At 41.2% G+C, this 144,179-nt stretch overlaps 7 protein-coding genes and 1 pseudogene across 28 annotated transcripts in view; 5 read left to right on the plus strand and 3 right to left on the minus strand.

The window, feature by feature from the left end:
- Positions 1–2,301: 2,301 nt before the first annotated feature.
- On the plus strand, positions 2,302–47,508 carry nid2a (nidogen 2a (osteonidogen)). Of its 5 annotated transcripts, none has more exons than XM_039793428.1 (44): positions 2,302–2,668; positions 4,151–4,336; positions 4,567–4,683; positions 14,271–14,372; positions 14,548–14,687; positions 15,222–15,354; positions 15,450–15,800; positions 16,191–16,302; positions 19,617–19,656; positions 20,086–20,195; positions 20,321–20,454; positions 20,607–20,718; positions 21,239–21,439; positions 21,524–21,754; positions 26,447–26,593; positions 27,253–27,381; positions 29,165–29,290; positions 29,847–29,983; positions 30,085–30,190; positions 30,361–30,494; positions 30,613–30,718; positions 31,556–31,689; positions 31,799–31,904; positions 32,155–32,288; positions 32,413–32,518; positions 34,004–34,137; positions 34,237–34,342; positions 34,446–34,579; positions 35,759–35,864; positions 36,561–36,694; positions 36,778–36,883; positions 37,512–37,645; positions 37,762–37,867; positions 38,411–38,544; positions 38,698–38,803; positions 40,589–40,718; positions 40,809–40,909; positions 41,042–41,214; positions 42,087–42,216; positions 42,315–42,486; positions 43,987–44,144; positions 44,435–44,558; positions 44,684–44,796; positions 46,456–47,508. In XM_039793428.1, exons 1-44 carry the CDS (start codon positions 2,429–2,431, stop codon positions 46,464–46,466), a joined length of 5,886 nt encoding a protein of 1,961 aa, XP_039649362.1. In that variant the 5' UTR covers positions 2,302–2,428; the 3' UTR covers positions 46,467–47,508. The 5 variants fall into 5 exon arrangements, with proteins under 5 accessions (XP_039649362.1, XP_039649363.1, XP_039649365.1 ...); XM_039793429.1 differs by having other exon boundaries at positions 16,191–16,299; XM_039793431.1 differs by lacking the exons at positions 37,512–37,645; positions 37,762–37,867.
- Positions 47,509–47,602: 94 nt separating this feature from the next.
- rtraf (RNA transcription, translation and transport factor) lies at positions 47,603–52,685 on the minus strand. The gene is made up of 8 exons (XM_039793436.1): positions 52,513–52,685; positions 51,496–51,620; positions 51,238–51,337; positions 49,818–49,901; positions 49,609–49,697; positions 49,368–49,436; positions 49,208–49,256; positions 47,603–48,271 (listed from the first exon to the last, which is right to left on the minus strand). Exons 1-8 carry the CDS (start codon positions 52,571–52,573, stop codon positions 48,117–48,119), a joined length of 732 nt encoding a protein of 243 aa, XP_039649370.1. The 5' UTR covers positions 52,574–52,685; the 3' UTR covers positions 47,603–48,116.
- Positions 52,686–53,283: 598 nt separating this feature from the next.
- On the minus strand, positions 53,284–56,597 carry sap18 (Sin3A-associated protein). Its single transcript, XM_039793437.1, has 4 exons — positions 56,420–56,597; positions 53,926–54,035; positions 53,628–53,750; positions 53,284–53,525 (listed from the first exon to the last, which is right to left on the minus strand). Exons 1-4 carry the CDS (start codon positions 56,489–56,491, stop codon positions 53,369–53,371), a joined length of 462 nt encoding a protein of 153 aa, XP_039649371.1. The 5' UTR covers positions 56,492–56,597; the 3' UTR covers positions 53,284–53,368.
- A 2,233-nt stretch (positions 56,598–58,830) lies between these two features.
- LOC120554520 lies at positions 58,831–63,570 on the plus strand (annotated as a pseudogene).
- A 220-nt stretch (positions 63,571–63,790) lies between these two features.
- Positions 63,791–74,895, plus strand: LOC120554521 (gap junction alpha-3 protein-like). 3 transcript variants are annotated; one of them, XM_039793439.1, is made up of 5 exons: positions 63,791–64,101; positions 66,658–66,719; positions 67,462–67,550; positions 67,898–68,460; positions 69,177–74,895. In XM_039793439.1, exons 3-5 carry the CDS (start codon positions 67,482–67,484, stop codon positions 69,994–69,996), a joined length of 1,452 nt encoding a protein of 483 aa, XP_039649373.1. In that variant the 5' UTR covers positions 63,791–64,101; positions 66,658–66,719; positions 67,462–67,481; the 3' UTR covers positions 69,997–74,895. The 3 variants fall into 3 exon arrangements, with proteins under 3 accessions (XP_039649373.1, XP_039649372.1, XP_039649374.1); XM_039793438.1 differs by having other exon boundaries at positions 63,791–64,093; XM_039793440.1 differs by lacking the exon at positions 63,791–64,101 and adding an exon at positions 64,192–64,384.
- A 3,131-nt stretch (positions 74,896–78,026) lies between these two features.
- Positions 78,027–82,541, minus strand: LOC120554523 (hemopexin-like). Its single transcript, XM_039793441.1, is given in 11 exon segments — positions 78,027–78,507; positions 78,684–78,719; positions 78,722–78,830; positions 78,934–79,064; positions 79,402–79,494; positions 79,609–79,821; positions 80,056–80,209; positions 80,306–80,463; positions 80,603–80,686; positions 81,780–81,805; positions 82,387–82,541. Coding segments are annotated over 11 exon segments (1,296 nt in total). The 5' UTR covers positions 82,452–82,541; the 3' UTR covers positions 78,027–78,280.
- Positions 82,542–107,299: 24,758 nt separating this feature from the next.
- Positions 107,300–117,663, plus strand: LOC120554524 (helix-loop-helix protein 2-like). 5 transcript variants are annotated; one of them, XR_005638491.1, is made up of 3 exons: positions 107,300–107,385; positions 109,324–109,668; positions 109,779–111,106. XR_005638491.1 is itself a non-coding variant. In XM_039793443.1 (2 exons), exon 2 carries the CDS (start codon positions 115,237–115,239, stop codon positions 115,606–115,608), a length of 372 nt encoding a protein of 123 aa, XP_039649377.1. In that variant the 5' UTR covers positions 107,334–107,385; positions 115,203–115,236; the 3' UTR covers positions 115,609–117,663. The 5 variants fall into 5 exon arrangements, 2 of the variants coding, with proteins under 2 accessions (XP_039649377.1, XP_039649376.1); XR_005638492.1 differs by having other exon boundaries at positions 110,654–111,106; XR_005638493.1 differs by having other exon boundaries at positions 109,324–109,380; positions 109,599–111,106.
- Positions 117,664–128,226: 10,563 nt separating this feature from the next.
- Positions 128,227–144,179, plus strand: part of LOC120554525 (vang-like protein 1) — a 59,114-nt gene continuing 43,161 nt past the window's right edge. For 3 of the 12 annotated variants that reach the window (XM_039793444.1, XM_039793455.1, XM_039793453.1), the window contains exons 1-3: positions 128,227–128,390; positions 129,925–130,061; positions 138,134–138,412. In XM_039793444.1, the coding sequence (XP_039649378.1) occupies positions 138,342–138,412 (71 nt within the window). In that variant the 5' untranslated portion in view covers positions 128,227–128,390; positions 129,925–130,061; positions 138,134–138,341. Of the gene's footprint in view, positions 128,391–128,671; positions 128,855–129,152; positions 129,247–129,924; positions 130,062–138,133; positions 138,413–144,179 lie in introns of those variants that run through there. The other 9 variants (XM_039793447.1, XM_039793445.1, XM_039793456.1 and 6 more) reach the window with 9 other exon arrangements.

Raw genomic sequence — 144,179 nt, forward strand, 5'->3', positions numbered from 1 at the left:
ACACACACACACACACACACACACACACACACACACACACACACACACAGGGTGGCCACATGTAAACGATCTGATTACATCAGAGTGTTTTGGTATTGTGGTTTTGGCATTTAAAACATGGTAGACTGACTATAAAAACATTTTTCACAGATACAAAATAAAACCTACATTATAGTTTTCACAGACTAAAAATAAAGTAAAATCTACGATTTATTATCTCAGCCTGGCATTTGCCTCCACCTATAGGCTGCAGTGGGTACCACAATCAGCTGTTATTGAACAGGAATTATTCATCAACACTAGAAGGCATATATAATTTAGTATAGTGGGTTGGTTTAGAAACATTTATTGAAATGTATAACTTCCCTTTTTCTAGTTTTATCACTCCTAACACTGTCTGTGGCAAACAGTAGTGATCTCATGACTTTTTCTCTACTGCTGATCTAGACAACCACCAAGACTCTAAATCTGGCCGTTCTGGGCCTCAGTCCGGGAGGTAACGGAAAGAACCCAATGGCAACTGTAACAGAGCTTCAGAGGGATAACCTGCCAAAGGGACAGCCATAACAAAAGTACTCCTAAATCCTGTGGAAAAGTGGCCAGACTGAAGCCACACCTTGAGTTATGACTCTGAGAACACCAGGAACTTGATTCTCTGGATTGATAAGGCAAAACTTTTCAACACCAAGCGTTACATCTGATAAAATCCAGTTACTGTACTGCTCATCAACTGTAGCTCTCTGCATGCCCATGAATTGTCCAGCCAAAGCCCAGACCTGAACCCCAGAGAACATCTGTAGAGACCTAAAGATGGCAGTTTCACCGACATCCAATCTGACTGAGCTTGAGAGGATCTACCAGGAAGAATGAAGGACTCAGATTAAGCCAAGACGGTCCAAGGAGAGTCAGACCTTTGTAAATGAGAGATTTTTCACTTGGGGAAATAAATTTGCAAATTCCAAAATGTGTTTTTGCTTTGTCAGTACGTTTTTGTATGGTGTTATTGTGTGTAGACTCTGTTCCAGTCCAATACATTCCACTTGTTTGGAATAATTGTCTTTCAGCATTGTCCTTAAATTGTGTGACGATGTATATTAAGTTCTGCGACTTGTACACTGCTCACTGTACTATGAATCGTTTTTTCATCCCTTGTCCTCTGTAAACGGTACAAATTATTTTCTGTGCTGGACCATCAGCCATGTTTGGACCTCTGTCTTCTCTCCTGGCTGTCTGTGCCACATTCCTGAAGTCTGTAATCTGGTTATCGTCCTCTAGGAAAGTCCGCCTCTCCTCCTCCCTCTCCATCTCTGCTCCCTCTGTTTGTTTGCTTATTTAAAGCTAATGTACTTGCACTTACTACTTGCTGTCTGGAGTTTGTACCTTCAAGGTTGAAAGCACTTAATTGGAAGTGGCTTTTGATAAAAGCGTCCGCTAAATGACATGTAATGTTTGAATCTATCTATCCTCTTCTCAGGTTTTTGTGGTGGAGAGGAGGTTGTGGGCCTAAGGACCTTCCTTGGAAGTTGTTAATGTCCTTCCTGATCATATTTTTCATTTATGCGGGCAGTCTATCTAAGATTGTCATCCTGATTTTCCATATTCTAATTTGAATATTGCCCGTTCTGTAGGCTACACACGATATCCTGTGCGTCTGTCCTCTGTAGCAGAGCATGATGGTGTTTTTGCTTGAAAATGAAAATTTTTTTTTTAGCTATAGTTTCAAATCCAATTGGCTGGAGCGTATGCTGTGCCGTTGCCATACGCTATTGCAGACACTAGGTGGCACACGCAGATAGGTATTTTAAGGTTGCATCCCCGGCCATGAATAAGTGAATAACCTAGTAAAATAAAATAGATTAAATGACATAACAATAACTATGTAATGTGATGTAAATTTGATGATTGAAGTGTATTCAAAAGGAAAAAAATTTTGGTAATACAAAAAATACTAGGTGCTAATAGTAAATAATGCCTTTAGCTTGTTTAAATTTAAACCATTTATGAATCTTTAGGGATTATAATATATTATGTATAATGTCCTTTGATAAAATATATAGTCCCTAAAGTTTCCATTTACACCCTTCTATCTTGATAAATGTCTTTTAATGAAATTGTCAAGTGTGTGTGTGTGTGTGTGTGTGTGGTGGTAGTATGTTAAAAAATTACACAATGTCTCTTTTTCATTGTTGTGAAACAGAGTTACATCCGGATTAAAAATGCTGTATTTGTCTTTTCTCTAATTCGAGCCAGATGTTTCCTCCAGCACCGGCCTGCTGTCACTCAATCTGCCTCCGGCCAATCAGAGCGGGCCTAAACTCCTCCCTCCCCGCAGAGTATCGGAGGCTCGGTGGAGAGGAGGAGAGTTCTCCGTCTTTCTGCTGGCCTCTCGGAGTCCATCTGTAGCTCTCTCCTTCTGCTCCCTCTCGTAATGCAGAGCTGCTCACTCAGCCCCAGCTCTACAATGGAGAGAGGTGTAATTTTGGCTGTGTGTCTGCTGTGCTGGAGCTGCAGCGTGTGTGTGGTTACAGCAATCAAGAGAGCTGATATGTTTCCTTATGGCACTCTGAGTGGAGATTTGATTTTGGCAGAGGGCGACGATGAAACCTCCAGAGTGCTGTCCCTGCCCAAACCCTTATACTTCTACGGTTCCCTCTTCTCCCAGCTTTATGTAAGTAGCCAAGACTTCATTAACACTCATTTATATGCTTGTTATTGGCGTCTTTATTACCGCACAGAATTGTCCTGCCTGTGAACGCTTTAAATGATTCTCTAAAGTTAACATTTTGCAGGGGATGTTTGCAGCTGTTAAATCATTTCGGCGGCAGAGCGGTGTTTTTTTTTATAGTGCCAAATGGAGCGATTTAATAACGTGTGAATGGGAACATCTGTAGTTTTTTTTTTTTTCCCTGTTCGGCCGAATTCTGTGAAGTAGCCACAATGTGTTCCCTATGCCGTTTGTATGAATATTTACAACATTTCGTGCATGGTTCATTTTGAAGAAAAGTAATCTTAACATTCTGACGTCATAATCAATTAACTCAATTAATACTCGACAGACGAAAGTCAGCTGGTGAATCAAAATGCACTGCGCTTGTAATAACGTACTAACTTGCTTGATTACTTCTATTCAAGTAAAAGTAACAGTACTTGACTATAAAATCACTCCGTTACAAGTCAAAGTCCTGTAGCAGTCACAGTTACTGAAGTCAAATTCTAAAAGTACCAAAAGTACAAGAGCTCATTGTGCAGAATGGCCCCTGCTAGTGTATCACTAGAAATTTGGACAGTGATGCAAAGCAACTTTACCCAGCTACTGTTCTTGAGTAGAAGTAGCCTAATTATATTCACTACTCTTACTCACAATTTTCAAATTTTTTAGGTACTTTAATTTTAATTTCATTTATGCTAATACTGTAGTTATAGTAACCATGCAGATTCAAATTACTAATACAAAATGTAATCAACTTATAAATGATGGGATGTTCTAGGTTACGCTACCCAGCAGTAATTACAACAATTAGCCCTACCTTTACAGCTGCAACATTACAGTAATGTACACATGAATGCATCTGTAGTTATAATATAATAAATGGACCATTCTGCATAATTAGAACTTTTACCTTTTAGTTGTATATTTTGATGCTAATGATTCTAGAATGCCAATATGCAAGCAAAGTACAAGTACCTACGATTTTACTGAAGTATTTGTAATGAGTTGTTTGCTCCATTCCCCCACTGATATATAAATTGTTAAGTGTTGCTTTGCATGACACATCAGAATGTGTCATGCTCTATTACACACATAAATGCATCAAGAGGAAAGCCAGTATTAGTCGTATGTGGTTGAAATGTTTCTAACACATAATCAGGGCCCAGGGATCCTTGAAGGAGCCCCAGAGATCCTTGAGTGGGTTCCAGCGGTTTATGAGGGAGATCTAGGGGTTCATTATGTGGTTCCTGGGCTCCGTGAGACGGTTCCAGCCGTGCCCACGGAGGTTCCAGTGGTTATGAGGGGATACGGGTTCATTAGGAGGTTCCATCGGTCCATGATGGTGTTCCAGATATTTCTCCTAAGTGGTGTGCAGGAACACCATTGGTAGCCATCATTAAACTGCTAGTACTCATATGGCGTCTGTCTCTCTGTCTCTAGGTGGCCACCAATGGTATCATATCAGGCCAGGACCTGCCGATGGAAAAGCAGTACGTTGACGACGGCTTCCCCACAGATTTCCCCGTGGTGGCTCCGTTTCTGGCTGACATCGACACCAGCGGAGGGCGTGGACAGATTTATTACCGAGTGACCGAAACGCCCAGTGTACTCAACAGAGTGGCCCAGGTCTGTTTGTCCATTGAAACAAGTGAAATCAATTGTAAATTCACTACAGACTTTTGTTGAAAAAAGGTTTTGAGATGAATACGTTTTTCATTGTACTGAACTAAGATCTGGATTCTTCCTTTTTTTTTCAGTTCTTCATCCATTAGTTCAGTCCATTGTACACACTATCTTTCCATTTTGTCTTTTCTTTTATTTCCCTCCATCATTCATTCATCCATCTGCTCACCCAGGAAGTACATCGAGGGTTCCCAGATGCAAAATTCACACCCACACATGTTGTGGTTGCAACGTGGGAGAACGTTGCGGCATACGAAGAACAAACTCGAACCACTGGACCTTCAAACAAGGTAAGATGGATGGAGGGACTGAGAGCACTAGCTCTAGGACTCCTTGTCTGTCTGCGTATTGATTTATGACTCATCATGTAGCCCACAAGTATGTTTTTGGTTCTTGTGAGAGACACAATCCCAAATTCCTGGAGGATGTGCATTACTTATAATCAGCCTGGGGTGGGGGTCTATTTGTAATTCCTCTTTCCCTCCTAATCTGCCTCTTAACCTTTTCAAGGGGTCATAGGTCATCTTTAAGGGTCGCCAAAGTGCCCCCTTCCCGACTCGTTATCCCCTCCTCCAATTCACACACAGGTAGACACAAACATGCCTTAACCATTAATGCTCACATGCTCTGTTGGACTTTACTTCCCTCCCTATTTGTCTGCCAGTTCCCAGTTAATAACTTGGTTTACCATTAAAGTACTCCTCTCCAGCAACCCAATTTCACCTCAGCGTGTATTCAAAGTTTCTTACATATTTGAATACATTTTGGCACAAAACTAGATTTTATTTAAGAAGATTTTATTTTATTTTTTCTTTCAGCGTTCTCCACCTCCTAGGCGGGCAGAATAATACTACTGAGGATCTGTGTCTGGCCTCAGTGTGACTGTAGTAGTAGAGCAGGGCAGGAGTGCCTCCCCCCTGAAGATGAAATTAAGACAACTGAATTTGTCTGATTTGACTGAGCTATGGCAGGAATTTCGACACAAATTGTGGCAATCGGGCGCTAAGGGTTTAAAGTACCTTAATTGCCTCCAGCTCCTACTGTTGACCATGTTGGTGAGCGGACCAAATCTGTGTTTTTAGAACACTGCCATGCACCTGTCCCTTTCACCTCGCGCAGTGTTGCCTCACATTTCTCTCTCCGCGCACCTCTTCTAACTCTCCCGCGACCCCCTGGGGAGGCACGCCTCACGGTTTGAAAACCTCTGGAGTAGGGTAACACTTTAATTTACACGTCTGTAATTTCCTAGGACTTGTCCTGGAAAGAAGCATGTCATTTGGCACTGATTATACAGAAAATAGCAATTTATTTACACATAATAAAACAAGGACAATGACCTGCTCTATTCACACATGGGCTCCGTTTAATGTGCGGTCCAACTGATTCAGACATCTGCATTCTCCCACACAGCTCCTCTGGGTAATGTCTAATAAGTTCACATTTGCAGTGCATGTGTCATAATAGAAGGACCAAGCTGAGTTAGCCCCGGTGATATTACTATGACATCACCAGGGTTATTTTTTCAAACTTTGGAAAACTCCCTCCAAAGTTACAGAAGACATTATACAACTGTCCTCACAGGCTGAGTAGCACTCGACGAGTGAACTGAACTAAAATGGCTGAAATGCCCTTTTTAATTGGAAGTGTAACAGCATCTCTGTTTTCTTTATAATTAATAGCAAATTCCATGGTTCTTTCTAGGAATTTTCCTAAGAAATCATTGACCTTTTTATAAAAGAACGTCACCTATAGGAGCACTAGAGGCTTTGTTTGAGTTAGCCTTTGGGAAAGGCTCCAAGTAAAGCCAGCCCTACTTAACTTATCGATCAAACAAACAGGGCTTTGTTTTTCCTGGTTCGTAGCATGTGGGAGGGAGCGATGAAGGGAGTGCTAGATTTAAGGAAAAACCCCAGGAGATCCCTCTGTGTCTCTTCCTCCCTCTCATCTGTTTGTCCTTTTTCTTTACTCTCATGGTCTGGTTTCTTTTATTCTTCCTGATTGATCAAAAGCTAAATATTTAAATAGTGCAGTGGGAATACAAAGCATTAAGGCTCTTAACGACACTTCTCAATACCCCAGGCTCATTGTGATTGCTGCCAAATGGACAAATAAGTGATTGATTGTCTTTGAGCCCCAAATATTGGAATGAAGTCTCTATCCAGTGTTGACCAAGTGCTGATTAGAGGCTGGTATCCACCTCTGAAAGTACAAAATGTTTTTACATTGTCTAAGCCAGGGATTGTTTGCTGTGTAAAGGGTCTGTGTGGCTTGTCAGATTGGAGCAGTCTGGGTCCCGGCTGGGATTTGCTTCAGTGGGTCTGTCTTCGGACTGATAGCATCTTTCTTTGAAGTGATTAGCCAGAGGTGCTGGGTGGGGTGCGTTGGGGGTAGAGTGGTATGTGTGTGTGAACTGAATAACCTGAGGTGTGTGTGTTTGTCGGGGATGTGTATTAGGGGTGACGGGGTGGGGGAGGGGGCAGACTGTTTGGTGTTTGGGGGTCGGACATGGAGATGAGAGGAGCGAGGGAAGAAGAAACTGGAAAATAGAGAGAATAGTAGAGCCCAAAAGAGAAAGTTCACATCCCTAAAAAGTGGGGTTGTGTTTTCTATGAAATTAGTGTTAAAAAGGCTATTATCGTGATTGGAAAGTAATTGCTTCACTTGGAACCTATAACACACACTCTGTTGTATCTACTGCTATGTAGCCCAATTAACTAATGACCGGAACAGTTTACACACAGAATCTGGCCTTCTGTATGTTGATGTTTTAAGAGGTGTTGACCAGGCTTTACTTCAAGCAGCATATTGCTAATTCTTCTTCACACAAGGACACCTGTCATGTTGGTGGATGCTGTTACACAGTTTATCTTCCACTCCCATGACCGTCATTATTTTAAGCAGCAGACATTAACTTCTCAGCTGCAGAATGCTGCACTTACTTTTTCACCCACAAAAAGTCAATGTGAATATATTGATACTAACACAGGATTGTGCATGTTCACAAACTCACAGTAGTTTGTGAGAAGATTGATGCCCCTCTCATGTCTGTACACTAAATATGAAGCTAGAGCAAGCAGAGTAGCTTAGCTTAGCATTCAGACTCGCGGTCTCTGACCCCATGGGAGCTATGGGGTATTGTTAAGAAAAAAACTAATTTCACGTACCTGAAAGGATTCGGAAGACCTTGATGAATTACGCAGAAGCATTTAATTTCAGTTTCAATTTTATTTATAGTATCAAATCATAACGAGTTATCTCAAGACACTTTACAGATAGAGTAGGTCTAGACCACACTCTATAATTTACAAAGTCCCAACAATTTCCCACGAGCAAGCATTTAGTGCGACAATGGCGAGGAAAAACTCCCTTTTAGGGAGAAACCTGGGACAGACCCAGGCTCTTGGTAGGCGGTGTCTGATGGTGCCGGTTGGGGGTGTGATGAAGAGTGGCAATAATAGTCACAATAAAGATAATGAACTCTCAATTAAGGAAAAAATGTAGGCAGGCAGTACAGTTTAACCACAATGTGTTATCGCATCGTGCCGTCCCAGCTCTCTGAAGTTCCTGTCTTCCTGAAGGTGTATTTAAACTCATGCTGGAGGCGTTACGTTTAGCTGAACCTTCAATGAAAACAACGATATTGCGAGTGACTTAAACACGGATGGCTTAACTAAAGCCTAGTTTTCACCGACCTCCAAAAGGAGACAGCCCTGAAACAAAACATTTCCTTATCATGCAGCGGCCTAGATTCCCTGAATCTGTAGAGAAACATACTGCACATATTTTTACATGAAGAGGTTTGGATAATAGACACTGGCTGAATATTCTTGTCCCCTGACTTATGAATGACCTAAACTTTCCCTTTATCTCATCATACCACAACATGTTGTTTCTGGAAATTCCACCACAGGAACTCTTTCTATATATTGCACATTTCAAATGTCTTCATCTTTAGTTTTCTGTACGGTTTGATTTTACCTTACATTTGCACTATTTACAATGTATTACTGTATTTTATATATTACTTATCTTTATCTTATTTGTACATTTTACTTATCTTTATTTGTATACATTTCTTATGTTTTATATTATACTTGTTGTACGTGTCCTTATTGCACCGTGGGTCGGAGAGAAATTGCTCTGTATGTCTGGCACATATTGCAGAATTGAAAATAAAGTTGACTTGACTTGGTATGACACATGCGTAGTGTAACTGGAGCTGCGATGTTGTAGGGTTGCAGCAGACGCCGCTAGAAATGGATGGTGTCCTCTCCTGTGCTTTTTGGGTGCGCTTGGCCTGGAAGAAGTTTTTGGTTCCGCTCGAATGGATGGTGGCCAATATACATATCTTTATTTTTCGTATAAAATATATTCTGAACCGAGGCTGACTGCTGATAGCTCAGTATAACGAATCAATCATCCCAATGTTCTATGATCGTGCGCCAGCTATTGAGCTGTCGGCAAGTGCAGACCAGATATTACTGCGTGTGTGTTGTCCCCCAATGATTTGACGCCATAAGACGCTAGGACTAAGACCTCTATCCACTGTGTTGCATGGGGCCAGCAAGAAACTGGCTGTCTCTTAAGCTTTACTTACTTGGACTACATATTAGGCAAAGACACATTGATTAGGTAAAACGCCCTTGTCACATCATTATTACTATTACTCAAAGTGCAAAAAAGAAACACTGATTTCTACCTATAGGTTGAGTAGAAACATTTTAGTCATGCTCGCAGCCTGGCTCTAGGGATGGCAATGTAGGTTTATTTGTTGGTTAGTCCACCACTTTCATCCAGACTAAAATATCTCAACAGCTACTGAATGGATTGCCATGAAATTTTATATTGTTCTTTTTGCTGTCATGATTAAATTCGTAATGGAAGGGTGGGTTTTGTTTTTTTGGTTTTTGGAGTTTAAATGTTTTTTTGTTTTTTTTTTTTTTTTTTTTTTTTTTTTTGTTTTTTTTTTTTTTTTTTTTTTTTTTTTTTTTTTTTAAATTTTTTTTTATATTTTTTTTTTTTTTTTTTTTTTTTTTTTTTTTTTTTTTTTTTTTTTTTTTTCTTATTAGGGTTTTGTTTTTTTTTTTTTTTTTTTTCCTTTTTTTTTTTTTTTCGTTCCACCCCTTGGAGTTTTTTTTTTTTTGGTTTTTTTTTGTTTTCCTCAATACTACGTTTTGTTTCTGTTGGGGGAAGCGGTTGCATTTTGTTGTGCAACCCTGTGTTGTAGAATGACAATAAGTGACTCTTGAAACCTTTGAACCCATGATAGGAAAACATTTGAAAGGAAATGGTACAGAGTAGACAGTAAGCATGCCTTACCATATACACAATACTGCACATCTGTCCTCAAGTTCCCATCCTGAGAGCATTCCTGTGTATGAGCAGCAATTTGAAGTGGAATGTGATTTTACATTTGACCACAGAAGACCTTTTTTCTGATTTGCACTTAGCTCTCCCCTCAAGCTATCTTCAAAGATATATCTACAAAAAAGGAAAGCGTATGTTGAACAGCATATTACATGTCTGCTGTGCGAATGTCAGCTGAGACTGAATTAATGAATATATGGACTCATGTTGGATTGAGCCCTCGCCTTTTTCATTTTGCTTTCTTCTCTTCCTATGGCCTCTCCTTTCTTATTTTCTGCAGCACAATAGGATCTATTGTTTCTATTAGTGATATTTGTTGTTTCTGGAGGATCCCTTGCAGTGACACAGGGGGCATCCCTAATATGTTCATCCTAGTTCAAAGCAGACTCTTACTGAAAGTCAGCTTTTATAATACGTTATTCCATCCGTATGTCTAGACTTGGGACAGATTCTGTCTATCAGTGACCATTGAGCCGGTCTATACCATAACCAGAAAGAAACGGTTTGCATAACTCGTAGCTGTGAAGATTAATAATAGCCATTAAAATGACTCTGGCTTTTGACGGCTTTACTAATTGCTAGTACAGTCATGGCGCTCTGGTTTGTTGTTGCGGGAAAGATTTTCATGTTCACAAACTTTTCAGGATCTAAGAAAAGCAGTTATGGTTTTACCCACCATGTGTTCTTAAGTTGATCAAAAAGGTTTTGAAAAGCTTTCGTAAGCCCTGGAGTTGTACAATTTCCTCAAGCTTAAGAAGAGCAGGGAATCCATTTGAGTACAGATGAAGTTATAACAGGAAAGCCACCCAAAAGATTGGAGCAGGGATATTCATATGGCAACAGTGAAATACTGACTGGACTGTTCCCTGGCCACAAGCCTGGGCTGTGTGTGTTTGTGTGTGTTGTGTGTGTGCGTGCGTGCCAGTTCCCACGCTGTAGGCAGTTCCGTTTGTAGCACTCTGGTGAGGCTGGCAACTGGCCTACAGCTGCTCTCTGTCTCTCTCTCTCTCTGCCTGTTTGCAGCTGTGCTGCGGCCGACGAGCTGGAAATACGGTTACTAACAAACAAGTGTAGGACATTCATCAAGACCTTCCTCGATCTCCGTCCCTCTCTCTTCCTCGGGATGTCCCAGGCTAACCAAAGTGGGATCCAGCTCTAGATAATTTTATTTTTGATTCAGAGTGTTGAGTCACATATTCGAAGGGCAGGTAAGATGAGAAGTCAATTAAGCTATCTTCAGTAAGGCAGAGTAGACTAAACAATATCAAGACAGAGTAAACCAGACCAACTAATAAACAAATACCATACGTGGCCAAACTAAGGTACAATATAGTGAGCCTAAACTGAATGGGACCTGATACGTGTGTGCAGCTGCTGTAGGGTATCCTCAGCTATCTGAATGAACTTCCTGTATATTCAGTTAAGCTGTTGGGTATTTCCAGACTCTTAAACCCCTACTGTGCAGCAGATAAACCTTGCAGACTGATGATGTTATCACCTAAACTTTAAAGGACGACCATGACAACAAACATTTGTTGGTCCCGGAGACAATTAACGTCTGTGCTTGTGTCTGGTCGCCGTAAGGAGTGCGAAGACGCTCTTTAAAAAAAGGTGTAACAAAATGCCTGTAGGAAGGTTGAGGTGTGTGTGTGTGTGTGTGTGTGTGTGTGTGTGTGTGTGTGTGTGTGTGTGTGTGTGTGTGTGTGTGTGTGTGTGTGTGTGTGTGTGTGTGTGTGTGTGTGTGTGTGTGTGGTGGGGGTTGTCGGAGCACACACTCGCATACGTACTGAGCAACACGCGGTCTGAAAGCCTTTGATGTGTGTTGGCTGCAATTTGTTGTCTTCCAGCTGTGAGTCTGTAAAGCAAACCAGGACTACTTTGCACACAGACTCGCACTCAAACGCAGCAAATGACCACACAGAGGGATGGAGAATTTGATATTTGAGTAAATGTGCTTATTTTGTTTTTTGTCTCAAGAGCAATGAGACGATTGATACCACTCTCATGTCTGTAAGCCAGATATTAAGCTCGGGCCAGCTTCATAATTAGAGTATAAACAAACAAATATTTTGGGAAATATTTCTATGCATATTTCCCAAAAAGTCAAACCATTCCTTTTATGGGTATGAACTTGAAGGCAGCGTTCTTATGTATACAATTTTCAGAAGCTTCTTTATCATGTACACACTACAATGGAACACTGGCATTTTTAAATGTAGCCACTTTGGAAAAAACAGCCTAGAAATCATGAAAATCGGAGAGAAAAACACACATAATCAAAATGTCATGAATGGAGATGGATGAATGGATGAATGGATGAAAGGCGTGTGCCCCCCCAAGGAGTCCAGACACTGGTGGTGGTGGTGGTGGGGGCTGATGATTCTGATGAGGCTAATGGAGCTGATGAATCTGTGAAGACAGGCAGTGATGGGGAGGTGGAGGTGCCTGTTGCTATTTGCAGCGATTTGCACTGAAATGACAGCTGACAACAACAGAGAGAACATATTTAAATGGCGGAACAGCAGTGAATGTACCACACGCATAACAGCAGCATGAAAGTACTAAAGACAGAGAGAGAATCCTATTTAAACAGAGGCAGCAGCAGGATGATATGCAGATATATGACTTTATTAATCCCCAGAGGCAAATGAAATCAACTGCATGTTATGTGTGGACAGAAAAATAAATTCACGAAAGGAACTTGTCATCACATGGGAACTGAAATGTAACGGATATACAAAATACACTGACTCACATTTTCTTTTGTTGACTTAACTTTTCAGAAGTGTTTGGATGGAAATACAGCCTCTTTTCTGTCTCCCCATATTTCTCCCACTGTAAACCAGACCTATGGCCTCTCTCCCGACTCTGCCAACCCCCCGCATCCTTTCATCTCTCTTCCCTCGCCTCCTCCTCCCAGGAAAAAGGAGGGATAGCAGGAGAGAAAAATACAGACGTTTTAGAAAGGATATTAAGGACAAAGACAAAGCAGATCCCCCTCCTCTTGCAGCTCCAGCCTCTTCTCCTCCTGAAGACAGAAAAAAAGAAAGACCCCCTCCTCAGTAATTAGATAGAGCCTGGAGGCTACAAAGTCCTCCCCGCCCACAAACAACAAAATAGTTTAAAGATGTTGATGTAAACAATTAGGAACACACACACACATTCACAGGAGATGAATATAGGCAGAGAACATCTGTGCTTGCGTGCATGCTTGTATAAGTGTGTATGTGTGTGCACCCCATGTCTCACATTGTAACAATGTCTGGTTTACATGTTGGAATATCATCGTGAAAGATGCCTAGACACACAGAAAGACAGCTGTGGAGATCAACATCTGGGCTGGGGGTTTAGAGGCCGAGGGGAAGTGTGTGTGTGTGTGTGTGTGTGTGTGTGTGTGTGTGTGTGTGTGTGTGTGTGTGTGTGTGTGTGTGTGTGTGTGTGTGTGTGTGTGTGTGTGTGTGTGTGTGTGTGTGTGTGTGTGTGTGTATGTGTGCATGTGTGCATGCATACAGATAATCTGATTGTGTCCCAAAGGAAAACAACATGGGATCGCTCAGTCTTCCCCTCATCCACCAAATCTGTGGTTTTGGGAAGCAGAGTGGGGCTAGACACCACCACATATAGTACGTGTAGAAATAGAAGTTCCTCAAATCCACTGTTTAAAAAAAAAAAAAAGACAAGTTCCTGCTTATTGAATTCATTTCTTTCATCCTAAATTGTGCAAAAAAAGATGTTTGGAAAACTGGTTATAAATGTTTATGTTAGATGTTTGGATACTCAGTGTCAATAATTGGTGGTGGTCGGCAGAGGGGGGTATCAGGGTGAGAAGTCTCAACATGAATCCCAGCAGAGGAAGAGGAGGAGACATAGGGATGAGGAGAGGGAAGGAGAGAAGAGGTGTGAAGTTTAAATATGGAGTGAGTGTTGGAATAATTTGAGGGTGGTTGAGCTGGGCTGACTCTGAACACACACAGAAGGTAACCTCATCCCTCTGACACTAGTAGAGCTGAAAATGATTATTAGATGCTATCTTAATTACCTGTAAGCTGCTAAACCTTCTGCAATCAGGGGCAGAAAATGCAAAGAAAGTACTGAAATTTTACCTGAGGAAAAATAGGTGTTTTAGGTGCGTATTAAGATTCAAGGAATGTACACTTTCTTGAAAGAACTACAAGGAATTATAGATTAAATCAAGACTATGTAGCAGTGGTAATTACAGGATAGTGGTACATTGAATTCCCCTACATTTCCTGAGAGTCTCTCGAGTCAGTTGCTTCAAAGACATTAAGAGACCTGGCTGAGAGCAAGGGAAAAATCAAAACAAAATTAGCAATGCACAAACTTAGGGACATGTAATAACCACATTGCCTTATTCAGTATCATGAAAACATACTTACAGCTCTGTAAATCTGAACAGGTGAAAGTTCTAAAACCTAAATAGAATGAAGTAGTAGAAGTTTTTGTTGTTATTCAGGTTCAGACTGACAGTGTCTTCCTTCTCTCTCTTTAGGTCAACACGTTCCAGGCAGTAATTGGTTATGATGAGACCGACTCATACGTTCTCTTCCTCTACCCTGAAGATGGCCTGAACTACTTTGGGACACGCCCCAAGGTAAACTGGTTCTATGCAGGGTGTAATTCACAGCTTGATTAGTTTGAAGATATTTTACCACTGCAGCACTTAGATATGTGCCAATTAAGTTTAATGTTGCTTTTACAGCTTATTATTTGAGGGAAATGGCTTCCTTTGGTTTTCACTTAAAAAAAAAAAAAAAATGTGTTTCTAGGAGTCTTATAATGTTGAGATAGAGCTTCCTGCTAGAGTTGGCTTCAGCAGAGGAGAAATCACATATCTAATCTTCTCCCGAACTGAGGGACCGCACTACAGCGTCACCAGCGATGAGCAGAGTGTTAAAAACCTCTACCAGTAAGTAAACAACATCATATCGGTCTATTTGCAAGGTTGGATCAACCTCATCACACCACTGACGTTTGCATGGGGGGGGGGGGGTTAGGCGGGTCAGCAGTGTAAAGAATCAGAATCAGAAAAGGGTTTTATTGCAACAGTAAGTTACACTTACGTGGAATTTGCCTTGGTAAATGGTGCATACATAAGCAAAGGAAATGCTTTACAGTAATAATGGCACTAGAGAACACAAGTGTAGGTATTTACATGTTGAAAAATTATATCAAAAACAGCCCAACTCGGTCGGAGCACAGTTCACAGCAATGTCTCTTCAAATTCCAGATGCTTATGATAATATGGTGATTCTGGGCTAAATCCATTCGCAAGGTATGATTTGATTAGGTCATCAACTGCAGGCATAATACACGGCAAACAGCAGCACCTGTGGTGATTCTGAAGCAATGTGGTTCCTTAAAAAAAACTACAACGGCCCTAATGCACCGTTATACAAATCTTTTTTCCATTGATAACAGTATAAACCTGTATGCTCTCTAGGGTTGGTAATACAGGAATTCCAGGTGTTTGGCTTTTCCACACTGGGAACCGTTACTCTTTTGACAACATTGTTCCTGCATCCATCGGTGGCCTCCTTGATACTCCACCAACTGGAGGACACGGCCTCTCCCTGGTAATTTTATTTTTCTGTTTTTGTTGACTTTGTCAAGAGTTGATTTTGTGATGCCACGTGCAGAAAACTGACTCTTCCATGGTTTCTGCTTCTAGGACAGCACCACCCCGGAGTACGGTGAGTTTGAGGAATATCCAGACAACACTTTTGACTCTGATAACCAAGAGGAAGAAGATGATTACCCTCATACAGGCGGGGACCCTGAATTCCAGCCAGCCCCTGCTGGCGGTGACCACTCAGAATCCCTACAACCAGCAAGTCCTGATGCTCCCTCTTCGCCTTCAGAGGATTCTGGTCATCAGCTGTCATACGGCAGAGAAGATGTGCCACTGACCTCTGAACCCAGGTACAATTCAGAGCCAGCAGAGAGGCAGTATGCTCCCCCTTATCCTCCAGAAAGAGTACCAGAGGGAGATGCTCAGCGGACTCCGAAACGGCAACCACAGGTAACACTAAAACACACAGCAGCACTGTGTGGCAGTCTGTTCAAATTCCCCGAACAAAACATCACTTATTGTTAGTGGATATGAAAAAATAGGAATTTAAACTGGCAGTGCTGCCAGTACTGTCAAAGTTTTGTAATAACGATCTGAAATTGTAGTCGCTTTTTGTAAATTCTGCGGTTATAATGGAACGCTCTTTTGGAAACAGTATGGTGGTGTCAACAACACTGCAATCATTATACACTACATTCTGTATACAATATGTAAAGTATGCACAGATTATAGCCCTCTCTGGTTTATAGCATCTGGAGAGAGTTTAAAAGTACTGCCTTGGCTCTCAATAACAACAGGCAAACCATATTTGAAGTTAAACATAGCCTATTCCCCCTTTAGGTTCCTCTGGAGGTGGTGGATGTCTACCCCTCTCACAGAAATGAGCCCCCTCTTTCCCCTGGAGGTCACGTGGTCAGCGTGGAGGAAGACGATGTTGATTTTGACACAGGTGGTAAGAGACAAACCGTGTGTGTGTGTGTGTGTGTGTGTGTGTGTGTGTGTGTGTGTGTGTGTGTGTGTGTGTGTGTGTGTGTGTGTGTGTGTGTGTGTGTGTGTGTGTGTGTGTGTGTGTGTGTGTGTGTGTGTGTGTGTGTGTGTGTGTGTGTGTATATATATATATATATATACAGGGCCTTATACGAATGTACCGCCCCTTGAACGTTTCGACCTTTTGCCACATTTCAGGCCTCAAACATAAAGATATAAAACTGTAATTTTTGTGAAGAATCAACAACAAGTGGGACACAATCTGAAGTGGAAAATTGGATATTTCAAACCTTTTAAACAAAATAAAACTGAATATTGGGCGTGCAAAATTATTCAGCCCCTTAAGTTAATACTTTGTAGCGCCACCTTTTGCTGCGATTACAGCTGTAAGCGTCGCAGGGTATGTCTCTATCAGTTTTGCACATCGAGACTGACATTTTTGCCCATTCCTCCTTGCAAAACAGCTCCGAGCTCAGTGAGGTTGGATGGAGCGTTTGTGAACAGCAGTTTTCAGTTCTTTCCACAGATTCTCGATTGGATTCAGGTCTGGACTTTGACTTGGCCATTCTAACACCTGGATATGTTTATTTGTGAACCATTCCATTGTAGATTTTTGCTTTATGTTTTGGATCATTGTCTTGTTGGAAGACAAATCTCCGTCCCAGTCTCAGGTCTTTTGCAGACTCCATCAGGTTTTCTTCCAGAATGGTCCTGTATTTGGCTCCATCCATCTTCCCATCAATTTTAACCATCTTCCCTGTCCCTGCTAAAAAAAAGCAGGCCCAAACCATGATGCTGCCACCACCATGTTTGACAGTGGGGATGGTGTGTTCAGGGTGATGAGCTGTGTTGCTTTTACGCCAAACATAACGTTTTGCATTGTTGCCAAAAGTTCGATTTTGGTTTCATCTGACCACAGCACCTTCTTCCACATGTTTGGTGTGTCTCTCCCAGGTTGGCTTTGGCAAACTTTAAACGACACTTTTATGGATATCTTTAAGAAATTGCTTTCTTCTTGCCACTCTTCTCTAAAGGCCAGATTTGTGCAGTATACACTGATTTTGTCTATGACAGAGTCTCCCTCACCTGTAGTCTCTGCAGTTCATCCAGAGTGATCATGGGCCTCTTGGCTGCATCTCTATCATTTCTCATTTATGCTAATTTTTTTTTTTTTAATTCTCTTTTTTTTCTTTTTTCTTTCTTCCCTTCTTCTTCTTTCCTCTTTCCTTTCTCTCCCCCTCCTCTTCCCCCTTTTTTTCTTTTTTTTTTTTTTTTTTCTTTTTTTGGTGTGTTGTGGTTGTGTGTGTGTGTTTGTTATGTGTGTGTGTATTTATGTATGTATATATATGTATTTTTGTTTGATATATGTATATGTATGATGTATAATGTATGTATTGTATGTTGTATATGTTGTTATGTATGTTGTATATGTTGTATGTATATGTATATATGTATGTATGTATATGTATGTATGTTATATATGTGTATATATGTGTGTATATATGTGTATATATGTATGATAATGTGATGATGATATAAATATGTATATATATATATATATATGTAATGAAAGTTGTTTTTTATTATTGTGTGTGTTTTGTGATATACACACACACACACACACTGTATATGTAGTTGTCTGCTTAACTTATGAAAGGCCGTTCCCTTTGAGAAACAGGAGGGTAACATTACCTTGCCCTCTGCTGCAGAGCTGCTCAGCAGCTGGCAGTACAATACTAGCGTTGTGCTGTGCAGCTCCCAGGTGTGTGTGTCCAACACTCCCTCCCCTGCAACTACTCCCTCAGGCTTTTACCATAAATAAGAATGTGTTCTCAGTCAACTTGCCTGGTTACATAACGGTTCGAAAAAGTGCATCTTATTAAGTCATTTAACTCAGTGTGACGAGTGATGAAATACACATTTTCTTAGAAGATGCTAAGAAATATCTGTCAACAGATTTGAATGTTTTCCAGAAATGAATAACAGTATTTTTGGAATAAGGCCAAAACCTCATTTAGTATTTGAAAAAGTTCTCACATCTTTTTTTCCTAAAGAAGTTGTTTTTTGTCTAATCAATCAATAAACAGTTACTTGTTTTTAGGAAAACTAGATTTAATGACTTAATATATGAGGCAAAATTAGGATTTTTTTTTAAGGAAGTGTGTGTAGAGTTAGAGGTGTGTGTGTGTGTGTGTGTGTGTGTATATATATATATATATATATAATGTGAAAATATAAAAATCTGAGAAAAAACTAAGTTTTCCATTACACACACCTACATGTTTATGAAATTTAGAACACAAAAACATTGTAATGTTGGTATGTGGGTTTCCCTCCACTGCATTGGCACGCTGTGTGTGTTTGTGTGTAAAAGCACAGTGATTTGTCTCCTGTGTGTGTGTGTGTGTGTGTGTGTGTGGTTCCTGAGAAAATATCCTAACATCCTGTGTGCGTGTGTGTTTTGCCCCTGTAGGATGATAGAATGCTGCATTTTGATCCCAAATCAGTCATTTACCAAAAAGACAAATAGAGAAATACAAGGAGAGAAACTGGAGAGAGCAAAGCACTCACTTGGTAGTTATGAAAGTTCCATTTGGTGTTTTGAGTCAAGTGAAGCTGCTGCAATCATGATTAGTAATGATCAATTAATTACCAACAAGTTTTAGTGATAGTTTCTGTACTATTTTAGATCTGCATTTACAATGACTTAATTTTGGAGACATTTAAAGTCTTTCATTTCTTTTGAGACTTTCAGAGGTCTAATGAAAATTTGGTGTAATTCTTACTTTTTGTCTGCCCAGCAATGGTGACTGCCAGTTATGTTTCTGTTTATTCTAAATAAATCAAGAACAGAGCACATCACTTCCTGTGTGTCAGAGGATTGTTCTCAGGGAAAAGAGATCATCCAAAGTGTTTAAAACGGCACATGTAAATACTACTATGAACTACAAATATACTATATATATATATATATATATATATATATATATATATATTTTTTTTTTTTTATATATATATAGACTTGCATGTCTCTATGATGTATGTGTGCATGTGATACTGGAAACCGTAAGTGTTCAAGCAAAGCTAACAAACTTCACTGCCACTTTTGACATATTTCCATTTCTTATTTCCAAATAAACTGCATATACATCTTTCTTTGTTTTGTCCTATTGCCACTTCCAGAGGATCTTGGATAGGAGACATAAGGATATTAATTATATATTTATTGTACTGTATATGTAATGCATAATGATTCATTTCTCTCGCTCTCTCTCTTAGTGATTCAGTACACTACAGAGAATAAGGAAACATGTGCCAGGTATGTGAAGACTAGATAGGATGATATACTGTATACCTGTTTCTAGTACAAGAAATGTATATCCTGTCTATTTGTAGGGACTGTATGAACACTTTTTGGGACTCCAGAGGAGGCTGTACAAAATCTGATTTTAAAAAGAAATGCCTTAAGGGATGTCACTTGAGTCTGCGTTGGTTTGTTTTAAAAAATGAAATAAAATCTGGGGGTGTGGAGTTCGAAATTAGTGAGCTTTCCAGACCTCTGTAGCTCCTCATCTTTGCTTGAGGCTAGCAGCTCGAGCTTGCATTGTGGGTAATGTAGGTGCCAGGTTTTGACAAAGAAGAGGAATGTGTGGAATAATGAGACTATTTCTGGTTCTTCTGCATCGATTTTGATCCTTTTTTTTTTTTAAGCATTAAATGGAAATTGTTTTTCTTTACTCTCTTCTAGATTCCAACAGCAGTGCTCTCAGAATGCATTTTGCTCCGACTACGCTACAGGCTTCTGCTGTCACTGCCGGCCTGGCTTCTATGGAAACGGACGCCACTGTCTACCCGAGGGTTAGAGCGCTTCCATTAACCCACAGAGATACATTAATCTTATTTCTGTTTTTAAATGTAGTAGCATAATCTTTTCGTCAAGTGTTAAAAGTATTTTTTCTGTAATCCCTGTGCTCCTCCTTCAGGTGCTCCACAGCGTGTTAGCGGTAAAGTGAGTGGAACAGTGACCGTGGGTTTGACTCCAGTGGAGCTGAACAACATTGATCTTCACGCCTACATCGTGGTGGGAGATGGCAGAGCGTACACTGCCATCAGCCAGGTAGGAGTCTGGAAATAAAAGATTTAATTATTTTATTTATACTGGCATTTTAAATCTAGTTCTTTAAAAACTTGATAAAAATTCCCTTCTTCTTATCCACATTTTCTGGTTTCTCTGATTTCTCCTTTGTAAACTTTGTGCTGATTGGTCAGGTACCCGAGCCAGTGGGCTGGGCTCTGATGCCACTTGCACCAATAGGAGAGCTGTTTGGATGGTTATTTGCTCTGGAGCTGCCCAATAGCCAAGCAGGATTTAAAATCACAGGTAAACTGTGTGTGTGTGGTTGGGTGGGTGTGTGGTGTGGGTGTGTTTAAGTATGTTGCCTTGTGCATCTTGATGAGCACATCTGTAGAGAGAGAGAGGGGGGGGGGAACTCCTCTACTGTGTGTGTGTGTGTGTGTGTGTGTGTGTTTTTGCTCTCCCACCCAGCTTTATTGTCTCTAGGGATGAGATATATCAGGCTTCCACATCCCCTCTCTAATAGGAAGCAGGTGTGTGTGTGTGTGTGTGTGTGTGTGTGTGTGTGTGTGTGTGTGTGTGTGTGTGTTGTGTGTGTTTGTGTGTGTGTGTGTGTGTGTGTGTGTGTGTGTGTGTGTGTGTGTGTGTGTGTGTGTGTGTGTGTGTGTGTGTGTGTGTGTGTGTGTGTGTGTTCTACAAATGTAACCAGACATTCCAATTTGTATTATATGCGACCGCTGCACTGTTGGTGTGTCTGCAGTAATGTGTAATGAAAAAAATATGCAAACAGAAGAATAATCGATTGATCGACTAATTTTATCACCAGGTGCTGAGTTCACTCGTCATGCAGAGGTAATCTTCTATCCTGGCAACCAGCGCCTGTCAATCATTCAGACGGGCCGTGGCCTTGACGACCACAACCACCTCACTGTGGATACTGTAGTTAGAGGCAACGTGCCCTTCCTGCCCCCTGGAGCTGAAGTTACCATGGATCCCTTCAAGGAGACCTACCAGTACTACCCATCTGGTAACCATAACAACCAGAAGAGAGACATCTGAAGTAATATTTGATTCCTCAGTTTGCCTAAAACCTTTTACTTTCTTTCTCTAGTTGTCACCTCCTCCTCTGTCAGGGAGTTTTCAGTCGTTTCGGCAGAGCGGGGCTCAGAGTCCTTCTCCTTCCAGCTGAAGCAGAACATCACCTACCGCGACTGTCGACATGACAACCGGGCCGCTGTCCTGGAGACGCTTCAGATCACCATGGAAAGGGTGTTTGTAATGTACGTCAAGGAGGAGCGGATCCTGAGATACGCCATCACCAACAAGATCAGCCCAGTAGGAGGTGAGTCAAACTGGGATTAGATGGATACATCACCTGCAGATATCTCTTGGTTGAATTAGCTTTAATGAAATACTTGGCTTCGATTCCACACAAGTATCCTCCTCTTTGTCCTCTTCTTAATGTTTAGGGCATTACACAAATCATAATGACAACATTAATACAAGTATTATCTAAGGTTTTAGTCGTAAGCTGTAGTCTTGAAATGATCTAAGTGTTTTAGAGGCTTTCCATCCTCAGGAGAGTACAACTGTGATGAAAGAAAGTAAAGTAAATCTTAATTAGTTCCAGAGTGGCAATTTGTTTTTTTAGCCAGCAGTCATAAAAAACACAAGAGGCAATACCAGTAATAATACATCAGGCACGAAAATAACAAGAATGTGAAGAAAAACAGTCTAGAACACAGCTGAATGAGAGCATGGGCTTCAAAAGAACAATTCGACCATATTTCCAAACTAATTTGAATAATGCTGAAATACTGCATTTATTCATCTGCCTTTTTGAAAATGAATCAGGTTTATAAAACATATCGGTACAGACTACCTGGGGTCCGGGAGTAACCATCCATCATGTGGACGACACTGACCCACTGACGTGTTGCCTTTTAACAAAAGGCCAAAATTGGCCCATTATATGGAGAACTGAGTTTCTGAGTGACTGCATAAATCCATTCCAGACCATCACTCAGTCTTAAAGTGGATGAACACAGTGGAGGCGTTGAACGTGAGGTTTTCTGTTCCAGGGCCACAACTAAGCAAGCAACCAGACCACCTAGTAATTGTTGCAGCGCTGCCACAGAAACCTCAGCCAAACCACGGTGCAGAGTTGGACAGAGATCAGCTGTAAACACACATGCTGCAAGCTGAGGGATAATTGTACATTGAAACCATAGAAAACAATGTTCAAATGTCTGTATTACCGCTGCTGTTTCTGGGTTCATTGTCTACTAAAGGCTGCAGACACACGACACCACTTTAAGGATCATATTAACCGCAATTTGCGTCACCGCTGACTCTAGATATTTGACTAGTTTAGTTTGTTCATGATGATTGGCATTTGTGACTTAAATCTGGACCTGTTGACATCGACCTGTAGAGTGAGCTGGTCGAGCAGTTAAAGCTGAATAGAGGCCAGCAATATTCAATGAGATTTTAGCATGAGGACACCTAATTAAATATAGGAGTGCGGAGAGAAAAATGTCCACCTCATTGTTGGGTTTGGTTTCTGAAAGTACTTTGTGGTACCACAACACGAAACCAAAACCACAACATTTTGTATTTTGACCAGATTGGTTTGGTTCTGTGGCATTTGTAAGGGGCGATGAATGGACATAAGGATTTGATTCTTAAAAGCAAATGAATAATACCTAACTATGAAATTTAATGGCAATGACAACAATCCAGACTTGAGATCAGAATTTTACATCTTGAATTGTAGCGTCTGAATTTTACCAAGCCAATTTAAAGGAGTAGTGTGTAAGATTAAGGGCAGATCCAATGGCAGAAATGGAAATGGGCCTTTCATGTTTTTATGTTACCTGAAGGACACTGTACTTCACGCTTGGGAAGGGAGGGTGAGGGGAGGGGTTCAGTTCAATGGCTCACACCTAGATGCCACTAAATCCTACACACTATGAATGTAGTTTATGAATATTGGCCACTTACATTTTCTAACCTAAATTGGTCAACCATTTAAAAAAAAAAAAGAATATATATATATATATATATATATATATATATATATATATATATATATATACACACACACACAGCAGAAAAAATATGCAGAAAAATAGACTATGCAAATGTGTCTACAAATACAGCGTGAATATGGGTCCTGTTATTTTCTATCAACATGCTTTCTTTACCCACTCTATCTGATGAAAAACAGATAGAGACAGAGAGACCCAAAACATGGAGATGAAAAGAAAAAGATTGAGAGAGAAAGAGAGACTGGATTTTTTTCTTACGGTTTTTGAATTCAGGCCAAGTTTCTGTCATTTAAACCTCAACACCTTGATTAAAAAGGTTATGATGACACATCTTGCACATGCACTGATACACCCAGAGCACAGCTGGAAGAGCTTTTGGGGATCAGGGGTTTTGTAAACACTAGTTAAGTGCATGTGTGTGTGTGCGTGCGTGTGTGTGTCTTACTGGGAAATAATATCCCAGCCAATGACAGATTTTCTATCGAGGGGGAGGGTTGCCGGGCAGAATAGCTACCCACTGATGTCATGAGAATCACAGATTGTAGAAGAACTTAAGACACTGAAGTGATAGAGATGAAGAGAGAGGCGCATAGAGAGAGGAGAAATTAACCTGTCTTGAGTATGTGTTGTCAACATCTTTATGCACATTGAACAGCTGTCATACAGTATCATTCAAGGTTCTTACACATAAAAAAGGTTTCTTCTCTTAAATGATCGATTACCTCCTTTGTCTGAACTAAAAGCGATGGAGGCAGCAGCACATAAGTACTTAAGTTATTTAGCATTTTATTTCCAAACAGTTGGGGAACTTGTGAGAGAAAAAGAGTGGTTGAGTGTGAGGCCTCAAAAGTGCCGAAGGACAACTAAGATGATGCTTTCATCACTGTAAACACCAATTTCTTAAATTTCAGGTCATTTCAATGTGTGAGTAAAAGTCAGTGATGATAGAGTGACAATTTTGTGTTGCGTCAAGGAGGCTGGTTCATTGGATTACAAGACTAGCCTCTGCACCTTGGCCAGCTTGATACTGTTATAGCTACGCCCCTGTAAAACCAGTCTGTGTGTGTGGAGTTTTGTAGAAGGCAACAGGTGACGAACTGCAGTCATTGCTTTGATTGTGTGTGTGTGTGTGTGTGTGTGTGTGTGTGTGTGTTCTCCACCCCTCTCTTCCACTCGCGTTCTCTCTCTAATTATTCCTCAATTTTTTTCTCCCATCCATGTGTATCTCGCCCTTTCATCGCCCCTTCTTCCCAGCCACATTCAGGACTTTGAAGAGTCTCTCTCTCTCTCTCTCTCTCTCTCTCTCTCTCTCTCTCTCTCTCTCTCTCTCTCTCTCTCTCTCTCCCTCCATCTCTTTGATAATGAGCCAGAATTGGCCTCTGGCCTAAGAAGATGGAAGCAAGCTGTGCCTAATGTCTGTGTGTTTGATTTTGTTTAGGTGTAAGTGTGTGTGTTGTTTATTATAATAGATGATACCCCTGATGGTAAATAAAAAGTCCATCTTAAAACACTTAAACATCATTAAAAACAGATATAAGTCATGAGAGCTTTTTGTTTCTTTTAGCTGGTTTTCTTTTCTGATGCGTATGAATAACTGCTCATATGTAGACATAATGATCAACTGGGATCCAAATCTAATGGCAATGGCATTTTCCTTTAAAATTAAGTTTGAAACGCTCTCTTAACACTTAATACAACTGCCATATTTAGAATAATATTTAGATGTTGTAGCAAGAAGGCTCTCCAAAGAAATCCATACTGTTGTATGGTATTTGGAGAGATATTTAGACTAAGTGACGTCAAAGTCATCCATCAGAAGTGCTGTATTTCTTTTTATCTAACAACAAATGCGACAGCAGACAATTCCTTAAAATCCAGTGAAATCCAAAACACAATTTGTTCAATACTCATTTCGAGAACATTATTTAAACCATGGGACACCAAATCCACAACCAAGCCAGACAAATGATCAGATAAAGGATTTTACATTACCACTACTAATTAACAGCATTTCAGTGGTTCAGTGGATCAGATTCATTTGGTAGAGAAACGCACTAAAACTGCCAAGATTTGGGGCTTGATTCCCACTGTGCCACCCATCCTGATGTATACGCTCTGGAGCATTTTGAAACGAAGTAGCACTGTGCATCACTTAATTCTAAGCAAATTTCTAAGTCCTTCACATTCTTTTCTATTGATTTTCCCATGGATTTCTTTACTCTGCTGTTTTTCTTCCTGATTTTCCAGAAATTAGTGTGAGGGTTGCTGTTTAAAGTGACTTGTGTGTCCGAGCAGTGCTTTGGTATGAGGAAACCCTGAACTCCCATCCCCTCACTCATCCCCCTGTCTGTGTCTCTCTCTCTCATGTGTATGTGCATCTAACATTATCCATATGTTGAATATTGAGAGCATGAAGGGAGTCACTTTCCAAGAGGAAACCGTCCTATGGGAATCTCTGTGGAGTGATTTTACATGTGTGTTTGGTTAGGCTGTCCTGGAATCAAAGCTCTAATCATTGGACTTTTACTGTCGAATCATCCCTATCTCAATTCATCTCAATTCAGGACGTTTGGTGTGTTGGAGAGTCTGCGCAGTAGATTTTTCTTGTCATGAGTCTATTTCTATGCACAAACAACATTGAATAATGGTACCGTTTGACTGGACTTGGCATATTTTTACATTGTTGTATTACCAATGTAAAGGATCTCAGTACTTTTCCACCAAGGCAAAATGCTTTACCAAACGAAAGGCAATGATGTAAATGAAGCATTAAAAACCACACCATAAGCCATATAGACGAGTGCCAAGGTGCATGATTACACCAACAACAACAAAAATTGATTCCAACCTGAGCTACTGTGAACAGTAGGTGTTCAGAGCAACACGTGGGAATCACTGCTGTGCGGTTTCAAACAATGATGTAAAAAGGATTTTCTCTTTCGTCCCTCGTGTCATCTAATCTGTCGCTCTCCTCCTTTCTGTAGTTGACCCAACGAGGCCGGAGCTGGTCAACCCCTGCTACGCTGGGAACCATGACTGTGACACCACGGCCCAGTGTATCCCGCTGGAGGGCCAGGCCTTCCAGTGCCAGTGTGCTACTGGTTACAGAGGAGATGGACGCAACTGTTACGGTCTGTCTGTCAGCACTTTATACGTACCTGTAAAGAATCGTGACAGTGTATCAACATTTCAAAGTGCTTTATGGTGCTCCCCTACATTTTGCTTGGTGTAATAGTGTCTCTCTCCTGTCACACGAACACATGCAGACAAAGTTAAAGACAGTTCAAGGCAGTGCGTCTGTGTTTCATCAACATCTGTCCATCCACTATAGAGGGGTCAAGTTCAGGCTGGATGGAAGGAATTCTCTTCTCTTCTGCCCATCCTGCCTCTCCCTCCTCCTCCAGCTAAATTCTGTAGTTAACAGGGACTTCCGTGGATTTAAGCTGCTGCGTGGCCTATCATTAGCCCAGCAGCAGGTCGTTCTCTCCTGCTGACAGCACTAGGAAAGCCCCAGGCTCGGCCTTAGTTCCCATGCTTCGGCCTCAGTGTCTCTCTGGTCACATAATCTGCGTGCGATTTTGTTCTGTGTATTGAACAATACATTATGGAATGCAGTCAAGAATCCAGCTGTGGGGTTACATGTTATAGTAACGTATTAAAAGCATCAGTAATGACCCTTAATTACAGCTTTTACACTTGCATGCATGTTGTTAGATTGGGATTCCTGGTTTGCAGGCATATGAGTTCATAGAAAAACTGTCTCACTTTCTCTCCTTTTCTCTCACTGCAGACATAGATGAGTGTGATGAGGGCTTGAGTTCATGTGGTGCTCATTCTCACTGTGTGAACCTGCCTGGTAGCCACCGCTGCCAGTGCCAGAGTGGCTATGAGTTTGGATTCGACGGGCGTACCTGTGTTGGTGAGTGAATATAATTTGACTTGACTTGACAATGAGTGAAATGTACTAGAAGACCACAGTGTACAGTATGTCCACATGATATGGGTTTGAGTCCTGAGCTCTTACTGGAAATAAGCTAATTAGCACTAAACAAAGTACAGCTGATGCTGATGTCAGGCAGATGGTCATAAACCAAAGTAGTGGACATACTCACATTTTGAACTGAAAATGGCACTAAATTAAACTTTAAAGTGAGGCTCTGTAACTTTTGAAAAAAACAAACATTGTCCCCTTCACAATGAAAAGTTGAATTAATGAGTAATAAAACACAACAATACACACATTTATAATGGCCTTATTTGGTCTGGTATGACCAGTAACTTATGGTGGCTAATGTGAATGGGGATCATCAACGCTATTACAATTTGTCCTAGGGGGAACATGAATTTCATGGCAATCCATTCAAATCCGAGACATTCTACTGAAAAACAAAAATGTCAACCTCATAGTGGTGCTAGAGGAAAACTCAGGGGATCACCAAAATCCTTAGGATTTATCTTCTGGAGTCTGTACCAAATTTCATGGTAATCCATCCAATAGTTACCATATTTCACTCTGGAACAAAGTGGTGGACCGACCAACCAACAGACATTGCTGGCCTGAGAGCCCTGCAGCTAGCATGGCTAACAACTCACCAAAAAAAGATATATACTAGACTGATATTTTGAATTAATTCCCAGTAAGGCAACTGTTCAGTACTTTAAAGTTCACTAAGGAGGATCACCAAACGCCCCCCCCCCCAACATGTTTTAACACCTGTTAATTAGTCTCTTAAATAAATGACATGCTCATTGTAATGGTTTGTCTTTGAGCTGAGCTTAATGACTCTATGGCTCTATTATTTAACTAAAAAACTATATCAACAAAGAAATCAGCTAAAACCACTAAACATAAAGGCTTGACTATAAAAAACGTCCGATAAAACCACTAAACATAAAGGCTTGACTATAAAAACAACTAAACGTACTGCTTTCTGCTGAATCAGAGTCTTCCTGCATGCACCGTGATTGTGGCAAATGTGATGTTCTTCATGTGCAAATTAAAATGAACCCTCTGTAAACATATACATTATCCCAATGGCAACCCTGTCATTCTCCCATCTTCATCATTGTCCGGTACATTTGTTGGTCACATAAGAGATGTTCTGGAGCATGTAGTGCTACATGTTCCAAAATGAGCTGAATATTTGGAAGAGATCCACATATTTGTCAAAGTGCAGGCATAACATTTCTTCCACAACAGTAACGCACAGCTGCAAAAGCTAGGAAACACAGCAAGAGGGGAGGATGGGTAACAAATGTGAGAACAAGGGTGGGAATGATAGGACAAATGTGAGAAATAGAGGGTTAGATTAGACAGGAGAGGGGGTGAAAGTGAAAGACAAATGGAGCAATGACACAATGTGTGTTTTGCCTTGGAATGTGTGGAGGAGAGCGGTCGTGCCGGTGTGTGTGTCCTCCTCTCACCTGTCAGTGTGAACTTTTAATGAACTCCCTTTGAACCCTCCCTACCTCCCTGCTTAACAGATACTTTACATAAGGCCTTGAAATTATCCCAAACCACAAACCAAATACTGTTAGATACCATTGAACTGAATTATTTCTAGCCAGCAGCCAAATATATCTCAGTATAGATTTGTGAAGTTAGTGGAATTTATATTTATTCCCAAATTCCAATTTGAGGATGTGTTTCTAGATTTGTGTTTGTTTACTTTTTTCTTCTTCTGCTCCCTGTTTTTTCTTAGATATAGATGAATGCAGCTCCACTCCATGTCACATCAGTGCCAGATGTATCAATGGACTGGGTTCCTTCCTGTGTCAGTGCCAGCCTGGGTTTTATGGAGATGGTTTCTACTGTTCCCAGACGGAAGGTCAGTACATTTGCCACAATAGTGATGCACGATAGTGACAAAAGTTTCAGTTGGACTACTACATACAATTAATATAATTATTAATACAACAGAAAGATCTGGTTTGAGGTTGTGAATTTGTATGTGTTGTGTAGTTTGGCAGTTAGGGTTCAATATTGAGTAGGAGTTCTTTTTTCTTCAGTTCAATTCAGTTCACTTTTTTCACTTTCATTAACATATTCTCTCACCATAATTACTGATCAGTTTTTCTATGAAGACACTGTGTGTGTGTGTCTCTCTCTCTCTCTCTCTCTCTCTCTCTCTCTATATATATATATATATATATATATATATATATATATATATATATATATATATATATATATATATATATATATATAAAAATATCAAAAAGTACAGTTTGTTTGATAGGAACATAAAGAAATATATGAATATGTATGCAATGTGAAAAATACTTTAGAAATGTATGTATGAATAAACGCATATCCGAAATAAACAAACTACAAAGATGTGGGAGGAAAGAAAACCAAACAAGAATAAAATGTATTGTCTACAGGACAGACAGTTCGCCCAAGGAGCCAGTGTGAGCAACACAGAGACAGCCTGCAGAGTGGAATGGAACAAGGTGGTCCACCGAGTCCCGGGGCCTTCATCCCTCAGTGCGACTCAGACGGACAGTACCAACCATTGCAGGTGGGTGGGCACTGACTGATAGACTGGTAAAAGTGCATGGCAGCCTGATGACTTGAGTTAAGTGACGTACTGATTTGGAAACATTTAATAATTCAACACAGTGTCACGGCTCCACTGGACATTGTTGGTGTGTGGACATTAGGGGACAGGAGAGAACAGGAACCAGGACACCACCTGGTACAGCACCCAAAGACTGTGACAGACCAGGTGAGATATACACCCACTTAAACACTTATATTATCAAAAAGCATTAATGAGTGATGCTTGATGGCAACATGTGTTTTAAACAGTTTTATATCTATCCCTAAAAGTTGGTCTTCAATAGAAGAATTAGATTAGTGTATATCATTTTTTTTCTCTCATCTTTATCTCCCCAGATGAACCAGTGCGTCCTAAAACTCACTGTGAGCACCACAGAGACAGTGTACAGACCACCAGTCCAGAGGGATATCCTATAGTTGGAGCCCATGTACCCCAGTGTGACGCTAATGGACAGTACACAGCTTTGCAGGTTCGTCACAAGTGTTTGAAATGACTTTTTATCACCTCGAACTGAAAGAAGGTTAACTTCATACTAATCAAATATAGTATTATGTTATTGATGCAATTGCTGATATTATTAACTGCAGTGCCATGGTTCCACTGGATATTGTTGGTGTGTGGACGGTAATGGACAGGAGAGGGCCGGAACCAGAACACCACCTGGTACAACACCCACAGATTGTGGCAAACCAGGTGAGAAACATGCATTCTTCTCGGTCCATCCCAAAATTTTCTGCAAATCAATTTGGTCAGATTGTTTTACATAGAACCATGGATATTGTTTTGGCATACTATGATTTGAGGCAAAAGCCTAACATTAAAGAGGGCACTTCCGTCACATAGTTTCACTTCTATACAGTTAGACAACATGTGAGAGACCGAAAGAAAAAATGGTCAAAATCAACACAGCAGAGACATCCAGACTTTTAGTCCCTAGCACAGATTAAGGTACAGAAACACTGGGTCTTACGTTTTATACAACTGTTTTCACACTCCAGATGGATTAAGCATAACTAGTAAACTAAACTTATCTAAAATCGATGGAGGGCCCCATTAAAAGCCAATGAGGCAGAAAATAATTATAAACTTTCACACCAGGATGTAACAGTAGCTACGGATCTAAACTTTGATCCAGTGTAATACATCTGGTCATTAAATCACACAAAATGCTCACATATACAGATGACACCATCCTGGTGTTTCTCATTACCAGCAAGGAGGAGGAGAAGAGATTAAACTTAACTTCCAAAGGGACCTGCCTTCTTAACCAAGCTTAGCCTTAGAAAGCTTCCACTTTTTTAATGCTAATTATTTAATAAACAAATTGTCTTGAAGCTTATTATTTAAAGAGTATATGATGGGGTCAGAAGATGTATGAAAAATGTACATGCTAGAATTTGATAACCAGCTTGACAATGAAATTGCACACATCTATTCCCTGGGAGACTATCTGTTCCTGATCACGTTCGTTCCACAGCACTTTTTTAAATAATTTTCATTAATTCCTTTTTTTTCTTTCTTTCTTTATAGATGAACCAGAACATCCTAAAACTCACTGTGAGCACCATAGAGACAGAGTACAAACTACCAGTCCAGATGGATATCCTGTTGTTGGAGCCTATGTACCCCAGTGTGATGCTAATGGACAGTACAGACCATTACAAGTCAGTGATTATTTGTTTAATCAATGGAACATTCTTTTACATAATTTAACTATAATTTCAAAACTTAACGTACATGAATTCATCATGGTTACTGCTATTGTTATTTCAGTGCCATGGTTCCACTGGCCATTGTTGGTGTGTGGACGGAAGGGGACAGGAGCGAGCAGGAACCAGGACTCCACCTGGTACACCGTCTGTAGACTGTGACAGACCAGGTGAGATTAATTGGAAATGTATGCCAAATCTTCGGCTGTCATCCTGTGCACACTGCATTTGGGCATAGGGCTGCTGTTTTGCGTGTGCAAGCACAATGCCCAGCTCAATGTCCGTATATCTTGTAGTGCTTTTTCCACCTTCCCCTACTCTGTCAAACACATATACTAGTGCTATCTTGTAGTTTGGGCCCATTTGTGTTATCTATTAAAATATTTATTGTGTAAACAAATGTTATGCTTTACTCTGCAGGTGAACCGGAGCGTCCTAAAACTCACTGTGAACACCATAGAGACGGAGTACAGACCACCAGCCCAGAGGGATATCCTATAGTTGGAGCCTATGTACCCCAGTGTGACACTAATGGACAGTACACACCACTGCAGGTTAGCATCTAATGAGTGATCGGCTAAGACAGACAGTTGAACTAATATTGATTTGGGAATTTCATTTCTTAAAAAATATATATATATCTGACTGTACGTAATAAGTAAAATTTATGTTTTTCAGTGCCATAGCTCTAGTGGATATTGCTGGTGTGTGGACAGTAGGGGACAAGAAAGAGCAGGAACCAGGACATCACCTGGTGCACCACGAACAGACTGTGACAAAGCAGGTGAGAAAAGAAACATGTACATGAATAGACAGACTAGAGATGTAACAATGCACTCAACTCATGATTCAGTATGATTTTCTCACGATTGGAATATTAGAATGAGCTGCAGACAAATGACTGAAAACTATTACTTTATTTATATTAACTGTACAAAACAAGGTATGTCCTCTTATCAAAAGTGCAACTGAAATTGAATGTTAGCTTAAATAACAAAAATTAAATAAAAATGATATGATATTCTTCAAATAAATCACCTAAGAATATGTAGTGACATATGAAGTCAAACAAGTGAAATCAAAAGCAGATTACACCCGAGGCTGTTTAAAAATTGCTTTGCGATTCATTTTTTATCTCAATAGGGTGTAATCTTTTTACATTTATAGCGATTTTTAACCAATCCATGTTGTATTGTTACATCCCTAAGACAGAACTCTCCCTCTATTCAGCTACCCATGAGTGCTTAAAGCTGTGTTGTTATCTGCAGTAACAGTACCAGCATCAGCAGGTGTATTATGTCATGGCTCTCCAAGGCTTTCTTGCTAAACATTGACCTGTGAACCCACTAATTCCTCAACTCAATGACAAGTCAAACAGACAGCACGTTTTATGTGAGTGTATGTCTAGCCTTGTAAGTGGTGCACTATTGAGGTCATTGGGTCATAGCCTTGGAATGCCAAGCCTTGGAAAAACAGGTGATATCACTGCAAGGCTGTGTGTGTTGTAGTAAGTTGAACACATAAGACGGCATACTCAATCAGTAAGATGAAGCTAAAAAAACACGAGAAAAAGTCAATTCCGTATATATATTGTTGAAATCGGCAAAGATTAAATAACTGCAACTGTTATTTTTTTCTTTTATTAACTGAAAGTTGACACAGCTATATACCGGCTAAATGGATTTTATGATCTTCAGCCCTTTTTAACTATGAGCTGTCAGTGAGAAAATAAACACTGCCCCAGTCATCCCTTTTAAAATGTGCCTGAAGTACATTTGTAGGTCTTTACACAAACACAACCCAGTCCAAACATTCAGCATTAACCTTAAGTAGTAGCCTATGCAGTAACGGATAATGTAATTATAATAGAAAATTATACTTTGAAAAAAGATAATTTCCACATGCATTATAATTTGTATATTTGTACTGCATTTGTAAAAATGTGGTAATTTGTCGATTTGTTGTTCATGATTAACATTTAACTATGCACTCCATAATTAATGAACTTAATAATAGTTAGCGGTTAATTTGATTAAATGGTCTATATTAGAAATATAGTTTTTTTTTCTTTTTCTTGTAGTTACAAACATTACAAATGAAAAATAACTTTTTACAGCATCAAAAAACATTAATAACTTATTGTTGTCTAGTATTACTCAATGTATTTGAATGCCCACCAATCCATTTTGGAATAATAGAGTTCTTCTATTTCACACACTCAAAAAGAATATGCATATGATCCTGTTATTGTCTATCTTTATCTCCCCAGATGAACCAGAGCGTCCTAAAACTCACTGCGAGCACCACAGAGAAAGAGCTCAGATCACCAGCCCAGAGGGATATCCTATAGTTGGAGCCTATGTACCCCAGTGTGATGCAGATGGACAGTACACATCATTGCAGGTTAGCATCTGGTGACAGATCCAGTTTAATTTATGAATTTCATGCAACTTTAAGTAGGAAATATAACCATCATTTTGATACCAATCGATATTGCTCCAGTGTCACGGCTCCACTGGCCATTGTTGGTGCGTGGACGGTAGGGGACAGGAGAGAGCAGGAACCAGGACTCCACCTGGTACACCGTCCGTAGACTGTAACAGACCAGGTAAAGAAAAGGGTCTGTTCTCTTTCTCTCAAACCTAAAATACACTGAAGTATGGCTCACTGGAATTAAGGCTCTTTGTGAAATTTGAATCCGAAATCTCCAGATGAACCAGAGCGTCCTAAAACCTACTGTGAGCAGCACCGAGACAGTGTACAGACTACCAGTCCAGAGGGATATCCTATACGAGGAGTCTTCGTACCTCAGTGTGATTCAAATGGACACTACACATCCCAACAGGTACGATCTGGTCTTAATGTATAGAGACTTTGGGCCCTATTTTAACGATCTGAAACGCAAGTATGAAACGCAAGTAGCTTTGTGGGCGGATCTCGGGCGCTGTTGCTATTATACCGGCGGGATAAATGACTCTTGCGCCCGACGCAAATCTAAAATGGGTTGGTCTGAAGTAGCTAGGTGTGGTTTGGACGTAACGTGCAATAAACCAATCAGAGCATCCTCTCACATTCCCTTTAAGAGCAGGCGCGCTTGTTCCATGGCAGATTGCTATTATGACGGCGGATTTGCCTGGCGCACGCCAGCGGGAGCTGTCCGGGATGTGGCAAAGTAATAAATGCCCGTGTTGGCCGGGTGGCGATGTTGCTGCGGCCACTCGGGCGCATCTCCTAAAGTCTGGAGCGGATTGCTGCAGCCATGGAGCGTGGGCCTCCAAACGCACCACCTGCACCTGTTGTGCCCCTTCCTCTTCCCCCCACTCCATCTCCGTCCACCCGCTCCACCAGGAGCACATCGCGCATTACTCCTGGACCAGATCCCGCCGGAGTCCTCTAATATTTCCTCATTTATGTCATCAACACATCCATGATTCATGGAAATGTTGTGTAAAACACAACAAGCCACAAAGAATGCTGCGACTTTTTGAGGACTGTACTGTAAAGTGCCTCCTGACCTATCCAAACACCTGAAGTGCATTTTCAGTAATATTTTCCTTTGTAATTATGTATGGTTTGCAAAAATGGGAACTGCTGCATCCATTTAGATGAGAGAAGTGTATGCGCGTTGTGCACACCCTACATTATGGCCAAGCATGCGCCCCTAAAATAGCATCTGAATAACGCGCTACTGACTTTAGACTAGCGCCACTGACTTTAGGCCAGGTTTTTCCTTGTCAGTGGTGGAATTGTTTTCTGAAACTGTAGAATAGCACAAAGTAACGTTTGCGCCGGAACACGCCTCCTCTTTTCGCTGAACTGCCGCCGGGAGCGCAAATACATTCCCTAATTTATCGACGTGCATCTGTGGAGGGAAAAGTCCGCTGTGCGTCGAGTGCAAAATAGGAATGATACATGCGTCGGTGTACAAAGGCAATTGCGCTGAGTGCAAGATAGGGCCCATTATGTCTTTGCTCTGTCATACAGCGTATTATGTCTAACAATGGTTGGTTATTGTGTTTTTCAGTGTCATGGCTCCACTGGCCATTGTTGGTGTGTGGATAGTAGGGGACAAGAGAGAGCCGGAACCAGGACTCCACCTGGTACACCATCTGTAGACTGTGACAGACCAGGTGAGACTGTTGTTTCTAGCTGCCAAAGAATAGTTGCATAGATACATTCAAGCATTGGGTCTTAGCTAAATGGGAAGCAGGAATGAAGCGGATGGATGTTTATAGGCAGGTAAAATCAAACATTGTGCAGGTTTCAGAATGAGCTTCAGGGACTCAAGAGAATACTTTAGGAGCCCAGTCCGAAGGGAGTTTAGTAGTCAATGTAGGTTACGAGTAGATCTTGAACAAGCTAATAGCAGCACTAGCAGGACGGTTTATGGGTTGTCCCAATAGAGCCGAAGGGTCTTGTGTGGTAAGGAATAGTAGTGAGCTCAGTACTGAACCATGTGGTACCCCAGTGCAGAGGATGTGTGGTAAAAAACAAACACTCCATGCACAGCCCTCAGTAAGTGCAACCAGTCAGGTAGGAGACAGTATGTCCTAAACCTCCTTAAAAACCTTTCAAAGAAAAAGGTATAAGAGGACAGGAACTGAGGAAAGAGTGAGTCCATCAGCAAAAGCAAATCATTAGGTCATATAATCTTAAAAACGGTTATTTCAACAATATTACTCTGTAAAAGATGTGTTGAATTGATATTTCCTAATTATTGTAGCTTAGTAGGAACAGAAAGTCTATGAGAAAACATAATAACTTACCTGTTTTGCCAGTACCACCCTCGTTTCCTAATGCCTCGTGTATCAATCTTTCTTATTCAGTTGAACCAGAGCGTCCTAAAACTCACTGTGAGCACCACAGAGACAGTGTACAGACCACCAGCCCAGAGGGATATCCTATAGTTGGAGCCTATGTACCCCAGTGTGACGCTAATGGACAGTACACACCACTGCAGGTAAACATCTTTTGACATTGTGTGGAGGAATTTGAATAGAATTGTAGACATAATGCCTAAAAGATCTTCCACTATTGCTTCAGTGTCATGGCTCCACTGGACATTGTTGGTGTGTGGACAGTAGGGGACAGGAGAGAGCCGGAACCAGGACTCCGCCTGGAACACAACACAAAGACTGTGACAGACCAGGTGAGACTGCCAAGACTCGTTGGGGGGAAAACATAATGATCCGGTTGTAACCTCTTAACTAAGAAGCAGGAGGCCAGAGTGAAGGTTCACAATGATAACGTATACTTTTTGGAAGTTAGACACAAATATTCTGCAGCATTCCAAATGAGTTGTAGGGGTTGATGAAAACACTTAGGATAGGAGCCCGGCCAAGGGGGGATTTATAATTGTTTATACAGGATATGAGGAGAGCTTAAACAAGCTTCTGAGCAGAGTCAAATGTTGCACAGTGTAGACCTACAGAACGAAAAAAGGGCTATAATGACTGCCTCGTATTCAGGGTACGTCAGAAGACAACAGTCTGTGCAGGAGTCATCATGATACCATCATAGAGCATGGGGAAGTCTTTCAGAGGTCATCTGGATAGTTGATTGTCATCAGCACAGTGGGTCAGGAGAAGGACAGCAAGGAGTGCAGTCTTGGTGGTCGTCCTCCTAAACGAGGCATATTGAGGTCCAACAGGCCAACATAATAACTCACCATGGCTAATGTGGATTTTAGGTGATGTCGCCCAGACCTGCAATTTGAGATTTGCTAGATTTTTTTTTTTTGTGTTAACAACTTTTGGAAACTTGTAAATGTTTTCCAGATGAACCAGAGCGTCCTAAAACTCACTGTGAACACCACAGACACAGAGCTCAGACTACCAGCCCAGAGGGATATCCCATAGTTGGAGCTTATGTGCCCCAATGCGATGCTGATGGACAGTACCGACCACTGCAGGTTAGCATTGAATAACAGACCCATTTCATTGTTTTTACCATGGTTTAATATTACTTTGACTAACTTGAAACTAATTGTAGACAAAATACCTAAATATTCTTTCATCGTTATGTTAGTGCCACAGCTCCACTGGACATTGTTGGTGTGTGGACAGAAGGGGACAGGAGAGAACAGGAACCAGGACTCCACCTGGTACACAAACCAAAGACTGTGACAGACCAGGTGAGACTGCAGTTCTATCCTGCCAAAAAAATAAATGTTTTAATATACGAGTGTTACAGTGAATATGACAAGGTTGTTTTAACATCTCAACCGAGAAGCAGGTCGTCAGAGTGAAGGAGTTAGACACAAAAGAGAGGTCAGGATTAATTAAGTTATTGCACGACAGAGTGTATTGAAGATGGATTGAATCAAAAACTGTGACTAACCGAAAAGTTGTAAATACAAGTAATTGACAGAGTGCAGAATTCTTTGGTTCTTTTGCAGTCAGAGGTCAGGATTACCAAGAAAGAGTATAGTTTTCTTCCAGCTAAGTTAAAGTGATGAGATGCACAGACTTCTGCATCCACCTGATAAAAGTTCAATGTCATCTGCAAAGAGTTGGTGGGACTGGATAAGGTAACTTGGCAGTGAGGAGACATGACAAGCCAAGTTGAGACTAGTCTGTGAAAGATGCTCATTAAATCGTAATGACTCAATCTATATATTTGCCAAGAACAAATGTGTTTCTTAATAACTCATGTAGATTTGATATTTTTTATCCAGATGAACCAGAGCGTCCTAAAACTCACTGTGAGCAACACAGAGACAGAGTACAGACCACCAGTCCAGAGGGATATCCTATAGTTGGAGCCTATGTACCCCAGTGTGATGCAGAAGGACAATACCTACCTCGACAGGTACAACTATGTCTCTTTCTCATCAGACAGGTTTTGTGTGTGTGTGTGTGTGTGTGTGTGTGTGTGTGTGTGTGTGTTTGTGTTTCTCTTGCTTTTGTTCTTCTTACTATTATTATAATGGATATTGTTGCTTTTAATTGTTATATATTTTAGTGCCATGGTTCCACTGGCCATTGTTGGTGTGTGGATGGAAGGGGACAGGAGAGAGCAGGAACCAGGACTCCACCTGGTACACCGTCTGTAGACTGTGACAGACCAGGTGAGACGGTTATCACAGCTTGAGACACTTTGAGTCTCACAAATAGTCATTCAGCCAAGGATTTTTGCATCCAAGCGACATACAATTCAGATTAATAGAATAATTTTGACATTTTGGGAAATTCGCTTTTATCCTTTTTGCTGAGAGGTAGATGAGAAGGTAGTGATCTTCTCCTCTAACTAAGAATTATTCTGTTAATAAAGACTCAGTGATCACACCTGAGCAAGAGCTTTAGAACAAGAAGGCACTTCTATGAACTTTACATACTGTATATAACCATTCTTTTGATAGTTAGCTGTGAGGCAGTATACATCGTTTTGTTGTTTAATTGTTTTGATCCTAATAATAAATCTAACAAGTAATGTCTTTATGGCAGTTAACAATTTAAAATGAAAAAAATCATCACTTGTTTGCCCCTCTCTCTTTCTAACCCTGTGATCCTCTCTCGCCCTCTCACTCACACTCTAATGTACACACAGAGGCCGCTCTATAAATTCAGTTCTTGCTATAAATTCCATTTATGACCATCCAAACATCTGAAGTGGTCATTTCGTGGTAAGATGAGCAGCCGGCTGTTGCCAGGCAACCAAACCCAAACAAGACGGGCTGCCTGACCAGCTGAGTGACAAAACAGTGTTACACCCACAGACAGACAGACATGCTTGTAGATATGTACGGTTGCTCAGCCTAAAACCTAACAGACTTTGTTTCATTACTACTTTGCCTCGTATTCAGTTGCACTCATCTACACCTGGAAGCTGTGCAGTACAACCAGTCTTTTATGTTGGCCACTGCACAGGGATTCCTCTGTAATAGTTCATGATGAGGGAGGCAAGGGCATTTCCTGCTCATTTTAAGTTTGGGATCCATATCCTCTGGTCCAAACCCGGAGTTAAGACAAACATTATTTGTGTGGGTGTAACCCCATCATTTGACAATTTTAGTTGGATTCTTGAATTACATGTGTACCCAATTTAGAACTTTATGTGATGCAGGCGTCAAACACCCGCAAATGTGTGTGCCCACATAAGTAATACAACTCACTGCCAACACAGTAAGTCGGCCTAAGGATTGAAATATCAATGATTTAGTGGAGAATCCACATGCTGTCGATTTCTGGGAAGGACGTCAGAGACACATGAATCATTATGTTTTGTTGGTCATGTGGTTAAACAGCAAATAGAAGTAAAACCAAATGATTCAGAAGACTGGATTGCAGCACGCTAACCGCCACTACAACAAATCCTGCTGGAAAAACTCACGGAGACATCAGCTTAATTGTTTAGTCGTCTTCTCTCTTAACCTCTCTGATCTCTCACTGTAGAGCTATTCTCTTCTCACCCTCCTTTCAAATATTATCCTAATCTCATTCTTAGTCTAGCAGCTGCAGTCTCACATTAGAAATGCGAGAAGAGTGAGGGAGAGAGAGGCCAGTATAAACATGAGTGGAAGCCTAAAGTGGTTTCAGGTTTAGTTTTAAAGCTCTCCTATAAAATGAGTTATTAAAGAGATTTTACAAGGTAAACAATATTGCCAAAAGCAAGATGTGTGTATGTATGTATGTGTGCCTCTTGAAACACAGGGCCTCCCCACAGTATTAGCCAAGCACTCCATCTATCACTGGGATATACACTTGAGTTATAAAACACCCTAAGAATATGATTGAATAATGATGAATTACAACAGAACGGGATCTAAAAATTTTAATTTTACAACCATTTAGCATTATGTTTAACTTTATGTTTATGTTTAGCTTTGGGTTTGTTTGATTTGTGTCCCCCTCAGTCCCTGTTACTCCAACCCAGCACCCTGAGAGTGTGTGTGAGCGATGGAGGACCAGTTTGATTGAGCACTATGGTGGAAAACCAGATGCACAACAATACGTGCCTCAGTGTGAGCCAGATGGACAATTCAGGTACACACACACACACACACACACACACACACACAGTAGTTGAAATAGTTGTTAATGACAAATGTCTTGAGAAAGTGATTTGTCTCTCAGTCCAGTCCAGTGTTATGGAGAAACTACTTACTGCTGGTGTGTGGACCAAGACGGGCGGGAGGTTCCTGGTACCCGATCACATGATGTCGTCAAACCTGCATGTGAGTGTCTTTTCACCTTTGTCTGTTTACATAGTCAAAATTGCATGTCCCTGTACGGTTTTGTTCCAGTGTTAATGCCACCAATCATGGCTGAAACTTATATTTTTTTTAACCCATCCAATCTTGTCACAGGCCTTCCCTCAGTGGCTCCGCCCACAGTGCGCCCATTGCCCCGCCCGGATGTGACCCCTCCAACAAACACTGACATCACACTGCTGTACGCTCAGGGACAGAAAATAGGAGCGTTGCCTCTCAACGGGACCAGACTAGATGCAACCCGCTCCAAAACACTACTCACTCTACATGTAAGAGATGAACAGATAAATACATGCTTCCATACATATTCTGTCAATTTTAACTTCTGGTATCTATTTTGTTAGTTGGTTCTTATGCACATAGAGAATTCCTGTGGTTCTTTGGTTTTTTAGAAATAGTTTAATTTATAGCCATTTTGAAAGCCAATTCATCTCTACAATAGGATAGGACAACTGTGTTTTAACAACAAGGGAGTGCTCGGACTCCATTGTTTTGCCTTTTAACTTCCTGTCTAGACTAGAAATGGGAATGTGTCGCGTTATGTAGGTGGACATCTGCTGCTTATGACCATCTTGCAGCTGCATTTTAGCAAATCTCTCTCTCTCTCTCTCTCTCTCTCTCTCTCTCTCTCTCTGAAATGACCTGTGAATAACCAAAGTCTTCCATCACAGCTAACTTATCTAAAGCCTAAAAACAGAGCCAAGAGGAGGTGCAGAAGTCTAGTTTACTCTCAGACTACTTGAATTACAATATGTTTAAAGATTATTATGGGCATTTTGGCCAACGACGCCAAAAATAAACTGCCTTCCACAGCTTTAAGGACTGTCAAAGCTGGAAAAAACGACACTTACAAATGAAGACAAACCACAGACTGCTATCTACGCAGCATCACTAATAAGATCAGCTCTAGCTACTGCTACAACATAAAGTAAGCTAGTTGAGCTAGTTATAAACTAGTTAAAGTTGTACGCAACGTTGTGCCAAAGATCGTCTTTTAATCTGAGATCAGAACTCCTCATAATGTGGACGTGTGGAAATGGAAACAAAAGGGCCGAGTTGCAAAAGTTCAACACAGATGTGGCTGTAATTATCTTGACATATCTCGTCATGTGTATGCTTATGTTCATATGTGTGTGTCCAGGGTTCCATAGTTGTTGGTATAGCCTATGACTGCAAAGAAAACCACGTCTATTGGACAGATTTGTCTGCAAGAACAATCAACAGAGCTTCAATGGCGACAGGTGCTGAGCCTGAGATACTCATTAACACAAGTAAGAACTCACGCTTCGTGCTCCTTCATTTTGATAATAAATGTTGCATGTTTAATGCGATCTCAATACTTTCTATATGGTCTCCCTGCTCCGAGTAGATCTGGTCAGTCCAGAGGGTTTGGCGGTGGATGTCAAACGTAGGTTGATGTTCTGGGTCGACTCGAACCCTGACGTGATTGAAAGCGCCAACCTGGATGGCAGTGGGAGGCGGACGCTGTTTGACACAGACTTGGTCAACCCTCGAGCCATCATAGTGGTCTCTTCCATCGGGTAAAGCTTCGCTTTTTGTCTGTCTTGCTTACAGTTTAAAAACAAATATCACTTGAGCCATGCAGCTTACAAAACCTGTCACTTGGGTTTGGATTTGCAAACATGTACAAATCTCTTCCCCGAGCAAGAAACAAACAAGCACCCACACACTCTCTTAGCGTTCAAGTGTAACATCCTGGAGGTGCTCCACTGAGGCAGAATGATATACAGCTCTCACTGTATACAGAGTGATTTTATATCTGGAAAGGGCTCAGCTGGTTTTCAGCCCATTAGCACGACCATGACAAACACATTTGAGTCCTTAGACAGGCTATGAGTCAACATGGCCTGTGTCTATTTCATTATAGTAAAGTGCAGATTGTATTTGGAGCAATTTTGCAGAAAGGAGTCTTGTTGAGTCTGGGGGACCTAAACATGACTTCATCAGTATGAGACGGGGTTCACAAGAATGAAAGTATGAGGCAGTCATCGGTCAGCTCTCCAGAAATAACATCTGCTTTTCATCATTGCAACTAATCACATAATCAACAGGTGTGTGTGTGTGTGTGTGTGTGTGTGTGTGTGTGTGTGTGTGTGTGTGTGTGTGTGTGTGTGTGTGTGTGTTCTGACAGAATGCCAACTCCTAAAGGTAATCACTGCTTCAAATGGGTAAACGTATGATTAAGCATGTGCCCTGAGTTTTTTGTTGCCCTGACACACAGACATACACACAGCGAAGCAGACACACCGAAATGTGCACTCACATTATGAAAGTGTGTACATGTGTATGAATGTCTTACACCAACATCGAATTAATTACCGTACAGACTCGTAAACACATGGTGTGTGCTTGTGTAAGCTGATTGCTCATGTGGTGTGTATTACCTGTAGTTCCCAGTGGACTGCCCACATGTACGCCATCATCTACAGACCAAAAAGCAGCGTGGCGTCATAAGCAGCCCACACACACTCTGCCTAAAGCTCTGATCATCCTGCTGAGCAAAGTTTTGGGGCGTTTGAGATGTTGCAAACAATAAAATATGAGTTGATTCATCACAGAAACATTCATGAGAAATATGAAGTAACTAGTTTATTTGAAAAATGTGTCTATTTGCGTTAGCCAGTGTGGTCCATCTTTTCTGATGTATTCAGATGAAACAAAATGCACTGGGAGAGCTGGGGTCAAAGGTTGCACGTTGCCCAGAGTAACCTGACCGTGACCTCATTAGCATGAGGCAACTGGTCCCTCGAGGTGTGTGTGTGTGTGTGTGTGTGTGTGTGTGTGTGTGTGTGTGTGTGTGTGTGTGTGTGTGTGTGTGTGTGTGTGTGTGTGTGGTGTGTGTGGTGTTTTGTGTAGCCAGATCCGGCTCGGTACCAAAAAACAGTCCATGTGAAAACCCACAACTGCAAGCAATAAGTGTACTTATTGTGTGGCGTAATGCAAATCCAGCAGAGATACAGTTGAATAATTTGCAGAATGGAGTTTAAGTGTCATAAATTCCCATTTTTCCCTCTCTGCAGCACTCTGTATTGGACAGATTGGAACCGAGAGGCTCCTAAGATCGAGAGTTCGTCAGTGGACGGTCAGAACCGCATGGTGGTGGTGTCTGACGGGATCGGTTTGCCAAACGCTCTCACGTATGACTCTTCTTCTGGACAAGTCTGCTGGGCCGACGCAGGTAAACACTACTACTACTACTACCACTGTCAACGTGACCACTGGTCAACTGCTTCTCATGTGATTGGATGGGGTGACATGTCTGCAGATCTTCCAAAACTAGAATTTTGAAATGTAAGGGGGACAAGACACGGCTACAAAGTACTGCCATCTCCTGTAAATGTTTTTGAAAATCATTTCTCTCTGTTTTTATTTAATTTTCTCCCAAAAAGACGCTAGCATCTATCTAGTATCTGAAAAGCAATATGCTTAAGATAATGATTCATGTTTTTTTTATGCTCTGTACGTCAGGTACAAAGCGTTTAGAGTGTGTATCCCCGGATGGTTCAGGCCGAAGAGTGATCCACCCCAGCCTCAACTACCCGTTCAGCATGGTCTACTACAGGAACCACTTCTATTACTCTGACTGGAGGAGGTAGCCATCTTTATCTATCGTTCTGTTTGTTTGGTTTATTCATTACTCATCATTAATCAATGGGCTGATTAGTATGAAGCCTTGCTGCCTTCCCCATTGTAAGAGTCTCTCTCTCCGCCACATAGGGATGGAGTGATCGCAGTGAGCAAAGACAGCAGTCAGATCACCGACGAATACCTGCCTGACCAGCGCTCTCACCTGTATGGCATCGCCATTGCAACCAACCACTGTCTATCAGGTATGTGTGTTGTGAAAGTTAGTCTGGCATTGCCAGACCTTCCTCCACTGCGCTGCGGAGGGGGGTCTGGCTAGTCCACACAACATTTCAGGATAGGAGAAAACATGCTCTGGTTTATCGGCATTTCTTCAAACCAGTCCCAATCGTCTTGGCCGGTGCTAAGCGCCAGACAACTGCAAAATAGCCCCGGGAAGGAACATGTTTTGGTGGAACGTGTGTACGTTCACAAGTAGTTTTAGTCGTGCAACAGAAAACTCAGATTGGACAGATAGTCTATCTAGCTGTCTGGATTTACCCTGCAGAGATCTGAGGAGCAGTTAACCCTAGTCCTCAGAAATCCACCAGAGGTCAGAACGCCAACACAAAGACAGAGGAAGGTAGTGGACATCCGGCGGAATTTCCAGTAGCAATGGAGAAATCCCGGAAATGAAACATCGTCGATATAGACTATGTGAAAGTAAACATGAGCTAAACATGGTTCGATATATTGATTTAATGTGGCTGGCTTGCTGTTTTTTTAACAGTGATGTCATCACATCAGTCAACTTCCACCAGATGTCTGAACCGTGCAGGCTGCATTTATTGAATTTGAACTATTCCAGATTCATACAATAGATCGATAGATTGTGGATTTTTCAGTGAGGAAGAGGTAGTAGATGTAATTTTATGAGGAATAAATATCACACAAATTATTGTTCTAAGCAGAATATTTGTCATAAAATGTGTGGAGATATTTAAATGTTTCAATTGAATCAAGACAAATACCAGGACACTGTCAAACCACCATGAGAGTGCTAACTATACATCTGTAAAAACTGCATATATGAATAGTTTGCACACAAGAGTAAATAATTACCAGTAAGGAAGAAATGCAAGTTTGTGTTTCATCACCATGCACCTAGAAAACAGTCATCACACAGCTGGCTTAGACCCTCTACTCCACTGTGTGTGTGTGGTGACTTCACATACACCCACGAAATAGACACAAGAACAATGATTACACAGCTGTGTGCGACCCTCTACCTGTATTTTGTGTTTGATGTGTTGATGTCTGCACTCCTTTCAAAGCCTCGTGTTAAACACCTTGAAAGTACAAAGTAGCCCTGTAAACACAGGATAATCCCTAAAGTGGCGCCTTGGCAGATGTCGTTGTCAAAGCTCTACACATCTGCAGAGTGTGTAAAATCTGCGCGCTCAATTCAGTGTGTGTCTGATTCTCACAATGGTCCGAATGATAGCTGTGTGTTGCTGTAAATGTCACGTCTGCACGTCCTCTCACCCTCTAAAGCCCCGGCCTAAATAACAGCCGCTCGCTTCAAAGAGGTCGAGACGCGTGGTGTAATTCTGACCATGATGACAGCTCTAAAACACACTTGTTAAGGGTTTGGGAGCTGGTTGTAAGAGGCTTAAAAGCTGTTATTGTTGAATACATGACCACAGACACACACACACACACACACGCTCTTTACAGTGTCGGGCTTTGTCTTCTGTCATTAAGCGACTGCAGCTCTCATCCTGTCACATTTGGACTTACACAGGAAGAGAAAATCAGACCTTTAACTCTTCATTTCCAGCTGGAGCTATAAACTAAAAGGAAAAAAAAAGGTTTGTACTTCCACTAGAAATGTAATATGTGTGAATTTTATATTTTGTCCTCAGGGAGCCACTAACAGCGGACTGGCAGCTGCAGGGTCCTTTGGTGCTAAAGTTCTGGGCCGATTACTGATCAGAGGGCAGGACCACGTTAAAACTCCTCTCCAGTGTCACTCAGAAGAAAAGGAAACTCAGTAGGGCGCAAGATGGCTTCCTGTTGTCAGATCGACCGTCGGAGCAAATTTACAACCCCCTCCACTCACCCTGACCCCATTATCTCACCTTAAAGATATAACCCCAAAATAAATGTTTTGTAAATTTGTTTTATACCTCATTTTTAGTTTTTTTTTTTTTTACTGTATTTTTGTATGCAAGTTGGGTTTTTTTTCTATTGATTTAAAGCTATAGTACAATGAAATCAGATTTTAAAATGTATACGTGTGCACATTTTGTTCTTTAAAGCCAAAGAAGAATCACTTGAAGAGCTTTCAAACTGTTGGAGCCAACGTTCTGTTGTGAAACAGAGCATCAGATTTCCTTTTGGTCAGCAGCTGGCCACGGTGGCTTTTTAAATACAGTCAAATTATTTAGCTGTGGATTCTGGACAAAAATAAAAACAGGCAAAAGGAATAGTTTAGTGTTTGGGAAATGTGTTATTTGCCTTCTTGATGAGAATATTGACACCACAGATATGACAGTGGTAGAAATCTCCTCATCTAACCAAAGGCAAAAAAGCAAATAAGCTTAGTGTCACTATGACAACTTAAAGATTTACAAGAATTTAACTGATGCAAGTCAAAAGGCTTAAATAAGCAACATGATTAGACAAAACGTAGTATTACATACTCGGAAACATGTATTTGTTTGTTTTTTGAAATGCCATGAATTAGGCTAAGTGGAAATCTGTTGCCATTGTTAGGTGACTGAAATGATTCCACCACAGTCAGATCAGTGACTACAGTCCTGCCATATTTCTCTGCACTACTAATCTGTATTTCACACATGATGGAAGGATGTTACATTCTTTATTTTTTTGCCAAATATTTTTACTACTACTTTTCAAATCTTTCTTTTATAAGATGTGATATTTATAACAATAAAATGTGATTTGGTACTTGACGGACTTTTTGGAGATAATTGTGTTCTGGGTTGATGCTTCTTTAAGACGCTGAACAGGAAAATCCCCACCAAACAAGAAGCACAGGAGCCAAACTCTGTTCAGCTGGATTTATACATTTCCCACAGTGTCAATGTAAACAGTTTCAAAATAACCCTTTCTTCCATTTGCAAACAAAAAAACCTCTGGAAACAAAAGAGACAAATCTAACTGTCCAGGAATAACTGAGAAGCTTCTCTGTGGGTTTCTATTGCGGGAGCCAGGAGATAATCTGAAGGTTAGACCCCAGTCTGAAGAAATTATGACTTAACATATTAGTCTAAATCAGTACTACTAACACTAATTAATTACTCAATCAAAAACTATTTTAACGTGGTGTAAATTCATTCACGCTGCAGTACAAAAATGAAAAGCAGCATCTGAAAATTTGGCATTTGCTCCTATTTAGTCCAAATTCCCAATCGGATCACTCTGATCTCATGAAACAACGGAAACAAAATCCAAACTCATTTATGTCCACAGCGCAGACAGGCTTTTCCTCTCAAAATCAAATTAAAACTCCCTTGGTTCAGTCCCTGCCTTCCTTTAGTGTCCCTGTCCATCCTCGCTCTCATCTTCCCACCTTGCCCAGCCGGTGGTCTGTCTTGGGGTCGGCTATGATGGCCTGAACGGCTACGATGGCCTCGTTGATCTTCGTCTGGAGCTCCCTCAGCTCCTCGATGTGCAGCAGGCGCAGGATCTGGGCCGCTTCATTCAGAGTGGCATCTGAGAAGAAATGGATTTTACGTTTTAGTGGACACCGTTGTGTTCATGCTGCTCCACGCGGCAGCTCTAAGGCCGGTTACACACTGGACGCGGCGCGCGAGCGTGGCGTTTCTGTTGCGTCTCAGCTGTGTGCATTTTTCTGTGTCCTACACACCAGAAGCATGTCTGACGCGGCGCTGCTCCTGCTCCTAGGTACAGGGAGGGCTGATCTCGGGACAGAGCGCCGACTGATTCAAATAATGGGTAAGTGGGCGGTCTGTTTATAACAACTTAGTGTAGCTGTAAAGAGCCTATCTAGCCTGATGTTGGACCGTCACTCAGAACGCACATTACGCTGTTATCGTAGCCTATCCTACCCTTTATATATATATAACCTACTGATTTGATTAAAGCAAGACAACATCGGCAGTATTGACTGCAAAATGTTACAGAATATTTCGTTCTGTATGACAGGTGCAATATTTGAAAATCTTTTCTCTGAAATTTATTACATTTATATCTACATTGATGTCAAAACCTCGAGACTTTCAAACATCAAGATGTCATTTATTATGCATTTGTGTCTAAATGACAAACATTTTCCTATTCTATTTTGCCTGGAAACGCTTCCAACACGCTCGCGTCTGTTCTATTTCTAGCAGGCACGCGTCTCAGGCAGGCAGTGTGTAAGCTCTGACCTGTTAACATGGGAGCCGAAATATAACGCCACGCTTCCAGTGTGTAACCGGCCGAAGGGAGATTTGTGATCACAGGACTGCCTGTCTGAGTGGATGGCAACGTATGGATGTACCAATGGTTCCCAACGTGGTCCCAATATTAATCTAAGCGGTCACAAAATGATTGAAGGGATAAAGAAATTATTTTACAGAAATTGTATATATATTTTTTTGTAATCTGCCCTTCCTGTACTTCTTATATCAAAAAAGCAGCACTCACCTCCAGTGTCGAAGCCCAAGATGTGCTTGTCTAAAGCTACTGGAATACCCTGAGAAACACAGCAACATATATTTAAACCGCTCCATTGACTTTGAAGGTTTCTAGGAATCTCTAGATATGGTTCTTAATACTAAACATGTGGATCTTCAGTTTACAATACCTCTGTATGCTGGCTGGCTTTAGTGACTGCTTCTGGAGAGAGTCTCTCCTGGATCAGAATACGAATAGCCTGGCAGGAGTAACACCAGAAAACTGATTAGTATGACAATTTACTATTAAGTATATAGTGATAATAAAAAATAGGTATAAACATTCTTAAGAGCCTGAGTCATTAAGACATTTAAGAAAAGAAAAAAATGTAAAAGCCAAGAGAAAATGTCTTGACATGAGCCCACTCCCACCTTGAGCATAACCAGGTAATCATCATGTCGCTGTATCTTTAGGATGTTGGCCAGAGCGGTCACTCCTGCTTTGAAATCTGGTGAACTACCTGGAAAACAAACAAATGATGCTTTCATCTTTCACCTTGAACAGAGAGACGGAGGAATCGGAAAGGAAAGAATGTGCGAAAGCAAAGTGCAAGGACAGGCAGACAAGTGTTGCTACTTACTGTCAAGGTTGAGGAGAGGGTCCACTGCTTTGTCCCCACTGTTGCTGGAGGCTGCCAGCGGCTTACAGTCCTTGTACTTAGCCACTGAGGAGAGAGCCGCCAAACCCCCCCAGTATAAACACTCGGTGACATCGTACAGAGAATATACAGTATTAGCGTGTCAAGTGAGAAATCAAAGAGGAATATAAAGATTTTAACTTCATTTGTTTATTGGTTTTTGACAGTTTCTGTGAAAGAGCTTGACTGTGACTGAGCTGGCATCAGTGGTTGAATGTAACTAAGTACATTTACTCAAGTACTGTACCAAGTACAAATTTTAGGTACTTTACTCGAGTCTTTACTTTTCATGCCACTTTCTACTTCTACTGCGCTACATCTCAGAGGGAAATATTGTACTTTTTACTCCACTACATTAGTCTGACAGCTTTAGTTACTTTACAAATGAAGATTTTTGTACACAAAACACATGTAGTTTATGAAATACAATGTTTTATCATAAATTAACCAAGCACAGCTGAAATGATTAGACCAGTAAACACACAGTTGATTGACAGAACTGTTTGGATTGTTTCCAGTTTCTAAAATGGTGAGGATTTTTCTGCATTGAGTACTTTTACTTTAAATACTTTGTCATTTTCCTGATGATCCTTTCCTTGTAACAGTTTTTATTTTTTTTACAGTGTGGTATTAGTACTTTACTTAAAAGGTCCAGTGTGTAACGTGTTTAGTTGTTCATTATAAAAATCTGTGTTGCCCGTTGACAAACTTCACACCATCATCAATTCCAAGTATTCCTTTTGGCTTGAAATTTTACATTTGCATTTGCATGACCTGGGGTAGACGCTCCATATTCATGCGCCACCTTGAAATACGGTAGCCGGTAAGGGACATACTGCTCCGCCTTTCGTGTTTTCGCTGTCACATGATAAACTCACAGGTGCTGCTAATGGGTATCACAGCTTCCTGGCCCCGGCAAGTTTAAAGAAGGAAACATGGAGGACCACACGTATTCATAATCCAAATTTCAGGAACAGGAGTGTTGTTCTTCGCCCAGAAAAAGAAAAAGGATATTGAAAAGAGCAAGAGACCAGCTTTTTGAAGCGTGAAGGCTACCGTAGCTGTAATATGTACTTTGAACTGCGTGGTGCGAGAGAGTCGATTGCGATATGTGATCTCAACGCTAGATGGGAGAAATTCCTACACATTGGACCTTTAAGTAAAGGATCTGAATGGTTTTTCCACCACTGGCTGGAATCATTAGAAAACATTCCTTTACCAGTGTCTCCATCTAGTGGTCATCATCAGTATTACAGCGTAGTACTACCAAGGCAACAGGGCTATCTTTTATAAACGTTTCACTGTCATTATCTTAAACACTGCTGCCAGTATCACAACAGACGTACAAGTACTGCCATCTTACCATTGTCTCCATATTCATATCGTACAGACAGGCCCAGTAACCAGTCTAGAGCCTCGTGCTTCTCCTCAACTCCAAACGGACAGTTGAGATCCTGCAGGTACTGCACAAAGGAAAGGACACTCAAACACATAGCATCCATGGAAGGAAGTGCCAACAGCTTCACAACAATTAAAATCCTATTCATAATACCATTCATGTCAGCTTTAAGGTGGCATTTTCCACAAGTCAAAGTTTGGCAATGGACAGATATGGTCTCACCTTCTGGTAGGCTTTGGGCCAGTCTGAGCTCGGGATGTTCCTCAGGTTTCCTCTGTCCTCGATCTTATAATGTCGAATCTTCTGGTCCTCCAGCCACACGATGCAGTTCCTAAATTGCGTCTCATCTGAGCAGAGAGGGGAGACAGATACTAGTTGGCAAACCAATGGACATATGGCTACATACAGTAGTTTGCAGTCGTGTAATAGAAGCAGACTGAATCAATCTTGGCCTTTTTGTAGGATTAGGAGGGGCTGCAGAGCATCTTGTTTAATGATCATCTGCTAACGTTAATTCTGGGGTAGCCGGCAATTCACTTCACTGCTTTAACAGTGGTTAATTTAAATGTACAGCCCAGCAATAGACCTTTCTCACGGCAGACATGTTGACATGTCATAGTAGGAAAAGCACAGGTGTATTCAGATCCATTAATGATGGCTGCATCCCACTTAGGAGAGGCCCTGGTATTGGGCATGCTGACTCACTGAAATAGCTTACTGGGACACTTGATGGAATTGAGCCATCGTTAAGGTTATCAATTTCAGCTGTGCTTCTCCTACTATGGACAAGTCAACATGTCTGCTGTGAAAAAGGTCCATTAGCCCGAAGTCCAAGTGAGCACATTCAATTAACATTCTCAGATTGTTATATATTGCTTGCTAAATTGCTCATTCTGAAGTTATAGAGTATGATATTAAAACACGTTGGAATAAAACTGTGGACACAAGCGGCAAACATTGAGCGTTTCCTTTAACAATTTGTTAAATACGTCAATGGTCTATGTGATATGTGATCTACACTGTATGGTCTATGGCATAAAAAGCTCGTAAAATAGGTTATCTCGTGTCCCAACAAACACATAGGTTTGTCGGCCAAAAAGCAACATGGAACTATTATTTTATAGTTTGGCATTTCGTTGTCTCCAGTAACAGGACTTGTGCATGCACGTTAGCCTGCTCTACGTTTAACGTTCACTCACCAGACCATATTCAAGAGCTCATTGACGAGTTGTGTCTTACCTGTGCAGTCAAATTCACTGGGATTGTGATAATCTAGCGCTGTCAGTTTTCTCCGAAACATCTTAACCTAAGTTCTGTGTGTAAATAGCTGCTTTCTTCAGCTAACAGTTGGCTAGCTTGGCTGTTTGCTCCACTTGCTGTCAGTATGTGGCATTACGCATGCGTAGCCGGACGTCCTACAGTTTCCTGTTTTAACTATCAAAATAAAGTTCTCCTTACTAACCACAAAGAGGCTGACCAGCAGCACTACACGTAAATACATCGATGACTCTGTAGCATTGCCACAACTGCAATATTTTAAGTCCCTGGCTGTTTTTTTGGCTTAAAGTACCCAAAAACATTTAATTTTGTATATTTCTTAGACGTAACATTCAGGCAGTTTTGAGTAGCATTTAACTAATTTCAGTGTTGTAAATTAACCATAATTGAAGGCAGTGATGATGCTTACATTTATTTCAACTAGCTCACTCCCTACTTACAAGATCCCAGTGCAGTTCCAATTTTCACCATTGGATGTTTAATAAAACCTAAAAAATTAAATCATCACTGAGGTGTCACCAGGAATTCTGACTCCAATTCTAGCGGCATCTGGACCACCTTAAAATCTGATAAAATAGTATGTTTTTTCACAACACCAGTGCAGTTTAATGGACCGACTTTATTTAAGACTTAATTCCTAATACCCTCTCACAGTATATAACACAGGAAGGGACAGAAACTTTGGAAAAAATTCAACTTTATTACACATCACATTTTATAAAATGAGGCAAAAACCACCCAAGATGATGAAATGCAAAAAAATAAACAAAGCAAAATGTATGTTAATGTGTGTTGGTTTATGTATCAGTGTTTGTGTTCAGAAAGGTCTCATGCGTGGGTTAAGGGGCGGGGCTCTGTTGGGTGGTGTGATAGCTATGTCCAGATAGTCTCCAATCTGGAAGCGCTGAGACTGCAACGTCATTGAGTCATCTGCACCCTTCCTGCCGGATATAGTGTTGCCGATATCTTTCAATCTGTAAGGGGGGACAGGCACATTTTTTAATATACAATGCACACAAATTCAATAGACCATTAGGAAAGTGGCCTGCTACATGAGTTCAACCGGTGCTGCAAACCTGTACACTTTCCCTCTGGGGTCTGGATAGACGATAGCAAAGCTGAAGTGGGTCCCCTTTTTTCTGGCCTCTGGATACACTTCCTTCACCAGGCTGGTCAGCTCCTTCAGAGTAGCATCCATCCTGAAAAACACACACAGAATCAGAGACCTGCTCCAATTCTTAGTTGTGAATTAAAATCAAATTGTACCTCAACAAGGAGCTTTTACTGCCTTTTAAACTCATCTTTAAAACACTGGCAAATGCTTGATTGACACATTCAATGACAAAGATGTAAGTGAAATGTTTGCGATCTCACCATGTGTATATCTGCAGTTCGCTGGAGGGAACATTGCCCCGGGCAAATTCATCTGCTCTGTGGTGTCGGCCGCTGTTGGTGGTGAATACTCGCAGCAGAAGGGGGCAGGTCTGCAGCAAAAATAAACACCAAACATTAGGGTGTAACGAAAAAGTAAAGGCTGCACAATGGCTGGCTGCACGCAACAATACAGAGGTAACATTAATCTAAACAAATCGGAATATTATTATTATTTTTTTAATTGGAATAGATTGGTTCAAATGATCACATTTTGTGAAACATGAACCCATTACACACAGTCATGGAAATTAATATAAAAACAGGGATTACATCTGTGTATTTTGAAAGTTTTCCCTGAAATAAATAGAATGCTATTTGCGTCAAGCTGGACAGCAGTGGAGTTTCGAAAGTTCGCTGCCAGTTGTTGGTCACACCGAGTAACTACAACTAGGGATGGGCATGATTACTCGACGATCGATCATTGATTATTAAGAATTTCGTCGATCACCTTAATTTGTTATTGATTAAACTAATGCTGGTTGCTTTGCGTAGTGTGAGTCTTGAAGCAGTGAAATGAATTTCAGTGTGGCAGCAATTAAACATTTGACCACCCGGGGGCAATATTTGACTCTTGGGTCTTTGTAAATTATAGAGTGTGGTCTAGACCTACTCTATCTGTAAAGTGTCTTGAAATAACTCGTTATGAATTGATACTATAAATAAAATTGAATTGTGTATAAGTACAACACGGCCACAATGCAAATGATGTAGCCGACCCAGGTTAATGTCTGTGGCGGCCGCAGTGCATCCTGCTCTGTCTCAACCTAGCATAAACTCTGCGTTAGCACGGAGGAGCTGCGATGCACAACGAGCAGAAAATTACCTAAGGGACCTGCAAGTTCATTGAGATTGATAATGGAACCAGCATATCACAATCCGTCACGACGTACCATCACCATACTGGTAGAACTCACTACGAAGAACGGAATAAGGTTCCCCGGGCGGGCCAAGTTAGCGTGGAGGTACCTGTGCATCCTGGCAACGCGGGTGTTTTCGGTGGCTGGACTGACGGTCACCAGGTAGCGGTCGCGTCTGACCCCAAATCATGTCAACATGCTTATCTTTCTCAACACACATCAGTAGACTGGTTCAGAAGTTGTATCCGAGTTAGCCTACTGGTTATTTTTTATTAGGCTTTGTCTGTGCCTTGGATAGTTTTGAGTTACATTTTGACACAACCTGTCAGATCTAGTATTATGTTTTTGGTTAAGTTATTATTTAACATGATTCTTTTTATTTATTATTTTAGAACAAACGAGGGACTCTGTTTAAGAACGCCGGCTCGCAGCTGCAGGTTCTGCTGCTTCAGAGCACCGCATATATCTATAATTTATATCTATAACCTCCAGTTTAACTGCCACATGTTGTTCTTCTTGTAATTAAGATCTCAAGGAAAAACACGCTGTATTTTCATTGCATTTTTAACTTATAAAAAGTTAAATAAATAATGAATTTTAATATAAAAATATGAATGATTAATCAATAGTCGATCGTTAATTTCCAGACGATCGACAAAGAAAATTGAATCGAATGCCCATCCATAACTACAACAATATACAGTACATTAACACTACTATTATTATCCTTAGTTATTTAAATTGCTTAAAAATCGTGATAGTACTAATATCAATGGTATCTGTATGCATATACATAGTATACACATAGTATACTTAATGTACTAGCTAGCTTTGTCCACCCCAAATTAATGGAGAAGAAAAGAATATTAGAAACTTGAGGAAAGGGGTGAAACGACAGTCACCAATGTAACGTTACTATTGGAATTATTGGGAGCAATACACTAACACAAAGCGTTTGAACCATCGGGACAACTGAGCTGAGGTAAATTATAGCAAAAATTTGGAAATATGGGATTTGGATTTACTTTGGATTGGATACATGCCGAACTTACCTGAAGACGTTAGTTCGAACTGAACTGCATTTTGCTAGCTAGTTCTGTTTGTCTAGCTACCCATAACGTTAAGCATAACACATTTAAATCGTATTTTTCCAATAAGTTTCATTGGCATTTTCCAGTCCACGCGGCAACTGTTAAGTCAAACGATTTTATCAACGTCTCAATGTTAGCAATATAATTACTAAACTACAAAATGTTATCCGTTGTTTTATTACGAATAGATATTTACGATTAACTAGCTAGCTAGCGCTAGCACGCTGCAGAGGCTAACGTAACAATCTCCTTTTAGTTGCTGGTGAGGACCAGAGCATCACGTAGCTTAACACGCAAAGCAGGTCTGACCTTACCTATGTTGTACTTGTTTTATAATGTTTGGAGTTTGTCCTGAAAGTAAGTCCAACAATCTCAAACTGTTCCCATTTAGAGCTAGCCCAACCTGGTTAGCTTACGAGAGAGCTCCTATGGTAAACAAGCTAGCTAACGTTAAACCGGGCTTTGAAATAACACCCCGCTGCCTACCTTTTCTCGGTCAATGGGCTTCTCTGGTTCCTTCTTGATTTCTTCCTGTGTGATACGCGATTCAAGGGCCATTTTTGTTTTTCACCGATATAGTAATGCACTTAGGTAACGTTACGTGCTTCTACTACCACCTTGCTTGGATATTTTATCGTAGCTGAAGGAAGCAACGAATGAATTCGAAGTCGTTTCCGGTGTCCTTTTAGCTGAGCAGCGACTTTATCGCCCCCTACTGTTTCGGAGGATCTATGTATCATTATGCGCACGGCAAAATATGATCAAGTCTTTGCTTTAATTACAAATTGGCAGTCAAGTCTGACGTAAATCAGAACCAAGTCTTAAGTCCAAATATTTACAATCACGTGTTAATGACTTAAAGTTTTTGTGCAAGAGATTTATCTTTGCTTGCATATACTGTTCTGGTGGACAGGACTTTCCTGTGCATTTTAATCTGTTCATGTTTAGTACCATTTACTTTTTAAATGGCCTACCCTGTCATTATGATGTAGTATCACGTACAGCTTCATCGCATCTCTGCAAGTGCAGAAACATCACAACATTGAGACTATTTTACTTTTAAAGCACCAAAAGACATCTGAATCTGGCAGAGAGCCTGTTCAATGTTATGAAGGGAAAACAAAAATCTGCAAGTTACATAAATGATCAGGACGTCTGGCAGACTTTCATACAGTAGAGTGGCTGAGCTAGGATCAGTCCACCAAGTCCACCTACTTAACTGAGACCATTCAGTCACATGCTGCTCTCCCCCTCACTCATTACAGTGTGAGTGTGTGTACGCGCGCTGTGCGCGTGTGTAGCTTTCTGGGTAACATATATGTGAGTGTTGTACAGTGTGTGTTTGTACAGTGTGTGGTTGTGTGTGTATCCTGACACTGGCCCCCACTGTTCTCCTGCTGGCTAGCTGGTCAGGAACTACTCTAACAATCAGCTCTATTTTACCTCTTTCTCCCTTCTCATCCACTTCTTTTGACCCCCCTCCCACCCCACCACCACCACCTCTCATCAGAATGGATGGCATGGACCGCTTGAAACAATCCGCCAGCCTTTCTCCCTCTGTTTTTTTCTTTTTTCTTTAGCCCTGTCCGTCTGAAAGATCAAACAGTGGCTCTTTGAGTCCGGTCCTGACACTGATATCCATTCATTGATATGCATCAGGAATAAGTGTCGCTGTTATTCCCATAATGACTCCATTAGAATCACAGACGCCCTCTCTGTCTCAAACCTGGACGTTTTCCTGCCCCTCAATATCATTGCAGCTCATTTTGCAGGGTCATGTTACATGCAGTGATGTGATGCAGAGGAGACTCTAAATACAGTGTATAATACTTTTGCTTCATTATTTTTATTATTATTTCACTCATATCCTTGTACACCCATGTCTACAAACCTATCCGAACATTGTAGAATATCCAGAATATGTTACACTTCCCTGAAAAGTTTTCATTTCAGTTTTGTGAGCATCCACAGTGTAAACTTAGGAAGTTGGTTTTGCTCCCACACTTCAACAAACAGTGGGCAAAGCTCATCGGTCACAGTCATTAGCAGCACACAGAGCTGCACTGTCCTGCAGGCTGATTGCTGCCAAGTGATGGTTGGGCTCTGAAAAGTCACTTTGACTCTCTACCTGTGTCCTGTTACAGTCACAGAGGGGAACACACACACACACACACACACACACACACACACACACACACACACACACACACACACACTACAATGCAACATGGGTGCCCTGTAAGAACAATAGATGGTTAACATTTAAAGTTGTGTAACATTTGAAAACATCCTGTCCCATTTATAGTGTTACCATGGCATAATTAAAGGGGCACATCCACTGATTTTACACACAAAGTCCATAGCCTTTTACCGTTTTCATAATTCACTAAAACTCTCACAAAAGCAATTCATATTTTGTACATCACTCAGAGTTACCAACACAGTATTTATTTATTTTTTTAAAGATTTATTTTTTGGGCATTTTTAAGCCTTTATTCGACAGGACAGCTGAAGAAATGAAGGGGAGAGAGAGGGGGAATGACATGCAGCAAAGGGCCGCAGGTCAGAGTCGAACCCGGGCCCGCTGCGTCGAGGAGTAAATCTCCAACTGAGCTATCTGGGCGCCCACCAACACAGTATTTAAGTTCAATACCCAGTCACATATAAGTTAGTGGTTTATCGGTGAATGTGCATTGAAATCAAATCAAAATCACTTTACAGTTTTGTTCGCTACACTAAATATTATCTCCATGTCTACTTCTGTGATATCTGTGTGGCCTCTTGCTCCTAAACATTGCAACAGGTTTGTCACTGTGAGGTTTTATTTTGAAAGTCCCCATAGGAAGTCACCTCACATTGTTCTGGCTAAATTGACATTTATTTCTTGCAAAGGAAGGAGGAGCTGCAGGTTTGTGTTTTGCTCAGTATATAAGACCCAGATTCCATTCAATTGTACTTCAGTTTAGTGATGCCAGTTGTGATGTGATAGTGAACTGTTGGCTTGTTTGTTTTTGTGCTGGAAAGGATGATGTGGAATATTTTCATGCAAACAACCTGACTGCAGACACAAGGTGAGAAAAGTCCTTTTTAATTTTTATTATATATATATGTATCTCACAAAAGTGAGTACACCCCTCACATTTTAGTAAATATTTCATTATATCTTTTAATGGGGCATCACTGAAGAAATTACACTTTGCTACAATGTAAAGTATTAAGAGTACAGCTTGTATAACAGTGTAAATGTGCAGTCCCCTCAAAATAACTCAACACACAGCCATTAATGTCTAAACCGCTGGCAACAAAAGTCAGTACACCCCTATGTTAAATTCCCATAGAGGCAGGCAGATTTTTATTTTTAAAGGCCAGTTATTTCATGGATCCAGGATACTATACATCCTGATAAAGTTCCCTTGGCCTTTGGAATTAAAATAGCCCCACGTCATCACATACCCTTCACCATACCTAGAGATTGGCATGGTTTTATTTCAGTTAGCCTAATAGCTGGTTTGATTTGCATTAAGAGATGATTTTATGGAAAGTACACCATGCCAATCTCTAGGTATGGTGAAGGCTATGTGATGATGTGGGGCTATTTTAATTCCAAAGGCCAAGGGAACTTTATCAGGATGTATAGTATCCTGGATCCATGAAATAACTGGCGCTTAAAAATAAACATCTGCCTGCCTCTATGGTAATTTAACATAGTGTAGTACTTTGACTTGTGTTAGCCAGTTTTGTCTTTGTGTTTGAGTATATTTTGAGGGGACTGCACATTTACACTGTTATACAAGCTGTACACTTAATACTTTACATTGTAGCAAAGTGTAATTTCTTCAGTGTTGTCCCATTAAAAGATATAATGAAATATTTACTAAAATGTGAGGGGTGTACTCACTTCTGTGATATACTGTATATATATCTGTATGAATGTATGTATGTGTGTGTAAGGACGCAATTTACATCTGGAAACAATTGCTCTTACAGTTTTTCCCAATTGTTTACACACACTCTTGACCACACAATGACCACAATCTGTAACTCATGTACCAACCCCATCTACCAAATCTGCTAAAATACATTTTACATTTTTATTTCCTACTTTCCACTCAGATTGCTGTTCCCTTTTTCTCAAAAAACTATTCACAATTCTCTACATTTAGCACGATCTTCTTAAACAAAATATATTTTTCTCACATGCAACACACTGCCATTCAAAATATGAAACTTAAATTTCCTACTATCTGCTCTGACTTCTCACATGGGCAAACACATGTTGCACGATTGTTCAATTAGCAATCCGAGCTTTAGCAATAAAAGGGCCAAAGCTCTTCTGTTTTGGCCAACATAGGAGAGAGGCAAGAGGAGTGTGAGTACAGTACAAGATGAGCCATAATCTGTGAAGAGATCTGGGCCACTTTGGTCTAACAATGAGACAGGCTGGGCAGAGCGTAAAACCAAACTTGAGTTTCATTTTGCAGATTTGTGGAGTTTTACCTTTTGTGTGTTTTTTTTGATTTGTTTGTAGAGTTCTGAGAATACGAGGTATGCTTTCAGAAAAAAACTAATGCATATATCATATATATTAGCACAATCAATCAGTAAATTGATGAATCAATCAAGGGTTGAATGGTGATGCTCAGTGAGGACTGTAGTAGTGTGGGTCTGTACAGTGTGTTCAGTGTGTTTTTAGTTGAATGGGCTCAGTTCACAAAAGTCCACAGTGGGCAGAGAGGTTCATCAGTTCACATGAATTTGGCACTGAGCCTTCTCTCCTCCTCTCACTTTCATTCCTTTTCATCCTCTTCTTATTTCAAACTTCATTTTTGTTTCATCGCCTGTCTCTGCTTTCATCTTTTGCCACTGCCTTCCTTTGGAATTTCCATCTGTGTTGCTGTCAGATGTGTAGTTGAAAGAAAACAGCCAAAATCCACTTTTATACTGGCAACTAGTAGGCTATCATATTATTGTATTCTCATTGACATGTTTCTGACTGTTTCCCCAGGATGTCTTGGCCTGTTCTGTACGCTCAGATAGTCGGGGCAAACCGTCACTCCACCAGCCTGGGTAAAGTCTGGCTCTCTGTGCTCTTTATTTTCCGGGTCATGGTGCTGGTTGTTGCTGCTGAGAGCGTCTGGGGGGACGAGCAGTCTGACTTCACTTGTAACACACTACAGGTAGACTGACACCCAGTCAGTAATATCATTATGTAAATATGATTTATCCATTTTCATGTCTTGTCCCCCTGGTATGTGGGATGTCATGTCATCAAGATGTAATTTACCTGTGTGTTAATACAACATAAAGCATCTAACGTGTTATGGTTTCATTGTTGCAACAGTCTGTATGTCTGTCTCTGTTTTCAGCCGGGCTGTGAAAACGTCTGCTACGATCAGTTCTTCCCTGTCTCCCACATCCGTCTATGGTGTCTTCAGCTTGTCTTTGTCTCCACACCGGCGCTCCTGGTTGCAATGTACGTGGCCTATCGGAACCATAGTGATAAGAAGAGGCTCCTACAGGTGTGTGTACTGTTTAATCTGTCTGCCGTGTCCTGTCATAGGTTGTCTTGTCATGTCTTGTTTTATCTTGTCATCTTGTCTTTTCAATTTTCTCTTGTCATGTTGTGCTTTATTTTATCATGTCATGCTTTTGCATATCATGTCATGTCATGCTTTATAATGTCATATCATGGCTTGTCTTGCTTTATCTTGTCTTTGCTTGCTTTATCTTGTCATGTTTTATTTGATCATGTCATGCTTTTGTCTTGTCGTGTCACCTCTTGTCTTCTGTTGTCGTGTTATATCATCCATTTTGTTGTTGTGTCTTTTCTAGTTTTATCTTGTCATGTTGTTTTACAGGGTTCTGGTAGAGCTGGTTTCCGTAGCAACAAAGACCCCGATGAAGATTTGGAGACTCTGAAGAGACGGAGACTCCCTATAGCTGGCGCCCTCTGGTGGACGTACGCCTGCAGCCTGGTGTTCAGGCTACTGTTTGAAGGAGGCTTCATGTATGATCGGCAACTCTGATTTGATGTGTGTCTGCCATATGGCTTTCTATCTCCACACAGTATGTGTCTTTGTCTCTCCAGGTATGCTCTATACGTGGTATACGATGGCTTCCAGATGCCACGGCTGGTGCAGTGTGACCAGTGGCCGTGTCCAAACCTGGTGGACTGCTTCATCTCACGCCCCACCGAGAAAACTATCTTCACTGTTTTCATGGCCACTGCCTCCTCTATCTGCATGGTCCTTAACATGGCTGAACTTGCATATCTTGTTGCCAAGGCTGTCACTAGGTAGAGATTTTAATCAGTCAGACAGTCAGGTGATTAATTAAAATTTGGAGTCCTTTATCCTTCATCTGGATTATCAAAATGCAGAAAGTCCTTAAGTCCACGTATAACTTCTTCTTTCTCAGGAGTCTCGGTGGTCAGAAGGAGAGGAAAACTTGCAGAAAATCCAGCAGAGAGAGGATGCAGAATAAGACAAACCAGAAGTTATTTGTCTCAACCTGAGGAAGCAGCAACAAGGTGGACAATACATGCAGAAGAAACACTTTCCAAAGACTTAAAAGCTGAATAATTACAAGTGGCATACCTGTGAATGACCCAAAACGTGTAAATACAACTCAAAAAGTGAACATTTTCTATGATACCTAATGTGTTAAAAAGTAACATTCATGGGGTGGAGAGGATGGAATCAGTGTCTACAACTCAAAACTGTATTTTTTACATGATATTGTCTGAGATTGTATTTGTTGACAATACTTCAGTTCATATAATATAAATGCACCCACCAATTCCTACTTTATCTACCAAATACAGTTTCATCTCAATTGTGTGTTAGTGTAATAGTTTGAGTTATTAATTACATCACAATAATAATATAAATAATAACAGTAATAATAATAATAATGCTGTTGTTTGGGAAAACTAAACTTACTAACGCTGTGATAACTTTGTTGCAAATAACTTGGAGGTACAATCTCAAACATACACCTGCATCACACAGAAAATAGACTCATACAGTCAGAAACATACAATACATTAAACCATGTGATTCATCAAGGCCTAAAAAAATGGTTATACTGTTTTGACGAAAGGAAAAGGAAAGAAATGGAGTGAACAGAACAACACCATGTATTTTTATTTACAACTGATGCGTCAAGTGATTTCCTGTATGAACCTCTGTTGACCTCTGCTGGTAGCCAGCAGTGACTGCACCTCCTTTCACAGGTCCACGGTCCTCCCTCCCCTGCTCTGAGGGACAGACACTCACACAATACAAAGTTACAGAAATGTTTGGCAGAGATAACATAACAAGTAACCATAAGTAACATCATGCAAGACATGCTAACTTTAATGCTATGCAAATCCTTCATCATTCATTTGTATTTCGTTTAATGCCATGTTTATGTTCACTTTCATCATTTTGACCTATATTGCATATTTCTGGTACGATATTGGGCCTCTGCTAATTATGAGGTATTTCTAACCAACTACTGCTATTATGTCTGTAACTATAATAACTAGGCTATATAGAACAACTAGGCTACTAATATCTTTGCCACTTATAGCCTACAACTATAGCAGTAATAAGGCTAATACTAATCTTTAAATAAAAAAACATGTATTCTCAGCGAAAATCCTTTTTTTTCTTGTTTTATAGTAGTAGTAGTAGTAGTAGTTGTCAGTAATAGTAGTTTTAAACTGGCTTGTCAGTGATGTGATGGAGTCGCCTCTGCCCCCTGCCATATATCCACATATACACACTCGCGCGCATACAAGCACGTACCTCCCCCCCCCCCCCCTCGTGCGCCCCATGCACGGGGACACCAATGTGTGACAGTGGCGGATGGCCTAGGCCACGCGGGACGCAGCCGCTGCGCTTCGCCTTCGCGAGACAGGTTCCACACGCGCCCTTTTTTTTTTATAGACTAGACTAGCCTCGCGTCTTTTTTTACTCTCTCTCTCTCTCTCTCTCCCTCTCTCTCTCTCTCTCTCTCTCTGTAATTCTCTCTGTGTCTCTCTCCCTCCCACTAATCTCACCTACTCCTCTCTTGGTCGCCTCGAGCCCACCCGTGGGAGTTAAAGAAAGAAGAAGGAAAGAAGTGAAGGAAGAAGCGCGCTGCCGGGAGGGAGACGTGTTTCCGAGGAGAGCGGTAAGCAGGTAGATGCTGGAGTGATGGTGTGTTGGTTGAAGTGGGAGGGAAGAGGAGGGATTAGCATCCTTCCACCTGCTGGATTAGGAGCACCTCTCATGCTGCGTTCAATTCCCTGTGGGAAAGACGGCAGACAGGAAGACACTATTATTTCATGAATTGAATGTAGAATACGTTTCTGGTTAAACGGAACATAGAATCCTTCAAATTAATTTGTTGCTGCAGATTTAAGATTTTTGGATATCACAGTTACTATTATCATTAAAGACACATCAAACCTGGACCTGGACGGTAAATTAGGATGTGTTTTACAATATCAATTAGCCTTAAATGCTTGTCTCCCCATTGTCAGCCATCCTATTCTCTTAAAGCGGCTCATTAAGTGTATAAGAGCAACGTTTTAGTCATTTTTGCTTATTCAAACAAACAAAATTGGTAGAGCGTAATTATTATTATTTTTTTTACAATTTTGTATTATAAAACGTAATGTAGAATATAGTACAACATATGTAATTTTATTATTTTTTAGTATAATACTCTATTTTGAATATGTACGCAACCTACTTAATAGTAGTGTTCCTAATGGACAACTAATCTTTTTAAACCGACGATTTTTATATTCTATAGTTTATTCTGGGATGCTTTTACAATGGATGCTACTTTCTTGGGGCTCAAGACTTGGACACCCTGTTGGACTCTTTCCATTAGGGTTTGCCCTCATACATCTTTATCTACATTTATAAATCTGTAAATTCCCTTTTTTCACACTGGTATGTACTTTTGCATACATTTTTATTTATAGTTGTGGTTTTGCACATTGTTATCCACCTTTACATACCTTTATACTAATCCATTCTCTTTACTCATTGCATCACACTTGTGTCACTTTATGCACCCGTATACACCTTTATGCATTGTTACCAAAATATAATTTTACACTTTTACACACTTTATGTACCTTTATTTACCATTGTATGCACTTTTACAAACTACTCTATGTGCACTTTCTGGGTATCCTCGCACACTGGGTGACCCTGAGCTGTTGTTACTCAGTGGATCAGTCTGTAGTATAATTTCTTTAAGAACATTGTTGATGCAGTAACCCAAGTACTGCCCATAAGTAAGTGTACAAGTTAATCTATCTGATTTATATTGTTTATGGATGTGCATCTAACCAAAATCAGGCTACTTGATTAACTGGGTAACAAACAGAATTGTCTTTCGTGTGAACATTGCCACTGTCTGCATATCTTAAAAAGGTTTTCAGGGTGCAAGCGGCAGGCCAAGAGTTAACAGTTTGGGCTGTTTTAGCACAAAGACCTCTGATCCATCAAAAGCACACACCAGTCAGGACAATGTCCATCTGGCAGCTTCTCTATTGTCTGTCTTGACAGATGGTATTTCATCACGTCAACACATCATGTACATGTACACATGCCTCTGGTATATTGGTGTCACAGTGACAGTTACAGTAATTAGTCTATGAGAATATTATTCTCTTTTCGTTCAGCTGTAGGGTTTGGAAAAGTCACTGAATGTTTGTGGACTTTAATTTAACAGAGCTGTACAAATTTATGAAGGTGGATTTTGGAACTTTTTTTGAAACTTTTATTGTATCAAAGGAATTTTCAGTGCTTTTTCAGACTGATGATTTACTTCTTGCAAGGATAATTTAGATAGAAGTCTTGGGTTTTGACGTTCATATTAGAAATAAAATAAGTTGTCAATGGCTTCACATCGGTGGTAGAGTAGTGTGTGATACTGTAACTTTGTGTGTGTGTGTGTGTGTGTGTGTGTGTGTGTGTGTGTGTGTGTCTGTGTGTGTGTGTGTGTGTGTGTGTATTTGCGTGTCTGCACATATCAGTCGATCCCAGGCAAACATTTGCCCTCCTCAGCATTCCTGGGATGTGATGAGTCCAGCATTCAACTGGGACAACCTGTTATCCACTCATTCACTTCCCACAGATGGCCAGCCATTGTCTACTAGCCAGCCAGCTCTGCGATACACACACACACACACACACACACACACACACACACACACACACACACACACATAGACAAGTACACACGAATCCATGCACGTTTGCAGCCAAATGTAAATGTGGACAAAGTAAGAGAGGCATACACGTACCAATTTCCGTTACATGCATAAATACACATACATTTGCAGAGAGTGACATACAGATGTGCGTGCATGGATACAGTTTTATTCTGTCTTTATAGGTATGTTCTGTAGGTCAGCTTCCTCAGAAAAGCCCCACAACCATTTTGTCCTCCCTATATTTTATGATGCATGAATGCATGCAGATTTTAGTGCAGTCTTAATTTCAGTCGACAGGAGTCACTAAACATAAGTCGATATGGTATTTGGTTGTATGGTACGATAAATTGAGTCCATGCAGATCTCAAATTTGGATTCTCTCTGGTTTCTATATCATTTTAGTGGCTTAAAAAGAACAAGGTTTAATCAATGTATGTGAAATGTGACTGTAAATGAGAATTTTGTGTGATTTCTATTTGAAAAATGACGTATAAAGTTACATTTTGTCTCTCTTTTCCAGATATAGTTTTTCTTCTGATCTCTGGTCGATGGATTTCTCACTGACAATACAACAATATTTTAGTAAGTCTGCCTTCCCTTTTCTTATTATGACACTTTTTTGTTGTCTGACCTCAAAACCTGGAATAGACATTTAAGTTGGATCCTGGTCTGTTGTATTACTGAAAGGGTTCTCGGTATAGTGGTAAAGCTGATGAAAAAAGGGTTCTTGAACTAATTTGTTGTTAACTGTTTTTGCTTTTCGGTAAATAGGGACCTAAATCAACCAACAATGAACATGGCACTCTAGTTTATTTTCAGTCAATCCCATTCTGGTGCCGTAATAAGTACCAGTACCCCAAATGTGTATTAGTCCACCGCTGAAAATAGTTCCAAACAAATGCATTTTTTATTCTCGTTTGAGAGATATTTGCTAAAAACTACAGTGCCCAGCTGTTTAAACAAAATGAGTGAGCCTTTTTTAACAGTAAAAAATATTTATGTGACTTATTTTTTAAATGTTATATCTTCAGTAGGGACCGATGGGCTTGGGGCAGAGCGACACAGACAGAGTAGAGAAGTTGAAAAGTATTGAGAGACGAACTAATGCATTGGTTTTGGTCTTTTCATGAGGAAAAATGTGGAACAAATTTTCATTCCCTATACCCCTGTGTACCTGTGTATGTCTGTTCATCTCTGGTCTCCATACAGTCCTTCTGCTCTCTTCTCTGTCTCCTGCTTCTCCTCTGGTTTTGCCACTCCTCACTAGGGCTTCATGTGTTCTTCATCACAAGTTCTTCATCACGACTGTTGTTTTCCTCTCCAGGCTAGAAAATCGAGTGAAGCATGGGGGACTGGAGCTTTCTAGGGCGGCTGCTGGAGAATGCTCAAGAACACTCCACTGTAATTGGAAAGGTGACTGATTGACTATTGATTACCTTGATGAATATAAAATGATATCACATTAAGTTTACCCCCTTCTTCTCACAAAAGCCCTAAATACCCATCATTTAGAATATTCAACCGTGCTGTGTCTGTCATGTGTCTGTTTCAAAGATCTCATTGGGCAACAGGGGCAAGCAAAGTGGTTGAGACTTTTTTCTTTTTCCTTTTCGTCAGTTTACTGTAAGGGTGACCAGTGACACTGTTGGAGACACCTTATTCCTTAACTTTAACCATACCAGGCATGCCCAGATATGCTGTAAATATCTGACCTTCTCCATCTATCTCTGTTTTTTAATCCTTCCATCCTTCCTCCCCAGGTTTGGCTGACTGTCCTCTTCATCTTCCGTATCTTGGTGCTGGGCGCAGCAGCTGAAGAGGTTTGGGGTGATGAGCAGTCTGACTTTACTTGTAACACGCAGCAGCCCGGTTGCGAGAACGTCTGCTACGACGAGGCCTTCCCCATCTCCCACATCCGCTTCTGGGTGCTGCAGATCATCTTTGTCTCCACGCCCACTCTCATCTACTTGGGCCATGTGCTGCACATCGTCCGCATGGAGGAGAAGAGGAGGGAAAGGGAGGAGGAGCTCAGGAAGGCCGGACGGCACCAGGAGGACCACGACCCTCTCTATCACAACGGAGTCGGTGATGGAGGAAGAGGAGGAAGTGGGAAGAAGGAGAAGCCACCAATTCGTGATGAGCATGGGAAGATCCGGATCCGCGGGGCGTTGTTGAGGACCTACATCTTCAACATCATCTTCAAGACTCTGTTTGAGGTGGGCTTCATCCTGGGACAGTACTTCCTCTACGGCTTCCACCTGAGGCCGCTCTATAAATGTGGCCGCTGGCCCTGCCCCAATACTGTGGACTGCTTCATCTCCAGGTTAGAGAGTAGGATTTATGTTTGTGTGTTTGTTCATTTGCCATTCAAAACCAACTTTTCCACTCCACCAAAACGTTTTCATATTACTCCATAAATTTCCTTGAATTGACCATTGGCTTAGTCCCATCCCCCCTTAGTTACTGTTGCTACACGTATCGAGCTTTCTGTTCTGCACATCATATTGGCGGTTTACAGTGTTAATGGTCGCAGATTTACCTCTCGAAAATCCTTTGGAACGTTTGAAACAATCGGTCCTTGATTTCACACAGAAGTAGACAAAATCAGGCTTTTGATTTCAAGCTGAAAAACGTCAATCTTGCCAGCTTAAATGACAACTGTACATTTCATCAGCTCTAGCTATCTAGCTAATTGAGCTAACATGAGCTCTATGAGTTTGTTAAAAAATGTATGTCTCCAGCTGTATCGTTTTAAAACAAGAATTTGTAAAAAGGTTCTTGCATATGCACCATTCATTCCAGTGCAGAGCTAGTTTGGCAGGAAACTATTTAGCTAGTTAGTATTATAAGAATGATGAATAAGGGACGGTGGGCAATTAATACATGCAAGTGCATACCTTGTGGATTACTTTTTAACATGACTATCAAAAATGATGTGTGTAAAATGATGTAATATTTCCTTTGTTATACTATTTCTTGACACATTTTCTATGAATACATTTGTGAATTAAATTAGATTTTGTTCCCCTTCTGTCGCAGGCCCACTGAAAAGACGATCTTCATCATCTTCATGCTGGTGGTTGCCTGTGTCTCTTTGGTCCTCAACTTGCTGGAGATCTACCACCTGGGCTGGAAGAAAGTCAAGCAGGGGGTCAGCAATGAGTTTGTACGCGACAGTGAGTCGCTGCTGCCGGGCGGAGACGAGCCTGGAGACGCAGAGACGATTCCTGAGCAGACCTCTGCGTCAGCGCTCGACTGTTTGCCGGCGTACGCCAGCGTGAACGTGTCGGGTGGAGCAGCAGAGGGAGGAGCCTACGGTCCAACCGAAGCCTCCCCTGCCTCTGTGCTCGCCACACACAAGATGGACGGCTCAGCGTTCCACGCAGACAACTTCCTTTTGGAGGCCCAACCCACTTCTTATTATGGTGAGAAAGTGCGTGTTGGGAGCCACGGGCAGCTGATGGCGATGGAGCAGAACTGGAGGAACATGGCACAGGAGCTCCACAATCTGGAAGGAAAAAACTCCAGCTCCTCTTCCTCCTCCTACCCTCCTCCTCTTCCCTCTCCTCCCACCTCTGCCTCTTCCTCTCCTCATGAGGAGACCATCCCACCGCTTCCGCAAGGGGAGCAACACTCCACATTTCCTACACTTCCTCGTCATACCCCTCTCTCTACCCTCGCACCGGCGGTGGATGAGGAAAACACATCACCTTGTATGGTCCCACATGACGACTTCACCGTGGTTACCCGGGCGGAGATGCATCAGCCTCCTGCTGCTGCTGCGAGAGACATCCGGAAGCCAAGTCGGGCCAGCAAGAGCAGCGGCGTCCGAGCTCGCCCCGATGACCTGGCAGTGTAGCTAAAACACACACACACTCACACATTTACACAACCATGCATCCATGCTGTGTACACAGAAAATCTACATAAGCATTTTTTTCCACATACAGTATGCACAACAGCATAAAACCACACACAAGCATGCCCTCCAGCAAAAGACATGCTTGCATGGAAGACGTGCAAATCACTACCACATTCAGGTGGAGGTGGCTGCTTATTTTAATCTCAGAATTATGAACTAGAAGTAGGGATAGGTAGGGAGTTTGGCCAGATATGAGCTTCACAACTTGTAAGACATCAGCTCACAGGGGCTTTGCAGAAATCTCCTAGCAACACATCTGGAGTCATATCGGAGTCGACTCTAGCTCCATAGTTAGCGCACAGACACGAGAGTGGTATCAATCTTCTTATCCAACTCCGGTAAAATCGTGAATTACCATATTTTCTAAAATGTAACTATTCCTTCAAACAATACAATCAGTGGACGATCTCCAACATGGCTGCCAAAGAGTAGATTACAGTATCTACATTAGTTTTTTTTAATGATTAGTTGCTTGGTACAAAGAGAGACATTAAGTACCAACATGGCTGACACTTACTGTACTGGCCCTACTCTTACATTTCTCTGGAGAGGTTGGACAGGGGAGGTATAAAGGCCCATGAAATGGGAATCACAAACACTTACATACACATACTTACACACACATATAGCCAGCACAGACACAAATACGTAAAGGTTATAGTGATGATGATGATGATGATGATGATGATGATTATTATGATTGGACTAACTAATGAGTTTGGGAGCGTAGAGGCAGCAATACCATATTCTTTTATTTTCATCTATCTTTCATTTCTTTGCTGGGAGACATCAGAGGAGAGGTTTGCACTTTTGTTTCTTTATTTTTATTTCTCTTGTGACGTGATGATGGAGCTGAACAGTCCAGTGTGTCCTATGTGTCTGTCTGTGTGCGCGGCGCTCACCCAGCCTGTAGTTTCAATGAAGAGAGGGATGCACAGACGTTAGGACAGAGCGGGAAGAGAGCGATAAAGCAGTCCCACCCTGAGACATAGTCTTTAGGCTTCACAGGCTCTGTGTGTGTGTGTGTGTGTGTGTGTGTTTGGGTACCTTAATCTTGTTTCAGTGTTTACAAAATGACATCTCTGCAGTTACATCAGGGTAAACTATATAAAGTATATAAATATGTAAATATATCATGATTAATAGTATTGATAGGCACCACAGGATGTTATACAGAACTACCTACATTTAAGAAAAAGTTAGTTTCTGGTCAAGCTGCAATTTATAGCGACTTTTACCTAGAAAATCAAAAGTGCTTTAGCGTTTTCTGACATTGGCTCCACAGGTCACTTTATGCAAAAAGAAATCCAATGTTAGAAGACTTTAGGGAATTTAAAGTAATAATAGTACACAATCAAGGGATTTAACAACATTTAAAGCAATTTTAAGCTCTGCAGCTTGAACAGAGCATACAAAATCAGTACCCCTTCTTTCTGATGCTTGTGTTTGCAGTGTGTTACAGAACTGTCGAGTTCCCCCTAGCTGTTCTGTATAGGCGGACTCTAAGTTATTTTTCTAGACTAGCTGTAGATTACACAGTAGCTTTTAGATTTTTTGAACAAAAAGGAAGCAATATGATCAAAAAAAAAGTGCTAACTTTTATTTCTTTGTCAGTTCTTAACAGACATCCCACATAGGAATGTTCATTTTTCCTGTTCTTCTCATTAATTCCTGCCAAAAAAAACAAAAAAATACAGAAAATGGCTGATATAAATTCACTTCCCAACAGCTTTAATTTATCAAATCAAATTATTAATGTTTTCATTCAGGAATAAAAATGCACATTTTTAGCAAGTCAACAAAGGAGATTGGTTTGGGGCGAACCGCATTTTGGGTTTGTATATCTTTGTGTTTCTCTCTGAGCAGAATATTAGTTAATTATACTTGAAATAGTACTACTAGACTACTAGAAAAGTGCTAGATTATATCACATGTGCCTGAAGTAGCATTTGAACACATAACCAAAATAACCAAATGAAAGTAAAGAAAAGTCTGATTTAATATGTTTCCATTTCGATATAAACAAAATGTTGTTTTTGTAGTTTGTAGATAAAATAATCTTAACTCAAGGTCCACTTACTCACTTTTTCTGAAGCTTTCCACCACATCTCACAGTCTTCATTGTTTTTGTAGTCTTGTCCAGGTCTGGTCAAATGTTGTAGCATCAGGTAACTAACCCGTGACATTATCCTGGGTTCATTCTCTTCAGAAAAGACTGTCATGCTGCATGAGTCAGATCTTAGAGTGCCTCGATTAATGTTTGACTCTAAAATGGTCACATATCGTACAAATAAATCAATATACAGGGAATGCTGCTCATCTGCATTCATGGCAACTTGGAACATGTTTAGTTAGTTCAAACATTTGGGTATAATAGCCATGGCTTAAGTACATTAAGCTCAGAATTAGCATTGACACTAACTTCTAAATTGCTATTGTTGATTGCATATTGTATGTTTATTACACATTATTAACTAAGTTAATTATTCTACATTGTCAAAACTGGTATCCTCAATGTTTTTTTTTTTTAATTGTTAAAGGAATAGTTCGGTGGATTTTCCCCAGTCTTTATGCTTAGCAAAGCTACGTGTCTCCTCAGTGTTTTAGACAACAGGCAAAAAGTTACATATTACAGCTTTTTGCATTAAGTAAGCAATTAACAGGTCCAGGCTGCAAAATGGCATTTAACAATACAGCCCTCCTCCTGCAGCTCTCTCCTCTCTGTCCTCAGCCCCTCCCTTCATACAGTATGAGTACGAGTCATTCATTTCAGCCATCCTGATCGTGATTAGGATCCAGATGTCGTGCTACAGCGGCAATTCTATGAGAATTACCGTCCTGTTTTCTTTGTAAAGCCCTTTGATGATACTGTGATTTGAGGCTCTAGCTAGCTACATAAACAAAAACTTGAATCAGCCGCAGCCATAAACCTTTGGCTACGGTTAGCAGAAGGCTAAACTATAAGCAACATTGTCTCTCGATCTCTGAAACGCTTCGCCGATATTGACACGTCTTAGTGTTTATTGTCATACTCTCTTTTAGACTCTCTGTAGTGCTATTGTAGCCCCTTACTGAGAAAAAAATGATTTCAGACATTGTGCCGCTGAAATACATTATTTAAGGTGGAATGTTTTCCTGCATGTTACTCAATGCATTTGCAGTTAATGTCGTGCTCTTCTCTGGACTGGCTTTGGCAAGAGTTTGATTGACAGATGTTTCATCCAATCACCTGCCAGATATTTTTTTTGAAAGTACCTGCCCTTTTCCAAACTGTTTCCAATGATGGCGTCATTTCTAAAGCCTGAAAACGTCTAATTTTCTCTCAGACTACTCAAATAACAATATGCTGAAAGGTTATTATGGAATTTTTGCCCAATGAGGACATCATTTTTTTTTTTACTTAACTTAAACTTTAATTGTTGCATTTTATTCAGGTGTTCCAGTCCCAGGGACATGCATTGTGCGGCTCACTGTCATGGCTAATTGAAGTACTCAAATTAAACAGAGCCATCGTTAATGGTATTTATTCCCCCTCTGCTTTCCTGCGCTGACAAAATGTCTGCTGTGAAAGATGTCTGTCACATTTGATCACCGTGTGGTCCTCATCTCAGTTGTGCTATGAAGCTACGCTTTAATTTGAGTATGAACATGGAGTTTGTGATTACGGGGCTTTTGGCACAGAGATCGGTAGCGTGTCAAAGGGCATTTTTAGAACTTTTAATTTGAAAATGTATTATTTCTAACTTGCCATGAATGCAACCAATTCACTTTTATAAACCAAATGTAACATGAGGTGACAAATGAGAGGCAAGATGCAGTAAAAAAAAGCACTTAAATTGAAATGTTGGTACATTTTTAGTACAACAAATGTTCTAAAGAAAGGATGAACCATAGACTGAATCTAAGCTGTTTGCTGACTGTCTAATGTTTACATTTCTCTGATCAAACTTAGGTGCCAATAAACAACTTCAGCACACTATGGCAGCTGAAGAACATAATCTATTTTTAGGAAAGAAGTTATTAGCTGTGATGTGTAAGATTTAACCAAAGATATTTAACAAACCAAAGATATTTTGTGCCAAAGATATCACAATACAGTGATGGAATTTCTAAAGAGCTCTGCTTGGGAACCCCAGCCCTAAACCTAAAAATCACGAATCCAATCACAAGATCCGTTTACCAAGCCTTTCATGAATCTGGGAAAGGACACTTCCACTTAAAAATATATTATGTTGACCTTGTTCTCTAAAAGAGAACAAGGTTATTTGACTCATTTCAATTGCTGAAATGTTTTTCATAACCTTGTTGTTCCAAGCTGTTCATAGTACTTTGGATATGTAGATACAGATTTGCACAGTTAGATAGTTATAGACCACTGTTATGAGGTTATGAAGATATTATAAATAGAAGAGAAAAAGTGTGTCCTTGGAGGAGGGATATTAACATATTTTTGTTTATTTATGGAAATAACACTATGACATTAGACTTGGAATGGACAAGAAATTAATCTAAAGTGATTGTTCTTTTTTTGTCCTGAAATTGAGAGAGACTTTTGGCTATTCCAACTTTTACACCATGGATGTGCCTTGAATAAAAATCCTGCGATGGAAAACAGAGGTTGTGTGATGGGATTTTCATGGCTCCCCTATGCAGGGACACAGACTCCCGCGTGTTAGAAATGAAGAACAACCCCTGCTATTACTCCCGTTGTAAAACGACTGTCTTTGAAGAGAAGTGCCTTGCGTCTAAACCTTTTGTTAAAGAACATGTTGATGTAAATGTTCATTTACCTCAGATGTTTACAGAACTGTTACTGAATAAACTTTTTGTACCATACCTGTTTTCTGTCATGGTTCGTGTTTTCTTTTTGGATTCTCTCCCTCTTTTTTTCTTCTTTTGTCTGAAATCAAGGACCCCAAAATAAAAAATAAAAAAATGACTAAGAATTTCAAGTGTTAAATTTGCCACTTTTATCACTGAGCTGCGCTCAACGTATCATAATGCAATGTTCATGTGATATCTTACGAATTGTTTTGCACACTTTTTTGTGCGTTATTCTACGAATTCTACGAGCGATCAGCGCGCCTGCGCTAGCTCCTGCAGTGCAGAAGCTGCGTAGGTGGTGCAGTGCAGGTTTAGGAAAAGATTGTGGTTTGTTACAAAACTTATGTACGTGGCATTAGTTAAGTACATAAGTTAGGCAACAAAAAGTTAAAATAAGTGTTGATTTTTGCTTTCGCACGGGATGCAAACGGTGGTCTCCTGGGTAAAAGTTCTGTGTTTGTTTGACTCATCCATCGATTCGAAACCTCCTCCCTACGTGGAAATTGTGTCTCTTTACGTCGCCTGTTTTCCTCCGAGGCAGCCCTGCATGTCCTGGCTCACGATTACGTGGCTTATATACAAATTCAATAGATTACGTGGGTTATATACAAATTCAATAGTGTATTTATTTTTAGATAGTGCCTAAACATGACGATGTCTGTTTATTCAACATTAGTTCCATCTTAAATCAAGATACTGAAAAAAAATGACTGTATTTCTGTAGATTTTCATGGTCCCCAGAGAATGAATGTTTTTGGTGACCCTGTGCCCTTTCCTGTAGTGCCACTGTTCAGCCAAAATCCATACTTGTCCATGAGAAATATCAAATTCTAATATGCCCATAGGAATTTAATTTATTGATCGGATTCATGCTCTGCAGCGGATAAATCCTTTTCATTTTGGACACCTTATTTTTTTCTAATGCCTACCTTAGGCTAATGTCAATTTGTTAGCAAAATGAAAAGCAATCAATAAAAGAATGCATGTTTAATACATTGAATTTTAAAGTGGAGCTCCACTTATCAATATTACTTGATAGCTGGCAGCTCTATGTGTGTGCTATGAAAACACTGTGCTGTCTGCTATGCTTTTGTGTGTATGTGTGGTGGTGTTTCTATGTGTGTGTGTGTGTGTGTGTGTCCTCATGGCCTTGCCCATTAAGCTGTGCTGAGGCCAGCACTTCCTTTATGCTTGCTGAAAGTCCCAGGGATTTTGGCTGAACAAAAACCTCTCCCAGGGAGTGAAAAGGCCTTGAATGCCTGCTAATGCCGTCCCGACCTCTGGACTCTTACAGGCTGCTGCGTACATGTCCATATGGTCCAACATGAGCATGGACCGTTTGTGTAAATACTGTACATTGAAATAATAACAGAGAACAGGACTCCTAAATCAAAAAATCACCATCTTTAGACACCTTGGCCTTAAACAATTTGACTTGTGAATGGTCGAAATGAAAAGCTTGACTTTGATGTTGCAGAGAATATTACAAAAATGAACATGGGCATGAACATGAACTTACATAGAAATAAGAGTTGAATTGTTTCTTTCTTTTAGACAGAATATAAAGACCAAGGACAAAAACAAACAATAAAAAAGTGATGTACAACATTGCCTATAAAAAAACATATTAGCCTCATTGCTGAATGCTTGTTTGGTTCAAAACAATAAATGAATGAAATTGAAAGCTGCAATAATAAGAATATTAATAAAGAACATGGAAATGTTTAACTTTATTTTCTTGGAGGGAACATCAAGAAATGTTTGGTTTGTTGATTGGGAGCAAATGTATCTGGGATTCTGTGGGTGGCTCAGCTGGACAAGTGTTCCACTCTCAGTCTGCTCCACTATGAAGCCTGTAATGTTTTACGCAGCACTACTGCTAGCTGAAGGAAGCATGACTGTGTTAAGTTGGTTTTCTGATCCAGCCTTATTGCAACAAAAAAAGGTTTTGGCCACAAGCAATTTCTCTAAATTGAGCCTATTGATGTAGAGCTTCACACCTGCCTGCAGACATTTTACTACACCCGCAACTCGTTGCTAGAAATAAATTGATAGATACAACGGGGGAACAGCTGCCAAACACTGTGGCCAGACATAAGGCTGTCTCTTTACAAATGTGCACTTACAAAATAGGCATTTAGACTACACAAGTACCCTTTAATGTGACATCAGGGGAAGTGTCCCATTAGGGCACAGATATACAGATAGTTTTGCAACCTGGAAATATTAAGGTAAAAAAGTCACAATTGACAATCGGAAAAAATGCCTGTTTCTTCATACATTGAGTCTATGTCTGAGTCAAGACTGTTACTGAAGCTGATTCAGGTTAGCTGTTACTGAAGCTGATTCAGGTTAGCTGTTACTGAAGCTGATTCAGGTTAACTGTTACTGAAGCTGATTCAGGTTAGCTGTTACTGAAGCTGATTCAGGTTAACTGTTACTGAAGCTGATTCAGGTTAACTGTTACTGAAGCTGATTCAGGTTAACTGTTACTGAAGCTGATTCAGGTTAGCTGTTACTGACGCTGATTCAGGTTAACTGTTACTGAAGCTGATTCAGGTTAGCTGTTACTGAAGCTGATTCAGGTTAACTGTTACTGAAGCTGATTCAGGTTAACTGTTACTGAAGCTGATTCAGGTTAACTGTTACTGAAGCTGATTCAGGTTAGCTGTTACTGAAGCTGATTCAGGTTAACTGTTACTGAAGCTGATTCAGGTTAGCTGTTACTGAAGCTGATTCAGGTTAGCTGTTACTGAAGCTGATTCAGGTTAACTGTTACTGAAGCTGATTCAGGTTAGCTGTTACTGAAGCTGATTCAGGTTAGCTGTTACTGAAGCTGATTCAGGTTAACTGTTACTGAAGCTGATTCAGGTTAGCTGTTACTGAAGCTGATGACTGTGAATCTGATCACCTCATGACTCTGGTGAAACACATTCATTTGTACAGTAGGTCCTCTAGTGGCCAAACTCTATCATCACTTAAAACGTTTCTTTTGGATTTTGTTGGAATTGTTCAGTCTCAGTTTCGCATCTGCAACCTGAAACTATCAAACCAATAATGCATTTTCTTTTTATGATAAAGGCATCGTAAATTATTGACATAATAATCACTGAAATTGACAGACTGACTTAAACTCCAGTGTGGTAGTTTTCAACATTTTATTCATCAAACAACTCACTCACTCACAACACCACTCTGCATGGGAAGAGGATGTTTCAAAACATCTCACATATGTATTTCTTTACTCTCCATTTAAAAAGTGATTTTGATTCCATACCGCCAGTCTGCTTGTAAAGATAGTGATAGATGTCACTTATTTTGTGTGTGGAGGAGGGGAATGAATAGTTTGATGCACTAATAAGCAGATGTCTGGGAAGCATTCTGTCATCCCTGACTCCTATTCCTCACATCCGATCATTGCTTTGGTAAATTTTTGAGGCACAGGGGCGATTCTGCTCAAAGCCAGTAACCTGGGGCTTTCATAGTTGTAAAACTGCGAGCCCTGAAACACATTAATTCCTTCTGCAGTGCACACAGCTGCATCGATGTCGGACAAGGACATGGGCAGATCCTGGGTCACAGCCCTGGGTGTGGCGGTAAGGTCAACGGCACGCAATTTCTGTCCTGTTGGAAGAAACGTGTGTAAAGATGTTTGTTAATCACTTGTGAGCAAACACAAAGCTTATACTAGGCCTATTTTTATTTTCATCAAACTTTTTCTGCCTAGGCATATTTTGAGTTTTGTTAATATTCAAAACAAGTTAATCAAAAATTGAGAAAAAAGCACTCCGTAATCTTACCTTGGATTACATGAACTGTATGTTCATTGGGACAGGAAAAGCAGCGTCCACATGTCCTTCAATGCCTAGCTCCTCCTTCAGGGTTTTAGGGTAGCCTTCAATCAGGGTGTAGTGAGCAGCTGTGTTATAGATGTAAACCTGATCACCCTGCATGTGTTTGGCAGAAGAAGAGGTATTTAACTTCAACACAGATAGATAGATGGCTTGCGGTTTTTCAAGATTTTTTTTTACTGGTTACTTCAAGGTCTACCTTAATCAAGTAGATTTTGTTAGTGTAGGAAAAAACAGCATCCACTCCGCTGGTCACCTCCTTCCACGCCCTGGTGATTGGAAAGGCGTGAAGTCCGTCACGATGGGTGTCCAGACGCATGTAGATGGGGCCTGAGCAGATTGAACTGAAGTCTTAGTGAAAGTTTTACAGCAAGAGTGAAATAATTATCAAAGGAAAAGGAATATTTTGACATATTGGGAGATACACTTTTTCACGTTTGTGCCGAAAGTCAGAAGAGAAGATCAGTAACACTCTCATATATGTGCATTAAGGATATGTTATAGCCAGCAGCTGATTACTGGGAGCAGTTGGAAACAGCTAGCTTTGCCGAAGAAAAAATATGACTTGTGTTTGTTTGACATGTTTAGCAGCAAGAAATCGAATACTGTATTTCCTAAAAAGTTGAGCTATTCCTTTAAATACTACTTATTTAGTTTTTTACTTTACCTGCAAAGATATAACTTTTTCCTTTATCATCAGTGGTGATGGCATCTATTTTGGCCTCACTGCATTTCAGGACTTTATAATGACCTCCATGACCTGCCGTCAAATACAGAATATTACACGCTTACCAAAAACGCTGTAGATCCGTTTCAATTCCTTGTGCAAAATAATTTGAACCAAACGGGACTGTTCTTTTCTGGATGAACTCACCAAAGTTGGGGCACGTCATGAAGTACCTGCGGGCGTCCTTGGGGTAGCCACTGCTCACCTCTCCGGATACCGGGTGGAACCTGGTGAAGTTGTGTCCATGGAAACAGTAGTAGTGCTCCAGCCAGCGTGTAGCAGAGGTGCAGACAGGCAGGTGGGACCATGTCTTGGTCTTCACTGTCTTTGTGGTAATATCATAAATGTGCACATCATTTCCTGTTGGGGTAAATTATTAGTTGGAGTTACCAATTAGCAACACCATGTGCTCATTCATTTACGGTAGCCTAATTATATCCCAAATAGTTTGACACTAATGTATCCCCATAACCTGCAACGTGGATTAATATGCTTAAATTCTAACAAATCTGCCTATATTTGCTAGACTACCTGTTAAGCATGCTGCATTAGTGAAATTCAGATAAGTTACATCTGATTAACATGCCAATATACCCTTGAAGAACAGAACTGAGTCAGCTATGCATTCTCCTTTGGGACACTCCACAGCAGCATCCAGATGAGTGGGGACCCCTGGGAAGTCCTCCTGGATCTCTTTTGGATACCCGTCCTTCAGGGTATGGTTGTAATAGCTGAACACTTTGTCATCCTGGAGAGATTACATCAGAAAAAAGTTTAGGTAGCGCTGAATCTGAATTTTTAACAGAAACACATTACAAATGAAACTGAAATCTGTGGATCATACCAGGAAGAAATAGATGTGATCGTGATCGTCTGGGTTCTCTGTGTTGTGGATGCGGAAGGCAGCATCAACATGGCCGATGTTATGCATGTCATCAAGCTCCTTGAAGGTCTCATTGGAGGGCTGAGCCGGACCATGAAAACCTGGCCACAAGTGGCTACCTGAAGGGAAAACATCTGTTTCATTACACTGCCATAAATAAATAGGCCTATTCCGTTTGGGAAAATATAGAAAATGGAGCTCAAATAATCCCATTAGAAAATAAAGTCCATTGATCTTTATAAAAAAAATATTCCACACCTTTGAAGAATAACATGTTTCCTTTCTCGTCAGGAGTAATGGCATCAAACTCAATACCTGCACACCGGTCTGGAAGAGCAGCATCTAAAAATGGAGATATTAACTGTTGTTATCAATAGTGCAACTGAAATAAGGGAAAATACAGGAAATGTGAATCATCACACAGAACAGCTTGTATAACAGACAAATAGAACCAGGTCTGTTTAACATTATGTAAGATCAGACAGGCTTATCATGACAGATGTGTGTGTGTGTGTGTGTGTGTTCAAAGTGCACCTTGAATGACGTGCTCTTGAGGTGAAGGGTCAGAGAGCAAATTAGCAATTAGCAGCTCTAGCAACGAGTTATTTTATTTCAAAGGGGCAAAGAGCCGAAGTATATTTATACTAGATGCAACAAAACTGCAAAGCGTTTTGTCATGAGACTTTCAAACTGACACGAGGAGTGGGTTAACCATGCTGTTTCAACCAGCAAGAGAGGAATAACAGGAAACCTGGATGGATTTGACCAACTTTCTTGGCAATGAGGATGGCCAGGCACAGGGAGATGGCTACTGACGCAGGCTATTTAAGGTAAGACGCAACGTTTTGTTTTGTCAACTTATTAGGCCTACGTCCAAATGAACGCTAACGTGTTCATAGCAATCAGCTGTCAAATCGGTGCCGATCGGGTCTGTGTCACCCGGGTGCGGGTCAGGTTCGTGTCCGACATTTCTCGGTTCTGCACGGGTCCGTGTCCTGTTTTTTTTTTTTTTTTTTGGTTGGGGGGAAAAAAAAGGGGGAAAAAAATTTTTTTTTTTTTTTTTTTTTATAAAATCAGTGTCAAAAGTGTGTCTGAAAAGTTGTTTGATAGGCCTACATTAATTTAAATGATCATGATCTAAAAAAAAAAGTTTATTTTCTTACAAAAGGCTTCCTAGTTGAACAAATAACTTTTACATTTTTAAATAGGCCTAGTGCATAAATTACATTCTAATCCAACAAACCTAAACGCGTACCTTGGAATCTGCAAATATGTTTAAAATATGTCTAATATCTTTCTAATACATTTCTCGTGTTCTTCTTTCACATAAGACTATAGTGTAAAAAAACAGACTAGGCTACATTACATGATTTATGATGTAGGCTGTGAGTGAAGCAGTCCTTATGATAAAACAGTGAGAGTGGTAAAAACCCACCGTTTACTGCTGCATCTTGTGGATGCCTGTGGATGATAAAAAAAGATCCTTATTTTTCCACCACTTCCACATTTCATTTCCAAAAATCCTTTTGTCATGATGATGGGACACCACCAAGGTAATATGGTGACTTTGCACTCTTGTATTTGTTCAGTCGATCCAACTGGTGAACTTTGTATACGAGCAAATGGAGTTATGAAATGAATAAACAGTGACTTGGGCATTTCTGCTGCACTGTTGAACTGACAAGAAAAAATACAGAAAAGTAGGAATGATCCAAATCAGTTAGAGAGGTTGGACAAAATTACGGGAACACCATACAGGTTAATGTAAACCAATGCAACAACAAAACACAAAATATAGCCTCAAAAGTTGACCTGACAAGCAGGAACCATTTACAGGGTTACTGTTTTAGTTTATAAAATCTCTATATATAGAGACACACACAGAGCTCTTTCCTTTTAAGGGTTGGGAAAACTCTTGAAACATGCACATGATGTCAACAGTGAAGGATCATGAGATCAGGATTGGAACTAGCACATCCCTGAATGACAAATTGTGTGTGTTAATTAATTTTAAGATAGATAAAGAGTTCATTAATACTCACGCAGGTGCTCCATTAGTGAGGGCTAGTGCTAAGCACAGGAACAGAGTTTTGGTGAAAAGCTCCATGGTGTGCAGTCCTGATGAGGTCCTCTGATGTGGAACCTGGGGAGGAGAGCTGTAGCTGTGCAGGAGCTGAACCTGCCTTTTATAATGAAATGTGTGTGTGGGTTGACAAGTTGGGTAACTGTGTGCATGTGTGTGAATGTTTGCATACGCAGGGTGGTGGAGTTTTGGTTGTTGCAAAACATGGCTTTGGCATGATCATTTACGATCAGCATTACAATTTACTCATTTCATGATATCTTTATTTTCTAAAAAAAAGTCAGTATTATGCGTGGCACAGGCTATGGTCTATACTAGCAATATCTGCCTTGAAGCACAATATCTATCTTTAATAAAGCAGATTTATTGCTTGAGATTTATTGCTTAAGATACTTGGAGAGTTACGTAAAAGGTGAAGCTTTACTTGGCATTTGAAATCTTTCAAATGAAATTATTGATCAGTTTGCTTAACATGTTGAATGTTTTTCAAAAGAGGATCATGACGCTCCCCTTGTTTCCTTTTGTGTTTGGTGACAAACTTTACAGGAAATACAGAGGTATTTGGGTAAACATGGTCACCAGAGAAATACCCAAAAGCTACAGTAACTAGTCTTTGAGGTTCGGTGTGGTTGGGCTATAGCCCCAGGAATAACCAAAATCATGCAAATTTGATTTAAATCAAAGTTTAATTGTTTTTAGTCAGAGAGATTGACAGTCTTAAGCTTAAGCCAACTACAGTATTTCATCTGCTGAGTTTTCTCCAGTGTCAAATATAAAAAAAATGTCCCACTGGCCCCCCCAGGCCAGTAGATTAGGGTTTTAATGGTCCATTGTATATTTGTACTGGCCCACAAAAAAAGAGGGAAAGAAAACACTTTAATCAAATATACATTGTAATGATTCATCCAAACAAAAAACAAAAAAAATATTCTGCCTCTACAAATGAGTTCAGTCAATTAAGTTAGATTTGCACTCTAATAACTGATAGTTTTTATACAGTAATGCTTGTTTTCATTTACGTTGAAAGGCTAGAGTGAGGCAATAGTTTCACTGTGTCAAGGCCATGACACTGCTGCCTTCACTCACTCTGTAAACTGCCCATGTCAATTATTGTCATCATTAATCAATATTGTGTATTTTGGTTAAAAAGAGAGCAATCATGGATAACTTTTATGATATGGTTTTGGTATAAGTTATTTTTCCTAAACTAAGCAACATAGCTAGTTTGTCACAATGAAGAGGAGAAGACAGGTTTGAGTTGCTGCAGCCGCTACTAAAGGTCCAAAGCACGTGTGGACCCTTTGTTGCGGGTGCCGGTGGTCGTATGTTGACGTTAGGGAACTCCATTTCTAACCTAACGTAAGTATCAAATTACCAAGAACTGACTTGTTACTTTGATTGGCACAAACAATATGACTGGCCCGAACTGGCCAATCAACTTGCCCGACATGCTGTTTTACTGGCCCCAGGCCATCGGGCCATTGCTTATGTCGAAACCTCCTCTCATTTCTCTTGATTATTGATCAATAAAAGGTTTTCACAAAATGTAATTCAAAAAATAACACTCAAGGGTAATTTAAAAGCATGCATTAGTACTTTTATCCACTACTTCTATCGTTTGTGCTGAATATATTTGGCGAAAAAAGTTCCTCCTAGTCTGCTACAATTGCCTTACATCTACTGATTTATCATGAGGAAAAAAGCAAAAAGTACCATCACCAATTGAAATCTCATCAAACATGGTCTCGTCAAATTAAAGCAGGTAGAAGTTAGATGCTGTAAATTATACTCAAAGAAACTTGCATTATAAATTCCCAAATATATGATATATATTGCCTGTTATTACAGATTTCTCTCTCTGTCTTTACCATCCTCTGCGGTTCACTTGTAGCGGTAGATCTTGATGCAATGATTCATGCTGTCTGACACGACCATGTGGCCATCAGGGAGCAGCGCGAGGCCCCTTGGGCTACTTAGGCTGTCATTCACAAGAGGCCATCCAACACCTTTAGATGGGTAGAAAAGAACACGGTGGTGCTGCTTTCCCCAGTCTACCACCAGGACATCCCCGTCGTTGTCAATACAGAGACCCCAAGGGCAGGTCAGAACAGGCCCCAAGCCAGAGCACACCCCTAGGATTCGGATCGTGTTCCAGCCAGGCTCCAGGACCCGGATGCATGGGACACGTCCAGTCTCATTACCTCGTTCCGATACTGCTATTAGCCCAGTAGTGAGACAGGCTGCCACCTGGTAGGGTCTGTGGTACCCAGTCACCACTGTGCGCTCCAATCTGGCCCCAGTTTTGGGGTCCAGCTTGAGGGAAGTTAAGGTGCCACGCTTGATGTCAGCGACCAAGAACTCATCTTGACGGGTAACAGTCACCCCTCTGGGAGCATCAAGCTCTTCGTTGGTGGAACCAATCAATGTGCCTCCAAATGTTTGCAGGAGGCGTCCATGACGGCTGAACACCAACACAGCTCGTTCAGCAGCACAGGTCAGGGCAATGAGGCCCTTTGAGTTCACAGCCACGTCAAAGTAGTTGCAGATGCGGGAAGACCTTTCTGATCCTGAAGGAGACACCTGCTGTACAACATTCTTCTGGAGATCAGTCACCTGAATACGGGCGTTTCCACAATCCACCACAAATAGTTGCCCTTTGACAGTTGCATGGACGCCGCTTGGTAGGTTAAAGTCAGTGCGACCTGATCCTTGTTTTCCAAACTGTTTAACCAGACAAGCTGAGTCAAGCCCATATGAACCACACTCTTCCTCCAATTCCCCCAGAGCTGACACAACTCTATCTTTCTTGTCTATGTTGTGTTGATGTGATTCCTTGCCTTGGTGTAATTTGTCTCCTTCAATAGCTGACAAGGACAGAGATCTGCTCACACGGTTTAAATTTAAACTGTGAGTAACAGGAGTCTTAGATCTTGATTGCCGTTCACCAGAACTTACAGTGTTCACGTCAGATTCTGTGCCATGGCTTTGGCCTTTTTTTAAAGTTGAAGGTTCAGAGGCAAGACGCATTCGGTTAACCTTCCTGATTCCTCTACGCTCACCCTGGTTGATCAAAGGGCAAAGTTTACCTGAGAGATCAGTGGTGGACATTGAGCGGCAGGGCTCTTGCTTGAGGGATCGGGATCCATTGACTGGAGTATTCACAGTATAGGTGTAACAGGAATCCTCACTGTCCACTGGGGATGGAGGGCTTCCACTTTCCATTGAAGATTCATTTGATGTCTTTTTCTTGGGTAGAGTGTGTTGAAAAAGTGGATGATGTCTAGTGGAAAGATCTACAAGACTGTGCCTGGAGAGTGAACTTTTGCGCATAGTCTTTGGAGTTATTGCCGCATAACTGCTTTTTGCATCAGTTTCTTCAGGTGGGCAGGATGGTTCTTCACATGATACCAAGAAAAGGGCCTTTTGCTTCCTTTTACCCTTTAGTGTGGATTGCTTCTTTGTTCCATTTTGTCTGCCATCAGATTCATCACCTTCAGATTCTCCTTGACTGGAGACCGGTGGGATAGCAAGAAAAAGGTCTTGCCCCTGTGTGTCTGAACACAGAGACTCTACTTCCTCATCTTGGGATGACTCCGATACACCACGATGCCTTGTTATGGGGGTGTTTAAGGTGGGTGATTTGGGATCGTCCTCATTCTCTGTAGAGCTTGACAGACGTAGTTTACGGACAACACGCATGTTCCCACTGTTTGCCTTATTGCTCTCCTCTGGACTGAACATTTGCCCAGCTCTGTTTAGTTGTGGTTCCTTTCGAATTTCAAGAGGGGCAATGTTTGAAAATGCTGTATCCCCTGAGTGCAAGGCACACTTTTGTCCTTGGAAACCACAGACACCAATTGGGTAGGTCATACTTTGCTCTCGAACATCAACTTCCCCTAAGTTAAAGGTCTTGGACCCAGGGCTTGGTAAGAAACTGACTCTTTTCATTGTTAGAGAGATCTCCCAAGGTTGAGTGACCTCTGCCACTCCTCTTTGGAGCTGATTTTTGTTGGATCCACCAGCGCTACTGCCCCATCTTTGTATCTGCTCCGTCAGTTGTCTAATTTTTCTAAGTTGCTGATCAACAAGTGACTGCACAACTCGCACCGCTGCTGCATTCTCTCTCTTTACTTGACTAAGGTGTCGCTGGGCTTCTCTGTGGTCCTGCTCAACCTTCTCAAGAAGGCGACGCTCCTCTCTCTGAGCTTCAATTGCAGCATTGTCCAACTCGCGGTTCACCTCCTCGGCTTCGGCCTGCTGTCGCTCCATGAGGCTTTGCAATTCTTGCTCTCCTTGTTCTAGGTTGGAAAGGGCCTGAGTCACCCAGGGAGGTGGTGAAGTAAGAGATATGGGTTTAAAGATGGACTCCCGTGGGGTGAAGGGTGGGGAAGGTGGGGAGGTCACATCTCTCTGTTTTGGAGTGCTGTGTGTCAGCAGGGCTGAGAACCCAAGAAGGGCTCTTTTCTCTGAATGTGACCGCGTTAACATTATGAATGATAGATTTGAAAAATCCTCCTTGTTAATAAATGGGGTTTCCCTTTTTTCACTACGCTTTGTTTCTGTCAAGACAAAGAGAAAATGCAAAGGACAAATTTGTTACAGTCAAAACCCACAACAAAGCATTAAGTATAACATATTGGTGCTTTTAAAGAACTACAAGAAAAACTTAAGTATTTCAAATTCAACAAGTGACACTGCACTATATCTACACCGTATATCCTGTCATGTTTGGTAAATTAACTCTTCCGTCCTCCCTGAAATCTATTTCACCTACCTGTTTACTCAGGTGCATCACATAAACCCTGTGGGGACATATGACCATTTCTGTTTTTAAAGCTGGGACACAGGTTCCCTTTCGTTGCAACTGTATCTATCCCTCACACTATTCGATTTCTCTCAAGACACTTAAGGGCTCTCAGGTAACCACTGTCCTGTTTCCCTGAGGTCAGCATTATATTCAACACTGTTGGCAGCCACTGATCACTACAACAATAAATGTCTATTGTCTAATGTCTATTGAGCAAACATATGCCTTGAATTAGCAGAGTCATGCTGTACCTCATCTGAAATGTTATCATTTCATCAGTATTGATAGCTATTTCCGACATTATATATTCATTGAATGGTCATTGTGACGTAGAGGGGTTTATGAGTGTAAGTCACTTCTCTTAATGTCACTCATCGTGAAACCTCAACAGTCTTGAGTAGTTGCTTCCGAATGTAGCACAGACCCTCATTGTTACTTTTGGGGAAAACGGCAGCGCTTATCTGCTGAAAGCATTGAAAGTGAACTCTGTCTCTCACCACCAACACAAGGTATGTGAGACACTGCCAGGAGAGGGGTCAGTTCTTTCTTTTTTTTCTCTTTATGACCATGCAAAATGGATCATATTCTGAGTTGTCGATTGTGGGTACCAGTGTGTATATATTAACAGTGTAGACTAAGTTAAAGAGCCTTTTACCCCCCTGAAGCAAAACAATCAAGGCTTTTAAAAGGATGAAAGGGTTAGGTGTCAGTTTACCGCTGCATGTTCACAATAAAGTCCCCCTGGAAACATGTGACCTAAGAGTGTCAATGGATACAATCTGTTTCCCAAGTTTAAAAATGATGGTTAAGATGTTATCTGTGAGGGAAATGAGTTGAATGCTGCTCACGAAGGTTGCAATTTTACTTTTAAATTAAGAACTTAAGAAGAAATCCCGGAAAACTTAATCTTTTTATTTATTATATATTTTTATTGAGGGAAGAACAGAGTGATGCATCACATACAGAACAAATTTAACAATACTCCTTGTTTTTACAGTTTTTGGAAAACTTAATCTTGAATACAATCTCAATGTCCAAACTTCATCATCAATCAGTATGTTGGAATGAGGTAAAATGTAGGTTATGTGTCAGTAACAAATCCCTGGCACTCTCCTGGAGTGTGGCCACTGGGTCTCATGTTACCCCCCTTTAATGTTGAATGAGAGGCACTAGTTGCTAAGTTACCGGACGGCCTTCGCTGAGGTGCTGAGAGACTATAGAATAAATGATACCATTCATAATTGAGAGGATTATGCAGGATGTTAAGGAGCATTCCAGCGTATCTAAACTAAACAACAGAGCCATTCACCAAAAGTAACAGAGCGTAAAGCTCACAGGTGAAGGACTCTTTGAAATTTAAATTAAACATTCTTTAGTCAGTTAAAACAGATGCATCTCTAGGCAGCAAACTACCCCAGACAAAATACTTTTTTTATTCTGAAAGTCAATTTGAGTGTGTAATGAAGTTTTAGTACAGATTTTAAGCTGCCTAATGTAAGAATATAAGATTCCCCCAGTGCATATACAAAAAGAAAGCAAACAAACATAAAGATGTCTTACCTGGACTCCAGGTGTGTGCTTCTTTCTCCACTGCTCTCTCTGCTCTGTCCTGCAGCCTCCAGTTCCGCCTCCCTCCACCTCTCTCTGTCACTCCCCCATCTCATCCCTTTTCCATCCCTCTTTTCATTGCATTCTGCACAGGAGTATTTGTCAACTGGGGTATTAATCAACTGACCACTTGCACAAATGAATTGAATATATAGATGTAAACAAACTTTAACATCAGAAAAGTAATAATGCGTAATGTATATTTTGTTATTGTCTAGTGCAAACATGAGAATGGATTTTGGGAGTGATAGCAGGCTTACTATTTTGATATTCAGTCTTGAGAGAATTATTCAGAAAACAGAAGACTTAAAGCTATAGTGCACAACTATTTGGTATTAATAAATGTCCATTACATTCAAGCTATTGCCAAGTTAGTTGATACAAAGCTATTTAAGCCTATCAGCTCCACAAAACTCTCTGTATTTCTCAGTACAGCTATGTTTACAAAACGGTGTAGTCCGGCGACATTTGAACGCAGCAGCTCGAGTGATGACGTTTTACGTCGCCGCTGAGAAAGGACAACCGCAGCGTTCAGCTTTGGAGACGAAGAGGCCATAACAATTACAAGATAATTACCTCTTCTGAGGAGTCCATGTTTTTTTTTTTATCCTCCATGTCCACCTTGATTTGACGGGTTAAACGCTACTGGCAACTGCGGGGAGCAGGGGCGGGGGTGGTGCGCGATTTGCGAAGGCTTGCGTCATGTGGATACGCTGACACTGTTGTTGTCATTACTTAGAATTCCTCATGGGGGCGACAGAAACTACGCATCATAGATTTAAATAGATAATGTAAGAGGAATTTATTTGAAATATTAAGTCTGGTGATATTTTTCTGATGTGGACTTGATCTGAAAGCAGGCTAAGGTTGTTCATTTTAGGGCTGCACAAAAAAATTAATTCCATCCAAAAATTGGAATAAAAAGTGGCACTAGATAAAATGACATGTTCAAAGACTACATATTACCTACTAAAATTATGTTTTGGAAAGGTATTAACCTCTGAAAATTCTGCCAAAATGTTTGTGTTAAATGAACAATGGATTTACAGTCTTAAGCCACATAAGTCAAAATCATACACCATCAACTTTACAATGAATGAACATTAATGTATTGACTACATCTGTGAGGCAGACACTTTATTGACACATATGGTAGTATACAGTAATTCAACTAATTAATTACATTGCATTTTTGCATTTCACATGTTAACCACTAGATGTCAGCAAATGCAAAGCTTCAGAAAGCTAGCAACAGTCAATGCATTGTGCATCACATGAGATTATATGTTACATTAAATAAATAAGTACTTAGCTATAACAATGAAATCTAACTAATTTCCTCTACACTAAGGCTTCATGGAGCCCAGTCATATAGTGTAGTCGTCTATCTGCACAAAGGCAGAGGTATTGAGTGATAAGACTAAGTTCTCTATTTAGAAAAATGTAAATTAATGGGGACATTTCTTAAATTTAAGTATTGTCATATAAAAGTTAGGCTACTTAAACTAGTTAATTTCCCATTGCATAACATTTTGCCGATGGCTGACTTTCCTGTTCTGTAGGTGTTGTCCTCTCAGCTGTATTATATCTGCAGTCTGTTGTAGGTCTGCACGGGACAGTCGGAACAGTTTTGTTTAGGTTTGGTCCCAACAAGAGAATCACACATATTTACTGTACCTGCTTGTCTGATTTCATGCAATATATGTGCAGGGTGGAAGCTTTGGAAAAGAAGAACATTTCTTGATTTATCTTCTGTTATCAGACTGCTTTTCATTTTTTTTTAGAATACATCGTATCACACAAAACAAGACAAGGTATTTAAGTTTGTTTAATATCTAACTTTTAGAAGTGTTGAGTAAAAATGTTGGTTTTACAAAGCAAGCACTGAACATTTTTTTAGATGGCACAGAAATATACCTCAACTTGTTATTTATAACTCATATGAAACGTATGAAGGCCACTGATCAATCTACTGTATGAGCCTTTAAGCAGTGTTAAAGGTTTTTCTCTACTTATAAGATCCAACATCTTCTCACCAATTATCCTCACAAAACACACACACACACACACACACACACACACACACACTGAGCGTTGCCCCCTGGACACAGATGGGTCCAGAGCCATCACTGTTGCTGGATGTCACATAAGGTCCTACAGGCTGCTGGGGTGGTGTTGTGACTGATTATTTCTATCTTTCGCTCTGTCAGGAGAGATGGAAAATTATATCGGCCTAAGGTGGCGCTCTGTTATTGATATCACTGTTAAAACTCTCCAATCCAGCTGCTCTCCTCCTCTGCAACATCACTGCAATTAAATCTACACGCTGCTTCCAACATATGCGTGTGTGTGTGTGGCAGAGAGTAATGAGCCCAATAGTTACTGTAACAAAACAATAATGTGATTCAGCATGGCAGCATAACAACCACATATATATAAATATCAGTGCGATATATGACAGGGAAGTTAATGGGTTATTATTACCACTCCCAAACAAATGGCAGCATCACAGCAAAGCAGGTACTAAATTGACTTGTTGCAAACAAACAATTAAAAAAGCAGTCTGCAAGCTTTCACAGATGGAATTAGAAAGATGGTCAAGAAAGTTATATTGCACTCTTCTCTCCCACTTTGCATACAGCAGGCAATATTAGGTGATGAATATGGTAATGGTCCTCATTCTAGTGGGACCATCTATCCTTTCAGAGGGAAAGATCTGGTTCTGCTGTTAGATTTGATTAATTCCTCTTCATGCCACTCCTCATTTTTGTGTCCCCCCCTCCGCTCCCCCTTTCTCACTAACACTTTCAGGCCTATGATATTAGATGAACAATCGCAGAAACAAAACGAGCTGGAACAACCAAGATGGGAACAGATGGCACGTAATTGCCTGGTGGAGGAAGCCAGGGAGTCAATTTTTACCCGTCCTCGGGGAGTTGCAGTTGCAAGAAGGAAAAAAAAAAAGTGCAGGTGCATTTGTTTTGATCAGAAATGGCCTTAAGGAAGCATCTGACAAATATTCATCACATGCACATTAGGGAGAGGAATCTAACAAAAGTGTTTTGGGTGAGATGCAATGGTGCGCTTTCATCAGAGCAAGGAGAAAGATTTGTGGCTGAGTCCACAGCAGCAGATGCATCACAAATTAATATCACACTGAAGTGTTGCAAAAACTGTAAAACTTTCAGATGGTAGCAGTCTGTCCTAACATTTGCCAACCTAATTTTAGGGTTTTGTGATAAAGTGACACTATGCATAATGTGAGACTACTTTGGAATAACTGATATAATAATAAATTGGTTAGTATCTACAAATTTCTTCCAAGAAAAGATAAGAGCAGTTTTTTTTTTTTTTTGGCATTTCGAAAACAATCTTATTGTACAGTCTGCCAACAATAAATCTTTTAAAATAGATAGATGCTGTGGAAACATTTCCAGAAATTCCTGGGAAATCTCCTCTGATGAAACAACTAACTAAGTCTATCAAATGCCTAACATCCTCCATATTCTATGATTTCATCAATAACTGCCCTGTTATTTTTAAAAAACCTTTATAAAACCTAATGCAGCTGGATTTACGTTACTCCTATGATGATGCAGATGGGAATAACATTAGATCAAGCACAAACCCTGTAATTTCCACAATTCAATAAACTGTACACAACATAGGCCTTCTAGGCTTATACATCTTCCACGTTACATAGATACATTACAATAACATCTCACCTATGTGCCAACAATGTCAAACTACAAATGCAGATCTTCTACACTTGATTTTGAAAAAGAACATGACTAAAATAACTTCTGATAGGCTATTGTAGAAATGTCCATATAATTTTGATATGTATACAAAAGTCTTACAAAAATGTAAGAACAAGACTAAGAGTCTACAGCCATGTTACCTTAGGCAGGCTACAGCTGTGCTTTGGGCTAACCTCCTTACATTGATAATGTTAATATGTTCAGCAGGTATAATGTTTACAATGTACGCATCTCAGTTTAGCATGTTAGCATGCTAACATTTGCTAATAGTACTAAAAAATGACCGGTAGGCCTAAGGGCCTGTGTCCACAGTTTGTTTTTTTCTGAGCGCCAGCTTGCAACATTTTTATATTTTAAGACTGATATAACTCTCATATCTGTCTGGTAAATAATACCACTAGCAGCCGGTTAGCATAACTTAGCATGGAAATAGGGGGAAACGACTACCCTGTCTCTGTCTGAAGGTAGCAAAAAATGTGCCTACCAGCACCTCAAAAGTTCAGAAATGCAAATGTAAATGCTTGTTGTTTAATCTGTACAAAAAGTATAACAATAACAAGTTGTGGTTTTACTGGGGGTTGTGTGCCTGACTATTTCTTTGCTGTAAGCAGGGACTTCCTGGAGTCACCATAACATGCTAATTAGTTGGTAGACTGATTTTGTTATCTTATAACTGAGCTAACCTAGCTTTATGCTAAGCTAAGCTAATTATCTTCTGGCTGTAACTTCCTATTTAATAGAGAAACATGAGAGTGGTATCAGTCTGCTCATCTAACTCTCTACAAGAAAGTTAATGAGCATGCTTCCTTAAAAAAAAAAAAATATAATAATTTGTAACTATATTCCAATTGATAAACACACCAGACATTTGTCATATTTTGCTGTTAATTTAGCATTTTATTTCTTTGAAAATCCTTTATTTTAAGATATGGTTTAACTCTGTCATGACAACAAACAGGTTTGATAACACTATTTGTCTGCAGCCACTTCATCCTTGGACATGAATCAGTCACATACTGTACTGAGATGAATTCCTTTTTTTCGGTCCTCTAAGCTCTGACCACATCTGTTCAATTACCAGCATGGAAAGTGCATTACCATTGGCTTTGTTGTTGGAGATGCTTGATTTTCTTAGTAAAAAGCGGATGAATTTATAATGTTGCGATCCCTTCTGTTGTGAATCTCTTCAGCGGACCGAGGCCCGGGATCAGAATAAGCATTTTGATGAGCTATAGGCCGTCTCTTCTTTTTACAATGCCAAACTTGCGCTGCCTGCCCAATATCAAACTAATAAATTACAGCCCCGTCTCCCACATAACTCACTGATAAATAAAAAAAAGGGTCTGCCATAGTGTGCAGCTGTGACCCAGGGTTACCTAGCAACAGGTCATGCCCAGACGTGATGCACAAGGTAGAGCTATACCTCTAAGGAGCGGGAAGAGGAGGGAGGGATGGGGATGGAGGAGCGGGGGGAAGGAGGGAGGGAATGGGTCTCATCCTCACTCTCTATGACCCTTGACAGATAGAAAACGCACTCAGAGGAAACGGCATTTGATTGACAGGGATATTTGAGGAACCTGAGACTCCTTGGTTTCTCCATTACTGTTTTCAGGCTGGACTCTGAGCTGCTTTATTTCTGAAAGAAGTAGGCTGAAAACAGAGGTGTGTAGTTTTATGAAGCTGTTGACTGACAAATCCCATAACAACAGACCTTTTTCATTCAGCTAAGGCATAAGTAAAGACACTTGGACTTAATTTGTATTCATATTTGAGATGTGGCATAAAGAAAATATTGTGCTGTTCTTAATGCTCTTTGAAGAGTATCTCTATATATCTCCTGTATACATGCATTAATACAAACAGAACAAATTTGCCACACTGAAGTACACAGTCAGCTTTCCGACCCTTTGCGCCCAGAGAATTGTCTGATGAAAACCCTAACTGACAGGCCTAAAAAGATTGAGCAATGGCACAAGAGACGCACATCCACAGCGGTGTACAATGTCTTTGCCAGAACAGTGTGGCATGGAAATGAGTGTTCAGTCCATCCCCCCTCCGCCCTTCCTCTGTTGCCTGTGCGACAAACCCTCAAGGGGACACTGCAGCTGTGTGGGGTTAGCACATGGTCGAGTTGGGGGCCACACACACAAACACACACACACACACACACACACACACACACACACACTGACAAACACAGCCTTTAGTCTTTGTAAATATGGAATACTTATGCTGCGTAAACTGTAATAAATTGTGCTTTAATGAGAATATTTTCTTGGGATGATTTTCAAAAGACTGAATCTCAAATACTGTTGACCGAGAATGCAGCTGCCATTTTGAGTCTCTGAGTGTTTAAAACCGCTACAACAATGTCAACAGTGGATTAAATGACTATGTGTAGCTATATGAAAGGTTTCTAGACCACAGTGTTATCATCTAACCTAATACTGCATCAGGACCCCTCGTGCAGCACTTGATGCATCGCCACTATTATGCATGTGCATGTACTGTGTGCCTTTTTTAGAAGAAGAGGAACCACTGGGAGTTAGCCTAGGATTGTAGCTTGCAAAAGAAGAAGGGATTTCTGTAAGACATCATGTTTTCACACTAAAAGTTATGTTCAAAGAAGAGATTAAAAAGATGTTAATGACTCTGAGAGCTTCAGTTCCTCCGGCAGGTCATTGTAGAGCTTTGGGGCGCTGGCGGCAAAGGCGCTTGTCAAATCTTAGTTTTACAGTAATCTTTTTAGCCCAGTCCATGCAGACAGACATACAGACACAAGGCACCAGGGTGAAAAATAGCAAGGAGCCAAAATGCTTAAAGGTAATCAATACCATCTTAAAATCAATCCTAAAACAGACTGGGAGCCATAATAAAAAGGCTAAAATAGATGTGATGCAGTCATGCCATTTAATTATTGTGCTTGAGAGAATGGCAGTTGAGTCCTGTACAGTGTGTAAATGGTGTAACGTATTCTAGCCACACAAACAGGATGACTCTAAGGTTGGCAATGTCTGCAAGTTGGTCGGTCCACCACTTTGGTCCAGACTGAAACATAACTACTATTGAATAGATTGCCGTAAAATTTGATACAGACATCCATGTCCCCGTCAGGATTAATTCTAACAACTTTGTTAATCCCTTAACTTTTCTTCTAGTGCTATCATCAGGGTCAATTTAAATGTGTGCATTACTTTTGTTTATGATCAAATACCCACAAAACGTTTCCATCAGTCTCAGCTGTACTTTGTGTTTAGCTCTGATTAGCAAATGTTAGCATGCTAACACACTAAACTTTATACCTGATTAGCATCTGCATGTCAGACTTGTCATTGGGAGCGTGTTGGCATGCCGACATTAGCATTTAGCTCACAACAGTACAGCCTCACAGAGCCGCTAGCTGTAAACATTATTATTAAATTTGTAAAAATGATTTGTGTGGTGCCTGGATGGTAGAGCGAGCGCCCACATATAGAGGCTTAGTCCTTGGCGCAGAGGTCGCGGGTTAGATTCTGAGCTGTGGCACTTTCCTTCATTCCCCTCTTCCTTCCCTTTCATGTGTAAGCTGTCATAATAAAGGCCTAAATGCCAAAAAAACAAATCTTTAAAAAAATATATATAAAGATCTGTGGACACTCATTTTAGTATATTGAAAAAAAAAAAAGAGTTCATATTTACTGTGATGTTTTCTGTATCCATATGGAATCTGTGTCACTTATTGCGCAAGAATGAAAAGCAGGAAATGGAAAAGGAGAAGAATGACCTTGGATATCACTGATTGTGCTGAATGTGTGCAGGAATAGAATTGGGCTGAGGAAGATGAGAAACCTCAGTGACAAGTTCCACTCCCAGAAGCTCAGCATACACCAGTTAAGATAGTGGGCGACATGGTGGGCAATGTGCGCCTCCTGATGCAGTTAATGGACAGCATACACGCCGAGGTAATTCACAGCTAGCAAACATGACGTATGCCATCAGAGACTGGTGTGAGTAAAATGGGCATCCATCACAGATGCTAACAACTCCAATTAAAAATACATAATCTGCAAGCAGCCCCCTGATACCTCCGTCAAGCCATTTTGGGTCTAATTGCAATTGGTCTCCGTTATGATCAAAGGCAAGTCGCACCTGCTCGACTTTAGCTTTCGTTTCCCTGATTACTCTTTCAAATTTCATCAACGTCAAGTTGATAGATATGAAATTATGGGGTAAACCTGTTTACCTGTGGTCAACACCGTCAAAATCCCAAGTCCCATCTTTCTCCTGGACTTCTACACCCTCACTGTGCCTCGCACCTTGTCTTTCCGCTCTGAAATCAAGGCCTAAAGTGTTATAGTGCATTGAAAAACAAGGATAGTAGGCACAGGGGTGAAAGGAGGAGTAGTTGTGAAAGGCACATTGGAGCTCACAGTCCTGATACAAACAGTGTAGGACAGAAATGAGAGCCTGACTACTTCTCCCCCTCTGCATCTTCACTTTACACCACCTGAATCTCTGTGTGTGAGTGAGTGACAAAGCATCAAGAGGAAGAGGACCAAGCTATCACTCACAAGGCTTTGCACCCAGCGATCACCCAATTTACACCTCTCCCTTTCCTGCAAACCCCACCCAGGATCCCCTGGTGACAGCACCATGCTAACCGCCACCTCCCTGCTGGCGTGTGTGTGTTGTGTGTGTGTGTGTTGTGTGTGTGTGTGTGTGTGTGTGTGTGTGTGTGTGTGTGTGTGTGTGTGTGTGTGTGTGAAAGCGGAAGAGCATGTGTGGTTTCCTTGTGGGAAGCAGTGTTAGACCAGACTTTCTGAAAGCAGAGGTCATTTTCTTCCCCTTTCTTCTTCGAGATGCGAGTGTAGAATAAGAGTTTAGGATTAAAATTCAAAAGGGGTGAGGGGATAAAGTTAATATTAGGTAAGGGTTGTTAATTATAAATAAAAAAAACGCTTGTAAAAGACATTATGTTGCCCTTTTGTTATTTAAGACCCTGCAACGTAGGAAAGCTTTTATGCACACCTCTTTTGTCGGGCAGGTGCGTAGGATATGATCAAAAGTAGCAGATCAATAAGTTTAGAGAAAATCCTGCACACTGACCATTACGCAAGCAATAATTTATTTAGAAGAAAAACACGTTTCGGTCTCAGACCTTCATCAGGTAAATTGAATGAAATTTACCTGATGAAGGTCTGAGACCAAAACGTTGTATTTTTCACACTAACATTCCCTCACCTCACAGCTGTGGCCCTCACCTCTTCTTACTCATTCATCCTCAGCTTATCCTCACCTGCCTGCACACTGCCTTTCATTCCCTTAATCAGCTAATAACATCCATATTGTAAAATTCTGCACCTAATGATTTACATCCAGTGCCAAAGTTAAGTACCAACACAGGAAGTAGTGTAGTTCATTGTTGCTGTTTTTTGGCTCACAAGAATACACATCGGTGCGGGAGCTGCGTCTCATAAGAGCGTTGTAAAATAATAAGCTCGAAATTCCATTTAATTTTCAAGTACAGTCAATTTTATTTATATAGCTCAGTATCACAAATCATAATTTGCCTCGGGGCTTTAAAATCTGTACAGCATACGACACCGTCTGTCCTCAGACCCTTGATTCAGATAAGGAAAAAGTCCCCCAAAAGAGCCCCTTTAATGGGGGAAAATGGTAATAATACATAGATATAATACATAAATGAAATTACTATATAGAGACTCCAAATGATACAATGTGAATATATAATAAAGATATTTCCAGGAGGAGGAGAGGAGAATTTTTCCAAGTGCCGCCAAACATCTGTGTGTGTGTGTGTGTGTGTGTGTGTGTCCCCACAATTTATGAAATTGCAGAGGCCGGACCACGGAGACTCTCAGCTGCCTTTTTAAAAGAAAATCCACACACTCCCACTAAACCCTCTACCTCCCGAGCTGAACCCCAACTTTAAGTGTTGAGTAAAGGGGCTAAAAAAACCTAAAAAAAACTCACCAACAGGGTTTGAAATGATGTACCTACTGTACGCAAGGCCTGTTTAAACATCTTTACAGGATTAGAGTGGAGTTAAACTGCTTTGCGGGCGCAGTTAATTGAAGCGGATGAGGTTTTTAATAAAGCGTGCAGTGTTAGCAGCTGACAAATGGCTCAGCTGACACACAGGGGAAATTGCATTTAATGGCATCAGGTATGTGCTTTGCTGGAGCTTATCACATTACACTGGTGGGTGCACATACACACACACACACACACACACACAGACACACACTTGCACACACGCATACAAGCATAAACGTACACACCATGCTTTCCTCTTCATTTGTGTATGTGTGCACGTTGGCCCACATAAACACACATGAACACATTAGTTTACGCTTACCTGAGCCAGTCAAGGTGTTTTCCCTCAAGGATTCCAATTATAGCGGGATGCCTCATGTAGAGCACATACTGTAGGTTGGTAGGTAGGTAGGTTGCTAGGTAGATACACTAGATAGACAGACATGCTCACACTGGACCTACACTGAGATTTCCAGGTAAGCTTGGGGAACAGACAAGATTGGTGGAGAAACTCTCAACAATTTCATTAGAGCATCAACCCAAAAGCTATAACCCAAACCACAGCTTTTAGGTACATTTCCTTTGTATAACCACATAGGCAAGGCAAGGCAAGGCAATTTAATTTGTATAGCACAGTTCAGCAGCAATGCAATTCAAAGTGCTTTACGCAAGACATAAAGACACAGTCAGAAATTCATACAAATTGGTAACGTTTTTTTAAATGAATTAAGAAAAGGCAGTGTTAAAAAGAAAGGTCTTTAGCCTTGATTTAAAAGAGCTAAGATTAGGTGCCGACCTACAGTTTAGCGGTAGTTTGTTCCAGATGTACGGACTATAGAAGCTGAACGCAGCTTCCCCATTTTTAGTTTTTTACTCTGGGGATGGCAAGCAGACCTTTCCCTGATGATCTCAAAGATCTCTGCGGCTCATAGTGTAGTAGCAGATTCGAAAGGTAAATTGGTCCTAAACCGTTTAGTGACTTATAAACTAACCACTTAAACAAAGTGGTGATTCAGCCTACAGCCAAAGTTTAGGATAACCGTGTATTCACATTACAGTGGGAACACAAATATTTACCACTCTGGAACTCCCAGTGGCGCTGTACCAAACAGCCCCACCCTAGCTGCGATGCTAATGTTGCTAACAGTAGATTGCTACTTCTGAGACTGAAACAGAAACAAACCTTGTCCTTAATTCTGCATGTTAATATTTTGCCAAAGTGAATATATTTTGTCTTGTCTCGATACGAAGCCAGTTTGTTATTGTACGGATATTCAAAAACACAAGCAATACGTTTTCCGTCCACCTTTTTAAGCCGTGGGCAACAACGATTGGCTGTTCCACACACTCATACAAGAAACCAAGATGGCGACCTCACAACAGCAAGAAGAACAGCTCCTTATATTTAGCTGAACAACAACAAAGGATGGGAAATAGAGCACATTGTCGGCCTGCTTATAGTGTGAAGAATGCACGTGGTGCAATTTTGGGTGGCGTGTGGGCATCTGCACTGGGGTGTGTGAGGGCATTCAAGGACATGGTCAGATGCCTTTATGTGGACCCTCACACCACACAGATGTGGCAAGCATGACATACGTAAAAGCTTTAGGCCGTCCCTCAATACTTTACAACTTCCCTACTCTGGCGCTCAGGTCTAAGCCCATTGGTTCTGCTGGTCACTGTAGTTCTTAGCAAAATGTTACAGAAACAAACAGGAGCAAATGCATTTGTGGATTAGTCCACATTTGGTGCTCTAGTGAGTATTTGGAGCAGCAGGACGGTGTGTGTAGGAGTGGGTCAAAACATACTACAGTGTGTGTGTTCATGGTAATGAAGGAACATGTCACCCAGTGCAACAGTGTTGCTTACTGATGTATTTTTAATCGTTTTTGAGCAACAATGGAGCTCTATAGATCAGAGGCACAAGATATCTGGCTTGTGTATTTTTGGTCTTAATTGACGATATACAAAAATATGTAGATAATTCAAACTTCATCAAATAATAAAGGCATAGACAAATTATAAGAACAAAGCTTAATGAAAATGTTTTTTTAACCCCTTAATAAACTCATTATGTACCCTCAGAATTTGTGCAAACCCATTGCACTTTATTTAAAACTATTTGAATATACATCTAGAATTTAATGGAAGGGTGCAGGCATAGAAAACATGGAGTCTTGGGTGTAAATATTTCACTCTGCGTAAACATCATAAAGCTTTGGAATATATACGATGCTGTCAGACAGTGAGGAATAAGATGATTTCATCAAGCTACTCAAGTGAAAACAAAAGCAGAAGGCTGTATCTTTGAAGCAACTAAATCACCATCACGTAGAAGTCCTTGTCCATGCTGCTGTACGTACACACAGGCCATAAGGAAAGCAGAGCATTCGCTTGCCATCTTTTTTTTTTTCTTCTTTTTTTTATCTAAGACGTTGTGTATCCATTTCTTCCTGATAATGTTGTTTCTGGATTCTCTGGATGCAATAAAGGCAAGAAACTGTCAGAAAGGACAACATGAATAATTTCAAGTGATATGTCGGGAGACCGCTGCATAGATGCCCTTTAGGAGTTGTCAGTTTGATATCTCACCCAGTAGTGCACACACCCACCCACAGATGCATACACACACACACACACACACCACACACAACAACACAACACACACACACACACACACACACACACACACACACACACACACACACACACACACACACACACACACACACACACACACACACACACACACACACACACACACACACACACACAACGTCCAGTCAGAAATTCCTCATATAAGAGGACAATTAGAGTGTCTCATTTTCCCCTAATATCAATCACACAGCTCATGAATAAAGACAATTAGGTCCTCATGATTCTGTACAATTGCATCTGCCCTTTGAGCTCCCCCTCCGATTTAGGAGCGATGCCTCTTGGGTATATGGCGCTCTCATCACCGCGACTCAGTGTGAGCCACCGCAGTCAATAATAGGAGACAAAACAGAGGAGGCAAGAGCCCAGTTTCAGACTAGATCAGATCCTCCGGACGCGTGTCACTCTTCATTAGGGAGGCGGGGTAGCAGGGGATGGCCTTAAGGTGAGGATGGCCACAGAGTGGAGGGGGTGAGGGAGTGAGGGAGGGGCGGAGTGGCAGCTGTGGACAATGACAGAATCTGTGTCCAAGGGCCCCTCAGGCCAAACACCAGCTCTCCTCCACCCTGAACTGATCTCTCGCCTCTAGACCCAGCGAGGAGGGAGGGAGGGAAAAGAGACAGAAATAGACCAGTCACACTCAATGGACATTCTATCCAGACTTGCTGTACTCAAGACTCTGGCTGACATTGATGTAACACATCACATCAATGCGTCTAATGTCATATTCATAGAAATGTGATTGGTTTACCTCAGGCATGGGTGGTTCCCCTTACAGCACAGCAGCTTGGATAATGTCATGTATTAATCTTTCATAGCCTCTGTTAAATTAAGCACTTTGATTCACTTATTATTAATTTATACTGATTGCTGCAATGTTGCAGTAAATGCAGGCGAAGGCAGATACTAAAGGATATCGCTCCCTGGGATTGCCATTTGGGAAGACTGTGATCTTTTCACCAGTAAGAATAAACGTCTCTTGGCGTAAATATTTGCACTGTTCTCAAGTTTTCATTTCAACTGATAGACCTTGTGATCTTCTTTCAGCTTTTAATCTAATCAGATACTCCTTAATTGCATTATCAAGCCTAGGGCTCAAACTAAGCATTATGTTCATGGTATAGGCTATAATATAATTAATTGTCTGGTCTATAAAACATATTTTTGCTTAATAAATTACTTAATTTACCAATTCTCAAATTGTTGCAGATTTTTCAATCAACTTTCAGTATCTTTATATTTATATCAATGCTATTTTAAGTTTAAATTTTAATGTTTTAAAGTTATCTAATCCTTAAACCTGCAGTAATTCTTTTTTATTTATTTATTTGGCTAGTATAGGGCAAATTGTGAACACAACATTGACAAATATTTTTTTAAGTGGATTGGGAAACAGTTGCTTATTTACACATCCAGCAGTTAAACACACAAACATTAGCTTTCATTTGGAATTGTGGCGAACACAGGTCCCATATTTGCTCTGTTTAGCTCTGTTGTTGGTCTCTACCAACTCCTGAGAACCATACCTGGCTCTTTAGCTGCTACATGCTCAGCTATGTTCACCAGCTGCTAACTGTGTCTGTCTGCTGTTTAGCACTGAGCAGGTAATGTGCTGTGGTTTTTAATAGAGGTGGGGTTTTTTGTTGCTGAAAATAGGTGCCTTTCACAATATCAATATCAACATCAACAACATTAATATATATATATATATATTTTTAACATTAGGATTTAATTTGTTATGGCAAACATATAATATAACAGCGATAATGGCTACTTTAAGAATTCAGCCCTGGTTGATTTGGCGACACCTGTGGTTACTGGCTGTAAGTGCGGTTTAATACTACAGCAAACCGGCGTTGAGCAGCTACTTTGTCAGAAATACAACAGAAGAGCAAAGGGTATATCTGTTTACAGTGCAGCCAATCAAACTCATATCCTTTTTAATAAAGAAGTCGGAAGTTTTGAAAGAAGTAGGAAATGTTGGGTTAGTATTAGCAGTAACACGATTTCTGTTAATCGCTTGTAAGCAACCTGGATCCAGCATTGGCTTAAAACTACGGAGAGATGATTACTGAATACAAATACATTTTATGGCTATTGCAGAAAAATGCTGACCCTAAATAGTGTCCAAACAGGGTTTGATATCACAAAAAATCATGGATTACAACTTTAATTAGTTACCGAAAAAGTTGACATATGGGAGATATGACTACTACTCTCAGTTTTTGCACCATCCTATCACACGCCGAGCACTGCACCCTCAACGCAACTGATGTTTCAGCAACACACACGTTTTTGTCATCAGCAATACATCAAACTAATAACCTCGTCTAAAAGAGGACAATAGGGGCTGTGACGGAGGCTGTGGTGCTCTCCTGCCACACGTAGGTGGCACACACTCGCCTTATTAGCCAGGTCAAACATAATCAGTGATAGACACGGCAGGGCTGCTTAATTATGCCTGGCAGCTGGCAGCGGGGGCCTTCCTTTAGGGGCTAGGTTATGCCCATGCATGAACCCCCCTCCACACCCAACCCTCCACCAACACCCACCCACCCACACTGCCCTAAAATGAAGAATAAATCTAACCTCCCTTTTGTTTGGAGTGATGCATGTGGCAGCCCCTTCATTTAAAGCAAGACTAAAAATGTGGACAGAATTCGGAATTAATAGAGGGGAATGGGGCATTAAATTAGTGTAATTGCAAGGTAACAGCGGTGTGTGTGTGTGTGTGTGTGTGTGTGTGTGTGTGTGTGTGTGTGTGTGTGTGTGTGTGTGTGTGTGTGTGTGTGTGTGTGTGTGTGTGTGTGTGTGTGTGTGTGTGTGTAGGTGTGAATATAATAAAAATATCCCTTCAACAAGAACAAACCCTTTCCTCTGAACAAACCAACAGTGCACCTGAGCTATTACAGGGCTCCGATTTTTCAATTTCATAACACAGAAAGCCAGACAGCCTGTTTGCTGCACTTTAGATGACACAACAGATGTATTCACATGGCAGCTTCCTCCCAACTAGGCAGAACGCATTCTGAAAAGGCACCTAAGCTTCTGTCGCAAACAGCTTGTAAATCTGCACTTAAATGAGAGCAAGCGAGAGCCCGACTCCTGCCTGTCTGCCTGCCTGCTGTGTCACAGAAGAAATATGGCTTCATGAAGTTTGTAACCAACACAAGGGGGAGGGGGGGGTGGTGGAAGAAGCAGTCACAGGCTGATATACTGTGTGATTATATGGTTTCTACACCAAAATCTTGCTCCGATCAAAACAGTCCACTCTGTGCTTGTGCATGCAGTGAAAAACAGCAGTGTGTGTGAGAGAGACAGAAAGAGAGACAGTTTGAAGCCGCAAGCAGTTGTGCACTCTGATCTCCCAAGGCTGTCTGTCTACACACACACACACACACACACACACACACACACACACACAGACCCCCTGATTCAGCCCCCTCTGGTATATTGATCCACTTCATTCTGCCTCAATGAGATGCAGACAGCATCCCAGCACCCAGACCGCTCATAATCATGATATAACACTGGGCTGTATTGAAACCTGCCATAGGAAGCCATAAATCGGATAATGCAACAGCCGAGATAATGAACAATATCAGATGACATATCGATGTTGTCATGCACGGCCCATAATGAAACATAAATGTGTGTTGTGTGGTGTTAGGTTTGAATTGGTGCACCCATGCAGGAGCAGACACACAGCTGTAAACCTGTTTTTGTCCTGCTCCGTGTAGTGTGCAGGGGACATTATGAAAGCCAAGGAGCTGTGCACTTTTAAAGCTGGACCTTGGACAGCTCTCCATTCACTCTCAATTGCCACTTTCTGCTCTGTGTTTATGTATTTTTGTGTGTGTGTGTGTGTGTGTGTGTGTGTGTGTTGTGGGTGTGAGTGTGTGTGTTGTGGGTGTGAACTTATATCCACTTTCCTCTCCTCCTCTGCTCCCTTCCCCTTCAGCCTCTCCCCATCACATCACAGCGTAGCCATGGCAACTATTCTGATCGATCCACTGCCATCTAATACCAAATGTTTCTCCAAACCAAAACTTAAACAATCAGGCAGTCGTCATTGACTCGCCGGTGAGGTTATGGCTCCAGCAGAGGAGGAGGATGGGAGTGGAGTTCGCTTTTCTGAGCCTGTCTTATTGTGAGCTGTGGCAAGATGGTGAAGTCAGTTCAATAAAATTCTAATTATTATTATTATTATTATTATTATTATTATACTGTGCTATACATTTGTTCTTTGCAGACAAATAATTAAACTGATGAAATAGATCATTTATTTATTGTCAGCTTATTTTGATCAAAAAAAATATATGAATGTGGCCCTGAGAGCTCAGAGCACTGCAACTAAACAAAAGCAAATGAAGAAAACATCTTTGCCAATTTTAGAACCCATTAGTATTAGGACAAAACTGCAAAGGGGAAATACACAACCAAATAGGCCTAAGAAAACTGGCTGAAAAAACAGAATCCAATAAAGAATACACAAATACAGAAAATACAACCAAATACAAAAACATGCTGTGCAAGTGTTTATTTCTAAATGCTGCCAGAGCCACTGCATAATACCAATGAAACAAAGAAAATAAAATGTAATACAGACTTCAGTGCCTGGCCAACAGCTGGAGGGGGTGTATGGGTTTATGTGAGGAGGGATGTGTCACATTTACTTTATGTCAACAGGCATGGATAGCTGGTCAGGGTTCAGGGTTCACACTGTGATATTTCACCATGTCTCTGTTCCCCTAAACTCAGTGTTTGTATCCAGAAGCGATGCGGCCTCTCATAGCAGATCTCTCTGTCTGTCTGCGTCTTTTCATGTCTTGTGTGTGTGCGTGCGGAGGGGAAGACAGCACAACCTTTCAAAACAAAAGCAGAATTAAACACAGAGAGGAAGAAGAAGTGAGGAAGAGGGAAAGATAGAGAGAAAGGATGAATGAAGAGAAAGCTTATTACCAGAAAACAGATGGCCCCCCAATTCACAGTGGCCCCACTGGGACATGGAGGGACAACTCTTTGCACCTCCGGGTTACCGGCGCTGCAGAGAGGGGTGGGGCACTTAAACACGACTCTGTGTGTGTGTGTGTGTGTGTGTGTGTGTGTGTGTGTGTGTGTGTGTGTGTGTGTGTGTGTGTGTGTGTGTGTGTGTGCACTTTTGTTTGTTAACTTGTAAACAAAAAGCAAATTTGTGACATTTCTGGCAAGTTGCCATTCTTAAGATTCCCCAGGAGCCCAGGAGATGTTTAAAGACTTTGTTGCAATGAAAAATGGATTTGGAAAGGCAAACACAACTCAGCGATGCAACGAGTTGTCTTCTTTTTCCTGCTATGAAAACCATCGGACATGCATATTCAAAACAGCGGAATAATCCTTTTAAAAAAAAAAACACACACACATTTGGCGTCACCTTTTATTTCATCAAACCATCACTCAACATCATCGCTGGGCGAGCTAATGTCACAACATCCGTAAAATGAGATCTCACATGCGCTTGAACATTCACACCCTTTCAGTGTATGTGTGTGTGTGTGTGTGTGTGTGTGTGTGCATATGCAACTGTACTAGTGGACACACACACACGCGCGTACACACACACATACACACAGATGACAAGCAGTGAGTGGAAATGAAGGATTTGGAGTTCCATCCCGTTACATTATGCAGCAGATGGCGTTCAGGCCAAGCCCGGCCAGGCCTCTCCCAGGAGAGAAAGAGTGAGAGAGAGAAAGAGGGGAAGAGAGAAGATGGGGGAGGTGTAGAAAGAGGGGTGAGGGACAAAGCTGTTGTCGTGTTTTTTTTTTTTTTTTTTACTTGCGTGAATGCACGTGTTTGTTTCCTGTTTTTTGCTGGACTCCCTCTTGAGTAGCCCGTGGGACAGAATCCTTATTGTCCCCTCTCCTCTCCTCTCCTCTCCTCTCCTCTCCTCTCCTCTCCTCTCCTCTCCTCTCCTCTCCTCTCCTCTCCTCCCCCTTCTCTCCCCCTCCTCTTCCCTTTTGCCCAGCTGAGGCTACACCTGAGCCCAGCCACGGAGGCCCCGACCCCAGCTGACCCATCGCCAAGAAGAAGGAGACAGAGGAGGGAAAAGGTGAGAGTGGTGGGAACGAAAAATTGTGGTAAAGCTGCAGGTAAAGTACTGTAGGTGTGTATTAGACAGAGATTCAGGGAGGAAAAGTTCACATTTTACACTTTGTTCTTATTTCACAAGATTTGTGCTTAAAAAGAGGAACATGATTAGCTGTTTCAGTAAAGCAGCTGTAAAACTCGCTAATTTGAACAAAATTCACACACACACACACACACACACACACACACACACACACACACACACACACACACACACACACACACACATGCACCACAGTTGACTTCATCAAATGCCACAATCAATACGCACACACACATACAGAGCGGCCTGTTAAGTCCCCCCAGATCTTTGCCCCCGGCGCTTTTTGTTTTGTGTTTTCCGAATTAATTGAGCCAACGCTCAAGTGTTGGGCCAGATGTCACTGCGACCTGTGGGGATTATTAGAAATCTGTTTCCCTCATTGTTTATGTGGACCCCTTCAAACCACAACGCCTCGCGCTCTTCCCGCTAAAGTTTCAGGGAGAAACAAGCCCCAAACCAGATTGCTAATGTACAAAATAACAGTCTCCGGCTCCAAGAATGGACACGGAGCCTGAAAATCGACATGTGGGACATTCTGGGACTTTTCTGTCCCACCTCCAATGACCATGGCCTGTGCCCAATGACCACCAGGGGCCCCCTGATGCCCTCCCAGTTTGGCCTGAACAGCGGCATGCTCCTTGGCAGAGCTGTGGGCCTAATGAACCCATCAGCCAGCTGGAGGCCCTGGATGGAGGGACAGGGGCCACTTGGGAGAGGCTGTGGGGCCAGAGGGAGAGAGAGAGTAGGGGGCGGGCAGCTGGCTGAGGTGCTAGGTATGAGGAAGATGGAGGTGTAGGGCGGCTGAGCTCACCAACACAGTAAATGAGGCAGGTGCAGCTTCAGAGGAGGGTTGGGGGCCAAGACACGAGGGTCAGCGGGCAGGAAGAAGAGGTATGGGAGGCTGTGGAGCAGCTAAAGATTGTCAGTTATGAGAACACACTCACTTTTCCTGAAGCAAGAGACTGGCTTGGTTTGTTGCTACAACTAAAATCTCTTTCAAAGGGGAATAAAATGTTGACATATTACAGTGTGGTGAGAGAATAAGAGATGTACTTTTGTGTGAATTGCGAAACAGCTGGGTTGTTTGCTGACTAATAAGGCCTCCTCTACTTGCTCTCTGAAGTCATCACACTTATGTCAGCATCATCAACAAGACGCTATCACCCTGTTTGCTGCACAATCATCAAACTCATCATCCTTCCTCCTATATCTCACTGTTTAGTCCCGTGTGTGTGTGTGTGTGTGTGTGTGTGTGTCTGCGTGCGCGTGACTGCACATCCATGAGAGAAAGTGAGCACCTTTGTGTGTCCATATGTGTCTGGGTGGCGGAGAACGCGCTGGGCGCCCTGCTGGGAGCACAGATGGTGCCGAGGCCTGCCACTGCAGCGCTGACGATGGCCACATTCTCACATGGGACCCCCAGCTTTCTGGATCCCACACCTCCTGTTCAGGCCTGAACTCCCCCCCCCCCCCCACACACACACACACACACACAAAGCCAGGGTCCAGGCCGCTGCCTATTTCACTACCCTGGAAGAAAAGACTGAACACAACACATGGACAAGTTGGCGTTCACACACTGCCCAGAGTGTTCCCATGTGCGTGAGTGTGTGTCCGAGTGATGTAAGTGATGCAAATGCGAGAAGAGTTACATCGCTGTCAAATTAAGAGTTTCTGATACAAAACGCTTAGTCACCACAACTTCTACAATCTTCTTTTTTTCTGTCTTGCAAACTGCATTTTCTTCCACTTAGTCTTCATTTTTGCACACTTTCATTTTCTCCTCCATGTCTGCTCCTCTCTATTTTTTTCTTTCCGGCCTCTAATTTTCTTCTCTGTCCCCCTCTCCCTCTCCAGGATGCCCCCTGTGGCTCGCGGTCCACCTGAGAGAAGCCTCATACATCTCCTGACAAAGTGACTAATCCTTCCCATTTCACAGCTCCATCCCACTGCTCCCTGAATGTTCAAAAGTGTGTGTGTGTGTGTGTGTGTGTGTGTCTGTGTGTCTGTGTGTTAGGTGACAGGTGGGAGTATGTCACATGAGTTCAAGGTGTTTTCTGTTGTAACAAGCGGCTCTGACAGCTGCGGGGTCTACTGAGCTCTGACTGATTAGAGAAATAACTCCATTACAGACGTCTCGTCACTTTGCAACTTACTGATGACAGCCTCTTTGAAATGATGTCCACCTACACACAAAAAAAGGTATTTTCATGGTCTTTAAAGCAGTTAAAAAATTTTTTTTGCCTTAGCCTGGGATACAATGCGATCCTTTCCAAAAACTCAGGTTTCAAATTTGCATCTTATTTCCTCAGAAACTCTGCAGTATTAGGCCGCAGCTGGATCGGTGATATAAGCCCTGCAAAGAATAATCATGACCATAAATCAGTGTACTGCTTCCTGTGTGTCTGCCAGTTCTGAATGATTATGGGAAGCACAGCGAGAGGGCATTTCAACCCAGACTAAACTCCTGTTCCTGAGGTGGTCTTTTTAAAGGAATATTTCACCCTAAAATGAACAAATTCAGCTTTTTGATTGGAAAAACAATAATAATAATAATAATAATAATAATAATAATAATAATAATAATAATGTATTGATAATTTCAATAGCTTGCAAGTAAGTTTGGTTTTCAAAGAACCTTAGAGGTTTGAAATATTCCTTTATTGCAATAGTAATGGTCTGAGTTGTGTGAAAAGGACCGTCTGTCATAAATCAGTATACTGTGTGTACTGTGTGTTTGTCATGTAAAAAACAAGTGTCCATCTTCTTGGCAATGGACAATTAAGTTTTCCCTAATATCAATCTTTTTAAAGGAATATGTTACTCTAAAATAAATGTGGAAGAACAAATCCCATAAATATGTAGATGCTCTGGTGTTATAGAGGTTTTGCCAACATTATATAATCTTACATATTTTATTGCATAGATGCATACAGAGCTGTCTGTGAGCCTTATTTTGTCTAGAAGTACTCATCTCTTCTTAATTCAAAGGAGGGTAGACTTGCAGATGTTGCCTGTCTTGCTGCATGCATGAAAAAAGGTCTTTTTGGCCACTTTTGGGCAGCACAACAAGCCTAAACTCAACACTGACATCCCCTTTAAAGTGGATATTTTTGTTTTTGAATTATTATGATTTCTTTTGGGGGTTGAAATGTTCCTAATGCAATAACATGTCTTGTTAAAGCAGAACCAGCTTTGCAAAAAGGATTAACTGTGGAATCAGTCACTACTGCAGACATGATCTTGCCGTGAAGTTTCTGGATGTTCAGTATTACATCTGATTGTAATTGTGAGGTAAGATGATCTAATGGGAGATTCAGTGCACATTAACAAAATGCCTTTTACCAGCAACGTCATGACTTCCCCAAGTCTCATCCCTCCGACTGATATGGCCATTCTCTGGTGACTACACCCTGCAGTTTGCCTCCCTGTCTCCACGGTCAGTACATCAGCTGTGGGATGTAATTGCAGCAGGCACAAACAAAACAGCCTTGGAGGGGTCCTTCATGTCTTTGGCCGAGGGCCTTGCAGACTGAGGAGGGGCCCCGGCGACGCAGACCACCAAGCATAGACTTTCTCCACTTCTCCGTCTGTGGAGCAATTAGGGTGGTGGGCCGTGTGTGTGTGTGTGTGTGTGTGTGTGTGTGTGTGTGTGTGTGTGTGTGTGTGTGTGTGTGTGTGTGTGTGTGTGTGTGCGCGTGCGTGCATGCGCGTGTGCAAGCTCCAGCTGTCAGGAGGCCTCTGTCTCCTGGTCCTGACATGTCTCCGATACACCCCGCTGTGAGTCTCTCTGTGTCACACACACTACACAGACCCGGCCGGAGCCCAAGGCGAGCTGTCCGTCATCTCACACAATTGCACGTACACACATTCTCTCTCTCTCCTCCTCTCTCTCTCTCTCTCTCTCTCTCTCTCTCTCTCTCTCTTTCTGTCAGACACACACATGCTGATTTCTCACTGATAGGGTCCTGGCACTGTTGTAGTTCTTCTCTCCCGCACTGTGTGTGTGTGTGTGTGTGTGTGTGTGTGTGTGTGTGTGTGTGTGTGTGTGTGTGTGTGTGTGTGTGTGTGTGTGTGTGTGTGTGTGTGTGTGTGTGTGTGTGTGTGTGTGTGTGTGTGTGTGTGTGTGTGTGTGTGTGTGGCAATAAGCATGGCGGTGGCTGCAGGCCACGGCAAGTCATCCGTGCTTCCCCTTATCGTTTTAATCACCTCGTTAGGCGCAGCTAGTCCCCACACTTACTGGCCACTGCCCCTCCTCTGGAACCGTGCTCTCATGACCCACTGCTGGTGGTGCCACCGGGCACAGAGATGCATGATGGGAGGAGGGCAAGAAGAGTGGAGGAAAAGGAGCAAAGAGGAAAGGAGAAACTTTAGACCATCCACCAAGTTTCCTCTAAAAAGGTCCCTCTCACCCTGCAGGGTTGTGTCAATATGCCTTATATTAACATAGACAACACCACCAACATATTATTACACAATTAAAGATATTTTCAGTTTGACATTTGGTGCTCCTGGTCATGTTTCAGATCTCTCTTGTTAGGAGTTCCATCAATGACACGTTTCCTCTCTAAACTTCTCACGTTTTCTTTTCAATAACTGTCCGATGCCCAAGAGAGGTTGAATTATCCAATATTTTACACAAAAAAGCAAAAGTCCAAAGAATGAATATACATTTTTGTGTCTGAACTGTTTTTCTTCTTCTTTCCTCTCCCATTAATTAACTCAGGACCCCTCAGATTTATCCCCTGGCCCCTGGACCCTGAAGGGGACTCAGTTGGGAACCACTGGACTAATGTAACAGTTAGTTTACAAAACATATATAAGAATTTGTTTAAGGAAAGTCATATTTGAATCTTAGGACTTCACAGAATAGGATACTTAAAAAGCTGATGCTGTCAACATCACCCTAAAACATTTTCTCATATTCTGTATATTATATTCTTATTTTCTAAAAGCTGAAATTATGCAAACAAGTAGCCTATGTTATCTTTTTTTCTGGATCTGACTATCAAATTGCTTCTATCAGATGTTCCCTCTCTCTCTCAATCCTCTTCTCCTTTCGCTCTTCCTCTCTCCATGCTATTGCAGTAGTGACAGAGACATTGGTAGTGACATAAACCAACCTGAAAGGGGCTTGATTGAGAACTCAACATTTAAGTCACTTTAAGTCTTTTCCAAAATTCTAAAATGATACAAAAACAGTAGGCTATATATCTGTATTTTTCATCTATCTTCCTCCTACTGTTGCTGTTTCCCCCCCCCGGGGTAAAATGATCCCTTATCTGTGTTTGAAATGACTCATGACAGTTACATTTGCTCCCGTTAAAATGTCTTCTTTATAATTAACACATTTGGCTCAAATTGGAATCAAGCAGACTCAGGTGTGTGTGTCACTGAAAAGAGTCTTAGTCCCACCTATAGGTGTGGTCACAGCCAACTCGCACACCCAAGCCTGACTGAGGAAAACTATTAGTAACTCATAAATTACATCAGGAGTAATTAAAAACTAGTGACAAATCAAAACACATGTCGAGGAGTAAATTTACAATTTTGATACAAAAACAAGGCATCCCATAAAACACTGATGCTGTCTAAATCATTCTTTAAATTATGAATTATTCTCAAAAGCCATGACACAAACAAGTAGGCTGTCTGAATTATCCATCTCACTGAACTGTTGTTGAATCAGGGAAAGTAATTTTAACCTTATTATGGGTTAGGGTTATCTTATTATGTCTTATCTTAAATTCCAATTAGAATGTAGACAAAGACATTTTAGCGTGGGCTTCTGACTTTCAATCGAATCAGATTAGCTTTTAAGTTGGAAAACCTGCCTTGCTCTCCCTCTCTACCTGCACTTAAAAAAAATATATTTAAGAGTTTTTTGTTTTTTTTATCATTCACCGAAAACCCGCGCACGTGCACAAACTCACAACACGGACACGCGTATTTATTTATTTTTCTCGCTATCTTTTATCATGCACACATCTCTGCTTTCCCTTTGCCCACTTCTCCCACGGGAGGGAGAGCGCTTGAGGGCTGAGGGGCGTGAAGAGAAAGGGAGGAGGTGTGTGTGTGTGTGTGTGTGTGTGTGTGTGTGTGTGTGTGTGTGTGTGTGTGTGTGTGTGTGTGTGTGTGTGTGTGTGTGTGTGTGTGTGAGTGTGAGAGAGAGAGAGAGAGAGAGAGAGAGAGAGAGAGAGCGAGAGAGAGGGGGCGGCGTTAGACAATACCATTCCTCAAATATATTCCATCCCCTCCGTCCCTGAAGTGAGCCTTTATTAGTCGGGATCGTTTGGATTTTATCTCGCATATGACACTTGGTGGAAGAAAGACTGGAGGAAAAAAAGAGAGAGGGGATTATCTTTGAACTGCCTTCCGATCCGCTCATTCCTGACACGGGAGAGCCGCGCTTATCTCGCCCCTTTATCTCCATCTTCCACAGGCGGATGGACAAGAAGCCCTGGCTGCACTTTCTCCACTATCTCCCCATCTCTTCTATTGTCTCTCCATCGCTGGGATCTCACGGGGGGGCTGACTGATCCCTGCTCACATCATTATTATCTTCTCTTTTTTTTTTGTCAATCGACTGATCACTATAATCATCTGTATAAGACTTCGGGACCGTCTTGATGTGCTGAAACATTTCCCTGCTTGACGTTTGACCCCCAGCCCGCGTGATTCCCACGTTGCAAGTTCGCGGGTGAAAAAGTCAAACTAGTTCATATATTTATTTTTATTTAATTTTGATCAATTTGCCGTGAGACTGAATGCCCGTCATCTCTTGAACATCTGACGGTTTTTGCGGTGGAATATGACTTAATTTGGAGTTGAGGCTCCGCTCAAGAGCGTTTTTTTTTTAAAGTTGGTTTCGTGAAGATTTTGCCTCCCAACTCTTTGTCAAGGTGAGTCTCGAATGTGGAGAACAATTCTGCATAGCCTACACAAATGAAGTTTGTTTTGAAATGCTTGGGCCTCCATCAGCGGGTTTTCTATTCTTATATGCCGCTGATTTCGACTTTTTTGGCCTACTTCCCTCGTTTCTATAAAAACACTAGCTCCAGTAATTTCATGTCAAGCAGATGTCAACATTATTTTTGCCGTCTTGTGCCTCCATGCTGTCAAGTCACTCTGGCTTCAGCCAAACAGATGTGTTCATCACACTGTGACAGATGGCCAATTCTTATTATGTTAATTCACACAAAAAAAGAGTTTCTCCTTCTAAAATGATCGCAACTCGCATTATTATTTTTTTTTTAAAGGATTAGGCTATCAAATAAAAATTAATAATTTGAACAAAAATATGACACTTTAAGAATATGATATCTTTCCTAATTGTGCGAAGGCCGCGGGCTTTAAAAATGAACCATTACACGAATTGGCATTCATTATTTATGGAGTTTAATGTCATTATGCAACGAATGTAGACTGAGGCCCTGGCACCTAGACGAGCACCCGCTGTGACAGCTCTCATCCTGGGGCCTCGGGGTGGCAGAAAACACTCCAAACAATTACATTTAATTGACTTTTTTTGTCATTCTTTTTGTGTGTTCCTTGTGAGTTTCTATCAACAGACGTGTTAAGAAGATAGGGCACTGGAGGCCTCATTGTTTCAAATGTAGAAATCTTTAGCCTATAGGCCTAATAGAAATGCACGTGCATGCAGGGGCAGTTTCCCTTGGGTTGGGGGAGAATAGCATAAATCACTGTTTTAACAGCTGGGTTTGTCCACACCACAGGTTTCTTAAGGAGTGCCAACATCGGAGAATAAAAATGATGCTGAGCCCGGACCAGGCGGAGGCGGACCTCTCCTGGACTCAGTCCGACCCGGAGTCCATTCTGAACGGCCTCAAGTCGGCCGGCTGCACCTCGGACGAGCCGGCGGAGGGCGAGGAGAGGGCCAAGTGTAAAGGCGACCAGCCGCTGAGCAGGGAGGAGAAGAGGCGGAGGCGGAGGGCCACGGCCAAGTACCGCTCGGCCCACGCCACCAGAGAGAGGATCCGGGTGGAGGCGTTCAACGTGGCCTTCGCGGAGCTGAGGAAATTACTCCCCACTTTGCCCCCGGACAAGAAACTCTCCAAGATCGAGATCCTCAGACTGGCTATATGCTACATCTCCTATCTCAATCATGTGCTGGATGTTTAAAAGTCACCCCCCCCCTCTCCCCCTTCACCCTCTTCCCCTCCATGAGAGAGAAATGGTTTGGTTTGGGGTTGACAGGACTCAAGTGCATGCTGGGCGTCAATCGGGTATGGCAAGGTTGGCAGTTAGGGTCCACTGATGAGAAGCAGCTATAGCCTATACCCAGTGTGTTCGTAGCCTTTCATAGCTGCTATTTTGTGAAGACGTTACTTTCAAATGTGGCAATTAAAAATGAGTCATGAATTGTATTCTAGATTCCGGAGACAAGTTAGAATAAAAAAAATAAAAAAAACCTGAATGAACACCTGCATGAATGCAGGTTATAAACACATGTTTCATCCCAGGTTTTAACGGCTGATAGCCTATATATAAAATGTTAATATCTGCAAACGGATATCGGCCTGGCACCTGCGTTACGAGCTCCCACCTTACTTTGACTTCAGGGACATAATACATCTAATCGGTGAGCTTTTTAATTAGCCTACAACACACAAAAACATGAATCAACTAACTTTAAAAAAAAAAAATCCGCCAATTCATCATTTAGAGCCCAAATGTATGAAACAACTTCTCCTACCAAATGAAAGCAACCTCTCCCCGGATGCTGGGACTTTGCCATACCTGCTAGTTGACTGAGTCCCCCCCCCCCCCCCCAGTGTAAGTCCAGGGTTGGTTCTATTTGGATGGCGGCGGTGTAAAAGTTGTTGAAAGCCTCAACTTTCAGTCCAGACCGCTCACTGAACAAAAAGCAACAAGCGCCGAGTCGTTTGAGCTGTTGGATGCAATAATGCGAATAATGATTATTATCCGACATACATGTGGGGGGAGGATGGGCTCCACGAGCCCCGCAGCCATTCACGTTTCCCCCTCCCAGAGGTGATGTATTAGTGGAGAGGAACATGTGGAGAGCTATCGTGGATATCAAGAATTTGGGGTTTCAGAGAAACTTTAATTTCCACATGAAATCCCCCTACATGATATTAGTTGAATCCTACCCCAATGTCATGAATCTGTTGAAGCCTAAAAACGAAGTCCTCCCCTCACTGTATTCATTTTGAGGTCCAATAAAACAAACACTGGGGCATTTTCACATCGAAATGAAAGGATGTAAACGAGATAGCTGCTTTAGATCTAGTTTAGATGATGTTTTCCGTAAAGGAAGAAAAAAAAAAGAAGAAAAAGTGCCACTTATGACATATAAAATTGTGACCTTAATCATTTTTTTTTTTTTTTTAAAGTGTATGGAATTATTTATTTAATTGTGTTAATATTTAAGGCTAATTTATTTATGTTGATATTATAGGCTGGCGTCTTTTTGTATAAATGTATATTGTTTTGTTGCTTCTATATTTTTAGGCTGTGAAATTGAAAAATGGAAAGTGATGGTGTTCTACTCTTAAAAAAAATGGCACTTTCTGTTAATCCATAACTTATTCGTTTGATGTAGCCTATGTTTGATGTATGTCATTATCTTTGATTTTTTACTGTCACGTCTATTGCCTATCAATAGCAACGATAAGCACTTCAACATGGGGTCCAATGGCCCCATACATGTTTATTTCCCTAAACTGTTGTGTTGCTCAAAGAACAAGAATTGGGCTGCCTAAAAAAAAAACTAAAAAAAACTGCATTCAATTTAAAAATGACAGAATAATGTAATCATGTGAAGGATGATTATGTCAAACAGTTTCTACCACCAAGGGGTTATGTTGCGATTAACAAGCAAACCCCTTTTTTTGCTGTTACCAAAAATGAATACTAATAATTTCGAAAATAGACAGAATTTATTCTCTTCAATGTTTTGATGTTACGTTTTGGATTTATTTATTTGTGTCTGCTTTGTATTACTATATTCAATAAGTAATTTTATAGTGAAGAAAAAAAACAACATATCCTCTATCCAAAGATTTTTTGTCTCTTCAGGGTTGTGTAGGCTACTTGTTGCTTTATGCAGATCTTTTGTAGTAGAGGTGTCGTGTGACAGCTGGTTTCTAATGGACAAACTTTTCATATTTTCCGGTGTTATTTTTAATTAAAACGGAAATACTTGAAAACAAATCGCTTTCCTGTTTTGAAATATTTTCAAAAGAAAGTTACGACGGTTTTTGAGTTTGCAATTTAGGAAAAAAAAAAAGGACCAAACAGCGACAGCTGTTAATATTCAGCTGATTGGAATGATGGATACGGCGCTTGGATGACGTCAGGCTCACGCTCAAGTTGACGCGCGCGTACATGCACTGGCGCGGGGGTGCTATAAGCGCTCAAGCAAATCTACACACACACACACACACACACACACACACACACACACACACACACACACACACACACACACACACACAATCCAAGGTGAAATAAGTGCAAACCCAGTTTAGCATACAGATGATAACTGGCCCTACTGTACACACACACACACACACACACACACACACACACACACACACACACACACACACACACACACACACACACACACACACACACACAGTGGTCAGCAGCTAAAGGCAGTGGTAGCCTACATGTGTGCTCCTGGCTGAAAGGCTCTCTCCCTCCCCAGAGAGGGGGCAGGTGTTACTCCAGACGAGCCAAGACAACCAAATTACTGGCCGTCTGGCACCTCCCGTGGGAAACACGGGGAGAGAGGAGGGATGGAAATTTATGAGCGAGCGAGCGAGCGAGCGCCGAGATGTAATATTGCCAAATGGTATGAACAAAAAGATCCAAATATTTATATTCATTTGTGATATATACGCCCATTCCCATCGATTGGGCTATAAAAAGCTTGTAGTTGAGTTACAGAACAGGAGATGTAGAGGATGTGTGAATGCTTTTATCCAAGCCACATTAGATTATCATGAGGAAAGCCTTTTTTTCTTTTCTTTTTTTTTCTTTGCACAAGCATGGCTGGCCCTAGTGGGAATTGAACCCTTCACCCTGGAAATGCCACAGTTAAGCTGTTCCAACTGAGCAACAGAATGCATTATGTCAATAAAAGTCTATCTATCTATTTGTCTGTCTGTCTGTTGTCTGTCTATCTATCTATCTATCTATTTGTCTGTCTGTCTGTCTGTCTGTCTGTCTGTCTGTCTATCTATCTATCTATCTATCTAGCTATTTGTCTATCTGTCTCTGTCTATCTATCTGTCTGTCTATCTATCTATCTGTCTATCTATCTATCTGTCTGTCTGTCCGTCTGTCCGTCTATCTATCTATCTATCTATCTATCTATCTATCTATCTATCTATCTATCTATCTATCTATCTATCTATCTATCTATCTATCTATCTATCTATCTGTCTGTCTATCTATCTATCTATCTGTCTGTCTGTCTGTCTATCTATCTATCTATCTATCTATCTATCTATCTATCTATCTATCTATCTATCTATCTATCTATCTATCTATTCTCAGGTGGCAGCTGCAGTGAGGCTTTAGCGAAGCCATGTTTCTCGTTTCAAATCTTTTCAGACTGAAGGTAGCATGACATGCTCTTTTCTGTTCAGCTCAAGGGCCTCCTGTGTCTTGTTTTCCTATTTGCCATCCGTCAGTTTGTCAGTCATCTGCCTGACTTTCTTGTTGGACCTTCAGCTGCACCCACACGGGCCAAGAAAGTTTGTATGGTGACAAGGCTGCCATTACAAGTCAGATTGACATTTTGGAAATGAACTTTAAGCGAGACTGTAACTTTTAAAAGAAGAAATAACACATTGTTTCTCATTCTATACAACAACAGACATTAGTGAGTTAGTTTCTGTTCACGGTCACATTTCACTCTCTCTCGGTTAGGTAGCCCAATTATAGTGTCCTGTTGTTTAGCTGTCAAGTCAACAACTTCGCTGTTTTGGTTCACTCTCAACGCTCTCATTGCAGGCAGCTGTTTCCCCGAAAAACTCTATACCTGCTCAGCACCCCAGTGTACACTATACCTGCTCAGCACCAAACAGCAGACAGACACAGTTAGACACCGACTGGTGAACATAGTGGAGGTTTTAGCAGCTAAAGCAGGGGTGTCAAACTCAATTTCACTAAGGGCCACACTGGAAATGACGATCACAATAAGGGCCGGACATGTTGAGTTTATTGACATGCTTTTATTTAGCAAAAAAGTCAGCAAAAAAGTTTCTTAGGCATCGTAGAATTTAGCAAGTCATGGAAAACAAACATTACAAATGTAAAAACAGCTACCACCCAGCCTGAATATTAAAAAACTCTCTGCTTCTGTGGGGAATTCTGAGTCTCAAAGTCTGCAAATCTGTCAAATTCTGCACAGCAGAGTCGCATAATTACAGTAGGAAAAACAGATTGATGATTTTTTTATTTATTTTTTTGGTGTGGTGCACAACTAGTCGGGCCAAAATTAGCTGTGAACCTAAATTGAAATGTGGGCCGGATCAAAATTTGCAAGGGGCCGGATTTGGCCCCCGGGCCTTGAGTTTGACACATGTGAGCTAAAGAGTCATATATTTCCCTCAGGAGGTGGTAGAGAACAAAAACAGAGATAAAAGAGGGTGAATATTGGCGTGCATTTGTCCGGTGCCCAGAAACAGGATTCCAAATGAATGATAAGTAACTCCTGGATGTGTAAATAAGCGACTGTTTCCTGACACGTTCCCCATGTTAACTTAAAAGGTGATAGTATGTGTGATAGCTTGTTTCTGCTGCTCCACAGTGGCTGGTTAAAAGCAATTGACTGAGGAGAAATGTAGGGAAATACAATGTGTCATTGTACTGTTAATGCTACAGTGGCCACTGTTCAGTAGACTACTACATTTCGGCCTCGGGTCATTCACACCAATTTGACTGCTGGAGCGTTGTGTGTTTATTCGTCCCAAACAGCCTGTGTACTGTACAGACGTTAGCTGTAAGCGAGCTAGCAGTTCAGTTCAGCCTTTGGCTGAAACTCTCTTTTTTTTTAATGGTATCCCTCCAATTTCTCTCCTTTTTCTTCCCGTCTCTGTACGTTTATGAAGCATATTCATTGATGCGCACATTTTTCACTCCAGTTGAAACTCACCCAGCAAATTTTCACCCACTTGCGTCTTTTGGTTGTCGTCTGAACACACAGAAACAGTCAAAAGATGTCACTTAGGAGAAGACCATCACATGAGTCACAAAATACAGGCGGCGGATTTGTTACATTGAACTAAAACTGGCACTCTCAGCAGTTAAATTTAAATGTTTGATAATCACTTGATTTTCATTAGAACATTTGTTGTACATCATTCAAACCTAACTGGTCCAGTATTACAGACTGCTCTGAACAATGCTTTTACAAAAAAAAGAAAGAAAGAAAGAAAAGAACCCCCAATATGTTGCAGCAACAGATTGTCCTCTTCAGAACACAAAACAAGCTCTGCAATTCTGGCATGGCGTGGAGATGGACTTCTGCTCAAGCTTATTGAATGGAGGAGTCCATCTGTACGTCGCCGTGAAGCACTACAAGGCCATTTGTGCTCCTCATCCCAAAAGCTTCCGTAGCATCAGTCCTCTTCAATTTATTCTTTACAAACCCCCAGAAGGGGCAGGGGAGAGAAAAGTGACAGGCGAAGCCCAAACTGCTGAGGGCACTGAACAGCCTGGCTGACAGTGTGGCCGGTGCATGCTTGTGTGTGTGTGTGTGTGTGTGTGTGTGTGTGTGTGTGTGTGTGTGTGTGTGTGTGTGTGTGTGTGTGTGAGAAAGTACCACGTTTCACCACGACCCCCCACCCTCTTTGCACCGTGGGCTTATGTAATGGTGGAGGCCGAGGAGTGACCATATGTCAGGAGGTGCGTGTAGACAGCAGGGGATTATACAGCAGCCATTATCAGCGTTAGGACATCCTTCTCCTCATCATCATTCAGGTATACACACACACACACACACACACACACACACACACACACACACACACAGTGTGTTTTTCCACACACCCATTTAATTCTGAGAGCTCACTAGCTCTGTGTAAATTGGACAGGGAGAAAGAGTATGACAACAAACAGCCATATGTTCACAGTACTAGGAACAACATTTGGAGCTTTTGGTCCTGCCTCATTTTTTTCACCCTCTCTTTTATTCTCCACGTCGTTGGGTATTATGGAAGTGTTCATGTTCAAAACGAGAACTCCCCCACTATATTGCAGCTCTGCACCCCCTTCCCTCCTTCTCTCTCATGGAGGTGTGTGTCTGAGGGAGTTTGTGGAGCATGCCCATCCTTGTGCGTGTGCGTGCGTGTGTGTGTGTGTGTGTGTGTGTGTGTGTGTGTGTGGTATGAAGGGTACGAAGTACAAAGCCTGGTCCATGTGTTGAAATGCAGCCCCCGGGATGGGCCGTATTATCCCTGCCTACTTCACCAGCAGGGTCCCGGGGCTCGAGCTGGCTCGTGGCCCTTTGTCTCCAAACAGATGGAAATGGGCATAGGAGAGGAGAAGTGGGGAATCAGAGAGAGAGAGAAAGAGGAGGAGGAGGAGGAGGAGGAGGAGGAGGAGGGAGGAGGAGGAGGAGGAGGGAGGAGGAGGAGGAGGAGGAGGGGAGGAATAAAATGGACGGAGGAAGAAGAAGGGGAGGGGAGGGGAGAGAGAAAGAGTCAGTCTGTTCTCATTAAGTGCTGTATTGAAGACGACGTCCCCCCACAATGCGTCAGCAGCCGCGGATGGTCCCCCTCTCATTCAGACTCACGCTCTGACCATCTGTACCGCCGGCCTGTCATAAGGTGTGTGTGCATGCATTAGGCCCCGGCACACGGCCCAATCTGGTGAGTTAAAATGGTGATATTCATTGGGTTTGGTTAAGATCTTTTAAATCCAATTGTTGGCCCTTTGTTCTGGACGCCTCATTGGTTGTGAGTCACTGCGAGTCAGCAGGGGAGTTTATTCAACATCCTGCTGTCCCTTCTTTTGAGTCTCAGAGGCACGCATACGCAGCCAAGATGCAGGTTTATAATTGCTGAATCCTAAAGATATTATCTCAACTTTAATCCTCTGTTATTATGACTAAAAAAAGGAATTCTTTACTCATCACTGTCCTGTCTTGAACTTAATTCCCCAAAACGTTTTATCATTTCTCATGATCATCTAGAGATTATTTTCTCAATTGACTGATTATTTGTTTGGTCTATACAATGTCAGCAAATAACAAAAAAATCCAGTTTCCAGAGCCCATGGTGACATCTTAAAATGTCTAATATTTGTTCAGTTTACTATATCAAAACCAGAAAATATTCACATTTTAGAAGTTGTAATCAGTGAATTCTTCTGCTTTTGCTTGTTTATTTACATCAAAATACATGCTGATCCATCTTGATTTTTGTTACTGACCCTTTCTTAACTTAAGATATCAAAAGCAATTTTTGTATAACATTTTTCTGGTCTCCTCACATTATTTAGCATATTAGCTCTGGCCCTTATGAATGAGGTAAAAATGCCAGAGCTGCCTTGAGGCCCTTACTATTACACTTTATATTGTACTTCAGTGGTGCACTTTACAGCACAAATTTGCAGTTAGCCCCCAAAAAGGCCTTCAGGGCCCCTGAAGGTTGGGGGCCACGGGTTATATTTCTATTTTGGTAATCCAGTATTGGTTCTTTGTGACTCTAGTTGTCTCAATCCACTTTAGAGTTACTATATACTGTATGTTGGTATATGGTATTTATACCTTTTACTGTATTTTTTCTGTGTTTTATTTTTATATAGACTAGTAGATATTGGCTAAAATATAGAAGATGTTTATAATGGATACAGAATCCAAGTTTAAAAAAATCATTAAAACCTACTTTTGCTTGCCTGTTCTTGTAATTCTACTCCTGTGACACTTTGCTAGCAATAAATTGAGAGTCCAATCTCAAAATCAGCTTTTCTTTTCTTGGTTAAAGTGCTCGAGAAAAAGAAGTTTGCCCTAAACAAGATGTACTTTTATATGAAACATACGTATGAATTTACAGTACATATACATTTTTAAATGTCATTCCATGTTGAAAACCACATAGTATATCTACACCTACTAGGATTGGGCCTTTAAACCTTATTTGTCACACACTGAATGTAATTGGCCCCTGAACAGAGAACCTCATCTGGCTGACTGTAAAGTGGTCTGAAAAATCTCACATTCACCCTGCAGTAGACTGAATATCTTTCTTTTTCTGTGTGTGTGTCTGTGTGTGTGTGTGCGTGCGTGCATGTGTGCGTGCGCGCGTGTGGTCTCATAAACTGCATCTCTTCCCACTTCGTCTTCATTTCTACGCTCGTTCATTTTTCTCCTCTATTTACCAAAAAACCCTCTAAACTCATAAACTCCGTGTCTTTGGGAGGGATCCATCCATCTTCCGGACACCAAATTGAATTGATCTCAGGGGCCCCCACCTCGCCTTTTCAATAGGGGCCATCTGCGCGCGCTTCCCTCTTTGAATAAACGTGACAGCACGTGCTGCTGCTCGACTTCACACGACGCGCGTGCCTACGAGCGTACCTCGCTGTGTAATCTGATGTCACTGCTTTCACTGCAGCTGATTGACTCACACACCGGGCCACGGAGGTCTTTTGTTAACTTGTAGATGCTATGTTTGATTTTTTTTTAATTAGCCACTTCCTAATAATTCATTTTTTACTTTTAACCAAGCTAAAATAATTACAAAATTACATCTAAACAAACACAGACAAACACAAAGTATTAGGCTAAATTTTTTTTTACTTCTAAAACATGTGAGGTGTAAGGTATAGCAAATATATAGAGAACATTCATCTGTCTGCCCGGTGGAAGACTTTTGATGTGCCTTTTTTTTTAAAAGCTTTCAGCTCATGTAATAGCGACAAAGTGCCACGTGGTGGCGCACTTATCTTAAACTACGATGCTTGACAGCTGATGATGCTCAGATTCTGAGAGAGAATGAAAGAGATGTGTATCCACAGAGAATGAATCTAAAGTGTGATAAAATACAAATCAAAATAAAATAGGAGTTTTTTCTTCAATAGCCTACATCAAAAGTCCTTTTTAAATATCCACTGCTGGAAGTACTAAAGTATATTTGAATATCCTTCATGTTCATATACCGATCTGACCTCGACTTTTTCTAAATATGGGTGAATACAGATATTGTTAGAGATTAAACACACATCCCCCATCCATGACACAGCGTTGGTGTTTATTTGGTTCTCCGTTGGGACAGAAAGGGGTCGTGTCCCAGTCATGACCTCCATTGTGTTCTGGAGGGGGATGAGATATATCTAAGGGTGTGTGTGTGTGTGTGTGTTTTTTTGTTTTTGGGGGGGGGGGGGGGGTTAAAGGAGGACAAAATATTGATTCATATACAGCCGTGTAATTGCTCGAGGCATCTGTTGCCTCGTGGTTTGGACTTTCAAGTCTGCTTGGAGTCTGAATGAACTGGTCTGAGACCCCCTTTGTCTCGTGGCACAATAGAGGACGAATGGCAGCAACAGCAGAGTAATGTGAAATCAATTGGTGGGAATATATGTTTTAATTGATTTTGTGTAACCTTTATTTAACCAGATGTACTTATTGAGCACTAGTATAGGAATTAGAAATGGTGTCTACGTACGCACATGCATGAGATAAATAGTGAAATGCATTAATTGTTAAAATGTAGTTTCTGTGATTACATTAACAGAATAATAATTCTTAAAAGCATGTCATTTTTATATCATTCTAAATCATACCAACTGATGCTGTCAACCAATCAGGGTGCAGCATCAAGACTTAAAAAAATGGTTTTCACATTCATTCCTTTCAATCAGTGGGAGTTCAACATTTTGGGAAATTTGCTGATCTGATTCACTTTTTTTTGCCCAGAATTACATGAGCTCCAGTCTTCATGCTAAGCTAACTTGCTGCTGGCAGTAGCAGCGATATATATTTAGTGTACAGATGAGAGTGGTATTGATCCTCTCATCTAGCTCGCGGCGCGACACTGAATAAGCATATTTCTCAAAATGTCAAACTATTCCTTTAAAAGGAAGCAATGATTATTTGTTTGTAGGTTATGGCCAGGTCAACAAAATAGTGACTTCCCTGTTTTAATTCATAAGGTGAAAATATTAAGATATTCACAAGAAGATAGAGCACAAATTGGAGGAATTTCAGGAAGAATCTTTTTGTAGATGTCTATCTTTTTGTCTTTTAGCAGTCCTATCCTGTTAATTGTATTGTTACTCTCAGGTTTATCTTGCTGCTGGATAATGGATTGTTTGCATTTGAAGAACATTCTTCTTGTGAGCCACAGTTTATTTAAAAAATATCTCCAAGACTGAAAATATTGCAACTGTTAAATAAATGTCTTCCTCGGGAGACACTTGGACAATACAATAATGCATTCCTGTATTTTATGTCAATAAAAAATACCAGTGCCCCTGAGCTTTTCCTGTAACACTTTAATATGAGTTATAGCCGTTTTAGCAGTAGGGGAGGGCCAGTGTCGAATATCAAATAGTTCTGTGTTGTTCTTCATTAAAGGGCTGGAAGTTATTTGACAGAAAAAGGATTATTTGTTTACATTCCCTTTTAAGAGGCTGCTTCAAGGCCTCAGTGACTTCATTGTGTCTCTTTCACTGACTGTGTCCAGGCCCGATTGCTATCACGCCACTGTTTTGTTCTGTTGCTTTGAGCGGGTGAGTGGTTGAATCACTGACAACTGTTTACCTTGTTCAACTTCATGAGCTGTGACAGAAACACTCCCTTTGCGTGGATGGACGAGAGAATAGATGGTTTTGTGCTTGTGTAAATATAAAAAAACTCAGAAAAAAAGTATTTTGAAAACTTTGTAAATTGAGTAGAACTTTATAATGATAAATGCCGTTTAACAACAACAGAATTTAACCTCTGAAACCAATTTTTCATTTAGTTGTAATATGTGTGTTCTGAACTGACTTCAACCAGTGTCATCTCTGGAGAGAGAACAGAAGCTGATCCAGCTTGTTTCCATGGCATCAACAGTTTTATTGATCGCTGTCGATTTTCGCCGGTGACATGGGTGACATCCATGGAAAGCAAAGTCTTGTTCAGACAACAGTATCTGTGTGAGATCCTGCCGGTCTCCGCTCCCATCTGCTTGTTTAGAGCGACACTCACTAATCAGACAAATGGCTTCTAATGGTTTTGATTGTAAGGAGATAATCAATTACAAATCACGAGCATTGACAAAAAAAATACAATATTATTAATACACATATTTTACCTTTCCATAGAATTATCCTAGTGCTTTTTGCAGACACTTTTAAATATGCTCTTTCCCAGCCCAAGTGGCACACAAAGGTCATAGGTCAAAATACTTTTTGGTCCCAGTTGCCATAGCATCTGATCTGACAAGAAAATGCTTAGATTTTGTAAACATGAGGTGTGAACATTAAGAGTGAAATATGATAAAATGTGTTGTTTTATACATTAAAGCAGAGATCTTCAACAGGGGTCAGAGTTCCTCAACCTCAGAGTTACAGCAGGGGGGCCCTCCAAATCACTGTTCATTTTTTAAAAGTTTTTTAAGTACAGAAAAAATACTTTGCACATCTATAACGTCAGACATGTGCGTCGGAGGGGGATAAGTAAGTCAAAAGTTGCAGAGAAACTTAAATTTAATAGAAGATTATGTTTTTTGTACTAGACCTTCATCTGGAAAAATGAATGAAGGGAGTTTCTTTTGTAACTTTTGAAAGTTTAAAAAAAAATTAAAACGTCTTAACATGAATCCAACATGTTATTAGCAAATATAAATCAGCCTACTATGAAAAGACATAATAATGATAGGCTTACTGGGCTATATGTAAGGTAGTCATTAAGATCCAGATACAGTTCATCCTAAGGATTCACTGTGTCACATGTATGTTTACATTAAAACATCATTTATAAAATCATACCAACTATTACTTTTATAGCTTAGTTTTCTATGCACTAAACAGGTATGTATAAAGGCTTTAGGCTTTTATAGTAGGCCCAGTTAAATATGCAACTTAATTTGATAAAATATGTAGTAAGGGATCCTTGCTCTATCCCTCGCTCAGATAAGAGGTCATTGGCTTAAAAAACGTTGAAGACCCCTGCCTTAAAGTATGATGCTGTTGTATGTTAAAGCCCCCCTCCACTCAAAAATGTTTTTTGCATATTTTGACTTGGATGTTTGAGCTTCACTGTGCAGAATGATGTATGTGCAGCGTTTGACACTAGAAGGCTGTTTTAGAAGTGTTTTTCTGTGTTTAAGACATGTACATATGAGATGATTTTATGACATCACAACTAGTTTGGAAGCTAGTTATGGTCCAATATGAAACGTACACACACGTGTTATGGAAAGAAGATGTCATTTTAAGACCTTTTTTGTGGAAAAAAACATATAGACAAATTATCATTCAAAGTAGAGTATTTTAATATTTCTTAAAACATGTCAGGAGGGAGCTTTAGGTTTATATCTTAGTATGCTGTATGCTATATTTGCTGACTGGTAACAAACTAATGATAAAGAACTTAAACTACCCATTGGGACCCCTGCTGGTGCCCACTTTGAGAATCACTACCTCCCCGGTATACAACACATTCATGTAATTAACCAAGTCAATGTGCAGCAGGTTCACTTCTACATGGTGTTAGTAATATTGGCAGTGTTGAAGCCCCCCCCTAGCGACATATTTCCGTACTACACCCCCATGTGCTGAGAAGCACTGCCTCCTGTGAAATTCCTGACTGCCAGGGTGATTCCTACGGTCACCAAGGGCTGCTTCCTACTGTAGCCTACCGTGTGCTCTGTGGCAAACTAGTTCATAACCTGTGGATAAATCATCAACTACGGGAATGATATCTCCACCAATAAAGGGTGAGTTATGATTTAATAACGCTGAAGATACTGTCGGTCATATGTATTCTGCAGATGTTAGTGTGCGGGCTTAGTAGTGTGTGAAGCTCTGCCTTGCATGTTATAATGTCCTGTCTTGATTCGTGAAGCTTTCAAAATATGGTTACTGTGTCTAGCCTACCTATTTTTTTTATATGGGCTAGGCTACACAGAACAAAGGCTGTTGTTCAGTATGCTGAATGCGTGTTTTAAAAAAAGACTTGGGAACACGCCCTTGCTGTCTTTCCTACCTGTATGAAAGGGAACGCTTTCAACTTCATTTGAATGCCCGCAAACTGCGGCCAGACCAACGCACAGACCCCGACTTGCGAAGTTAACCCTATTTGTTAATTTTCCGCTACAGTTTCGAGTTTGTTACATTGTCGATTTGGTCAGACAGACGTTTTTAATAGCGCATTTCCCAACAAGAAACTCACAGAGCCACGGTAAGACAGTCAAAAGTCAACTATGTTTCATACGGTTGTGTGGATCCGCATTACCCCGGCTGGTGCACCGCAGATCAGCTGTAAACTGTAACCTGCGGCGGCACAGTTGGATGACGCGGACGGATACATTGTAGCACTAACAGCCTCTGAAAACAACCAGTGAACCCCAAAATATACTGAGCACCCGTTTGAAACCACTGTGGCGTGCTTTGGGTTTTCAAGTAGTCGCAAACATAGGTTACTGAGGTGAGAGAGAGCAAGAGGGGGGTTCCGAGGCCACAGTGAAACCAGGGAGTTTCCTGACTCTAGGTCGGCCTGCCTGGTCACAGGTAGGGGCTGGGCGTGTAAACCTGCTCTGGAGCAGGCAGGCAGAGAAGTGACCAACGTTACTGGTAAAGTGATACGTATAGCCGTTTTCTCCTCATATTGTCCTAACCTACTTCCCTCTTTGCTTAAATTCTTCTAGGCTTACTATAACTCTTCCTTTTTGGTTGACTAACCGTAGTTCATCTCAGCAGCGTATCTCCTGTTTATTAAAATGTAGGCTATCATAAGATAATTACTCGGGCATGTAAAATAAGTCAAAAATGCTAAGCAGGTGCTCCTGTAGCACGTGCTCAGTCTGGCGACGTATTATTGGATGTCTGTTGTGTTTTTTGATCCACTTCGCTTGTGACTTTAATCGACAGAAACTTTATTTCAATAATTTTTACATATGCCTATTGTTGCTGTGTAGTAGACAAGCGATACCAAGGAGACAGAGTTCTACTATCGCCTACAATTAAATGACTACTGAATGGACATGCTTGGTAGGCCTACACATTATTTAGCCTAATGTAAACATTGTTAATAACACAGGGAGTGAAATAAATTACAATAAAAACACACACGTCATCTCAAATCTATAGCTGTCTGAGTAAAATCTGCATGGTAACATAGTTTGACATTGTGAGAGCCACTGTTCCTTCCCCTCCAATACATTATGCAAGACCCTCATTATCATGAAAACTTCTATGTTCTGAATGAGATCAACATTTGCGAGTTGTGCATTGATTCTTCTTCTTTTTCAGACAAGTGCTGGTGGTTTTGCGTGACAGCTGCAGAGAGAATATTGCTAGCGATGACGACACCTGTCAAGAGCTCTCAGATTTGAGGTGGGAGAGCATGGTGAGCTACGTAGCTGTGTTGCAAACATGGCTCAAAACATGTATGTTAATATCAGTTAAAAGCATTTAAATGTACAGGTTTCAGGGTGAACATTTTCTTGACATTGAACTCAAGTTTTCTTCTGTAGTTGGACAGTGTTACTGTATTCCAGTCACATCTCTTGTATCCACAGGGCATAGTGCTGCATTGGCTGGCAAGATGTCGACTACAATGGCTTTTATGTTGCCATGCTGATTTTAATAAACAGGAGGTAGCCTACAACCACCTCATGTGTCTTCAAATGACTGTTGACACCTTGAGTATTTAATTATTGTCAAAATGTCTAAGAGGTTAGATCTAGCATAAGTTGTTGAATAACCCTAGTCAAGCAGGGAAATAGTGCTGTCCCTTTAGAAAAAGGAGAAGAAAGGAATTGCTTATCCTCCCCTTTATCTCCATTTCATGAATTGGTTTGTCACTGTTGGACTTCTTGGCTTGTGGTTTGTTTTAAGTGTAGAAAAAACATTGTTGATAAGTTAGTCTGCTGAGAGGAAACCGGCAACATGTGAGGGTCGCCCCCCTATTGTCCATTAACTCGGGGTGTTTCGCGTGTTTTTGTGTCATGCAAGATATGTCATGAGATAAACAGTAATACCCCTAAGGAAATTAGGTCATTGAGGCAGCAAAAAGTGACATCCACCAAGATAAAATATAGCAAATGTAACCACACATCACGAGAGTATAAGAAGCTGTACAAACACTGGTAGCAATATTAAAATATTAAAATAAAGGCATGAATAAGTGTAGGCCTTTTGTAAAATATAAATGCATTATTTAAATATGATTCATCAATATTTCATGGTGACATTTTGGTGCTTTTTTTGTCACAGTGTCACTACCCGATGGGAGTCGAGTGCAGATGTGAGTCGTGCTTGCGTCACTTTGCGACAAGTAGCCTACAAGATGCTAATGTCAATACCGTAAAAATGGACCTACAATGAAGTTAGTTCACTGCTGGCTACAAGTTAGCAATCAAACACAACAAAGACTGTCACTTGAATGGCGTTTTGAGCTAACGTTAGCAATCAATCATAGATGGCTAAAACGTTTTAGAAATTACTTCCATCTTCTGTTATTGTATGTAAAGAGAAAAGTTCATTATTTTATGGATTTCACAAATTTCAGTATGACACGTTATGCCGTAAACCGTTTAAATCTGAGCATGCGCGACTCACATCTACACTCGACTCACATCGGGCAGTGACACACATAATGACCTAACCATATATATAGAACAATATAAATGACATGACGTCATAACTAATTGTTCTATATCTATGGATCTAACCATTTCTTCTGAGTCATAACTCAGTCCAATCTGAACAGAGAGACATGATACACACACAATTATAAATTCATGCTCCTTATATCTCCAGAACTTGCCTTAGAATCATCACGTTTTGAAGTTTTCTTTAGTTTCAAAGTTATCCAGTGTCTGACTCTGTGGGTTAACGCTATGTTTTATCTGGTCATGGGGAATGGATTGTTTTCCCCCACGGCGACTCCGCCACAGGCCACGCCCCCAGCTATGACGAGTCACTGACCAAGTGTATCGGTACATTGCAAGGAAGAATTTTTAATTGCTAATTTGGAATACTTTTAATGGTGCCAATTTGCCAAAGCAGCTGGTTTATGACAACTTGATGACCTCAGCTAATGCAATGATCAACAAAAATGCAACAGGTGAATGCCAAATGTGAATAAAGCATAAGGGTTGGAGTCGGTGTTAGTCAGACATACCTGTTGTTGAGAGCAGATATAAACTGATAGCGGTTTGTAATCGACACTGCACAAGAGATGCATGCTAATTATCATTTTGGTCAATGACATGCAGATTCTAATAATCCAATCTCTTTAAATGCTAATAGAGACTCTGGATCTGCTGCTGCCTCGTTCATATCTCACAGGATATCTGAGGGGTTAAATTTGACACTCTGGAATGTCGATTGAATTCCACAGAATGAATTACCCTCATTTGCTCAGTCATGGACAGGATCACAATGAGCATGTGACTGGGCCAGACTTCCACTGTGACTTGCTTTAATGTTCCCTCGTGTCCCGGCATGTCTCGTGACTGCGGCCGTCGCAGAGTTACCTTCTCTCGAGCTGGAGCGAAGTCATTATTGTGCGTGAGCTAATTGTCTTATTATGGTGTGAGGAGATGTGTTATGATGGTGATAATAGAAGCAGAGCTACATGGGCGTCATGGTTACGGAGGGAGGGTTGAGGCGAGAGGGAGAAGTGTCAGCGAATGAGCTGCATGCTGATGGCTGGTAAGCGGCAGAGCAGGCGTCAATTTTATGAATGACTAAAACGGATATGTTTAACAGATTATGTCAAGAGGCAGGTCAAATGTCACAGCCTAGTTATCCACAATAACAATTTGGTAATTATGTGTTAATCTCCAATTTTGTAAACCCAGCATCTCATGTTAGGTCATATACACCATAAGCTCTAAATACATATAAGCTTTTAATATCATATTTGCTCAAACTGGCATTGCTCCAAGACTACATGTTGTCTACAAATTCTGCCCTGGTTATTTCAATTGTCATTTTCTGAACATTTTTCTCTTTTTGCGCTGGGGTTCAGATGGATTTTTCTTCTTAAGAAGAGAAACTGTTGTTTTCATAGCGGATCAGTGTAAAAAGTAGGGTTGGGATGGTACAGGAATCAAAGACGGGCCATGAAAGGCAGTGCGATTTCAGGATGAATCACTGCTGAGTGTGAATGAGCTACAGGGGGCTTTTCACTTCTATTCTGCAGAAAGAACGGATGAACGGTTCGCCTGAAAGGAGGTTTTGAATGAAAACCTAACGGATCATCGGATCTGGATCATTAGATGCTTAATTTGCCGCTTTGCACAGGGAAACTGGAAGTCCTCTTTCTGCGCCTCTGACTCCTACTCATACAGTAATTGTGTCTTCAAAGGTTGAGCTCAGCAGGTCAGTTTCCAGGGTGGCTCAGTGACTTCAGACTGGCTCTAAAAGTTTGTCAGTGTGTTATGGGCTCAGTAAATCCAGTAAGTTCTGAGTAGGTCGTATCCTTTCCCAGAGTTTCTGAAAGGTCTGTTTCAAAAGGACTCTTAATCAGCTCAAGCTGCAGCTGTAACAGTAAAATACCATGCATTTGTGTGTAAACTTCACAGAGCATGTTGTGTCCTGTATGAAAATGAGAAAATTGAAAATGATGATGTCTGAGATGTAACGCTACATACGTACTGTAGTCAGGTTGTCAAGATAATCAAATCTCACCAAGTGGCCACGCTGACTGCTTTTATTGGACGTGATGTGAAAGGTGCAGCCGAGCAAAGCTGATTTGGTTATGGCGGCGGCTGACGGCAGACGTCTCGTGGCTCCAGTGTAACTTCGCTCTAGATCCTCGCTCCTAGATGAAAGTATTTTCTTGGGCTGTTTACACACGGTTGTTGGTTGAAATTCCGGCGGGGGGGGGGGGTTTTTTTTCTTTTTTGTTTTTTCTGCCTGGGTTGGGGGGGTGTTTGGTGCTTGTTTTTTTTTTTTTTTTTTTTTTTGAAAAAATTTTTTTTTTTTTTTTTTTTTTTTTGTTTTTTTTTTTTTATAACCTCCCTGGTTACATCAAGGAATTTGGGATACGTTTGGCACACAGAAGTTTTCCCGAAAGAATAATTTATGTTTTCACAAAGGGGGAAAAAAAATGGCCTTGTGAGAAACTATACCTTTCATGCTTCATGGTTGCTGTGATAATGTTGGCCTTCCTCCTCTCCCGCTCCTTGTTGCCAGCGTTTGCCAGGACAAACAGACAAGCCGGCAGCTCAGCAGGGGTCTTGGATTACCGTGAAGAACCTGCCAGGGCTCCCTGCCTCCTTCCCTCCCTTCCACAGTGGGGATTTCTATTTCAGCTTCGGACTCTCCCCGCAAACTTAAAGTGGTTCCGCTTACCAATTTTCTCTGGCATGGCAAAGACAGAAACCACATGTGAGAACACCCGCAGATCCTGTTTCACTTCAATATAGACCTCAGAGACGGGCCTCTCGCTGGGTTGGTGGTGAGCATGTGCTGGACTGTACTGAACAGTTGGCTCAGCGGGAAGTATCTGAAATGGTTAGAGATAATATGCGGAGACATTGATATGCGAGAAAACACACCGAAGCAGGAAGTAATCTCTTTACTCGTGGCTGCACTCTGACTGAACCTGGACCACGCACCCATTTAACCCTATTAATCCCTCATTTAGCCGCGTGCCCTTGCTTTTAAGAGGATTAAAACAGGTGATGGAAATGCCTCTGTGATTTTGTCCAGCTTGCTTAGCAGTCATTCATCAATTGTTAAATTCATACAGTGAAGCATTAAGCAATGCCTGGCCACTTCCATCTTGATACAGGTTCCTTTAAACCCACTGGGCCCAGGAGCCAGGTCCAGCTACAATTTCTTTTTACAAGAATGTATTGTTAAATATACTTCTGATTTTTTTATTGTATTTGTTTGGAATAATAATTAATTGGAACAGAAATTGGCTTTTTATTTCACATTTACATTTTGGGAAATGGCCCCTGGGTAATTGGAGTGCGAGACCCCTGCTTTAAACTAAGATTTTCATATCTGAATTACCCAAATAGGTTAAATAAAATAAAATGTCATCTGGTCTGAGACATTTTAACGTCAAAGAGGATTTAAAAGTCACCTATGTTTAAAAACAAACAAACTAAAAGGCTTTTGGAAACTCCTATTTGACTTAGGATCCGCAGAAGCTGGCTGGTGGCGAAACTGCAGAGAACCAGTTGAGGGAGGATTTGTCACCTTGTGAGGATGATTCAGGCATTTAAAAATGATTTGCGCTACGAGCATTTCCAAATATGAAGTTGTGCAACCTTCAAAGCATTTTCAGTAGTCTGTGACAGTCACGCAAGGATGAATATACATACATACACACACACATATACACACACAACAGTCACTCACAGATGTGCCGACACCACAGAACTGGGTCATACTTGATGATCTGTGCCACTGTGTATTTTTGGACCCAGTGAAGTGTGTTTCCCTCCAAGTGGCAGATAAGGATTGCAGTACGTGCACTAAATCTGGATAAGGGACTCCTTTTTTTTTTCTGGAGTTGTGAATGCAGAAAAGCAGGGATGTCTTGTGAGTGAGGGTTTGCTCCGGTTCTCACCACCTTTAAGGCGACTAGAGTCATAAATCAGCCATAAATCTTTTGTGCTGGAAGCCTGGCCTGAGAGTTATAGTGCAGGTTTCGATCGGGGAGGCGTACTGCAGCTTCAGACCGTGTCAGGACAAAGTGTTGGTATGTAAGAGGAGAGAGGAAAGTGTTTAAAGCACTCTGGATGATGGATGCAGATATTTGAAAATTGGAATTTGTTCATACTTCCCCTAAAATACTGTAGATGGATAACTTCTAAGCATAAACATTGTGTCACGTAGCCTAAAGCTGCTGTTTGTGAGAGAGCCCTCTGGTTGACATCAGCTTTTCGGTCCCCCTCTCCGTAGGGTTTGTGGATGTTAAATGGCATGTGTAGGCGGGCTGGCTCAAAGTGTATGTGTATAGGGAATTGAGTGTTATCTGAGAAGAAATTTGATTTACGTCTTTTTGAGTTTTTTTAAGTTTTAACTACATGTGTATTTCACACTTCACAATTTTGATCTCACCCATAGCTGTCTGAGAGGCTGTGTGTGTGTCATGCAGGTATGCTACACAAATGTTTATAGCATGCCCCAAGCTACCCATGACTCACTTTTTTTTTTCTCTCTCTCTCTCTCTCTCTCTCTCTCTCTCTCTCTCTCTCTCTCTCTCTCTCTCTGTGTGCAGTTAATCAAATATGTGCTTGGAGACTTTGAACCAAATGTATCTCATTCAAACAGCTCTCATCTTTTATTTTGCCATATAACCATCTCTGCTCACGATCTCTGACCATACCAAATCAAGTGCACTCAACAAAGGTCCTCTGATATGAAAATCGCCATTTTGAATGGGAAAATGTCATCTGCGTTAATCGTGTTGATCCGAAGAGTTTTTATTTTGTGGGGGGCCCAGACCCGGTGCTAATACGGCACCGGTGCCTTAATGACCGTTATCTACCGGACTGAACAGCAAAGCGGATTTGTGGTGATGTGTCACCTTTTTCAGCCCTTCTGAGTTCGCAGGTATGATAAAACAGTCCATTTACATTTAATGCAGTCTTTAAACCCTCCACCTGCTCCAGGGACCGTACATGGAATTAATCTCAGGCTTTTTTGGTATTGCAAACTAATGCTTGAGTTGGCTTCTGCATCTGCAAATGATGGCATCAGTGTTTTTATTGCACGTTGATCCTCGGGGGGGGGGAGACTGGTTTTACTGGAAATGACTTAATGCAGGTCCAATCACCCAATGCAATTCCCCTGTAACCACTAATAATAATTCAGGCAATTATTAAGTGCTTTGGATAAAAGCATTGCTTCAGCTGGAGAAATTTAAATACTTTAGTTAAATGCATGTAAAGTATGTGATGTTGTGTGTGTGTTTGTTTGGTGTGTGTGTGTGTGTGTGTGTGTGTTATGTTGATGTTCACATTTCTAAACTGTAGGCTCTAGTTTTATCACCAGATAGGAATGTTGCACAGAGGGAAATAAATTATTATTTCCATAACAATTCATCTATCAATTTTAATTTACAGCTGACAGGTTGCAGTTTCAATCTTAAAATATATATATATATATTATATCTATAATCTATAATTATATTTTCACTTGTATTGCATCTTTTTTATGTTTGTGGTTGGAGATGTAAATAAGGCCTTATCTCGGTCTCAGTGCTTTATTAATCCCAAAGGGAAATAGCAGTGTGTTTCCATCAATGAACAAAATCAAATTTTCAGAGTCCAATTTTATTCTGTGTTATTTGCTAGCTGAATAAAAATGGGTGCAAATCAATAGCATCCACATACTGTATGTTTCCTGTTGTTTTTGTGTGTAGTTGAAGAACCCCAGGCTATTGGGTTCTACTCTCTAAAACCAAACCTACGTCCAGCAAGTATCAGATATGTAATGATATGAAATCAAGGAAGAACAGGTAACTCTTTGTGACCACTGTAACCAGCCGGCATCGTTTTGTATAAATGACTGAAACTGTAAATTAATGAATCAAAATTGGAATGGATTAGATTTCTGGTGTTTGACGTGTCCACTATACAATACATGCATCTGCGTGTCTTGTCGATGGCTAAAAATGATAATAAATGATGATACAACAGCATTTCTTCAGTCCTTAGAAAGCTGTTTGATTGAAAATGCTATCCAAGCCTTCATTTTACATACAAATGAAGCATGTCTTAGCCACAAGCAATTCCTTTTTTTTCCCCACTATCATTAAAGCATTACTGCTGTGACACTCGGGAGCGAAGTAATGAAAATCTAGCATGCATTATACTGATACAATCAACTGTTTATTAAAAGTAATGACATGTAGGTAGAACGAGGACACGTGTATTGGAACAGTTCTGTGAATTTCTTCCTGTTTTACTGTGATGTCACAACTCCCTGAGACTCGCTCCCAAACTGGCAACCCCTCCATCTTATTGTACTTCTCCTTTGAAAGAGAGGCGTTTATCTTCACAGCGCTCTCGCTGTTTTCGTCCTCTCAACGCGTGTCAGTGTCAGGCTTAAATAGATTGCTGTGTGTCAGTTGTCAGCCGTATGGGAATAAGAGCAAATTGCTGCTTCACAGTAGTTTCTTTTATCTGGAACGCTCAGCTGTAACCTCCTGAGAGCTGCCTATAACATAGTGTTGCCAATGCAGGTTTGTAGCCAGGAGATTGTACTGCAGCTGCAGATTAACACAGGGCACATCTGAGTATGTACTGTATGCATGTGGGGTGCTAACAAATACAAAATGATAAAAAAAAAAGAAATGTGATGAAAAAAGCCTGTGACTTGAATGATTAATTGTGTAATGTTCTTTATTCCCTGTCAGACACTGTCTCTGTCTTGTCGGCTCCTCCTGTCCCTAACAGTCAGATGTGGGCAGGTTTCCCAGACATTTCACATTTTGAATTCAAATTTCCGTCTGTCTCCCCCACCCCACCTTGCTCCCCTCCAGGTTGATGCTTCCTCACCGGGCGCCCCCAGGGTCGCTTTCAAGCCTGACTGCCGACAGCTCGTCACCTCTGTCAGCCTCTTGAGCGAGCCAATTGATCGCCTCTAGCTCAACAACACCGCGCACAAGGTTCCGCCGCGTGTGCCAGCGGTCCAGCCGAGCAGCCTCTGCTTCGCCCAGAGCCCAGCTGCCTGGGCAGGACTGCATCGCCATGGACACAGAGTCCACCTACTCGGGTTATTCCTACTACTCCGGACGCTCCCGGGGATCCCACAGGCATGGGTAAGACTAAATCCTTCTTTGTCAATAGTTCGGTTTCCTCCCGTCCGTCCCTACCAGGGCCAAGGCTGCTGTTCGGCAGCAGAACTTGCACTTTGACCTCTCTAAAGAAGACCAAATATATATCTATTGTAATACGTGGTAGACTAATCACTCAATTGCTTAACTAAAAACGAATGTTGATAATCGATTATCATTTATCAAGCAAAAATGACAAACCTGTGCAACTAGTAACATTGTAAAATCTGTGTCTTTCTTGTTTGGGGCTCATGTCATACAATTATAAGCTTTGTGATTGGATGTTCATTGCCAGAAATGCACCTCGGGACATGAAGTTTTATATACACAGGTTCTCACCTTCAACTGTTTCCTCAAAGAACCAGATACATTAACGTAACATATTTAGTTTATCTTTTGTACTGATGGTTCAGCTGGGAGAGTTCCATGTCCATCCAAGCCAAAGAAGTGCTCCGACTGTGAGTCACGTAACGCCGTCTATGGGAAAAATGAAAAGGACTTTTACTTCTGGAACCAGGGACACCTGAAATAGCTGCTCTCTCTCTTCGCACATCTGTAATGTCAAAAGTGCTGGACGAAAAGAGTTGGATTTTAGAACACACACAAAAAAGGTTGCTTCTGTCACATATGGAACAAACATCCCTATAGAACAGTATCGTGCATTGTTTGTGGTTGTGTGTCTTGTTTCATTCTCAAAGGTTGGGATTTAATATTTACATACTTTAATCTCCAACTTGGACATGTATCTTAAAAATATTACTTGACATTTCATAGACTAACCGAATAATCAAGTAATTGACAGAATCAACCAGTCAGTTTATCTTTATGAAAGATTTCTTATGCCTGGATTTCCACTACCTTAACCTTTCTGTTGCGGCTGTAAGCGGTCCAACAAAGTGCTGCCGCAAGGGACTAAACACTGAGAGATGCATAAACACACTGTGACGCGCTCGAGCTTGTATTGCAATGATTTATTCCTCCACACGTAAAATACAACTAGCACTGCAGTTACCAAATGTAAAGTTACTTTGTGAGTCGACAGAAGTTAGTTAGCGTTAGTGCGGCGGTCAACAGAAAGTGTTCGCTCCCAGGCTCACCCCCTCTCTGTCAAAGCCCAAAAAACCCAGGTGAGCATGTGAAGCAAACAAATGTTATCACTTCCGCTCAAACTGCGATGAAAACGCCCACCACCTACAATATAAGTGCACAATTTAATAATCAATAAATAATATAAATGAGACCATAAACAACATACAATATGTGGCTCCTACACTTCCTTTCCCTACACATGTCCACCCTCTGATCCCACCTCCCGTGTATCTCTGTCTTACTCTCTGGCCGAGCATGTGTGGAGGCCACAGCTTGCATTAGTCTGTCAGCAGTGAAATGGCTGCGGCTGACAGGCCTCAGGAAGGCAGCAGGGGACAGGTGCTGAAGAGGGCTGACTGACGGATGGCTCAGCGGACCCGTTGAGAGCCTGAGAGGGGATAAGATGAGGGTATTGGTGAGAAGGCTCTTGTTCCACAACAGCCCCTCCCTTGTCACTGACGGCCCCCCTCTTGCTTGTTCGCCATATATCTCTCTCAGTTCCCCATTGCCCCCCCTCTCACTGTCACCTGTTGCCGTTTAAGGAACTTCGTGTCCCATGTCGTCAGCTAGGGCTGCTGGATTACGGGAAAAAACATAATGGCGATTATTTTGGTCAATACTGAAATCAGGATTATTTAACCCCGATTACTCATTTGTCTTTTGGAGAGATGTTGCATTTATTGAATTTAAAAAAACTGTTAAACAAATCAACAGTGAAACATCATGAACTGTGAAATTTCCCTTAATACTTTCCCCATTTGAACTTTTTTTTTCTCCATTCAGAACACATGAGAAAATAAGAGTTTACTTGCAAAAAGTAATATAAGTAAAATAATCGTTTTTCTCGATTAGTCAGAATCGTAATCGCTATTCAAATTTCAATAAATTTCACAGCCCTATCGTTGGCCACTTTCTGTCCCTGTCTTATTCCCCGTCACTCTTTATCCTTCACGCTCTTGTCGTCTTTATCTCTTTACTCTCCCTTCCCTCATCATACCCTTGCTCATTTTTTGCTCCCATGTGTCCGTCACGATATGAATGCAGCAGCTGCCCCTTTCTCGTTCGCTCTTGAACTCTCCTCCTGAGCCCTCCCTCTTCCCCCCCTTCTTAAATGGATTCCTGGCTACTCTCTAAGGATGGGTAGGCGCAGGCGTATCACTTGTTCCCCGCTCACTCGCATTCTCCGGGGGGAGGAATGTGCCCTTGTAGCTCAAAGTTACGCAGAGCAAAAGTCTTGCTTCGGTTGGAATCTGAGATAAGGGGGCGAGGTTAGTGGGTAGTGGTGGGAGCTCCTATTCCCCACTGCTTCTGTTTCTGAAGCCTTTCAAGTGAGTGACAGCAAATTGGAAAGGAACATATGGGCATCCCCGCCAAGCGCCTTTCCCGCTCCTCTGCTGCTCCGCTCCTACCATGACTGTGCCAAAGCCACCGGCTGGCCTCTAATTTGATATTTAAAAAATAAATAAATTGTTGCCTTTGAAACCCCTTGCTATCGTCGTCTGAAGGTAATCTTTTCACGCCGAGGGGGGTGCCACGCGTGAGGCAGTTCTGGATCACTCTAGTCTAATTACACTGATGCCCGGAACAGATGCAGGAACGTGGGCGCGCAATCGCATATGAAAATAATTACACACAGTAACATGATCTTGTCGTTGTATTTGTATGAATGCATAATTCGGGAGGCAATCTTAAACCCAATTTGTCCGAATATAATAGAAGGATGGAATGGAATTGGCTCAGGTTTTCAGCAACAGACCATGGAGTTGTTTCCTCTCATAGCTGGCTCTTTGCCCTTCTCCTGTGTCAAACAATCCTTAACTGGTGTCCAGGATACTTTCACAAAATACTCCCCTGCTTCTTCAGTAGTGGAAGAGTAGCAGCTCTGTCCGTGGACATTACTTCCTGCCAAAAGCTGAGACAACAGATGCTGACACATGTTTTTTTTTTTTTTTAATACATTATAGCGATGCCCGTACATTGTTGTATTTAGCCCGAATCCAGAGCTGTACAATTTCACTCTTTGGTCATCATTTTCCATTACCACGTGACTTCTTGGAAGTAGCAAGAGGCTGCCATGTTTTGTTTTTCTTTTTTTTGTTTTTTAAAAAGAATATATTCTTTGGTGCATTGCAATATTTTGGTGTCGAGTCATTTTACTTCAGTTTTTTTCTCTCAAAAGTTTTCCTAAAGATGGCTCCCGTCCATCCCATGGCTGTCAATTTTAAGTATTTAAATGAATATGAAATTGCAAATCTCATATTAGCAGCTGCTCATGTGGAAAATTGCTTCTTTTGATTGGTATAACTCCAATTATAGGGCAACACACAGCATTCACATGGGACTGAGGGAGTCATTTAAACTAATTCATTCACAATTAACAATTCCATTTGGAGGATCCTGAACAATATGCCTCTTGAAGGAGATGTTTTATGTACATTTTATATAGAGTTGTAAGTTGACCGTCTGGCTTAATTAGTCTGAATACGGTTATAATAAAACGTGAAGATGTTTAGGAGAGTGTTAACTTTTAGTAGTGGTCTCAATCCAGGAGATTTGCCTGCGATGTGCTGAAGAAGCATCATGGCTCCTAAAAAAAAAAAAATCTGATAACTTAACAGAAAACCACACACTCTGAACACTGATGATGATTGACTGTGCGATCTCTCAACACAGAGCATGGAGGCTGTGTCCGACCATTTCTGAAAGTTTCCAAAACCGACATTCCAACACTCGCACCCACTTCACGCTGTGCTAGGGTTTGATCCTATTTAAGCTCACCTTTTTCATGCTTCACCCAACTATTTCTCAGAGTGCAACATTACGAATGTCCTCCAGGAGAGACTTTCTGAAAATCTGTTATTCACACATTCAAACAATATCAAGTCTCCTCCCTCTCTATGGCGGACAGCTTTTTACTCTACCTTGCAGTGTGGCCGTGTAGAACAGCTAACACTTTTGAATTTCCGACTTTCAGACAACATGTTGTACAACTCCTCCTTTTCCAGCTCAACCCGACCCTTCTTTGTCACTGGAATGTCTTACCTTACTGTATCATTATATGTATGAGGCTAAAGGCCTTTTTATGGTTGTGCGTAGAATCGACGGCGGACGGCGGACCATATGCCCGTAGCCTGACGTGCACCTCTCGAAAAATGTAACTACACGTCGCAGGGACGCACGTCGCTCGGCCGTGGCTTGGTAGTGTTGCAACCAGGCTCATTTCCTGGTTCTCCTTCTCCATAAACGACATGAAATCAAGGAGAGGGTTAACTTTTCCTGTTACAGATTTCCCGCCTTGGTCAGAAAACACAGGGGAGACTCTTTGTTTCTCTCACTATGACTCTAGAGCCGGTACTAGCTCCGGAGCTAATCGCCATCACTCTCTCACTTCTCCCTCGCTCTATCACACACTCCCCACACACACATGCCGGCTCGACGCCCACACCAGCGCACAAGTATAAACATCAGGCCACTTACGCAGGCTACGGCGAGAGCTCTGCGTGGAGCCTCCGCAGAACTGTAAAACAGGCTTCATCCTGAGGAGCAGCCAGCTCACAAGACTGCTTATCACACCCAGTACCCCTCCAACTCAACCTGGGTCAACACCAAACTGCACGCTCTACAGTGGTGATTATATTTAGTAGAGCTTATTAGTCAGTTACAATTATCATTACCAAGAGGATTCAAATCTTACTTGTTGGACCTATTAAGCTAAATATTTTTTTAAAGGAAACGTAATATTGATTTAAATAGAAAATCAAAGTTCATGACGGAGACAGCTTTCTTATCAACAACCCCATCGCACACGGAGCACTAGACTTCTTGCTCTCGCCCCCGTCCCTTGCTCCAAAACGTGTTTGTGGGTTTGAGATGACTCAGGTGAGCGTGCGGTTGGTCGGTCAGTTTTTATGTGGCCTCATGACGCTGCCCATTTGGCCGAGCTTGAGTCGTCCACCAGTGCCTTGGCTCAGGTGGCTGCATTGACACAAAGCTGTGTGGCACACAGGCGCCTGGGTTGCCCCTGCCAGCCACAGAGAGAACAAATTGGTCCACGGACAGTTTGATGTTCCATGCTAGTTGGCTCTACTTCTCCAATAACGTCCTGCTATCGCTCTCCCTCTGTGTGAGGTGGAGATTGCGACCGCAGCCACACACTCATCCTCAGGTGTTAGATGGAAATGGTGCTTCCAGAGCCTAATTGGCAGGACTCTGCCCCAGCTTGCCAGGCATCTCTGCCCCTCACGAGACTCCTCCCCCTCCTCCCTCCCCTCCCATCCTCACTGTTCCAAAAAAGCAATACACGTTTCATGGATCCACGCTGGAAGTCACATTCCATTAATCAAATCATAGCATAGCGCTCTGTTGGAATACCAACGAGCCGGCTGCATGTTAATGAGGCAGGAAGAGGATGTGGGAAGGGAGGGGAGAGTGTGTGTGTGCGTGTGCGTGTGCGTGCGCGCTGCGATCACCCCAGAAGCATGCTGAAGGGAGAATGAGAAAACTGGCTGGGGGAGGGGAGAGGCTGGTAGACAGAGGCTGATCTGTTCGGACCACTCCCTGGCTGCCCACAGGTTTGCTCGCCTCTGTATTTCCTCGAGGTGCATTCACAATTGCACATTTCAAAATGCTGCTGTTCACAATTTGAACCTCATCATTTGCACGT

The sequence above is a fragment of the Perca fluviatilis genome, chromosome 24 (assembly GCF_010015445.1).
Source record: "Perca fluviatilis chromosome 24, GENO_Pfluv_1.0, whole genome shotgun sequence".
NCBI classification, from domain to species: domain Eukaryota; kingdom Metazoa; phylum Chordata; class Actinopteri; order Perciformes; family Percidae; genus Perca; species Perca fluviatilis.

Bases quoted from the DNA above. Each gene is read 5' to 3' on its own strand.
- LOC120554521 (XM_039793439.1), top strand. From the start codon at position 67,482: ATGGGGGACTGGAGCTTTCTAGGGCGGCTGCTGGAGAATGCTCAAGAA. The intron at 67,551-67,897 runs GTGACTGATTGA...CTTCCTCCCCAG, and splicing joins ACTCCACTGTAATTGGAAAG to GTTTGGCTGACTGTCCTCTT. The intron at 68,461-69,176 runs GTTAGAGAGTAG...CTTCTGTCGCAG, and splicing joins GTGGACTGCTTCATCTCCAG to GCCCACTGAAAAGACGATCT.
- LOC120554524 (XM_039793443.1), top strand. From the start codon at position 115,237: ATGATGCTGAGCCCGGACCAGGCGGAGGCGGACCTCTCCTGGACTCAG.
- sap18 (XM_039793437.1), bottom strand. From the start codon at position 56,491: ATGGCCCTTGAATCGCGTATCACACAGGAAGAAATCAAGAAGGAACCA. The intron at 53,751-53,925 runs GTGAGATCGCAA...TGTGTTTTTCAG, and splicing joins GAACTGCAGATATACACATG to GATGGATGCTACTCTGAAGG. The intron at 53,526-53,627 runs GTTTGCAGCACC...CCCCCCTTACAG, and splicing joins CCCAGAGGGAAAGTGTACAG to ATTGAAAGATATCGGCAACA.
- nid2a (XM_039793428.1), top strand. From the start codon at position 2,429: ATGCAGAGCTGCTCACTCAGCCCCAGCTCTACAATGGAGAGAGGTGTA. The intron at 34,138-34,236 runs GTTAGCATCTGG...ATATTGCTCCAG, and splicing joins GACAGTACACATCATTGCAG to TGTCACGGCTCCACTGGCCA. The intron at 38,545-38,697 runs GTACAACTATGT...TATATATTTTAG, and splicing joins GACAATACCTACCTCGACAG to TGCCATGGTTCCACTGGCCA.
- rtraf (XM_039793436.1), bottom strand. From the start codon at position 52,573: ATGTTTCGGAGAAAACTGACAGCGCTAGATTATCACAATCCCAGTGAA. The intron at 49,698-49,817 runs GTAAGTAGCAAC...TTTGTTTTCCAG, and splicing joins CCCTCTCCTCAACCTTGACA to GTAGTTCACCAGATTTCAAA. The intron at 49,437-49,608 runs GTGGGAGTGGGC...TACTCCTGCCAG, and splicing joins ATTACCTGGTTATGCTCAAG to GCTATTCGTATTCTGATCCA.